The following is a 144,179-nucleotide window of genomic DNA, read 5'->3' on the forward strand; positions in this document are numbered from 1 at the left end:
CCACCACCCTCTCCACTAAGGTCAACAGGGTTTCCTTGACCACTCTATCCAAACCCCTCATGATATTGTCTCCCTTAGTTAAGCCATTCCTCAACTCCTCGGATCTAGGGAAAACAACACAAGCCTATCCAATCTTACTTCATAGCTGCAATTTTTCAGTCCTGCAACATTCTTATAAATAAAAACTGAAAGAACTGCTGATGCTGTAAATCAGAAACAAAAGCGTAAATTGCAGGTAAAGCTCAGCAGGTCTGACAACATCTGTGGAGGGAAATCAGAGTTAATGTTTCAGGTCAAGTGACCCTTCCTCAGACTTGAAACGTTATCTCTGATTTCTTTCCACAGATGCTGCCAGATTTGGTGAGCTTTTCCAGCAATTTCTGTTTTTGTAACATGCTTATAAATCTCTTCTGCGCTCTTTCTGGAGCAATTATGACTTTGCTATAATGTGGTGACCCGAACTTACATCTATAATTACAGTTACTACAACTAATTACAATTTAAGCTGGGAAAGGCTTTTAGGCTTAAGTCTGGTCTTCTTCTGGGGCTGCCCATCTTATGTACTGTATCCTTTCAGTGATTCAACTTACTTTGTTCAGGCAAGTGAAAATCCTTATAGGTCTTGCCACAGATACTGACTTGCACACTACTCTCAGATCAGTAAGGAAGCAATGTGGTTTGAAACACTTCAACTGAAGTTATGCTGCAGATCTTGCACGTATGATGTTCAGCCAGCTACCTTACGGATCATTGCACATAACTCCAGGAACGTTCCTCTGCTCTTCTTCAAAGGAATCATTTATGTCCATCTTGAATTGAATTGAATTGAAATGAATTGAATTTATTGTCACGTGTATCGAGGCACAGTGAAAAGCTTTGTCTTGTGAACAATACAGGCAGACCACAGAGTTAAATAGCATAGATCAGTAAATAATAAGTAAACAGTGACAAAAAACAAAAACACAGGTAAAACATAGTTATTAGTAATGTTTAAAAGCATGCAATTAAGTTTAAAGAATGTAGAATGATTATAGAAAATAGGAAACTTAGATCTGCATGCAGGAGCTCACAAGGAGTCAACCATATCCGGTACCATCTTGCATCCTGAGGGTTTAATATCTCAGTAGCAATTTAGGGAAGCTTTATATGATATATCTTGATCATACTGAAAGGAGGAGCAGGCTGATACTTGTATTCCTAAATAATATGCATTTCCAACAGTGCAGCACTCTCTCAGTACTAACCTTATGGTGGCAGCTGTGAATTTTGACTTTAAATTGGACTTGTGCCCACTCCTTTCTGGTTTAAGGGCAATTGTGCTATTCATTGAGCCACGGACTGGAAGCAAAAATTGCAATGTAACAGCCCCTGGGGTTAGATAGACAGAGTTCCCACTAAACAGCATAAAGCATCTCTGAGGTAGCCAACGTTTACATCTGCCAGGCATCTGCAAGGATTGTTTTTTGGAGATGGTCCAAAGCATAACTCTAATCTAAAAAGTCATGCACATTTGATCAGCATTGTTCAACTCTTCAGATGGCATTCATCAAATACAATTTGCTGCTGCTGCATTTGTCCATTTGCTCTGCATCAATCTAATGCACCATTAAAGCTACCATTTTCACATTGATGTTTTGTTTTTTGTAAAAAGCTTTTAAATATTTTTATTTCCCACAGGGATAAGCAGTAAACAGGTCAGTCACTCTTTGGTTATTTTAATTGTTTGACCCTGCGAGCAGGGCTCAGTTGCTAGATTTTTGCCCCATGGTTCATAGGATTAAGTTTAGGTTCCAAGTCTTAGTCAATGTTCCAGTGCAATTCTTTTTTGTTAGATATGTAGACTGGCTGATTTGGATTTTAAAGTGAAGCCAAGTCAGTCGATGTTAAACATATTAAAATGCATATATTGAAGTAGAAGTGAAAGACTTTCAGAGATTGACAAAGATTTTATTGTGAATCTGTTAGCTTAGCGCAAACATCACTTTCCATATTTTCCTTCTGGACCCTTTCTCTGTCCAGAAGAAACATGCTGCTGGGAAGAACTCAAACCATTTTTTGTTGTTTTCCAAAAATAGAGTCACCACTAATTTGTAAAATCACACCCATTAAAAAGGTATTACAGTGCCCACCTGGGGAAGTGTAACAATAACAAAAATCAAAAAGGGGAGGAAATAGAGAATCATAAATTGTACAAAACCACCACCAAATTCACACACCATCTGATGGCAGTGTAACATTAGCAAAAATTAAGGAAAGTGAAGGAAACAGGGAAGCGGTCTAAAACAAAATGGAGTTAGTGAGGGAATCTGTGCCTGGGTACCTAAGATGGCGACATAAGTGGCGACTTGTAAACTTTTCACTCTACTCATGTGAATACATGTGACAATAAAGTTAAGTCAATTCAAATAATACACCCCAGTCCCTGTGGTGACCACTTTTTTTGGAAGCTTCCAGAGTGCTAATGGACACCACACGCTCCCTCTCCAAGGATACTTAGGCATGAGTGTAACCATAGAAGAGAGGCAGGTAGTCAGGATTTACAAACCTGCCAGGGCCCACTGCCTGAACATGTTGATGGCTACTTTAGCCAGGCACAGGAGCAGGAGCAGGAGCAGGCTCATGAGGAGCCCCTCCAACTTGTTCACCTCCTCCTTACTGAGTGAGGACAGCTCCGAGATATTTTCTTACCTATCTGCTCAAAGTTATTAGTACACACCTCTATAGCAGGTGGAACTTGAACCTAGATATCCTGGCTCAGAGGTAGGGACATTACCGCTGCACCACATGAGTCCTTGAGAACTACTCCTGTATTTTTATTCCCTGATCAATCTGTTCAGAGATATTATTACACACCTCTGGAGCAGGTGGGACTTGAACCTCAATATCCAGGCTCAGAGATAGGGACACTACCGCTGCACCACATGAGTCCTTGAGAACTGCTCCTGTATTTTTTCCCTGATCAACCTGTTCAGAGATGTTATTACATACCTCTGAAGCCGATGGGACTTGAACCCACCTGAGTCCTCCTGGCTTAGCAATAGGGACATTACCACTGCTCCACAAATGCCCTTAAGAACTGCACCTAAATACAAAGTTTAACGAGTATAACCTGGTCTCTACTAACTCTGGAGCTGTACTTGTTTACCCTTGAATAGGCCTTGTTTTCTAACAATGACAGTAGAAAGTTTTAGATACTCTAGATGAGAAAAAGTAATTGGTTCCATGGATGTCTGCACCAGTTTTAGTTTGATTACACCTCCTTGCAGTTCTGCAGTTCCAGGAAGAAAGGCAGAAGACAATCACCTCTGCCTGGTTATGATGCTTGAAAGGCTCCTCACGTCAATACATGCTGGTATCAGGCAGGTCTTAGAATGCCTCAAACTTGTTCATGACCTTCTGGAACAATTAACCTTGCTTTTTGTTCTTGTGGTGATTGTTTCTAAAAATCTGTTACATTTCTGAAGGATTGCCCAGAGTCTGGTTTCATGCTACTTGAGAAAGAGCAGGAAACTGTACTGTCAACGCTCCTCTGTCAATCACTAAGGCAGAAAATGATTAACCAGTCGCTAATTTAATTGAGATACGTGAAGTTTTGCAAAATGGTTGCTGCAACTTCATTTTATAGCCGGAAGCAGACTGGATACTGAATCTTAACTATATGTACAAAATACATGAGCACCTGTTACATGCACTGTCTGTTAATGAAGAAGGGTCACCAAACCAAAAGGTTAACTCTGTTTCCCTGAGGTTTCAGAAGAGATTTACCAGGATGTTGCCGGAATGGAGGGTTTGAGATATAAGGAGAGACTGGGATTCACTTCACTGAAGTGTAGGAGCTTGAGGGGTGATCTTAAGGAAGTTTATAAAATAATGAGGGGCATAGATAAGGTGAATGGCAGGTATCCTTTCCCTGGGGTGGGGGATTTCAAGACTAGGGGGCATATTTTTAAGGTTAGAGGAGGAAGCTTTAAAAAAGACATGAGGAGCGATCTTTTTACACAGAGAGTGGAATGAACTGCCGGAGAAAGTGGTGGATGCAGATACAGTTGCAACTTTTAAAAGACATTTAGATAATCATGTAAATAGGAAATGTTTGGAGGGATATGGGCCAAACGTATGTAGGTGGGACTAGTTTAGTTTGAGATTATGGGCGGTGTGGACTGGTTGGACCGAAGGGTCTGTTTCCGTGTTGTATGACCCCGTGATTCCTTTTCCACAGATGCTACCAGAAATATCTTCCAGGTATTTCTGTTTTACCTTCTGATTTCCAGTATCTGCGATTCTTTGGGGTATTTTTGCTCACAGTCTGTTAATGTTACGTTTGCACTTATAAATTGTTCCCAGAAAATTACTTGTAATATAAAAATTAAGATTGATTTATCTTTTTTTTTGTCTTAGAATAATAGAATCTAATTAGGATGCATAGGATGGGGAAGGAAACTGCAGGGGATGGACACACTTGAAATGTAGAGCTTGTTCCAGGAACAGCTACTGCATGTCCTTGATAAGTATATACCTATCAGGCAGGGAGGCAGTTGTTGAGAAAGGGAGTCATGGTTTACTAAAGAAGTTGAAGCTCTTGTCAAGAGGAAGAAGAAGGCTTGTGTGAGGATGAGACATGAAGGCTCAATTAGGGGGCTTGCAAGTTATAAGTTAGCCAGAAAAGATCTAAAGAGAGGGCTAAGAAGAGCCAGGAGGGGACATGAGAAGTTGTTGGCGGATAGGTCAAGGAAAACCCTAAGGCCTTCTATAGGTATATCAGGAATAAAAGAATGACTAGAGTGAGATTAGGGACAATCAAAGATAGTAGTGGGAAGTTGTGTGTGGAACCTGAGGACATGGGGAAGTGCTTAATGAATACTTTTCATCAGTATTCACATCGGAAAAGGGCAATGTTAGTGAGCATACAGAAATACAGGCTATAAGTTTAGATGGGATTGTGGATGACAAAGAGGAGGTTTTAGCAACTTTGGAAGATCTGAAAATAGATAAGACCCCTGGGCCGGATGGGATTTATCCTTGGATTCTCTGGGAAGCCAGGGAGGAGATTGCCAAGCTCTGGCTTGATTTTTATGTCACTATTGTCAACAGGAGTGTTGCCAGAAGACTGGAAGACAGCAAATGTTGTTCCCTTGTTTAAGAAGGGGAGTTGGGACAACCTAGTCAGTGAGTTTTACTTCAGTTGTGGGTAAGCTGTTCGAAAAGGTTATAAGAGATAAGATTTATAATAATCTGGAAAGGAATAATTTGATTAGGGATAGTCAACATGGTTTTGTGAAGACTAGGTCATGCTTCACTAACCTTATTAAGTTCTTTGAGAAGGTGACAAAACAATTGGATGAAAGTAAAGTGGTGTATATGGATTTCAGTAAGGCATTTGATAAGGTTCCACAATATTGCACAAAATATGGAGTTTTGGGATTGAAGGTGATTTAATGGATTGGATCAGAAATTTGTCAGCTGAAAGAAGACAGAGGGTGGTGGTTGTTGAGAAATCTTCATCCTGGAGCTCAGTTACCAGTGGTGTGCCACAAAGATCTGTTTAGGGGTCACTGCTGTTTGTCATTTTTATAAATGATCTGCATGTGGGTGTAAAAAGATGGGTTAGTAAATTTGCAGATGACACTAAGGTAAGCAGAGTTTGGATAGTGCTGTAGGATATAGTGGGTTACAGAGCGACATAGATAAGATGCAGACCAGGGCTGAGAAGTGGCAAATGGAGTTTAATGTGGAAAAGTGTGAGGTAGTTCACTGCAGAAGAAATAACAAGAATGAGGAGTACTGGGCTAATGGTATAATTTTTGGCAGTGTAGATGAACAGAGAGATCTCGGTGGCCAGGTGCATAAATCCCTGAAAGTTGCCACCCAGATTGATAGGGTTGTTAAGAAGGCATATGGTGTGTTGGCGTTTATTGGTCGGGGGATTGAGTTTTGGAGCCATGAGGTCATGCTTCAGCTGTACAAGACACTGGTAAGGCTGCACCTGGAGTATTGCGTACAGTTCTGGTCATCGCATTATAGGAAGAATGTGGAAGCTTTGGATAGGATTCAGAGGAGATTTACTAGGATGTTGCTTGGTATGGAAGGAAGGTCTTACAAGGAAGGGCTGAGGGAGCTGAGGCTGTTTCATTGGAGAGAAGAAGGTTGAGAAGTGACTTAGTTGAGACGTATGAGATAATCAGAGGGTTAGATACAGTGAACAGTGAGAGCCTTTTTCCTCGGATGGTGACGGCTAACACGAAGGGACATAGCTTTAAATTGAAGGGTGCAAAATTTAGGACAGATATCAGGGGTAGTTTCTTTAGTCAGAGAGTAAGAGGAGTGTGGATCAGCCTGCAGTAGTAGACTCGCCAATGTTAAGGGCATTCAAATGAGCATTGCACATACATATGGATAATAATGGAACAGTGTAGGTTAGATGGGCATTAGATTAATTTCACAGGTCAGTGCAACATTGAGGGCCAAAGGGCCTCTATTACACTGTAACGTTCTAAGTTCTATGTTCTAACAACACAGAAAAAGGGAACGTGGTTCTTTGTGCATTGACGCTTTGAAAGCAATATCTGATTTATCCCCCACATGTTTGTCTCTGATAACTGTGCAAAAATTAATAGTTACAAGTACAGCATACATCCAGTTGGCTTGGAAAGTTTTGGTGGAATGTATTTTTGCCACTCTTTCAGATTGTACATTTTAAAGTGGGAAGAAATATCTTCTCACGATAAAGATTAACAACTTTAAATATGCAAACCAAGGTTTGCTGTCTGCATTTTATTTCTGATTTTGTAAAAAAAAGTGAAGAAAAAAAGCAAAAGTGAAAAGTTATGATCTAGAAAGACAGACAGATCCATTAACATCAGAAGAGGGAAAGTTGGGTCAATATTTGGGGTGGGGACTTTTGTTGGAGCTTTTCTCTGCATTTTCAACTCTAGCTTTTGGAATTTCTCACAAAGGTGTGTCACTTTTATCTTTTGAGGAATACCTTTGTAAGTTTTAAAGCTGTATTAAACTCCAAGTCCTCCCTAATATCATCTTAGCAAATGCCCTGGATTCTGTAAAGTGTAACCATGCTTTCCATGTTTAAGGTACTAATTTTAACTTTTTCCTCTTTTAATAGTCACCATGACTCATATGGAGAGTTTGGTCATTATTCGATCTGGGTTCACAGTGTCTCAAGCAAAGAGTCAATACATGATGTCTTGTGCAGATACTCCACAGACTGAGCACCTGTTAACAGCTATTTGCGTGAGTATGCATAAGAACATAGCAATGCACATGCTAATGGAAGACTGTCACGGTCCATCTGGTGAACTCCAAGTTGCCAATATACTTTATGATGTATTCTTACAGCCTCCTCAAAAGAAATTATCATATTTTCTCTTGAATCTGCTGAGATTATCTATTTAGTATAGGTTTTGGTGCTATCATGTTGCACCCAGCATAATTCATTGTCTGTTTTGCCAAGTGCTGTTAGAAACCTTGTTTTATTTGTCTTTAATGTCACAAACTGAGAAATAGTACTGGAAAACTCCAACTCCTCATAGTGAACACAAAATGATGAAATTAACTATGGTCTTACGAGACAAAAGTGAGGAATGCAGATGCTGGAAATCAGAGTCTAGATTAGAGTGGTGCTGGAAAAGCACAGCAGGTCAGGCAGCATCCGAGGAGCAGAAAAATCTTCAGGACTGGTGAAGAGCTTTTGCCCAAAATGTTGATTTTTCCTGCTCCTCGGGTGCAGCTTGACCTGTTGTGCTTTTCCAACTCTAATCTAGACTATGGTTTTACTAGAAGTGAGTTCAGTAAGGTTGCAAGTTGTGGCAAATTTCAAAAGCACTAATGAGTGTCAAGTGGGAAGGTGTCATGTTACAATGAAAATCTCTCCATGCTGCCTAAGAAAAGGGAATATGATGTGGGTTAGATGGTCTTATTGAATCATAGAGTCATACAGCATGGAAAATAGCCTTTCAGCCCAACTCGTCCATGCTGTCCAGGTTTTCTAAACTGAACTAGTTCCACTTGCCTACGTTTGGCCCATATCCTTCTAAATTTTTCCTATCCATTTACCTGTCCAAGTGTCCCTTAAATGTTGTAATTGTACTTGCCTCTACTACTTCCTCTGTTCTATATGTGAACCACGCTATCTGTGAAAATGTTGCCCCTCAGGTCTCTTCTAAGTCTTTCCCATCTCATCTTAAATCTTTAGTTTTGGACTCTCTATGCCCTCAAAACCTGAATAGAATAGAATCCATACAGTCTGGAAACAGGCTGTTCGGCACAAGTCCACACTGATCCTCCGAAGAGTAACCCACCCAGACCCATTCCCCAACCCTATTAGTTTACATTTACCCCTGACGAGTGCACCTAACCTACACATCCCTGAACACTATGGGCAATTTAGCATGGCCAATTCATCTAATCTGCACGTCTTTACATTGTGGGAGGGAACTGGAGCACCTGGAGAAACCCAAGCAGACATGGAGAGAACATGCAAACTCCACATAGACGGTTGCCCGAGGCTGGAATCGAACCCTGGTCCCTGGGGCTGTGAGGCAGTAGTGCTAACCACTGAGCCACTGTGCCACCCCTAGTTTTGGACTCCCTTACCCTGGGAAAAGACCTTTTCTATTCACCTTATCTATGCCCCTCATGGTTTTATACACCTCAATAAGATGTATTTCACTGAATAGCTTGCTCAATGCTGACACTCCTCTCAACACAGCCCATGTTGCTCAGAGCCTGATGAAGGAGCAGCATTCTGAAAGCTTATGATTTCAAATAAGCCTGTTGGACTTAGTTATAACCTGGTGTTGTGAGAAGTCTGGCTGAGAAAAGGAGAATGTAGTTTAGAAGTGTTAAAATAGGTTACTTTAGGGTAATGAGTTTAGTTTAAAAATTCCAGACAAAAGTGTTTGGTTAACAAGGAAGTGTTATGTGAAGCTGATAACATCTATGTTTAGTTTTATGATGAATTAAGGAAAAGGCTATCAGATTCTCATTACTGGGAATATCCAGTGTTGAGTAGAGAAAGGCATTCCCTAAGGTGCTCAAGTATGATAATCAGATGCTTTGGATTAATTGGATTGTATTTTTACTCTGCTCTGAAATCTTTAAACACATGTTATATGTAAATAGTTTGGTTTATTTTATTTCATCTTCACTTATTTTGTATAATGAATTTCTGTTTTATTGTTAAAGCCAAATCTGCAGCAAAACAGTTTGGCATTTTCATTTGCATTTTGGGCATTTACATTTTCAGTGGAGACCAGCTTGTAATATATTAAAAAATGTATGATCTATCAAGCCAGATTTCAGTTTGGAAGCTGACTTGTCTAGTAATAACATCAGTTGGTATCATAACCGTTCACATAACCAAATCTTTTACATAGTCTGCAAATTGTGAACCCATAACTGCCACTTTTAGCATCTCACCTGAGAATGTTTAATTAATTCCAACTCTTTTCTTTGTCTATTAACCAATTCTAAATGCTAAACTCCCCCAAGTCGCACACATGTAAATTTATTTACTAACCTCTTGTATGGGACCTTATCGAAAGCCTCCTGAAAATCCAAATACATCATATTCACTGCTTTTCCCTGCTACAAGTAACGTCCTCAAAAAAAAAGTCAGCAACTTCACAAACATGATTTCCCTTTCTTAAATCCATCCTATCTCAGCCCAATTTTGTCATTCTTTTCTAATTGTTCATTTACCACATCTTTTATAAGTTCTTTAGTTCTCCGCTCTCCTTCTTCCACACTTATAGAGTCATACAGCATGGAAACAGACCCTTTGGCCCAACCAGTCCATGCAATCACATTCCCAAACTAGTCTTTTAGTCCTACTTGCCTGTGCTTGGTCCATATCCCTCCAAACCTTTCCGATTCATGTACTTATCCAAATGTCTTCTAAATGTTGTACTGTTCTCTGGCAGTATATTTCACGCACAAACCATTCTCTGTGTAAAACCATTGCTCCTTATGTTCTTTTTAAATCTTTCTCCTCTCGCCTTAAAATTATGCTCCCTCATGTTGAACTCCCCCACCCTAGGGAAAAGACCCTTGTCGTTCATCTTATCTTTGCCCCTCATGATTTTATAAGCCTCAATAAGGTCACCCCTCAATCTCTAATACTCCAGTGAAATAAGTCCCAATCTTCCCAGTCTATATTTACACCTCAAACCCTTCATTCTTGGCAACATCCTGATAAATCTTTTCTGAACCCTCTCCAATCTAATAATATCCTCACTAAAACAGAGTGACTAGAGTTGCACACAGTATTCCAGAAAGAGGCTCACTAACATCCTAAACACCCTTAACATGACGTCCCAACTCCGATACTCAAAGGTCTGAGCAATGAAAGCAAGTGTGCTAAATGCTTTCTTAACCATCCTGTCTACCTGTGATGCAATAAACCTTGAAGCCAGCTGGAACCTTTCCAGAATTGATAGAATTCCAAAGGATAACCACAAAATATCCACTATCCCTATTGCTACTTCCTTCAACACTACTGGATGAACTCATCTGATACAGAAGATTTTGGCAGAAGTGGGTACTGCAGATGCTGGAGATTAGAGTCAAATTAGAGCGGTGCTGTAAAAGCACAGCAGGTCAGGCAGCATCCGAGGAGCAGGAAAATCGATGTTTCGGGCTAAAGTCCTTGATGAAGGGCTTTTGCCCGAAATGTCGATTTTCCTGCTCCTTGGATGCTGCCTGACCTGCTGTGCTTTAAAAGCACCATTCAAATCTGGTATAGAAGATTTATCAAGTCTCAATCTAGTTAACTTTTCAAGTACTCCCTTTTTACTGATACTAATTGAGTTCTGCTCCTCAGTAACACAGGTCCCATGGTCACTTAGTATTTCTGTATCTTCCTCTGTTAAGAAAGACCCACTAGTCTAGTTTGTCTGCCATTTCTTGTTTGCCACTACAACTTTTCTTATCCCGATGTGCAATGTGCATTTATTCTTGCTTGTCCTTTGTCGTTCCCATATCGATAGAAGCTTTTATGGTCCACTTTTATGTGCCTCATCAGCTTGCATTCATATTCTCTTTTTCCTTTCCTTATCAGTTTCTTGGCCCTCCTTTGCTGTGTCATAAATTGCTTCCAGACCTCAGGTTTATCATTATGGCTGACATTCTTATAATTCAGTTTTGTTGATCTGATGCAATCTTTAACTTCTTTCATTAATCATCAGAGTTGTTTCAGCATTCCTGTTAGGTATTTGTGTGATTATATGTAAACATTATAATAATTCTTTAAATAGTAACCATTTCCTGTCTATTATCAAATCTTTTAGTGTATTTCCTCACTCCAATCTAACCAACATTCCCCTCATAGCTGCAAAGTTTAACTTTCCCACTTCTCTCCATTGTTCCCCTCTCTGACCTCCAGCCCCGTCGGCTATAACTCAGCCTGGATGTAATCCATCTTAGTGTGCCCAGCAGTCCAGGTTTTGAATTATCTGTTGCTTTCAGTCAACTTTTGGCATTTTTTCGATATCAAATAGTCAGTGGATAGACACCACGTGACAATTTGTGATTCTGTTATCATTGATTTATAAAGGACTAGGACTGCTCCTTATCATCTCTCTTCTGTGACTATAACCAGAGACCTAGTCATTGTTTGTACTTAGAATGTGTGCTACAGGAGACGATACTGATATTGATCATCTTTGCTCTTTGAAACTGAAATCTATTGACACACAAAGCCCAAAACAGATTGATGCAGTCTGTGATGGGGTTGAGAAATGTTAGTTCAGCTGTTGGTTACTGATAACAGGACAAACTTCAGCAGCAATTAAGCAACTAGACATTGTCATGATGGTATACTGTACCCTTGAATCTGCAAGCAATTGTCAGTTTGTATATGGGCAATTTCTTTACTAAGTAAGAATGCAGCAACTGATTTTGGCATCCTCTACATCCTACATGGGTCCAGAAAATAATCACCCATGTTAATTTACTCTCCTTTTTCGAGAAGTTGCCCCTTAAATCTATTGTCATTATGATACATATTGTTCCTTCCACAAAAAAACAATTACCAGTGTTCATAATTGTAAAATAAAGGCTGTAGCATTCATTTTACCAAAAGTTCTCATGATGCAGTACAATACGCAGGAGGCATTTATTAGTTCAAATCTTCTTGACACAACCTAATCACCACCCCCTGACATTCTCTGGCGTTACCATTACTGAATCCCCCACTATCAACATCCTGGATGTTATCATTGACCAGAAACTCAACTGGTCTTGTCATATAAACACAGTGACTACAAGAGCTGGTCAGAGGCTAGGAATACTCTGGTGAATAATTCACCTCCTGACTCTCCAGAGCCTCTTCACCATCTAGAAGGTACAAGTCAGGAATGTGATAGAATACTCCCCACTTGCCTGGATGGATGCAGCTCCAACAGCACTCAAGAAACTTGACACCATCAGCCTATGTGATTGGCATCACATCCAGAAGGTCCTCTCCCTCCACCACCAATGTTCAGTAGCGGCAGTGTGTACTACAAGATGCATTGCAGAAATTCACCAATGTTCCTTAAGCAACACCTTCCAAATGCACAACCACTTCCATCTGGAAGGACAAGGGCAGCAGATACATGGGAACACCACCACCTGCAAGGGCCTCTCCAAGCTACTCATCATCCTGACTTGGAAATATGTCGCTGTTCTTTCACTGTTACTTGGTAAAAATCCTGGAATTTCCTCCCTAAGGGCTTTATGGTTGAACCCACAGCAGGTGGACTGCAGTGATTCAAGAAGGTAGCTCACCACCATTTTCTCAAGGGCAACTAGGGATGGGCAGTAAATGCTGGCCCAGCCAGCAATGCCCTTAGAGAAAAACTGATTTCCCTTCAGTTGTTGATGGAGCCTAAGCATAATTCCAGGGTTGCCTCTTTTTAATTCAGATTTCCAACAGAGATTTTCTGCTTGACTTCCAGTTAATGCATCATTGGGAGATATTTAGTTCTTGTAAAAGTGGCCAACATTTTTTGATATTTGTATCATCGATAGTCACAGGTGAGGTGCCAGAAGACTGGAAGTTGGCAAACGTGGTGCCACTGTTTAAGAAGGGCGGTAAAGACAAGCCAGGGAACTATAGACCGGTGAGCCTGACCTCAGTGGTGGGCAAGTTGTTGGAGGGAATCCTGAGAGACAGGATGTACATGTATTTGGATAGGCAAAGACTGATTAGGGATAGTCAACATGGCTTTGTGCGTGGGAAATCATGTCTCCCAAACGTGATTGAGATTTTTGAAGAAGTAACAAAGGAGATTGATGAGGGCAGAGCAGTAGATGTGGACTTCAGTAAGGCGTTCGACAAGGTTCCCCATGGGAGACTGATTAGCAAGGTTAGATCTCACGGAATACAGGGAGAACTAGCCATTTGGATACAGAACTGGCTCAAAGGTAGAAGACAGAGATTAGTGGTGGAGGGTTGTTTTTCAGACTGGAGACCTGTGACCAGTGGAATGCCACAAGGATTGGTGCTGGGTCTTCTACTTTTTGTCATTTACAGAAATGATTTGGATGCGAGCATGAGAGGTACAGTTAGTACGTTTGCAGATGACACCAAAATTGGAGGTGTAGTGGACAGCGAAGAGGGTTACCTCAGATTACAACAGGATCTGGACCAGATGGTCCAATAGGCTGAGAAGTAGCAGCTGGAGTTTAATTCAGATAAATGCGAGGTGCTGCATTTTGGGAAAGCAAATCTTAGCAGGACTTATACACTTAATGGTAAGGTCCTAGGGAGTGTTGCTGAACAAAGAGCCCTTGGAGTGCAGGTTCATAGCTCCTTGAAAGTGGAGTTGCAGATAGATAGGATGGTGAAGAAGGCGTTTGGTATGCTTTCCTATATTGGTCAGAGTATTGAGTACAGGAGTTGGGAGGTCATGTTGCGGCTGTACAGGATACTGGTTAGGCAACTTTTGGAATATTGCGTGCAATTCTGGTCTCCTTCCTATCAGAAAGATGTTGTGAAACTTGAAAGGGTTCAGAAAAGATTTACAAGGATGTTGCCAGGGTTGGAGGATTTGAGCTATAGGGAGATGCTGAACAGCTGGGGTTGTTTTCCTTGGAGCGTCGGAGACTGAGGGGTGACCTTAGAGAGGTTTACAAAATTATGAGGGGCATGGATAGGGTAAATAGACAAAGTCTTTTCCCTGGGGTTGGGGAGTCCAGAACTAGAGGGCATAGGTTTAGGGTGAGAGGGGGAAGATATAAAAGAGCCCTAAGGGGCAACTTTCTCACGCAGAGGGTGGTACGTGTATGGAATGAGCTGCCAGAGGATGTGGTGGAGGCTGGTACAATTGCAACATTTAAGAGGCATTTGGATAGGTATATGAATAAGAAGGGTTTGGAGGGATATGGGTTGGGTGCTGGCAGGTGGGACTAGATTGGGTTCGGATATCTGGTCGGCATGGACAGGTTGGACCGAAGGGTCTGTTTCCATGCTGTACATCTCTATGACTCTATGACTCTATGATATATTGTGCAGATAAACACTAATTGAATGTATTATCATAAGGACAATCATAAGGTTAAACGTTTCTAGTTTGTGTCTACTTTCAGTAAACCGTGGTCCTGTTTTATGGATGTTGGAGATCCCGTTGCACTATTCAAAAAGCAGGGAATTTGTGTAAGAATACAAGACGTAGAAACAGGAAAATGCCGTTTGGCCCCTTGAGTCTATGTTGACATTCACTAAGGTTGGTTTACTACCCCAAATTCACTTCCCTGCATTAGTTCCGCAAACCTTAACTTCTTCAATATCCAAAGTTGCATTGATCACTGCCTTGAAAATGCTCAATAGCTGACCATCCACAGGTCTCTGTGGTGAAAACTTCCAAAGGTACATACTTTCTGAATGAAGAAAATGCTCTTCATCTCAGTTCCAAATTGCTACATGATCATTAGACTTAGACTCTCCATTCCTGATGAAGGGCTTTTGCCCAAAATGTCGATTTGTCCTGCGCCTCAGATGCTACCTGACCTGCTGTGCTTTTACAGCACCACACTAATCTTGACTCTGATCTCCAGCATCTGCTGTCCTCACTTTCGCCTTAAACTCTCCAACATTGGGTCACATCCTTTCAGCATCTAACCTACTGAAATCCTTAAGAATGTTATTTATTTCAATTAGATGATCTCTCATAGTTTGAATTCTAAGCAATATAGGCTTCATGTAATCAAGCCCCCCTCCCCCCATCATAGTAACCAGTCTGTTGATTCTTCCAGTACCTTGTTCAACAAGTTTTTGCTTCAACCAACATGACTAAAAGACTTCGCTGATCACTAACGTCTGTTGTTTCTGTGTTGTTACCTTGCACACTAGCTGCCAGAGAACAAGTGAGTTGATGGTGTAAGTCATTGTGTGTATGTGTGTGTGTGTGTGTGGTTGTGTGTGTGTGTGTGTGTGTGTGTCTGTGTGTGTGTGTTTGTGTGTGTGTGTGTGTGTGTGTGTGTGTGTGTGTGTGTGTGTGTGCAGAAGCCCTGCTTTGTGCCAGGACTTCTCTATCATGCACACACCATCCTACAAGAGAATGTTTAGTGTGTATCATGGACTGAGCCTCATAAATGGAGAAGGGAGTAGTTTCTCTGGCCCTTACTCTCGTGGTGTGGGTCATGTACACTTTCCCTGGCCCCCAAATGTGTCCTCTCCTTACTGTATCTGTAGTTTCACCGTTGTGCAGAAGGTCTCTTTGTTCAACATGCATCTAGGCATCTGCTATGTGAAAATAAAACTTACATCTTGGACATCTGTAGCTTGCAACAGTTTGAAAATCCTATAACGTAGATCAGTTCTCTTCCTCAGCCCTCTTTTTCTAACTGTGAGATTCTTTCAGCAATTGTGTGAGTGAAAAAGCAACTGGAATACAGTCCTCTAATGATTAATTGCTCTTGTACTGGTTTGAAGATGCTGATTGATGGATGTTTGCTATTCAGGTTTTATAGCCAGTAACAAAGCTGCACTTGGCAATGATGTAATGTTAATATCCCTGTGGTAACATGTTATAACAGACTGGTGAAGAACTGGGTAATTGCTGAACATTCAGTTGCAGTGGTTTTGAGACTGATGAATTTTCTCCATCCTCACCAGCTGACCAAAACAGCGTGTTCTAACAATATAACACTTGTGAATATCACAAGTCCACCAAGTGACTAGTCCAACAATCTTTCAATATAATGCATGTGTTTGGAGAGTATTTGAAATGTCATGCTTAGATATTGTGCTATCTGTCTGTTTCTGCCATTGTGACTAGTTGGGAGCTCTCATTCTGCAGGAACGTAGCTGATGAGGATATTTTTCCTTTCATTTGCGCACTCAGGCATCATCATAAGCCCATCTTTACATTTCAGTTTCCAAACCAAGCTGAGAAAGTAACAGGTTGAACTTCTGGCTGTCCATTATGACTGCACGGGCAAACTTGCTTGGTCAGCTAGACAATGTAACTTGTAAGGATGGAATGCACTGACTATCAAAAGATTCCTTCTGTGAACCCCTGGAAGGCCACAATAGTAAGGTAAAAGTGAGGACTGCAGATGCTGGAAATCAGAATCTAGATTAGAGTGATGCTGGAAAAGCACAACAGGTCAGGCAGCATCCGAGGAGCAAGAAAATCAATGTTTAGGGCAAAAGCCCTTCATCAGGAATGAAGGCAGGGAGCCTCCAGGGTGGAGAGATAAATGAGAGGGGGTGGGGCTGGAGAGAAGGTAACAAAGAATACAATAGGTGGATGGGAGTGGAGATGAAGGTGATAGGTCAGAGAGAAGGGTGGGAGAAGGTAGCAAAGAGTACATTGGGTGGATGGGGGTGGGATGAAGGTGATAGGTCAGAGAGGAGGGTGGAGCGGATAGGTGGGAAGGGAGATTGGCAGGTAGGACAGGTCATGAGGATGGTGCTGGGCTGGTGACAAGGAAGCTTCAAAGAAAGGAACTTCAAAAGGCAGAGGTGCCAGGCATCTAATCATCTCTTTTCAGCAGGAAGATTAGATAGTGGAATATTGCAGCCTATATGTCGTCTGATAGCAGTACCAATGGAGTCGGTAGCTGAACAGCCGATTTCAAAATTCATGATTTTCAGCTTAGTTAAAATTCTTTTTGTCCTGTTTCATTTTTTTTGACAGTGACCGGCTTCCAGTTCTTAGAGTAAGGGACATATTCTTTTTTTTTTACCTACAGTGCAAGGATGTATAATGGCTGTCATCAAGCTGTGACCTTTATAGCACAATAACCCATTTTAGCACATTAACACACACAAACCAGGGTTTGTATATTCTCAGAAGGATAAGACATGTAAATATCTTTTGACTCATGTTCACAGTCTGGAATTTAACCTACAGGAGATTTTTTCTGATTTTTCCATAATACTCTACAAAGTGTGACTGTTCAGGGTTCATGTAGGGAATCTGCTGGTAGACAGTGAATCTCATTCTTAGGGGAGTTACATGATCAGCCAGGCGTGGCTTATGTCTTTCTCTCACATATCGTGTCCAAGTAATTCAGGTTTGTGCTCTGTCATCATGACAGCTGTCACAGATCCACCGCAGTGTGAACTTGGCTATCTGACCAATCATCACCAGCATCCTGTAGACTTGTTTGTGTTGAGGATTACAACAGAGTTTGACTACAGGCTCCATGTGTACCTGGGTCTGGATTTAGTTATAAACCTGTGATTTTAGAAGGAACACTTATTACTGATTATTGCAACACATCTGGTCATCTGATTGAGATTTTGGCAGAATTCTAGGGAAACCTGATAGGAAAGGAGTCTTTTAGAAATGTAACTTCTTTTGCATTAATTTTCATTTTTGGTTGGTCATGATTCAAAAATAGAGCAATGTTGCAATGCTGTTACATTTGAATGCTCAAGGATGGAACCAAAAAACAGGGTACAAGTGAATTAGAATTCCCCCAGTTGAAGATTATAGGACTACAGGAACTTTTGTCATTGACAGCTTCTAGTGCGTGTGTCATGGTTGTCCATGGCCCGTACAGGATGGAACATTGCAGTGTTGTCGGGATCTATTACACATCATACCAGAGTTGTGTTCCAATAATCTAAGTGGAAAGCAAAGCTATTCAAGAGCTATAACAGATGACTAATCTCCAAATTTCCATTTTATGCTGAAGGTGTAAGATTGACCAGCTACATTAAATTTCATGTTATGGTATTAATCTCCAGATTATCTCAAGTAATTATTTTAGAAGCGTTTGGTTTAGGATTCATCCAACACTCCTGAGTGAACAGCACCAAGAACAGACCTTCCCAAACCTCCAGAGTTCATATGGGGTAGATCAGCAAGTGAGAATAACAGGAGTTTCTGAGATCCATGGACCAAGCTGTCAAGACTCTGTAATGGAATGGGGCCTATGAGTGCAATTTTGACATCCCTGAGTCAGTGCACTGATGGATGGGTCGTTATACAGTTTTGATTCAGATGCTTGAGAATGTGAGGAAGGGTGAAAGGCCTCAGATTCCTGCCAACCGCAGTAAGTTATTGGGGTTAGGAATATGGTTGGATTTCATGAGTTGAATCGATGACTTGGAAACCAACCTGTGTATTACATTGTTCATTCAGTGTTTGTGACAGCTGACACAGCTTAAATATCGAAAAGCTGAATAATAAATGAGCTAAGGTTGGGGAGGTTAAGTTGGGTATTAAAGCATCTGTCACTGTGACAAGTATTTAATGGTCGAATGATGGTGTGACATTTTTATGACACATTCAGGCACTAAATCAGGCTCTGGATATTTTCAAAAGTCAAATTGTTTCTCCACTGACACCTTAAACACAAGTGGAGGGATATGTTAATAAATAATGAGATCATCCCTTTAATATTTGAATATTGACTGATAAAAGTTTCCTTCTTTTTTAACTCCTCTGCATTTTTCACCACATGGGACAATACTCATTGGAATTTAGAAGAATGAGGGGGTGTTCTTATAGAAACATATAAAATTATGAAGGGAATAGATAAGACAGAAGCAGGAAGTTTGGTTCCACTGGCAGATGAAATTATAACTAGGGGGCATAGACTCAAAACAAAGGGAGCAGATTTAGGATTGAGTGGAGGAGGAATGTCTTCACCCAAAGGCTTGTGAATCTGTGGAACTTCCTGCTCAGTGAAGCAGCCGAGGCTACCTCGTTGAATGTTTTTAAGCAAAGTTAGATAGATTTTTGAACAGTATATGGGCCAAACACGGGAAAATGGGACTAGTTCGTTCAGGAAACCTGGTCAGCATGTATGAGTTGGGCTGAAGGGTCTATTTCTGTGCTGTTGTTGCCAGACGTTGGAACAAACTCCACTTAACACATTAATGATTGATTTATCAAGATATTGTTCAGTAACCAGCATGAAAATAACAATGGTAAGAACTCGTTTCACTCCTGTAGACCATTCTGCCTTTGCTCAGCTTAATCTAATGTAATTCAACTCATAAACTGAATTAGCATTTATTGTCACATGTATTCAAATGAGCACAGTGAAAAGTTTACAGTCGCTCATTACAGTGCCACCTTAGGTACAAAGGTATCTAGGTACACATATTTAAAATCTAATTCTTAGGAAACAAAATCAAAAATTGGAAAAGTAAAGAAATAAATAGTCCAGCATTATAGGCATGGGGGAATACATTAGAAAAATAACAAAGTAAAAAATTTCAGAATATCAGCCTTTCCAACCTTGTCCAAGCCTCAAGGGAGGCCTCCATGACCTCACCACTGCCTGCACCAGACCCACCTACATAGGAGTCACCCCACTTTAGGCACCATCTCTTTGCCCCCGGGCCCACCTCACTGATGCAGCTGTACCCACAGGCTCCCCACAGCCAAGAGTCCCCGGTTCTGCTGCCAGAACAGGCCACTGGGCCATGTGTCCTGCTTTGGCTGCAGATGTCGCCTTGTTAGCGCCACCATCTTGAAAAGTCTGCTGTAGCTGGTGCCACTGGCCCCGATTGGCGGGAGAATGGCCTCGCTCTCACCATTTGTGGGCAGCACGGTGGCACAGTGGTTAGCATTGCCTCACAGCGCCAGAGACCCGGGTTCAATTCCCGCCTCAGGCGACTGACTGTGTGGAGTTTGCACATTCTCCCCGTGTCTGCGTGGGTTTCCTCCGGGTGCTCCGGTTTCCTCCCACAGTCCAAAGATGTGCAGGTCAGGTGAATAGGCCATGCTAAATTGCCAGTAGTGTTAGGTAAGGGGTAGATGTAGGGGTATGGGTGGGTTGCGCTTCGGCGGGTCGGTGTGGACTTGTTGGGCCGAAGGGCCAGTTTCCACACTGTAAGTAATCTAATCTAATCTCGCTGCCAATGACCCTGCTGCTGGGAGAATGGCCTCACTCTCGCCATCTCCTATCATCAGGAGAAGCCATGTTCGCCACTCCACATGCAGCTCAGTCTCATTGCCACATCTGTGCATCTCTATTCATGCTGGCAAAGCCATAGAGTCATAGAGATGTACAGCATGGAAACAGACCCTTCAGTCCAACCTGTCCATGCCGACCAGATATCCCAACCCAATCTAGTCCCACCTGCCCGCAACCGGCCCATATCCCTCCAAACCCTTCCTATTCATATACCCATCCAAATGCCTTTTAAATGTTGCAATTGTACCAGCCTGCATCACTTCCTCTGGCAGCTCATTCCATACACGTACCATCCTCTGTGTGAGAAAGTTGCCCCTTAGGTCTTTTTTATATCTTTCCCCTCTTACCCTAAACCTATGCCCTCTAGTTCTGGACTCCCCGACCCCAAGGAAAAGACTTTGTCTATTTACCTTATCCATGCCCCTCATAATTTTGGAAACCTCTATAAGGTCACCCATCAGCCTCCAACTTCCAGGGAAAACAGCCCCAGCCTGTTCAGCCTCTCCCTATAGCTCAGATCCTCCAACCCTGGCAACATCCTTGTAAATCTTTTCTGAACCCTTTCAAGTTTCATAACATCTTTCCGATAGGAAGGAGACCAGAATTGCACGCAATATTCCAACAGTGGCCTAACCAATGTCCTGTACAGTCGCAACATGACCTCCCAACTCCAGTACTCAATACTCTCTGACCAATAAAGGATAGCATACCAAATGCCTTCTTCACTATCCTATCGACCTGTGACTCCACTTTCAAGGAGCTATGAACCTGCACTCCAAGGTCTCTTTGTTCAGCAACACTCCCTAGGACCTTACCATTAAGTGTATAAGTCCTGCTAAGATTTGCTTTCCCAAATTGCAGCACCTCGCATTTATCTAAATTAAGCTCCATCTGCCACTTCTCAGCCCATTGGCCCATCTGATCAAGATCCTGTTGTAATCTGAAGTAACCCTCTTCGCTGTCCGGTACACCTCCAATTTTGGTGTCATCTGCAAACCTACTGACTGTACCTCCTATGCTCGCATTCAAATCATTTCTGTAAATGACAAAAAATAGTGGACCCAGCACCGATCCTTGTGGCCCTCCACTGGTCACAGGCCTCCAGTCTGAAAAGCAATGCTCCACCACCACCCTCTGTCTTCTACCTTTGAGCCAGGTCTGTATACAAATGGCTAGTATTGAGCTACTGGCCAGGAAAGCACAGACATGGCTGCTATAACTCCAATGTGCAGCTATGGAGCAGTGACATGAAAGGAGAGGATGAATGTCTTCCATTCTTCATGCTATAGAGTCACAGAGATGTACAACACAGAAACAGACCCTTCAGTCCATCGCATCCATGTGAACCAGATATCCTAACGTAATTTAGTCCCATTTGCCAGCACTTGACCCACATCCCTCTAAGCCTCTCCTATTCATATACCCATCCAGATGCCTTTTAAGCGTTGCAATTGTACCAACCTCCACCACTTCCTCTGACAGCTCATTCCACACATGCACCACCCTCTGCGTGAAAGGGTCACCCTTTTATATCTTTCCTCTTTCACCCTAAACCTATGCCCTCTCATTCTGGACTCCCCCACCCTAGGGAAAAGATCTTGTCTATTTATCCTGTCCATGCCCCTCATGATTTTATAAACCTCTAAGAGTTCACTCCTCAGCCTCTGATGCTCCAGGGAAAACAGCCCACTGATTGCCGAAGAAGCCAAACCTCTCCTGAAAAACTTCTTCCATGCAATCATAGCTCCCCTCACCTCTGGGCTTGAAGTTTCAAGTCTCACCTGCTCTGAACGTACATTGCAACATGGCTGAACAAGTTGATTAAAATTAACTTATTTAGATATATTTTCTGCTTAAGATGCTGTCTCTGGTGAACAGAAAGATAATTGCACATTTTGATGTTCAAATACTATTGGGCCCATGCTGTATTATCGGCCAGTCAGAGAATAGCTATTTATGACAGACATATATCAACAATGAGGTGTGACCAGTAAGTGTAGCAGGAAGTAAACATGACATCATTAGGAAGTGTTCACAAGCTTTCTACTACATAAAAGATCATTAGATGCCTCCATGATCTTGAATGACACAAGAGCTACAAGATAAATGATAACAGTAAATGGAAGCAGTTTTCAACTGGGGGCACATTACGATTAATAAAAACATGCCAGTCTGTAGTTTTCTTCATTGGCTGCAGAGGTGAAGTTTGATTCTGGTTCTGACAAAAGGCTTTGTTTTGGCTGATGGACTGTGTAATGCAGTGACAGATTGTGACCTCCCATAAGCCATAATTCAAAACAAAATAATGTTGAGCAAACCTAAAAAGCAATAGGGCACTATTGATTCACATTCCAGCACAAGAAATGGATAGCAGCTGAAACGGTGCATGATTCTAGCTGCACATGATAATAGCCTGACACAATACAGGAGCCCTGAGCACCCGTCTAACCGGGTTCATCAAGCTTTATTGTCATCATTCCTGCAACTTGTGGGCATCAAGTGGGCAGCTCTCTGTTTGGCTTGGGTTGTAGAGCATACGATTAAGATACAGACTAATAGGGACCTGCAGCTGTTTGATGGAGCCTTGAGGAGAACTCGTTCCCCTTCCAGCTTCAAGAGAAAAAGGGATTTTCAGAAGTTCTGAGTCATTGGTTTTGAGAAACATCCAGGTTTTTTAAAAATGAGGGCTAATAATACTACTCAAGAAATATTAGTGCGTTCACTAATATTGGTTCCGAAATGAATATGAGAGAAGGTAGAAGACAGAGGGTGGTGGTGGAAGGTTGTTTTTCAGACTGGAGGCCTGTGACCAGTGGAGTGCCACAAGGATCGGTGCTGGGCCCTTTACTTTTGTCATTTACATAAATTATTTGGATGCAAGCATAAGAGGTACACTTAGTAAGTTTGCAGGTGACACCAAAATTGGAGGTGTAGTGGACAGCGAAGAGGGTTACCTCAGATTGCAACAGGATCTTGACCAGATGGGCCAATGGGCTGAGAAGTGGCAGATGGAGTTTAATTCAGATAAATGCGAGGTGCTGCATCTTGGGAAAGCAAATCTTAGCAGGACTTATACACTTAATGGTAAGGTCCTAGGGAGTGTTGCTGAATAAAGAGATCTTGGAGTGCAGGTTCGTAGCTCCTTGAAAGTGGAGTCACAGGTAGATAGGATAGTGAAGAAGGCGTTTGTTATGCTTTCCTTTATTGGTCAGAGTATTGAGTACAGGAGTTGGGAGGTCATGTTGCGGTTGTACAGGACATTAGTTAGGCCACTGTTGGAATATTGCATGCAATTCTGGTCTCCTTCCTATCGGAAAGATGTTATGAAACTTGAAAGGGTTCAGAAAAGATTTACAAGGACGTTGCCAGGGCTGGAGGATCTGAGCTACAGGGAGATGCTGAACAGGCTGGGGCTGTTTTCTCTGGAGCGTCGGAGGCTGATGGGTGACCTTATAGAGGTTTCCAAAATTATGAGGGGCATGGATAGGGTAAATAGGCAAAGTCTTTTCCTTGGGGTCGGGGAGTCCAGAACTAGAGGGCATAGGTTTAGGGTGAGAGGGGAAAGATATAAAAGAGTCCTAAGGGGCAACTTTTTCACGCAGAGGGTGGTACGTATATGGAATGTGTTGCCAGAGTGGTGGAGGATGGTACAATTGCAACATTTAAGAGGCATTTGGATGGGTGTATGAATAGCAAGGGTTTAGAGGGATATGGGCCAGGTGCTGGCAGGTGAGACTAGATTGGGTTGGTATATCTGGTCGGCATGGACGGTTGGACCGAGGGGTCTGTTTCCATGCTGTACATCTCTATGACTCTATGACAACATTGAATATGAAAGTCTTGGTTTCAGAGGCTACCAGAAGACTTTGACCATGTTGCTGTGACTGTCCATCATACCATGATTTATGATTTTACGGCCCACTTTTTGGATATGATCCCTTAATAATGTCTTATGGCAATATTATTTGTATATTCTAGACCTTGTCCACTCTGTCTGCTTTTCTTTTTTCTCTTTTCCTTTTCTCCCCATCTTTTTATGGTTTCTTTCTCCTCTCCTTTTCTCTTCTTTTATCATTTTGTTTGATGGTACGAAGTGAATGCTTCCTCTTGTGGGGCATTCTAGGATGAGAGGTCAGAGTCTTAGGATAAGGGGTGGCAAATTTAAAACAGAGTTGAGGAGAGACTACTTCTCCTAAAAGGTTGTGAATCTGGCGGATTCGCTCCCCCAAAATGCAGTGGATGCTGGGACAGTGAGTAAGTCTAAGGAGGAGCTTGACAGATTTTTAATTGGTAATGGGTTAAAGGGTAATGGGGAGTAGGCAGGAAAATGGGGGTTAGGAGGATGTCAGCCATGAGCGAATAGTGGAGTGGACTTGGTGAGCTGAATGGGAGAAAGTGAGGACTGCAGATGCTGGAGACCAGAGTTGAAAAATGTGGTGCTGGAAAAGCACAGCAGGCCAGGCAGCATCTGAGGAGCAGGAGAATCGAAATTTCGGGCATAAGCCCTTCTTCAGGAATGAGGCTGGTGTGCCAAGCGAATGGCCTAAATCTTGTGGACCTATGAAGGCGGTATGAAGGCTTGTCTGTCAGACTCCAGAGCATGGCTGGTGAGCCCAGAGCAGGATTCTGGAAGCGACATCGAGGAAGCGGCTGGCAAAGGGGCGATCATGGGGACCCAGCATCGGCTGCTACGTTGACAGTGGCTTTGGTGTTGAGATGGGTTTGTCCCGTCATCTGGCAGCTCGGGAATCCTTTGGGTAGTTTTTATGACATCCTCCTTCCAGGGATCAGCAATGAGATTGGTCCTTGGAGTGGCTTCTGCAGAATCTTGCATCCCAGTGTGGATGGCTTGCTTTGACAACGGCTTCCAGCCTAGTATTCCAGTGGCTCAGTAAGACAGTCTTGCCGTAACACTGTCTTTTCCTGAATCTAAAGCTGGGAATTGAACTATGATGGACTTTGTCTTAATTTTTTGTATTCCTTCTTATCCCAGCCTTCTGTTATTAATATAGGTGCTGTGGTATGGCAACGTACACAGTTTTCACTTTTCTTTTGTAAAGTATACAAGTGACAATAAATGATTGCTCTATTCTATCTATTGAGGCACTGCATTTGCATCTTGTGGCATGCATTGCAATTTAATCAAAAACATCTATTTTGCAGTTACATTGTTTAATGCTACAATTAATGTGAACTGCAAGAATAACAGGGACAGAGTAAAGCCAAGTGGAAATTCTGGGCTTGAATCTGTGGTTCAACCCGTGATGTATAGGTATCTAGGGTTGGTGTGGAATGCAGTGTGGAAATCCCAGCACAGGTAAGATTGCCAAGATGAAGAGTGATTCACAGTCTTTTTTGCTGCTACAATTTTTCTTTGTTAATAGAAAATGATCCATTTAGATTTTATAAGGGCCAAATTTCATAGTCATGCATTAGTAAAAAAAAGCCAAAATGTTGTATGTTCATATATTCTAAGTGTAATGTCATCCAATCTCTCTAATTCAATACATTTATTTTACATTGATGTGAGGCCTCAATGCACATTCTAGTTGGTCATAGAGTATATAAAGCAACCAATTTGGTTAAATATCAAGGTTCAATAATGTTCATAAACCCCTATAATACTTTTACGGTTATAGAGAAACTTTCATTAAACTATCTTCTTCGCACACTCCCTGAGCTGCCCACAATCCCAATCGTTTTGTTCAAGTACAAGAACATTGTGTGAATTGATGTCTTTGCTAAAATAGTTGAGAACAAACTTCTATACGAATGTGTTGAGCATTCATGTGCTAATATTTGCACAGCCTCATTTCAAAACTGCCGTATTTTGTTCTGACCCTTTCATTGTCATATGTTCATGTCACAATTTAACTGCATAATGGAGATAAAGAATGAAAAGAAATGGAGGGGTGAGAAACGAAGCTCACTCACTTCAATAATTTCAGTCCGAGACAAGATCTGAAGCAATCAGTATGTTTATTATACGCTTGTAAGCGTGGTGCCTAAAATAGACGCGCAGAGTTTAGCAAATACATATCTTATATAGGATACATATCTTATATACTACTCCAAACCCGGTGCCCATTACTATTGTTTATCTCTTGCCTTATCCGGCCTTGTGCATAACAAAGTATAAGTTTTACTCGGCCATTTCACCACATCCTGCTGTGGTCCATTGTTAGGTATATCCTCCTTCACTGCCATCTGTTTCCCTTACTTGTGACATTTCCTCCCATTCCTCAACCATATTGAACCTTATGACCTTTTAATTGGGGTTTGTTTTTTTGTTTTTGCATAAGTGGGAAACAGATGCTTATAACTACTGTTTGTACAAGCATGTCTAGCTTAACTTACATCCTCACAGCACCTTATTTATTTGTTTGTAACATCTACCATTGTTTGCAGGCACGTTTCATTCTTGTATGCACATTTTAGCTAATACAAAAACAATTATATATTTCCTTCACATAGTTTTCATTCTTGTTGACTCAGCTCTTGGTTGAAACAATTATACACTGGTGTAAGTTCATTTACCTTGCATAAGTAATTATGATTGCAGAAGTAAAATTACTTTACCTATATCCCACAGAGGGGTGTCAGCATAATCTGTGAATGACTTTGTGCATTAGGAATTACTCATGTTAAGTGTTTATAGTTCTACTGTACCATGTGTGTGTATGCCTCTATTAAAGGCTATTAACTGGCTAACGGTGACAATGTGTTTCAGGGGACCAAGGGACTACCTAACAGTGACTTAGAGAAGCTGCAAAAACCTCCCCCAGCTCTATCACTTGCCCCCCCACACATCCTCTGCCAATGTGCACATGTTCCCCTCTGGTTTCCACCGAACACAGCAAAGTGTGGGCTGGCTACATCTCTAAGGTGCAGGCTTGCGGCTTCCCAGCTCAAGCCTAGCTCACACTCAGCCAATCAATAAGGCATTCAGCTCAGGTAACGGCTGAATGGAGCAACTAATTTTGCACTATCCGCCACTCAATAATGAAACATCAGCTGCTGCCTCCTACTTTCCAGTCAGTGACAAAGTATATTAATTCTGCAGTTACTGCCCCTTCAGGTTTAATAGATTGTCTTCAATTTGTAAAGGCTCCACCAGTGCTCGGCTCCCTCAAGGCACGTCTGTAGATTTGTTTGTCAGACTTGATATTCTGAGTTATGCTTTCTCTGGAAAAGTGAACATACCAATTTCCAGATATAATAACTGGGCCCAAGCTGGTGTGTTCATCATCTTTTATAAAGTACATTAAAGTTAATTTTCACATTTCTGTTAATAGCTCACATCCATTTCACCAGTAGCGCTTCACTATAATAATAGACTTGCCACTGTTTCAGAATTCCTGAAAATCATTAATGCAGTTTTTTTTTCGCCTTTTAACTGTTAAGATAAATAATAATTTGTGCTTCAATTTTTAATTTTAATAATTTAAATATAGAGGAAATGTTTCGGGCCTCACCCAATGATGAACGTCTCTTCAATATTTTTATTTGAAAAGTATTAACATGGTGGGGAAGTTTGTATTGACTCCTGAAGGGAACATTTCCAGTTTAATGGGTTGATTAGCAATGTTGCTCGCATTTTTCTGTCTGGGCAAAAGGTTTACATGAACTCCCCAGTGCAGTACTGAGGGAGCACTCCATTGTTGGAAGTGCAGCCCTTAAGATGTTAAGTTGGGGCCCCATGTGCCTGTTCAGACACAATGTGAAAACTATTGTTTCAAAGTAATGAGAGGCATTTCCCGGTGGATATACATATGTGTGCAATTCTTTTTCTTAATGAGTCCCAACCTTTCAGATAATAGGAGCTGGAAACTGAATAAAAGTATCCACGTGGGACAAATTATTTTTAAAGTAACATCCTGCTAACCTTTTGGTTAGAAGATCATGCAGGGCTAGATTGCTTGTGGTCTCCTGTCCCTCCAGATATTTCCTGAACCCTGTTTGTTTTCTGTCAGATCTTGTGTAAATCATTGCCTTTGAAACAAATGTGAAAACCTGCCTCACATTGCAAAGCGGTCAAATCTCTTGAGCAAAGTTTAGATACTTTGGTTTAAAATCTACTGTTTGTTCATTTATTGCTCTTTGGTAAGTATAGCTGCAGCCACTTTTGTGGGATTTTCATTTGTGTCAGTCATTTGACTAAGCAGAATCAGCCTTGATATAGCATTTTAATAGGATGTCACCTCTCACAATACTGCATCCTCTCAGCACTCTTCCACATTTGATGTTTCACAGGCCCAGGCTAGAGTCTTGAATACATTTTCTGTGGATTCTGAACTACTGGCATATGCCAATGCTGGTCACCAATCACTCCAAGAGCTGACCAGTAATTTTGAAGGTTTTAAGATGTGGAATGTATATGTGTTTAGATGGAAATTCAGTACTGTACTCTGCCTAAGTTAATATAGTTATGTGACCTAAGCTACATGAAACATTCACAGAATCACAGGATTGTTGCGATGCAGAAGGAGGCCATTTGACATCATGTCACCAGACATTCAATTCGATAGGGACACAGTATGAGTTAGAATGTTGTCCTGTGAGCTTATATCACGGTGTCAGGGTAGAACTGCAGTGTTGGAGCAAATTACTGCAGATACTGGAATCTTTACTGAAACCTAAAAATGCTGGAAATCACAGTGGCCAGGCAGTATCCATTGAGAGAGAGCTTTGATGACGAGTCATCCAGACTCAAAACATTAGCTTGCTCTCTCTCTCTCTCTCTCTATATATATATATATATGGATACTGCCTGGCTTTCGGTAGGCTTGCCTTCATTGGTCAGTGCATTAAGTGTAGGAGTTGGGATGCCATGTTGCAGCTATACAGTTAGCCACTGTTGAAATACTGTATTCAATTCTGGTCTCCCTGCTATAGAAAAGATGTTGTTAAACTTGAAAGACTTTGGAAAAGATTTACAAGAATGATGCCAGGGTTGGAGGGTTTGAGCTATAGCGAGAGGCTGAATAGGCTGGGGCTGTTTTCTCTGGAGCATTGGAGGCTGAGGGGTGACCTTATAGAGGTTTATAAAGTCATGAAGGGCATGGATTGTGTAATTAGCAATATCTTTTTTCTTAGGGGAGTCAAAATCTTGAGGGCAAAAGTTTGAGGTGAGAGGGGAAAGATTTAAAAGGGACCTAAGGGCAACTTTTTCACACAGAGGGTGGTGTGTATGTGAAATGAGCTGCCAGAGGAAGTGGTGGAGGCTGGTACAATTACATTTAAAAGGCATCTGGATGGGTATATGAATAGGAAGGGTTTGGAGGGATATGGGCCAAATGCTGGCAAATGAGACTGGATTAATTTAGGATATCTGGTCGGCATGGTTGAGCTGTACTGAAGGGTCTGTTTCTGTGCTGTACACCTCTATGACTCTATAACTGAGATTAACTCTGACTCTTGAAGATGTTATAGGCCACTTTTGGAATATTGTGTGCAATTCTGGTCTCCTTTCTATCGGAAGGATGTTGTGAGACTTGAAACGGTTCAGAAAAGATTGACAAGGATGTTGCTAGGGTTGGAGGATTTGAGCTATAAGGAGAGGTTGAAAAGGATGGGGCTGTTTTCCCTGGAGCGTCAGAGGCTGAGTGGTGACCTTATAGAGGTTTATAAAATCATGAGGGCATGGATAGGATAAATAGACAAAGTCTCTTCCCTAGGGTGGGGGAATCCAGGATTAGAGGGCATAGGTTTAGGGTGAGAGAGGAAAGATGTAAAAGAGACGTAAGGGGCAACGTTTTCGCGCAGAGGGTGGTACGTGTATGGAATGAGCTGCCAGAGGAAGTGGTGGAGGCTAGTATGATTGCAACATTTAAAAGGCATCTGGATGGGTATATGAATAGGAAGGGTTTGGAGGGATATGGAACTGGTAATGGCATGTGGGACTAGATTGGGTTGGGATATCTGGTTGGCATGGATGAGCTGGACTGAAGGGTCTGTTTCCGTGCTATACATCTCTATGACTCTGAGCTTGTAAAGCAACAGCTATAGTACCTACCTGGGGGAGCAGGTGAGTTTGTGCACAATATAGAGAAGCAGGGTCAGACCTGACTGTAATTTGATAAGCAATGCAGACCACTATATTGAAAACAGCCTAAACCTATTAGTAATGTGAAAAAAACCAGTATGCATCCTCAGAAGGATCAACAGAATGATCAAGACAAAAGGACTAGTTGCAAATATTGTTATGGTTGTCACATTAAACAAAAAATGTGTCCAACATGGGGAAGAAGTCACATTGAAGAGAAAATGAGGTCTGCAGATGCTGGAGATCAGAGATGGAAATGTGTTGCTGGAGAAGCGCAGCAGGTCAGGCAGCATCTAGGGAACAGGAGAATCGACGTTTCGGGCATTAGCCCTTCTTCAGGAACAGAAGAAGTCACATTGACTTGTGAACAAACAATGTGAGACAGACAGGGTTCAACCTTAGGATTGCAAAGTAAATCTGATGTTGAAGTAAGAAGTGAAAAGATTGCCTTGCTGAACACAGCTAATGCAACTAAAGGAGAGAGGTCTCTAAGGCAACAGTATAAATCAGCAATGCAGCTGAGGTGATATTTTTCAACAGAACCAGAGAGTGCATGATTTTAACCAGCAGATATTGGAGGAATAGCCACGTGTTCAAAGAGACTAACAAAGTGAGTACTTATTAACAAATATTTTTGTGAACGAATGAAAACAGTTCTTTTCATATTGAGTAATTTGGGTATCTCAGAGTGGAAATAATGCTGCAACTTTCAATTTCTTTTTATGAAAAAGGTGATGTTCAGATGGAAATGTAACACTGTTCTTATTTCATGCAAACAAGAGTAGACCACTCTGCCCTTTGAGCCTGTTCTGCCATTCATATTGTCATGGCTGATCTGAATTTAACCTCAACCCTACTTTCCTGTATTGCCCCGATAATCTTTCAATCCCCTTGGTAATCAAGAATCTATCGTCCTCTGCCTTTAAAACATTTTTGAGGAAGGGAATCCCAAAGGCAATGTCCTTCCTTTGCTAGAAAACTCAGCAGGTCTGGCAGTATCTGTGGATGGAAAGCCGAGTTAACATTATGGGTGGAGTGACCCCTCCTCAGACCTACTTCCTGACTTGCCATAGTCAAACTCACTGCAGGCAGCATCTTTAAAGGAATTCTAATAAAGGTAAGACATTAACCACATTGCAGCCCATGGATTTGGAACAGTGTGATTATATGAATTACTAATGCATTGTGTATGCCCACATGCCAGCATTGCAACTTAGTCAATCAAAACTTTGTCTGTAAATGCAGTGGACTGTGCACCTAATCAGGCAAAATTGATTCCTAATGACTGATCCTTGGTCTAGCGAATGTCATGTTTGCTCAAACTGGGGTAGCTGGCTGTTATTCATCATTGATGTTCTTTGCCTTAATTAGCAATAAACTGTGCAGTCACTCAGTTCATATAATCAGTGTTCAGCATTTCTTATTTTTTTATTTATTCAGGCCATAATGGGGACACCCCAATTTCCATCCCAAAGATGCTTAATGTTACCTTTGAAACTTGCAAACGTCAGCTTAATCCTGGTTACTGAAGCTCTACTAAATCATCCGAAGGATTCTAATGTAAGGCAATTTGCTCTTATTTGTAGATTAAAAACTCAATATTCTTCATTAATAATACATTTGAGGATGGACACAAGTCTGAATTTTAAGACCAAATGTGTCTGAGTTTTACTGAACTTTAGATTTCTCTTCTGTCTGCCCTAAACTGAAATTCAGGAGAAGGAAGAGATGATGATTGAAGGCAGTTTTGAAGTAAGCGGGAAGTTCTGTCCTTGGATTGTCTGCAGGAATTAATTGAACAGGATTTTAAGCAACCAATTCATTTTTAATTCCATGCTTGGATAACGTAAAGTTTTGATCAATGTGCAGATCTCCAGATAAAACAAAACTTGAGTAACCACAGTCATGCCTTATTGTCACAGGAATCCTTTCAAGTTGCAGCTGTGTTTGTATGGATGGCTCATGCCTTATGAAAGAGAGTTTTAATTTCCAGTTACTGCCATCTTCCAATAAATATCTCGCCTGGATGATTCAACAGTGTAATTGTGATCATCTGTTTCATGGTCTGTTAATCCAGAATCATTAACGCTTCAATCAGCTAGCCTAATCTTCATACATATTATTACTTAATTAATTTTGGTGTGGCGATGTAGACAGGAAAGGAATGGATTCAGGACAAATTAATTAGAAAATCCATCAAGAAAGACAACTTCCATTGCTATTGTCAGACTGTGGAATGAGTTAAGTGAATTGGTTACCATTTGCATAACAAGAATGGCCTATACCACAGAGTTGGTTGAAATTGAGTTTGAAATCACTTTCCCTCACTAAACTCATAACATCTGATACACAAGTCCCATTTTGTTATAAAATGCTGACAGTCTTGTTCTATGAAAAAGCTTATTTTGATGGTCTCCATTCTTATCATTGAAAATGATAATCACGCATAATCTGCAAAATGTCACAATAGTGATCCTAATTGAATTCATTCCAGTAATCTCTGTATTTAAGGCAAATTTGGTATTGCTATTCTGTAAAGGAGAATATCAAACACCATTGGAAGATACTTTTGCCAATGTTCTTCCAGAAGCCTAATCCTGTCCTTATTCAATGACAACATGTAAGCTTTCCATTAGAGTTTTCCTTTCCTAATCTGGGAACAGATTGTAGATAGTTACAATGCTGTTACCATTGTCTTAACTGAAATCAGTCAATGATAAGGATAGGTTAGAGGGCAGGCAATGTCAAACTAACCTTTTCAGAATTGGGTGCCTTTAAGTTATTCACTGGAGTCAGTTGCTGAGCCCTCAGGAAACTGCCACCCTCTTGCTCCTTACGTGCATTCAGCAAGCTGTTTTGCTCTTTCAGCTGAGATGTCTTTGGCTGGGATCTTATCGGTAGATGGTGAATCTTGACAATTGAGTGGTTAAGGGTCCGAGGGTTATTTGGTGGAAAGGAAGACCTGTGATGGCCATTTTAGCAGCAGTAGCCAAGCAATCCAATTCAGGATTTTAGCCCTCCTTTCTGAGCTGCTGACCCAATCAGGGGTTCAGCAAACCTACTGTTACAATCATGGATCATAACCCTGGATTTTTAATGACAACCTGAGCTTTATTGAGGAAGCAGCAAAAGGTCACTGCAGAGACATATTCACTGACAGAGAGAGTGAAGCCCTGGAATGTTGCACCAAACAGTGCATCAATATAACTTCAAAGGGATCGATTTAAAAGAGGAGAATTGCACTATGAATTGAATTGTAATCGCTGTGGAGTTATCTCAGACTGTCAACATAATGAGAAAAGAGTCAAGAGTATGTGCAAGAGATGTGTTTTGTTTCTTCCACTTTCAAGTATACTCAAGAACAGGGGTTAAATGGAAGTTCAACCCTGGTCTGTGTGTGCTCATGAGCAGAATCTGAATACCAGTGATGTGAGGCAACTGTGGGCACTTACCTGGTTTCAAGCACACGTAATCTGTGAAAGACACAGTCACAAAAAGAACTACTATTCACTCTTGCATTGCAGGTGAAAGATGCTACAATCCAGCTCGCCAGCCAGTCATTAGGAAACAGGATAGGAAAAGGACTCTCTCATTCTGAGTCAACCTCTATCAAAAGGAAATAGGACAAAATAATTTAAATTCACTTACCAAACCAAGAATACATTAACTATAAATATTCAATTATGTACTCTTCGCAAACAACCATGAGACTGACTCATATATTTGGGCGAAAGTGAGGACTGCAGATGCTGTAAACCAGAGTTTAGATTAGAGTGGTGCTGGAAAAGCACAGCAGGTCAGGCAGCATCTGAGGAGCAGGAAAATCAATGTTTCGGGCAAAAGCCCTTCATCAGGAATTTGGAATATCCTTGCCCAGAGCCTGGTTGTGATGTCACATTCCCAGCAGTCCTACCAATAGAGGTGGCTGCTGCTGAGGCTATGAGGAGGAGAAGAGGGGAGACTCTGTCTTGAGACATTCTTGAAGAGCTGGTTAAGGATTTACTTATAAGCTAATCAAGCCCTGGCAATTACAGGGCAGCCTCTTCAGTAGTGACCAGTGAGGGGAGCCTTGGAAAAGAAATGGCCCACAGCCTTTTCCAAGGGAGGTTGCCTCAGTGGGGCTGGCAAGTTCCCCACAAGGTCCAAACAACCCTGGCAAGACACTGCCTTTGTTCCCCACCATTTCCATCCCAATGCCTTTGCTGCCATTTTACTACCCCCTCCCACCTACCAACCAAACTCCAATGGCCTAACAAAATTTTAGTCTCTGTGTCAGAGATATTCACGGTTCTCACCTTTATTATTGCTACATGTGCCAAGATACAGTGAAAAACATTGTTTTGTGTGCTAACCAGACAAATCATACCTCATATAAGTACGTCACGGTCATAGAGCAGAATGCATAATATAGTGTTACAGCGACAGAGAAGATGCAGAGAAAGATCGACTCTAACATATGAGATGTCTGTTCATAAGTCAGATAACGTGGGGAGGTAACTCTTCTTGCATCTGTTGGTACCTGTTTTCAAACTTTTCTATCTTCTGCCTGATGAAAGAGGGTGGAACAGAGTATAACTGGGGTGGGAGAGGTGCTTGATTACTTTGGATGCTTTTCCTGAGGCAGTGGGAAGTATAGATGGAGTCAATGGAAGAAAGGCTGGTTTTCGTGATGCACTAGGCTGTGTTCACATCCCTGTGTAATTTCTTGTGATTTTGGGCAGAGCAGTTTTCATGGCAAGCTGTGACCCATCTGGATAGCAAGCTTTCAATGACATATCTATAAAAAATGATAATAGTATTGTGAACATGCTGAATGTCCTACAATATATTCTAAAGTTAGAAGAAGACAAATGAATAAATGGAAATATTTGGGGGTTAAAAATCGCATTTCTGATCAGGTACGTGAAATTTGACCATACTGCTCCATGGCTAGGTCAGCTTTTTAAAGAATGGACACATTTCTTCTTCTCAATATTGAGTTCAGTTTGGCTTATGCAAAACAATAGAGGGGGGAAGCGAAGTCTGATACTATACACACTCAAGGGATACTGAGCTTCTTCTAACAGGGTCTTTAGCTAATGCAATAAATGTGCAGTATTCCTAACCTACCATCAATGTGGCTTCTTCAAATTAACTTGCACTATATATAATCTCCAATTAGAGATAAGAGGGCTGCAAATATTTTCTGTCTTTCATTGATGATGTTGCAGGAAAAGGATTGAATACTTTGCAAACAAGAAAAGGCATTCATCCTTCTAAACCTTGAGGTTTTACTCCAGAACTGCAATATTATCTACTTCCATGATATTTTATAGAAAAGGAATTTATTTATATCAAAAAGCCCCTGCAATTCTCATCCTGTGAATTATATTCAAGTTCCACAACAGGTCTTGTGGTGGCAGACATGCAGCTAGTTTCATACAGCAGACAGGAGAAATAGCATTGAGGCCCAAACAGTTCACACCAACCCTCCGAAGAGTAACCCACCCAGACCCACTACCCTTTGACTAATGCACCTATCGCTATGGGCAATTTCGCACGGCCAATTCACCTGACCTGCACAAACCTTTGGACTGAGGGAGGAAACCAGAGCACCCAGAGGAAACCCATGCAGACCCAGGGAGAATGTGCAAACTCCACAAAGACAGTTGCCTGAGGCTGAAATTAAACCTGGGACCCTGATGCTGTGACGCAGTATTGCTAACCACTGAGCCACCGTGCTAGGTGGTTATTTTACATCAGTGAATCACCTCACACATCTCTGCATTGACCCTCATCTTTCAACTATCTGATACACTCCACCAACTTGTTAACATCCTTTTGGAGTTCTGCATTGGAGTCCTTCTCACAGTTTACAATTCTTTCAGGTTTATCCACAGCCTTGACCTTTTCCTCTGCAAACCAGATCATTAATATATATCAGAAAAAACAAGGGTCCCAGCACTGACACCTGAGGAACTCCACTACAAATCTCCCTCCAGCCCAAAAAAAGTCCATTGACCATTACGCTCTGCTTCCTATCACTCAACCAGTTTGTATCCAAGTCCCTTTTATACCATGACCTATAACTTTCCTTACAAATCTTGTGTGGCACTGTATCAAATGCATTCTGGGAATCCATGTATACTAAATCAACAATGTTACTTTCATCAAGCCTCTCTTTCATTTCTTCAAAAAAACTCCAGCAAGTTAATTAAATATGATTTCCTCTTTAGAAATCTGACTTGACTCTTCCTAAGCAACCTACTTTTTTCCAAGTGATTAGTAATTCTATCCAGAATAATTGTTTCTAAAAGTTTTCCCACCACTGAAGTTAAACGTTTCTTCACTGAGTGAGGTACTGAATGCAAAAACAAGAAGGTAATGCTGGAACTACATAATTTGGTTAGGCCAAAGTTGGAGTTTTGTGCACAGTTTGGTCATCATATTTAAGGAACGACATACTTGCTCTGGGGACTGTAAAAATGTACTTTGTATCAAAGGTTATGTTGCCAGGCTGTTGTCAGGAATACGGACATCTACTTAGGGCTGGGGAGGAACTTGAGTTGAGAGGGAAGGGATCAAATTGTCATCATGCATGTTGGCATCAATGACGTTGACAGAACTGAAAAGGAGACTCTGATGAAAAAAATTGAACAGTTAGGACTGAATTAAAAGTGGAACCTCCAGGGTAAAAATCTCAGGATTACTGTTTGAACCCCATGCAAACTGGCAATAGTAAATAAAGTCAAGGAGTTAAATTCATGGCTCCTTGGAGCCGAGGAAGGGTCACCAGACCTGAAAGGTTACCTCTGATTTCTCTTCACAGATGCTGCCAGACCTGCTGAGATTTTCCAGCAATTTCTGTTTTTGTTTCTGAATTACAGCATTTAGAGAATAAAGTTGTTGTCTAGAATCATGCCCATGCACATTTTCAGATTAGTGTGTATCTCAAGATACTAAAGGAAGTTGCTATTCAGACAATGGATACACTGGTAGGAACCTTTCAAGAATCCTTACATTCTGGTGTCACAAAGCTAGTCCCTTTTTTCCTAAAAGTTGTTCCTTGGCTCAAGGGTACTCTGTCCTTGATTTTTATCAGAGAGGTAATAAACCAGGCCGGGCTCTGATCAGTCTGGTTTGATATAGAGATGAAAATGATTTTGTGAGGCCTTTTGTTTATATGTCAACAGATGAGACTTCAGGCCAAAGTGGTCCTGTTTTAGAAGTGACCTGTATAATGAAAGGGGAGTGCTCAGCTCTCTAGCTGCGCTGAGCAGTTTAGTTCATTCTGAACTTGTGAGAAGTTCAATAGTGAGCTGTGTGGAAACTCTCTCTCTCTATCTTTCTGCCCTTCAGCCTCAACCTGTAAGCATGTGTTCCATCTATACTGGTTTTTAAAGGGAGTTTGCTTATTCGGACTGTTGTGTGTATTCAGAACAGCATAAATAAATCTAGTTTGGATAGACAGAGTTCTGTAGGGGTTCTTTATTCTGTTCTTTGTGTTTCATTGTGTAATTTTGTGAATAAATTTTTGTCTGTTTTAAAATCTAGTAGTCAACCTAACTAACTTACTCCTGGTAATTTTCACTGTACACTTACTGAAATAAATTGCAAAGTTATGGTATGGGGCTGGCTGCTGAAGAATGTTTTGAGTGGTCTGGCCTAGCCCATAACATGGAAAAATACAGAGCAAAAATAATACAAAACAGCCAATGTAAAAGCCTTGCTCAAAAAGGGATGAGACAAAAAAAACTATAGACCAGAAAGTTCAATATCTACCACTGGAAAATTGGTTAGGTTGCATTATGAGGGATGTATTAGCAGAGCATTTAGAAATACCTAAAATAATCAAGCACAGTCAACATAGTGTCATGAAGGGTAAATCATGCCTGACAAATTGATTACAGTTAACAAACAATTCTTCCGTCGCCTCCTCCTCCGAGCTTACTTTCACAATCAGGATTCCCGCCCATCTTCCGAGGACCCCTTCGCCCACCTCCAACACATTGCATCCACCTGGACACCCCGCACTGGCCTATTACCTGCCCTCGACCTCTTCATTTCCAACTGCCCCCGGGCATTAACCGCCTCAACCTGTCGACCCCCCTCCCCCACTCCAACCTCTCACCCTCACAACGCGCAGCCCTCCAATCCCTCTGCTCCAATCCTGACCTCACCATCAAGCCAGTGGACAAAGGGGGCGCAGTGGTAGTCTGGCGCACTGACCTCTACATCGCCGAAGCCAAACGCCAACTCGAGGACACCTCTTCCTACTGCCCCCTTGACCATGACCCCACCCCCCATCACCAAACCATCATCTCCCAGACCATACAGAACCTCATCACCTCAGGAGATCTCCCACCCACAGCTTCCAACCCCATAGTCCGGGAACCCCGCACTGCCCGGTTCTACCTCCTTCCCAAGATCCACAAGCCTGACCACCCTGGCCGACCCATTGTCTCAGCATGCTCCTGCCCCACTGAACTCATCTCTACCTACCTCGACACTGTCCTATCCCCCTTAGTCCAGGAACTCCCCACATACGTTCGAGACACCACCCACGCCCTCCACCTCCTCCAAGACTTCCGTTTCCCCGGCCCCCAACGCCTCATCTTCACCATGGATATCCAATCCCTCTACACATCCATCCACCATGACCAGGGCCTCCAAGCCCTCCGTTTTTTCCTCTCCAGACGTTCCCAACAGTACCCCTCCACCAACACTCTCATTCGTTTGGCCGAACTGGTCCTCACCCTTAACAATTTCTCCTTTGAATCCTCCCACTTCCTCCAGACCAAAGGGGTAGCCATGGGCACACGTATGGGCCCCAGCTATGCCTGTCTCTTTGTTGGCTATGTAGAGGAGTTGATCTTCCGTAATTACACCGGCACCACTCCCCACCTCTTCCTCCGCTACATTGATGACTGCATTGGCGCCACCTCGTGCTCCCGCGAGGAGGTTGAGCAATTCATCAACTTCACCAACACATTCCACCCTGACCTTAAATTTACCTGGGCCATCTCTGACACCTCCCTCCCCTTCCTGGACCTCTCCATCTCCATCAGTGACGACCGACTTGACACTGATATTTTTTACAAACCCACCGACTCCCACAGCTACCTGGATTACACCTCTTCCCACCCTACCTCTTGCAAAAATGCCATCCCGTATTCCCAATTCCTCCGCCTCCACCGTATCTGCTCCCAGGAGGAGCAGTTCCACCATAGAACACGCCAGATGGCCTCCTTCTTTAGAGACCGCAATTTCCCTTCCCACGTGGTTAAAGATGCCCTCCAACGCATCTCGTCCACATCTCGCACCTCCGCCCTCAGACCCAACCCCTCCAACCGCAACAATGGCAGAACACCCCTGGTGCTCACCTTCCACCCTACCAACCTTCGCATAAACCAAATCATCCGCCGACATTTCTGCCACCTCCAAAAAGACCCCACCACCAGGGATATATTTCCCTCCCCACCCTTCTCCACCTTCCGCAAAGACCGTTCCCTCCGTGACTACCTGGTCAGGTCCACGCCCCCCTACGACCCACCCTCCCATCCTGGCACTTTCCCCTGCCACCGCAGGAACTGTAAAACCTGTGCCCACCCCTCCTCCCTCACCTCCATCCAAGGCCCTAAAGGAGCCTTCCACATCCATCAAAGTTTTACCTGCACATCCACTAATATCATTTATTGTACCCGTTGCTCCCGATGCGGTCTCCTCTACATTGGGGAGACTGGGCGCCTGCTAGCAGAGCGCTTTAGGGAACATCTCCGAGACACCCGCACCAATCAACCAAACCGCCCCATGGCTCAACATTTCAACTCCCCCTCCCACTCTGCCGAGGACATGGAGGTCCTGGGCCTCCTTCACCGCCGCTCCCTCACCACCAGATGCCTGGAGGAAGAACGCCTCATCTTCCGCCTCAGAACACTTCAACCCCAGGGCATCAATGTGGATTTCAATAGCTTCCTTATTTCCCCTTCCCCCACCTCATCCTAGTTTCTAACCTCCAGCAAAACTGTCCCCTTGACTTGTCCGGACTTGTCCAACCTGCCCAGCTCCTTTTCCACCTATCCACTCCACCCTCTCCTCCCTGACCTATCACCTTCATCTCCTCCTCCACTGACCTATTGTACTCTATGCTACTCTATCCCCACCCCCACCCTCCTCTAGCTTATCTCTCCACGCTTCAGGCTCTCTGCCTTTATTCCTGATGAAAGGCTTTTGCCCGAAACGTCGATTTCGAAGCTCCTCGGATGCTGCCTGAACTGCTGTGCTCTTCCAGCACCACTGATCCAGAAATTGATTACAGTTATTTGAGGAAGTAATAGGGAGGTTAAATAAAGGGGAAGCAGTAGAAGTAAAACAGTTGAATTTCCAGAAATTTCACTAAAGTATTACACATAAGGCTACTGAATATAATAAGAGCCCATGGTGGTTGGGAGTATTCTATCAGCATGGATAGAGGAATGGCTAATTAATAAAAGACCGAGAGTTGGGAATAAGGGTATTTTCAAGATGGCTATCAGTAACTAGTACTGTGCCACAGGGATGAGTGCTGGGGCCACAGTTATTTACAATATATATTAATGGCTTTAATGGCTGACACAGAAACAGGTGAGAAGAACGGGACAAAGATTCTACAGAGAGATGTTTTGTTAGGAATATATATATAGTGTGGGAGAATGTGAGATATTGCACTTTGGAAGAAAAAATGAAAGAGTTGAGTATTATTTAAATAGAGAAAGACGACAAAAAGCTGCAGCACATGGATTTGAGGGTTATCTTGCCAGCATCACAGGATATTAGCATCCATATTCAGTTCTTAATAGGAAAGGCTAGACTATTGGCCTTTCATGTCAAAAGAAATGTAATATAAAATTTGGAAAGTATTATTTAATCTATAGAAGAAACTAGTCAGACCACACCAAGAATACTGTCAGAAGGTGGTGAATCTGTGGAGCTTTTTACTACAGAGAGCTGTCAAGGCTGGATCCTTAAAATAACACAAGGCCGAGGCAGAGTTTTCATCAAGAGTTATGGAGAAAAGGCAGTAAAATGGAGTTCAGAATGATCAAAGCAGCCACGATCTCATTGAATAGTAGTACAGAATCAACAGGCCATTATAGAAGAGATTTGCAAAAATGTTTCCACATATTGAAAATTGCAGCCATAAGGCATAAGGATAGGCTAGAACTGACTTCCTCAGAGCAAAGGATGCTGAGGGATGACTTAATTGAGAAGTTAAAAATAACGAGAGGATCAGATGGAGTGGATAGAATTGACTGGTTTCCTCTGTGATTAATGGATTGCCTCAGGGGTTGGTACTGTGCCCATGGCTGTTTGTAATATATATGAAAGATTTGGATGAGAATGTACAAAGTATGATTCGTAAGTTTGCAGATGACACTAAAATAAGTAGTATCATGGACAATGAGGAAGGTTGTCAGAAATTGCAGCAAAACCTTGATCAGCTGGGGAAGTTAGCCGAAAAATGTCAAATGGAGTTTAATACAGATAAGTGGGAGGCCTTGCATTTTGGAAAGTCAAATCAAGATAGGAGTTTCACAGTGAATGGCAGGGCCTTAAGGAGTGTAGTGGAGCAGACGATGCTGCCCCTCTAACAATGTTATTTTGTCCTTGGTTTTTTTCAAGAGGGATCATAAAAGCAAAGGTGCCGTTATGTCTGGAAGTGGCTACTTTAAACAATGGCAGGGGAGTGGCCAGTTCTCCCAGCTCAGGGTTTTTTCTGGTTTCATTTGTTTTAGTAGATAGTCAGAATCTGCTGGAAGTAGAAAGCTGCTACAGTGAAAACAAGGTTCCAAGCTTCAATAGATGATTTTTGCCTGACTCTTCTCTCTGTAATCTCTTCTGCCTAGAAGAACCTGAGTTTGAATTTACAACTTGCCAAGGGGTGTGTTTTTTGAAATGTTGAGGTTATTGGAGCAGCTCCTTTGTCAAGTTGCGATTTTACATCATTTGCGTTTCCAAATAGTTGTTATTCTAAATTCTGTTTTCTTTTGTTCATGTTTCAACTGTAGTTTGTAAATAAATTCTGTTTTGCTTAAAGCCGAGTGGTTTGACCGGCTGCATCACACCTGGAACATCCACTTCACATCTGCCTTTAAAGCAAGACAAAGTTAGGGTCTGAGCTACCTTCTTAAAGTGTTTTGCAGGGGTCTGGCCTGGTCCATAATAGCTATTAATAGAGAAATCCAGGTTGTGTTCTGGGGAACCAGCTCAAATCCTATCTGATCTGGCCTACATCTAACTCTAGAGTCAAATGTGGTTGACACTTGGGAATTAGGGATGGGCAATAAATTCCATATCTGTGAAAAAAGTTATGGTAATAAGACTAAAATGCTATTGCTAAGGCTGAAATGCTAAAAAGACTAAAATGCTAATACTAAAAGGCTAATATTCCAGATGCTTGGAATGGGCATGTTGTCTTGAGATATAAAATGATCTTTTCTCTTTCCAATGCAGATATTTTTGGTCTGTATTTTTCTATTATTTTTCAATAGTTTAATGGAAATTTTTATCGCTCTATTCATCTAGTCTATCCCAGTTAGGAGAGAGTTAAACTAGTATAATACATGCTGACCTTTTCCATGGGAGACTTTATTAACTGCAAGATTAGAAGTGAATAGCGAGTCCCTGTTGATTGTGTTTTTTATGTGGTCTTGTTTCCTCCCACCATCCCCATTCCCCAGGCTATCATTACCCAGCAACTTTCAACACTTTTCAATTTGCTCAATCCGTCAGAAGCCTTTCTGCTAGATCAGACTTTAATTCACTATGATCCTGTAAATATTGTGAAGTAAAGAGACCTATAAATGTACCTGGATATTCATGTCAACTAGCTAAATTTGTAAGCTGTCAATGGTTTCCTTCGACAAGATTGGAGCCATGAGTATTTACTTTCTCTGATTTCCAGAAAGAAGTGAGGGAAGAATATCATAAATTCTCAGTTTTTTGCAATTTCTTGTGAATTTTATTTTGGTGCTTCTTTTAAAAAAGAAAAGCATTTATACACATCAGGTCTATGATGCAATTCTTGACGAATCCATCATATCTGCCAATCTTGTCCTTCAATGCTAACATCTTGCATTCTATAATAGCAAGCAACGCTTCAGGGCAAGTCTTCAGTTTGCTTAATAACAGAGGATGATTACTTCTAGTCATTGAATGTTAATGACATTGTAAACATAGATTTCCTCTGTTCTGTTTTTCTTTCACCATTGCTGTTCTGAAGCCCTTTCTTCACTACAGTACCTTTTGCTGTGCATCACAGGCTCTTAATAATGTATTCTTGACACAAGAGAATTCAAAGCTGTTACGAAAATGAGATTGTCAATTTGCTAAAGCCAGTGAGGATTTGTGCTTATTCATGGGTACAAATTAATGATGGAGAAAAGAAAAAAAGATACTCTCCTTGAATGGGTTTGTGATTGTCTTCTGCCTGAACAAGATTATTGCTACTAAGGTCCAAAAGAGCTATTCCAAGAAGAGGAAAGCTCTTGTGATGTCTCAGCCAACATTTCTGCCTTAGCCAACCCCACCAAAAATGGAGATTAACTGGTGGCTCAGATTTCTTCTTGTGAGGCGTTTTCTCTCTCTCTCACATTATTTTTCTCTTCTTGCTGTCCCTCCCCTTCTCTTCCTCCTCTCTTTCTTGCCCTCTCTTTGTTTAATGCTCACAGCAGTACGGTTGCATGCCAGAACTTTGCACTAGGAGTGTCAATGTTGTCATATTGCTAGGTTGGACTTGTTGATGTGATTTATTAGCATATCTCCAACTATGGGTTGAGTAAATTTCATCAAGCCATAATGGTTTTGAGATAAAGAATCACCCAGCCAGCTAATATGTCACCAACTTACTTCCTATGTTTGAAAAGACTTGACTGTCCATTCCTGTCCCATGATTTTCATGTTGTGGAGTTTTCCTTTCCAACTGAAGTAAACTTTGAAGAGAGATGGTAAAGTGAAAGAAGTGTGAGGGTACAAAGGGGAAAACTCTTTGCTGGAGGTGAAGCCTGTGGGTGGGGCTTGTGTTCCTGGTAGTCCCTCAGAATGGGCTGATATTTATCAGACACCCATGACAAGAACCTGTGCATGTAGTCTTTTAAACTGGGAAAGCTATTAGGCTGCTACTGCTAGAAGGTTCTGACTGACCAGAAAATGTCCCCAGTTCTTTCCATAGATATATTGGAAGAATTTACAGGTTGATAATCAACTCATTAAGCTGCACTCTAACACATGTTTCCACAGTAATCAAGTGCCTCTGCCATAGAGATAAGGATGGTACCACATGCATTCCAATATCAATGGCATGTTTAATGCTAAAACAGGTTGCTGTACTCTCTGTGCCTCTCCCTGAACCATAACTGCACTGACACCATTCTTCCCCATGGAGCAATCGATCAACTCAGCTTAACCACGTCCCTCTAAACTTCAATCTCTGATCGAATCAAATGTCTATCTAACATAATCAACTTGATTGAGCTTAATAAACAGAACAACACTGAGTATAGTTCACTACAAAGCATTATCATCTTGAATACCATGCTTATTATGACAATGTTTGTTATACAAAAGAATGGTATTGAGTTGTATGCAATAATGAGTTTATTGATTATAATTGAGTTCATCAAGTGAAAGTTCTCTGATAAGTTAATCGGAAATAATTTGGTCACCTCTCAGTAAGTATATGTAGTTATTAGTTATTGATTTGATGCTAGTAATGTAAAACTATTCTAGTTTAAGCCAGGCCAGTCCAGATCTTCACTTCTTAATAGTTACACATGTGGCTTAATTCTGCACTAATGGACTGGAGGTTGGGATGATGTGTACAACAGTAATTAAAATATCGTGTTGCAATATCATGAACACAATCTGCTTTCTAATCAATAAACAGTGTTGGTCGGCTGAGGAGCTGCAAGTTACAACTCCCTGATCGAATGTTGGGGGCTATTACAAGTCTGCACTGGGAAATAAATCAATTTACTAACATTCATTCACTGTCATTTTTGTTGCAAAACTGTTTTTTCTCAATCCAGTTATTGGTTTGAAAGAAATTTGGAGAGCACTTGCCTCTTCATCTGGTTTGTGGGTGTTGTAGGTAGACTTTAAGAATTACCTTTAAGAATTAAGAAATAAGAATGCTTCATAGTCCTTCAACCAATATTGGAAAAAAACAGATGATCGGGTCATTATCTCATTGCTATTTATGGGTACTTCAGTGTGCCATATTTCCCATGTTACAACAGTACATGCACTTCAAAATATTTCATTGTCTGCAAAGGCATTGAAAAAAATAGAGGTTATGAACGCTTCTGTGTAAATACATCTTCTTCCATCCATAGATTTTCTGGGAGCTGGGAAACCTTTTCCATTTAAAGCAAGTAGGTTTTTTCCAAGTAAAGACGATTATCTTTGTTAACTATTAACATACAAAAACATTGCTGAGGGACTGCTAATTTCTAAACATGCCTTGTTTCATCATAGAATCATAGAATCCCTACAGTGTGGAAATAGACCATTTGGCCCAACAAGTCCACACCGACCCTCTGAAGAGTAATTTCAATTTCCAAAGCAAGAGCTCTACCTGTTTGTTCTGGTGAGTCTGTTGGTTAAAGGACTTCTTATATAAGTGGAGAGAAGGATGTTGCAAAATGTCAGATTCTCAAAAATGGCTAAAAGCTCTGAAGGCCATCGAGTAACCGTAACGAGCCATGTGTGTGGTTCTTAGAGGATTTTGCAGACATCTAACTTCAAGAGAAATGAATTCAAACAACCTAGACAACTTTTCTCCCTCAACCAATCTACCATGTCCAAGTCTATTCACCATACAGCTGGTTTTCAGATCTCTTAGAATCCCTACAGTGTGGAAACAGGCCATTTGACCCAATGGGTCCACACCAACCCTCTGAATAGCATCCCACCCAGATTCATTCTCCTACCCTATCCCTGTAACCCTACATTTCCCATTCCCAATCCACCTAACTTGCTCATCTTTGGACTCTGGGAGGAAAACGGAACATCCATCAGAAACAGGGAGAACGTGCAAACTCCACGCGGGTAGTCACCTCCAGGTGGAATCGAACCAGGTCCCTGTGAGGCAGCAGGGGTGACCATTGAGCCACCATGCCATTATGAGGGAAATTATGGCAACAATCATTACACTTCAGAAGTAACTCCATCTGCGACTACTACTGCACAGTGATTAACCAATTGAGCTTTGCTTTCAGGTTCCCCTGCTCACTACTCCGATTCATAAACTGTCTGCAATAGTGGTATCTCTGCAACAAAAAAGTATGAATTGGTATTGTGAAATTCAGAATACTTTGAAATCACTTCCCTAAATATGATCAATTTAAATACCCAGGTTAATAGGTTAGAATCAAGAATGATACCTTTAATTGGGTAATACTCACTGTCATTATTACTCTTGTTATAGATAATATTTAGAAGAATTAACTCTTTCAATCAGGCTGCATTATTAAGCAAAACACTCTCCAATAATTTGATATTATAAGACAGTTTTAAATCATGTCAAAGGATGAAAATCTCACTTTAAGGTCTGTTTTATTGCATTACTCTTTCCAGACAACCTGAAATCTGATCATTCATGAAGATATGAGTCAAGGCTGCTGTTAATGAACTCCCAGGATAGCTTTGAAGGGCATTTAGTTTCAAGGCAAAACAGGTCATTTCAGCTCTTGCTAAATTCTTAATTGCAATGGCGCTGTAAGAATTTCTGTTTCTGGGATGAGTTGGGGAATATATTTCGAAAGGTCATCCGCTCTATATCCACAGCTTTTCTGGAGCATGCATCAGAGTTTCTACCCTGTACTAGTTGATTTTGTGGCTACCGTATTTGCACAAGTGTATTAGGGAGGGTTCAGATTACTATGAGTAGACTCATCGATAGCATTCAAATGTTAACATATGAGGAGGAGATGTCAAAATTGGAGTTTTTTCTTAATGGGTGGATTAATTTTAATCAGTGGAAACTTGGAATCACTAGTCTTTGACTAAAATTCCTATTGAACAAGCTTCCCAACTGGGAATGTTATTCTGTGAAGGACAATGATATATGAGGTAAAGTGAGAAGGAGCTTTTTAGCCTATCTAGCCTATTCCCTGTAATGGCCAGGGCCAATTTGCATTGTTTCAGCCTGTCAAAGTATAACATGCTGTTGAAACCCACTACTTTGACTTGCAGTTTGGTTCTCTTATTTAGAAAATGATCTTAGTGCACAGCGATGAGATTTTTATGCAATGCCAAAATGTTAATTTATTGCCAGAAATAGACTTTTTATTAAACAATGTTTTAGAAAGACATAAAACATTGTAAAAGTAAATATGAAAACAGACCATACTACACAAGTCTTAATTTGACCACAGCAACATTACTAATAGACAGGTATGACTAATATAGAATGTTTTGTTAGTCTGAAAATTGCCCCAGTTTCGTTTGGATCTGGAAGAGTTTAAACTTTTTGTTCCTACTTAAAATTATTGTTTGAATTCACTTTTCTCTTGATGTTAGATGTCTGCAAAATCCTCTACAAACCACACACATGGCTTATTGAATGTATTTGATGGCTTTCAGAGCTTTTAGTCATTTTGAGAATCTGACATTCTGCAACATCCTTCTCTCATCTCTATTCTTCTCACACAGATTAGCAAGATATTTCCTGGTTTCCTCCCATGCTCACTATAAATTAGTCACTGAAAGGGATGCAGAAATGAATCAATTACAGTGCTTGCTGCAGAAAAATGAAACTTTCTATGTATATATCACATTGTTTTAGAATTATTTCCAAGTGCGTCACATGCAATGAATTTCTGTTGGAGGACAATAGGCTGACCTGACATCCACTCTGCATGTAGCAAGGTGAATCGCAAGTTAATTTTGGCAGTACTTGGTTAACTGAGGAATGTTGGTTGAGACTCTAGGAGAAACCCTGGCTTTTGTTCAATAATATATGGAGAGGCGATTGCCTAGTGATGCTATCGCTGGACTGTTAATCCCGATAATGTTCTGGGGATCTGGGACCAAATCCTGCCATGGCAGATGATGGAATAAAACAAATCTGGAATTAAGAGTCTAATGATGACCAGGAATCCACTGACAATTGTTGGAAAACCCATCACTGATGACTTTTAGGGAAGGGGACTGCCATCTTTACCTGGTCTCCAGAATAATGACTCCAGAGCCACAGCGATGTGGTTGGCTCTTAACTGTCCTCTGGGCAATTAGGGATGGACAATAAATGCTGGCTAACCAGTGATGCCCTCATCCCATGAATGAATGAAAGATGCTTCGGCATCAAGCAACAGGGTTTCGGTTTAAAGGGCAGCGTCTCAAACAATGAAGTCCCTCATTGCAACTTTAAGACGTCATTGTGTAGTAAACCTCACAGAAGGAACCCAATTCCACAGCCTTCTGACCCAGGGCTGATATGTGGCCGAAATTGAGCACAGCTTCCACACCATCCACGACAATGTGTATATGAGACATAAGATAATGGTGATCACATGCCAATTTGAAAGTATTGGCCTGTACTTTGAGGTAACAGAGAAATGTCAGCAGCAATCTGAAAGGATCTTGCTAACCATCAGATTGAGAGAATCAATCACCACCAACCTCCCAAGCTCAGAATTTTACAAACCCTTGTCTTATTTTGTATTGTGGAAAGGAGAAGAAGTACATTTTTTAACGGTGCACTTTCCTCTGAGCCATTTCACAGACTATCCTGTCAGGTACTGTTGTGACAATGCTGACGGTGGAATTCAGCCACTTAATTCTCAGACATGGGTTGAGTATATGTGGTACATGCTGAGTCAGCTTGCTTAGATTCTGCCAAAAGTATACAAAATCTTGGCAAACTGTCCAGCTTGCAGTATTGTCTGCCTCTAAACCCTGATTAAATTGGGAAAGTATGCTGACAGCGCGGTACAGTGTGCATTCCTGGGCTGATAATGCAAGAACTTTCATTTCCAAAGATTGTAATTATTGTTTCATTTAGTGAAAGATATGCTTAAAAATTCATTCAATATCATCCTAAAATGACTGGGTCATGTGGAAGAAGGAAGATAGAAATTTTCTATTTAAGTCAAGCATGCCTGATGTTTTAAATATTGGTAGCTTGTCTACTTCCTTAGAACACTATGTCCATAATCATTAGGCATCCAAAGTGTAAACCTTTAGTAGGCTACGTAAAGGCTGAACTTCTATCTTCTAAGCAGATTTGCCTATTTATTTAGTGATTGCTGAATTTCATCAATTTCTTTGGCAAGGTATGGTGTATTGATAATGTCACTGCACTGGTAATCCAAAGCCTCAGGCTAATTCTCTGGGGATGTGGGTTCAAATCCCACTTTGGCAGATGGTGCAATTAGAATTAAATAAAATCTTGAATTAAAAGCTAGTCTAATGGCAACTACTAAACTAATTGTCATTAAAAATAATGTGCTTTAAGGAATAAAAATCTTCCATCCATGCAAACTCTAGCCTAATCATGAGTTGACTCTCTACTGCCATCTGAAATGCCCAGAGTCATAGAATCCCCATGGTGTGGAAGCAGGCCATTTGGCCCATCGCATCTACACAGACCCTCCAAAGACATCCTATCCCCATACCTTATCCCAGTAATTCCGCATCTCACATGGCCAATATACCTAAACTGTGCATCTTTGGATTGTGGGAGGAAACAAGAGCACCCAAATGGGACATAGGGAGACTGTGGAAACTCCACACAGACAGTTGCCCATGTGTGGGATTGAATCTGGGAGCCTGGTGAAGTAAGGCAGCAGTGTTAACCATTGAGTTATCACGCCATTCAAGAAAGTCATTCAGATCAAGGGCACTGAGGGATGGACAATAAAAGTTTGCTTACCTGCAACAATTACATCCCAAGAAAGATTTTTAGAAATATTGATTGGGACCAGAGGCTAAAACGTGATTGCCACTTTATAAAGAAACAACAAGGCCATTCTTGATGTTGTTGCTGATCTCATTTTGTAATAATGTTTTAGAAAACATGGACACAAAGAACTTGTCGCCCTTCTGTCCAGGGTTAATTGTCTGCATCAATGAAACAAGTGACAGCGAGAAAAATCAGTTCCATGTATTCAAGCTGGGAAAAAGAAGAGATTAAAAAAAATCACATTTGCACTTGAGTTGTAGAAAATTATGATTTGGTGACACATTTCAAAACGTTTTATATTAAAGAAAAAATTCTCTTGAACATAACAGATCAGAAATTTGTCCCATTTAATTTAATGTGGCCCTTTATGTATAATTTACTAAAGCAAATGAGGATATAATTCAATTTAATCACTGCCGATCCAGTTTCTGTGTTGAAAATAATTAACATTTAAAAGACTGACTGGAAGATAAAGAGCATTTTGTTTGTGTCAGTCTGAGAATGGCAAATGGAACTGTCTGAAGGCTGTGTTATGATTGTAGTTAGTACTAGTCAAGTCTAATCTTAGAGATGAACCTGGCTTGGTAGACCCTATGTTTTATTTTTTCTTTTTGTTTACCTTGGGAGTACATCACTGATCATATTTACAGAAGGCTGCAAGTGTACTTCAAAAAAAAGTAATCTTTTATTACGCAAGTGAAATGCGTGATCTGAATTACACGGGCCAAATGCTATTGGAATAGTTTCATTACAACCATTAAAAGGAATGAAAAGGGTATGGAGAGAAAGTGGCAATGTGGCATTGACATAGAGAATCAGCCATGATTATATTGAATGGCAGAGAAGGCTTCAAGGGCTGGATGGCCTACTCCTGCTGTTAGTTTCTATTTGCTATATTTCTATGGTTCATCATTTTTAGCCCAATAATAACTTCACAAACACTAAGGCATCAGTGAAGAGACATTGCTGTCTCTGCGCTATAACTTCTCGACCAACTGTCATGGCTATAATTGACTTTCTTTTGGCAAATTCTGTGCATTCACTTGGTGCTGTTTTCATTAGTTAATGTCTCTCCTCAAGGTGCTAACTGCACTCAGTAATTGCTTAACATGGGCTCCCAAAGGTTATGGCTTCAATAGCCTGTTAGAATGCCTTCCTCTCTGGAACATCCACAGATTTATGCTTCTAGGCTTTGTTTTCATTGGCATTTAGACTTCTCCCAATGTCTTCCCAGAGCTGACTAATAATAACTTCTGCTCTTATGGACCTCTACTGTCTGAATGAACCTGCTTCTGTTTCTCTCTCTGTCTCTGGGTTAGCAACTTCATTAGCAATTATCCTCCCTTGGGTGGCTTGGAGGTCATTTAGTTCAACCCACATGATTTCTTCTAAGTACTGTTTTGAATTCACTGACCTTCTGATCACTTTTTTAAAGAAATTATACTTCACAAAACTGAAAATTAAGTTCCATTTTCCTCCACAGTAGAACCCAAGTTTCCAAATAACAATAATATGTTATGAACCTTCATTCTGATTGGTAGACATTTCTGACAGAGGTAAGGGAGAACAAATGAGCAAGTTAAAACAATTTTGACAGTTGAAGGATTCAACTTGTTGGGGTATATTGGGTTCAGAAAGCTGAGGGAGAGCAACAATTGGGTAACATATATAAATATGAATGGAGAACAATATAGAGTCATAGAGTCATAAAGATGTACAACATGGAAACACACCCTTCAGTCCAACCTGTCCATGCTGACCAGATATCCCAACCCAATCTAGTCCCACCTGCCAGCACCCGGCCCGTATCCTTCCAAACCCTTCCTATTCATATACCCATCCAAATGCCTCTTAAATGTTGCAATTGTACCAGCCTCCACCACATCCTCTGGCAGCTCATTCCATACACGTACCACCCTCTGCGTGAAAACGTTGCCCCTTAGGTCTCTTTTATATCTTTCCCCTCTCACCCTAAGCCTATGCCCTCTAGCTCTGGACTCCTCGACCCCAGGGAAAGGATTTTGTCTATTTATCCTATCCATGCCCCTCATAATTTTATAAACCTATATAAAGTCACCCCTCAGCCTGCGACACTCCTTGGAAAACAGCCCCAGCCTGTTCAGCATCTCCCTATAGCTCAAATCCTCAAACCCTTTCAATATCCTCCTAAATCTTTTCTGAACGTTTTCAAGTTTCACAACATCTTTGCGATAGGAAGGAGACCAGAATTGCACACAATATTCCAACAGTGGCCTAACCAATGTCCTGTACAGCCGCAACATGACCTCCCAACTCCTGTACTCAATACTCTGACCAATAAAGGAAAGCATATCAAACGCCGCCTTCACTATCCTATCTACTTGCGACTCCACTTTCAAGGAGCTATGAACCTGCACTCCAAAGTCTCTTTGTTCAGCAACACTCCCCAGAACCTTACCATTATGTGGGTAAGTCCAGCTAAGATTTGCTTTCCCAAGATGCAGCACCTTGCATTTATCTGAATTAAACTCCATCTGCCACTTCTCAGCCCATTGGCCCATCTGGTCAAGATCCTGTTGTAATCTGAGGTAACCCTCTTTGCTGTTCACTACACCTCAAATTTTGGTATCATCTGCAAACTTACTAACTGTACCTCTTATGCTCGCATTCAAATCATTTCTGTAAATGACAAAACGTAGAGGGCCCAGCACCGATCTTGGTGGCACTCCACTGGTCACAGGCCTCCAGTCTGAAAAACAACCCTCCACCACTACCCTCTGTCTTGTACCTTTGAGCTAGTTCTGTATCCAAATGGCTAGTTCTCCCTGTAATCCATGAGATCTAACCTTGCTAATCAGTTCCCGATGGGGAACCTTCTCGAACGCCTTACTAAAGTCCATATAACGTCACATCTACTGCTCTGCCCTCATCAATCTTCTTTGTTACTTCTTCAAAAAACTCAATCAAGTTTGTGAGACATGATTTCCCACGCACAAAGCCATGTTGACTATCCCTAATCAGTCCTTGCCTTTCCAAGTACTAGGTAAAGAAGTTCTGAAATGTGGTGTTGGGAAAAACACAGCAGGCCAGGTAGCATCCGAGGAGCAGGAGAATCGACATTTCGGGCATAATCCCTTCTTCAGGAATGAGGCTGGTGTGCAAGCTGGCTGAGATAAAAGGTAGGGGGGAGGGAATTTGGGGGAGGGGCGCTGGGAATACGATGGGTGGAAGGAGGTGATGGTGAGGGTGATAGGCCGGAGAGGGGGTGGGGGCGGAGAGGTCGGGAAGAAGATTGCAGGTCAAGAGGGCGGTGCTGAATCCGGGGGTTGGGACTGAGATAAGGTAGGGGGAGGGGAAATGAGGAAGCTGGAGAAATCTACATTCATCCCATGTGGTTGGCGGGCACTCTCGCTTGGCCCTCATTCCTGAAGAAGGGCTTATGCCCGAAACGTCGATTCTCCTGCTCTTCAGATGCTGCCTGGCCTGCTGTGTTTTTCCAGCACCACATTTTTAAACTCTGGTCTCCAGCACCTGCAGTCCTCACTTTCTCAAAGAAGTTCTGGATTAAATATTTGAAGATTTTCCTTCCATGGGTTTTGATGTTATTTGAAAGTCTGGGCAGCACCGTTGGTGGATCTGTATACTCCACACTCTTAATGATATCTTGAACCGTTTGCATCTCGGCTAATCTTTGGCTTTGTCTTGAAACAGAAGATTTGGGATTGATTTGTCAGTATCCCCCACTTAATCATGATCTTGATTTGACCCACATTGATGCTGCTTGTTATAATATCCTTTTCATGTCTTGGGGTTGGATTCAAATCACATGGAAAATCTCTTTTTTCTACTTGGCTCAGTTGATACCATTTCTGTTTCTGAATGAGATGTTCGTGATTTTAAGTCCTACATCAGAATCTAACACATCAGCTAGACTAACATTCACACTTTGATGAGATGTATAGAATATAATCTGCAAAAATATGAAGTTCCTCACTTCATTATATGGAATTGCAAGGCAAAATATGATTAGATGGAGGGAGGCATTGAAGAATGCTGTACCACAGAGGAATCTGGGTATCTTTGTTGAGGTAAGATTAGTTTAGTCTGGGATTATGGTTGGACTGAAGGGTTTGTTTCCCTGTTGTATATCTCTATTATTCTATGAATCACAAAGGTTCACATGCAGGTAATGAGGACAGCAAATGGAATTAGATTAGATTACTTACAGTGTGGAAACAGGCTCTTCGGCCCAACAAGTCCACACCAACTTGCCGAAGCGCACCCACCCAGACCCATTCCCCTACATATACCCCTGCACCTAACACTACGGGCAATTTAGCATGGCCAATTCAACTAACCTGCACATTTTTGGACTGTGGGAGGAAACCGGAGCACCCGGAGGAAACCCACGCAGATATGGGGAGAATGTGCAAATTCCACACAGACAGTTGCCTGAGGCGGGAATTGAACCCGGGTCTCTGGCGCTGTGAGGCAGCAGTGCTAACCACTGTGCCACCGTGCCGCCCAGTTGACCTTTATTGCAAAGGGATGAGAATGTAAAAATATGAAAGTCTTGCTGCACGCATGCTGAGCATTGACAACATGTAAGAGTTCAGCATGCAGTTTTGGTTCTGTTATTTAAGGAGGGATATGCATGTGTTGGATTCTGTGTTTGCATACATATTGACAGTTACTGCACTACAGATTTGATCATTATAGATAAATGCAAAGTGGAAGGTCAAATTTGAATGCTGAATACAGGGTTAAAGACAGGATTCTTGGCAGTGTGGAGGAACAGCGGGATCTTGGGGTCCACATACATAGATCTCTCAAAGTTACCACCCAAGTTGATAGGGTTGTTAAGAAGGCATATGGTGTTTTGGCTTTCATTAACAGGAGGATTGAGTTTAAGAGCCATGAGGCTTTGCTGCAGCTCTATAAAACCCTGGCTAGACCACACTTGGAATATTGTGTCCAGTTCTGGTCACCACATTATAGGAAGGATGTAGAGGCTTTAGAGACGGTGCAGAGATTTACCAGAATGCTTTCTGGATTGAAGGGCTTGTCTTATGAAGAGAGGTTGAGTGAGCTAGGGCTTTTCACACTGGAGGAAGAGAGGTGACTTGATAGAGGTGTACAAGGTAATGTGTGGCATAGATACAGTAGATAGCCAGAGACTTTTCCCCAGGGCAGAAAGTGCTGTCATGAGGAGTCATAGTTTTAAGGTGATTGGAAGAAGTTATAGGGGAGATGTCAGAGGTAGGTTCTTTACGCAGAGAGTGGTGGGTGTGTGGAATGCACTGCCAGTGGTGGTAGTGGAGTCAAAGACATTAGGGACATTTAAACGACAGCTGGACAAGCACATGGATGGCAATAAATCAAGAGGAGTGTAGGTTAGGTTGATCTTAGATTAAGGTAAATGCTTGGCACAACATCATGGGTTTGTCCCCATGTCTCCATTGCTGCTTTTCTCAATCACCTTAAGGCATTGTCTTTTCAATCTTTCACTGATTGGAACAGTTATTTATAGAAAGTGCTGGAGAAACTCAGTCGGTTTGTCAACATCTGTGGAGAGAGGAAAGCAGAATTCACATTTTGAGTCCTGTAGTGATTGTAAAAGGTCAGTCAGGTCGACCTATAGAATATGAGTTCTCTGTTTGGGGCTGTTACTCTGATACAATCAGGAAGCCCTGGCTGACAAAGAAAGGGTTGAGTGTCAGGTATGCTGACATTCTGGTGCCTGACTCTGTATGAGGCAGTACCATAGTCAAGGACTGCTCATGTGTAACTAAAGGGTGACTTGGTGGTGAGGTACCAGCCTCTGTGGAATTATTTCATGATCCTTCATCAGAACTGTAGCATACCCAGTTTGTTCAGAAGTAAGTTCCAACATTTTGATCCTGTATCACTAAAGGAACAGTGATGTATTTCCAAGTCAGGACGGTGAGTGACTTGGGAGGGGCTCTTTCAGGGAGTGTTGATCCTATGTTTCTGCTGTCATTGTCCTTCTAGATAGAAGCAATTATGGATTTGGAAGGTGTTGTCTAAGCAGCCTGAATGAATTTCAGAAGTGTGTCTTGTATGTGTACACATTGCTGCTACTGCCCATCAGTATGTGGGAGGGTTGATCTCTTGACCCTTAAATCTAAAATCTGAATTGAAATGACGTGACATTCATAATATCTACTATTGAAAAGCTGAAAGAAAGAAAAGGTGAGATTAAGTAGTCAGGCCCATCATTGCTCACCCCAGTTGCTGGCACATGCTCTCTGTAATTGTTTCTACACATCCATTGCCTGGGCCATCTTGAGATTGTACAACAAAATAGCCATCTTTACTTAGCACCAACACAAGTAACAACTTCATAATTTCCTTCCACAGCCACCACTGTTGCAGTCGTTGTCATTGTGGCATTGGTTTTGATGTATGAACTGGGCTGCTATCTTTGCAGGTAAGATCATTCCTGACCTGTAAGATCATTAAGCAAATATGGAATTGTTAATGTTACAGAGGCAGCTATGAATAGCGAAAATCAGAAATAAGTAAAACAAAAAGTAATAGCTGGTGTTGGTTTTGAACTTTGTACAGGCATGAAATGATGGGATTAGTTTCCTGTGTCTCCAACGTGGCAACATAAATTGACAATGTGTCACAATATGGCATGCCAGATATGCAAGAGGAGTGGTGGACAGGTTTTCTGATTTGAAAATCTATCAGGATGCAGAGAACTGTGATTCCAGAGTTGAGAGGGTCAGCTTCTGACGAGCGATTGTTTATCCTGGGACTATACTCATTGGAATTTAGAAGAATGAGGTTTGATCTCATAGAGACATTTAAAATTATGAAGGGAATAGAGAAGATAGAAACAAGGAAGTGGCTGAAGCTAAAACGAGGGGGCATAGCCTCAAAAAAAGGGAGAGCAGATTTAGGACTGAGTTGAGGAGGAGCCTTTTCATATAAAAGATTGTGAATCTGGAATTCCCTGCCCAGTGAAGCAGTTGAGGCTACAATAGATAGATTTTTGAACAGTATAGGAATTAAGGGTTATGGTGAGAGGGCGGGTAAGTGGAGCTGAGTCCACAAAAAGATCAGCCATGGTCTTATTGAATGATGGAGCAGGCTCGAAGGACCAGACGGCCTGCTCTTGCTCCTGGTTCTTATGTACTTATGAGAATTTTCCAAGACTAACCCTGAGTCTCCAGCAGCAAAGCTGAATTTTCTACTATCATAGTTGACCTGCAAGCACAGGTTGAAGAGTCTGTCTGTTTTCAATCCCCTCACTGGAGGAGGATGTACCATCTGAGAAGACATCATGGAATAAAAAAATAGTCAAAGTAAATGAAGCACCCTAACGTCAAATAAAATCCAAGCTTCAATAACTATCACCAAAATACTTTGTTGTGAATGATATGAAGCATTTATCAAAGGGGCATGTGATCTTTGCAATATGTGGTAAAATCTGCCCAATAAATTTTCCTCAGAGAAAATTGCTGTAGAAACAGAACAAGTGTCATAGCAAGTGGTCTGGATCTGGAATTTACTATCTCGGAGTATTATAGAGGCAGGTTTGATGGAGGTTTTCAAGGGGCCATTGAATAGTTATTCAAATAGAAACAATAAGCAGGGTTTTGGGGAAACTGAGATTGGCACTAAGTTAAAATGCTCAGACGGTAAGTACAGGAGAGAGGTCGAATGGCCTCCATCTGCACCACAACAATACTACAATTCTGTAAAGTGTTTGTAGCATCCAACATTGTAAATTAAAAATAGACGATTTCCTTGTAACAAGTGGTCACAGGCTGGATTATATGCTATTGCCTTGAGGCTGACATTTACAAGGAAGTGATGAACATACCCAGAGGGGGGTGGTCAAAGCTGCAAAAGGTTTCAATTCAAATGCCCAGGCCAGGAGGATAGAAACTTGTCTCGCGAGACAGTCTGATATAGGTAGTGGTTTATTTCCACTGGGCACAACATTTGACAGAGTGCAATACTGATACGGAATGGTGATTTGCTATTGTTCTTTTGCAGTGCAAGATGAACCTAGACCTCAGGTGTATTTGTATATATTTTATTTGTTTCTATTTCCAAATATTCGCAGTATATTATCTTTGGGAAAAACTCTAAAATCACATTGTTGACCCTGTAAAGATGTTAACACTCTTCCTACATCTTTCTCGAATTATTCATATGCATACAAATAAAAGGCAGTTGGATGATGCCATTTTAGTTGATACAACTGTTTGAAATTTCCATTCAATAATTTGATACCAGTTTATAATAAGAATTATGGTTACGTGAATATCTCCTTGACTCTGATGATATCAAAAGTCAGACTGAGGTTCAAGCAATTGATTACTGTTCAAGCCATAATATGAGAAAGATAAGATTTAGACTAATTTTGTCCATCCTTGCTTTTATTTGTGAATATAGGGGTTTTGAAAAAAATCCTTGCACCAGAGGAGAGCATAGTGTGTGGAGATTGAAATCGCAGCAGTGTGCTTTTCACTATACTCATTGAGTATATCTGACAATAAAAGCTATTTCTATTCTTATTCTATTGTTCATGTACCAAAGAAAGAAAGACAAGAAATAAGTAAAGAAAGAATGCACTTTGGAGCAGTGAAATATCTTGTCCATTTCAATGAGCCTGATAAAGGGGGAAGAATCTTAAACCCTTGTCCCAAGTGTTGTATGTCTACCTTCCTTTTAAGCGAGTGCACTTTTAAGGACTCCATTTGATGTGTATATACAATGTTGTGACTCTGCCTGGCAGTTTGTTTGTTGTGGTTTTGGAAGACACATATGAAGAAATCTGTTAGCTTCCTGAAATGTCTGCTTCATAACTTATGATATGTTTTTTCTATTATAAATAAGTCAATCCCTGATGATTGACTGATCATTAACTACTATCATTAACATGGTGAGCAGCACATTATATAAAAAAAGTAATATACATATACTCCTGACACATGTGTTCTTGTATATTTGCACATACATTCCAGAATTTCAGTTTAATTTATCGAACAAAGTCTAAGCCACATTTGTGTGGGAGACTTTATAAATATTGCAGTGGGGGCTGTCTTTGTTGACAGTGATCAGGAAAGTCAATAGCTGATGCATAATGATGTCCTTTCGAAAAGATTATGGCTGAGTTATATTGCAGCTTCTGAATTCAGGCTGCCTGTAACGTGGAGTTGGCAACTGCTTCTCATAGTGCAGTTGAGCTCTGACTGGCAATGCTGTGGATGACAGTACTTTTTGTATTAGTGTGTGGTACCGTCCACTTTGTCCCAATGTTAGACATATTTAGCATAAATTTTAATAGATGATAGGACTTCTGATAACATTTATACTGATGTGTGTGTGTGCGAGAGAGAGATTGTGTGTGTGCGTTTGTGTGTGTGTGAGAGATGTGTGCATGTGTGAGTGTGTGTGTGTTTGTGTGTGTGAGAGAGATGTTGTGTGCATGTTGTGTGTGTGTGTGTCTGTGTGCGTGAGAGAGAGAGAGAGAGAGAGAGAGAGAGAGAAATGTAGTTTCAAATGGACAATAACAATAGAGCTTTAGTTGGGTCCCCAGATCAGTATGTGACACAAAAGCTATTCTGCTACCCATCACATTGATGGACACCTATAGCAGCTTTGTGACGGTATAACTGCAGTATGAATGGAGTCCCCTGATTGCCCTAACATTACCAAGAATTATTAAAGTTTTCATGTCACACAATGTGTCACAAAGGCTCACTCCCATTTATCTGTTTCAACTTTATGGAGTTTTGTTTTTGTGATTAGCATTCAGAATTATGAGTGAAGCATATAATTTTGCAGCCCACTTAATAATAGTGTTCACTTAGCCTGGTGATTTAATGACTCAGATTTTCATTTTTGCAATGCTCTCTTAATTGTTTATCGTGATGGGGCCATTAAATTCATTGGCAAAATACAGTTCAATTACTTAGGTGTCAACAGCATTCAATCTAACCTGGAAAATTTATGAATTGGTGATTGTTGCATTTGCAAAATAAATCTGTCCCAGCAGCCACCTACTTTCCCACATGCACCTTGTCCAATGTCTCACTTGAACATTGACCCACCCTGCACCCTATCCACTATCCAGCTTCTCATGGAGAGCTCATTGGGCCAGTGTTGATCTTTGAGAAAGCTGCTCAGTTCATTGCTTTCCTCCATGTTTTTCTAATATCCCTGCAATGTTTTCCTCTTCAAATTTTTATCCAATTCCCATTTGATAGTTATATCTCCCAGCACCGTTTCAGTGCAGAAGATGCAGGATCAGTTCATTCCAAAAAGGAAGAAAGATCCTAAGGGGAGGCAGGGGTGGCCGTGGCTGACGAGGGATGGTAAGGACCATATAAAGACAAAAGGGAAGAAGTATAATATAACAAAGATGAGTGGGAAATTGGAGAAGCTTTTAAAGAACAACAGAGGATAACTAAAAAGGAAATATGCAAATAAAAAATAAGGTACAAAGGTAAACTGGCCAAAAATATAAAGGAGGATAGTAAAGGCTTTTTTAGGTATGTGAAAAGTAAAAAAATGGTTAAGACTTAAATTGGGCCCTTGTAGACAGAAACCGGTGAATTTATTATGGAGAACAAAGAAATGGCAGAAGAGTTGAATTGGTACTTTAGATCTGTCTTCACTGGGGAAGACACGAGCAATCTCCCAGATGTAATAGTGGCTGAAGGACCTGAACTGAAGGGAATTTATATTAGGCAGGAAATGAGGTTGGAGAGACTGTTAGGTCTGAAGGCTGATAAGTCCCCGGGACCTGATAGTCTGCATGCCAGGGTACTGAAGGAGGTGGCTCTAGAAATTGTGGATGCATGTGATCATTTTCCAATGTTCGATAGATTCAGGATCAGTTCCTGCGGATTGGAGGGTGGCTAATGTTGTACCACTTTTTAAGAAAGAAGGGAGAGAGAAAACAGAGAATTATAGACCAGTTAGTCTGACCTCAGTGGTGGGAAAAATGCTGGAGTCAACTATAAAGGACGAAATTACGATACATCTGGATAGCAGTAACAGGATAGGTCAGAGTCAGCATGGATTTATGAAGGGGGAATCATGCTTGACTAATCTTCTAGAATCTTTTGAGGATGTAACTCTGAAGATGGACAAGGGAGATCCAGTGGATGTAGTATACCTGGACTTTCAGAAAGCCTTTGATAAAGTCCCACATTGGAGGTTAGTGAGCAAAATTGGAGCACATGGTATTAGTGACAAAATACTGACATGGATTGAAAATTGGTTGGCTGACAGGAAACAAAGCGTAGTGATAAACGACTCCCTTTCGGAATGGCAGGCGGTGACCAGTGGTGTGCCACAGCTTTTTACAATATACATTAATGATATAGATGAAGGTATTAAAAGTAATATTAGCAAATTTGCTGATGACACAAAGCTGGGTGGCAGGATGAAATGTGAGGAGGATGTTAGGAGAATACAGGGTGACCTGGACAGGCTGGGTGAGTGGATGGATGCATGGCAGATGCAGTTTAATGTGGATATATGTGTGGTTATCCACTTTGGTGGCAAGAACAGGAAGGCAGATTACTACCTAAATGGTGTCACCTTAGGTAAAGGGGCAGTGCAACGAGATCTAGGTGTTCTTGTACATCAGTCAATGAAAGCAAGCATGCAGGTACAGCAGGCAGTGAAGAAAGCTAATAGCATGCTGGCCTTCATAACAAGAGGAATTGAGTATAGGAGCAAAGAGGTCCTTCTATAGCTGTACAGGGCCCTGGTGAGACCGCACCTGGAATATTGTGTGCAGTTTTGGTCTCCAAATTTGAGGAAAGACATTCTGGCTATTGAGGGAGTGCAGCGTAGGTTCATGAGGTCAATTCCCGGAATGGCGGGACTATCTTATGCTGAAAGATTGGCATGACTGAGCTTGTATACGCTTGAGTTTAGAAGGCTGAGAGGGGATCTGATTGAGACGTATAAGATTATTAAAGGATTGGACACTCTGGAGGCAGGAAGCATGTTTCTGCTGATGGGTGAGTCCCGAACCAGAGGACACAGTTTAAAAATAAGGGGTAGGCCACTTAGAACAGAGTTGAGGAGAAACTTCTTTACCCAGCGAGTGGTGGGTGTATGGAATGCTCTGCCTCAGAAGGCTGTGGAGGCCAAGTCTCTGGATACTTTCAGGAGAGAGTTGGATAGAGCTCTTAAGGATAGTGGAATCAAGGGTTACGGGGATAAGGCAGGAACAGGATACTTTTTGAGGATGATCAGCCATGATCATAATGAAGAATGGTGGTGCTGGCTCGAAGGGCAGAATGGCCTACTCCTGCACCTATTGTCTATTGTCTATTGCTTTCCAAATCAAAATGACATGCAAACACATGCTCCTCAATCCTGCAGCCTTTCCATTTTCTTCTAACATTTTCCTCCTGATTTTGTCTCCCAAATCCATTTGATTTTATTAATACTTTTCTGTTGTCTTGTCGAATTTTGCAATTTTGTTCTGAGGAAGGGTTACTGGACTCAAACGCTTCCTTCCACAGATGCTGCCAGACCTGCTGAGCTTTTCCAATGACTTCTGTTTTGCTTCTGATTTACAGCATCTGCAGTTATTTTGGTTTTAATTTTGTTTCCAGCTTAAAAATCTGTGCAAGATCTGATCCCAATCAAGTAAGGAGCAAATCATTTCTGACAAAGGCTGTGTATTATTGCAGGATGAAATATACCCAAACAAGTGTACAGCAGCTCCTTGGGTTGTCTGCTCACGGTGTTAGCATTGTAAGTACTTGATCTGTTCCAGCTGTTTGTGCTTCTATTAGCAAATTAGTAAATTTGTTCAGTTAAAGGAGTGGAACTAATGGAGAGTGGAAACCATTTTCCCTTTGGCATCTTGTGTCAACATCAACTATTCTCCGTTCCCAAGGCTGAATGCAGAATGAAGTTTCCCTTACAGCATCAAGCATATCACAATAATAACCTAAAGAAAACTACATAGGTGAGAGGGTGACATTTGAATGAAACAGATCAGGAATTGAAAGTCTAATAATCACCATGAAACCATTGTCAATTGTTGTCAAAACCTGGTGAGTTCGCTAAAGTCCTTCAGGGAAGGAAATCTGTTGTCCTCACTTAGTCTGGCTTACTTGTGATGCCAGATCCACACTAATGTGGTTCACTCTTTAATGCCCATTGAAATGGCCAGCAAGTTGCTAAAATGTCTCAGGTAAGGAGTTAAACTGGGCAAATGACCAGACATCGACCAACACAGCAGAAATGACAAATCAAATTAAAACCTTTACTCCCTGCAAAGATCTCCTTACAAATATCAGGGGATGGTGCCATCACCATTCAAGATATGTCTGGTTCCACTGGCAGGACAGAACCAGCAAAGCTGGTGGCACTGTGGTACACAGCTGGGAAGGAACTGACTTGGGAATTCTCAATATTGAGTCCAGACTCTATGATATCTCATGGTATGCATGGAAAAGTCAACCTCCTGATGATCACCACCTAATGCCTCTGCTTCTGTGAATCAATACTGTTCCATAGCGAACAGCACTTGAATGAGGCACTGAGCATCTTGACAGCATTGCTTCTGGCAGAATTGGTATGTGTCTTACGGGTGTAATTGCTCAGCAGGGTCTGTGGCAGCTGGTGAGGGAATCACCATGAGAGAAGAATCTAATTGATCTCATCCTCACCAACCTACCACAAATGAATGACAGTCTTGTAGGAGTGACCACTTGTAGGAGAGACTTCAGTCTTCACATTGAAGATACCCTTTTTAAACAGGATAGATTTTGATTAGACCTCGCAACTCAAAAGTGGGCATTTGTGAGACATTGTGGGTCATCATCATCAGTTTTGATGATTCCATTCCAAAACATGATACTTTTAATCATTTGGGTTTCCTGTTAGAGTGGATATGACAAATACAGCTCAGGTTTTACCATATCACCATGCTTTAGTGAATTCTCTCACAGGAAGAGGATTAACCTTGTGGCTATTTCTGAACTAGAGAAGAGTCACTTGCCTTGAAATGCTAACTCTGTTTCTGTCTCCACAGTTGTTGCCAGACTTTCTGAGTTTTACCAGCAATGTCTATTTTTATTGTCTGAAATTGGTTGCTGTTTCCCATGAATATCCCATGAATAAGATTGCAATCATTGAAGACCTGTGTTGTTTGCTACAGGATTTGGATCTGTTAAGTTAACAAATCTTTCAAAAAACATTTATTTTGTATGTCAAACCTCCTGGCCATGATGTACCATCAGTCAGTTCTCACCATCACTGGTTAACTGAATTAGCTTTACTTTTATATTTTCAAATTGATAAACAGCAAAAAAAAAAGAACTAACCATTTAGATTGCTCAAAATCTTTCTCTTTCATGTCTGGAATCCAAACAGTAGACAGACCAAACGCAAAGTAATGAATGAACACTGCTGAAAATTGCATTTACCAGGGAAATTACCAGTTATCCATAATACTTAAATACAACAACATGTCATGATGCAGTATAGGAGGGGCTAGTTGCTGAATCTCCGACTTCCTGATTCCACTTGGAACCCTGGTATGTAATTAGCTGCACAATGGATGAAAAAATGTCAATTCACCAATATATTAATTTCCTTATTGAAAAAAACTGGTTAAAGTATTGGCAGTGAAATAGAGGTGAAGTTCCATTCGGAGAATAAGTATTGAAAAATCTGTGAATCCAGAGCACAGGGTGCTGAATTGGAAATGCCCTGTGTGAGATAGAGAAGATTTGTAAACATAAGAGCTGCCCTGTGACCCAAGTACTTAATCATGTTTTTGTTGCTATTTGACCTTGTCATTGCTTTAAGTTTGAATTGGAGGGAGGGTGGAATCAGCTCTCAGCATTTTTACAGAATGATACTGAAAGCTGCAGTGAGTTAAATTGTTAAGCTCACTGCAAAATCACAATGCCACTTCATTAGACCAAGTATTGCTTTTGTGTTGTACTTGCAATGTAGTTGACTACCCAAGAATGGCTTAATGAAAGAGTATACGTTTATGAAGAACAGAAAGGCCTGTAAGAAAAAGAGTAACAGTGGAGGAATTGAAACCACATGTGGTTCGGGAAAGAAATAGGAGCAGATGTAGACCATTTGACAAGATCATGACTGATCTGTTTGTGTTTCGAACTTCACATTCCAGTTTATGCCCGATAACTTTTGATTCTCCTGTCTAACAAGAATTTATCTACCTCTATTTTAAAAATACCCTCAATGGCTTCACCTCTGAACCTTCTGAGGCAGAGGATTCCAGAGTCATACAGCTCCATGAAAGAAATCTCTCTCCTAAAAGGGCAACCCCTAATTTTAAAACCGTGCCCCCCAGTTCTGGACTGACCCACAAAAGGAAACATCATTATTGCATCCACCTTGTTAAGGCCATTCTTCAGAATCTTTTATGCTTCAGTCTTCACCCTCAGTCTTCTAAACAGCAGGAGAAACAAACTCAACCTTATACGATAGCCCACTCATTCCAGATGTCACTCTAGCACTATCCGCCATAACTACCTGGAAAACAAGACAGCTTCCTAAGTCAGAAAAACCCAAGGCAGCAGAAGTTTGTTGATATAGTTTTGACTAATGCTGGGAAAGATTATAATATGGTAATCTTGATTGTCACATGATAAATATCATATCAGATTTGAAGAGGGCAGTCATAAACCACAGGTTAAAGTATTGTTATTGTTGTATTAGCTGTCCCTGGATGACATCTACTCAGGGTGATGAGTTTCTGCTGTGGATCTTCATGTAACTGAATAGGGTGATGCTTAACCTACAGATCTTTGGGCACGTGAGATGGGCATCCCGTGAGGCCTTGGCACCCAGATCCAGAAGCTTTTTACTGCCCATTGTCATGCTTCATCATTGAGACGTGTGATTGATGCATGATGTACCTCAATGGGCAGTTGGTCATCATTTTAAATGATCAGTGGCAAGCTCCTCCCAGACATTCAAACCAATGTTGGTGTGGCTCCAGGAAAATCAAAGTGTTTTTGAAGCATTTTCTTTGCCCTTCCCTGGAATACTGGCCGTTTGAGCATTGCGGAAATAGGAACTGGCAGAGGAGAGAGTTGTGGTCATCCATTGACATTTTGCAGGGGTTTTACCTGAATGTTTGTGGAGTTGACTTAAAGAAGGGCACTACTGTTTGCTCAGTGGTCATCCCATTAAATCTGGGGTAAGTGGCAGAAGCTTTTCTGATAGAATTTCTCTCGTGCTCTTCTGTATCAATGACAGACTCTCCAAGTCTCATTGCGGTACAGGAGTGTAGTGCCTTCTATGTACTCTAGAACTTCTGTTGAGGGCTTTGTTGTCAAATCCTCACTATTGTAGTTTGTAGCAGGCTGAGCTAACCCAACAAAGATATCAAATGATCTTTATGCATCTGTTGACTATACGCAGATTCTTGATTAGATTCAACATCTTGGCCCACTGCCAGTCCACCATTGGAACAGAACTTGGCAATGGAACCTGGTAAAAGCCTACACATGATTTTCTTTAATGTGGGGATGTTGGGCTGCTGTCATGATCTTGATGGATGGGAGATCAGACTTGATCTACGATGACCAGGACCACCTTGTTGCTGCCTTCGCACTGTTGAAGCATGTGATCTTCTTTTGCTTGTTTTGCCATTGAAGAGTTTTTGCATTGGACATCGTGTGGCACCTTCCTCCCACTTTACTGCCCTGGGTGACACACTCAGGAGCAAGGAGCACTTGAAGGTATTGCTCAAATGTTTGGAGGAGTTTGCTAGCTGGCACATCCAGGGGAGGTGAATATATGAAAATATCTCTGAAAAGAAAAGGTAGGAATTGGTTGGAACAGGCAGTGAGAAATTACTGAGTTGGAAAATCTAAGAACCAATGGTGGAACTTCTTCAGAATATAACTGCAAGATTATATATCTCTGAACGGAAATATCTGAGAGGGATTAGGAATCTGCTATAGAAAGAATATTATTAAATTGGAAAGGGTGCAGAAAAGAATGACCAGGATTTTACCAGGGCTGGAGGGTTTGAGGTATAAGGAGAAGCTGGATAGGCTGGGTTTTCTTTTCACTGGAGTGTAGGAGGTTGAGGGGTGACCTTATAGAGGTTAAGAAAACTATGAGCGGCGTAAATAGCAAAGGTCTTTTCCCTAAGGTGGGGGAGTTCAAAACTAGAGGGCATAATTTTAAGGTGTGATGTGTGATGTCTACTGATGTCCCAGCCCACTAAAATCTGTCCTTTTCAACCGTCACAGCTCCTTATACTACACCTACAAGCATAGGAGCAGTATTCTTTCAGGAACAGGCAGATAGGTGTCAGAAACTTGTGTCCTGTGCTACAAGGACATTGTCAGATGTGAAGAGACACAATGCCTCATAGAGCAGGAGGCTGTCTTGGGCACATTGGTTTGTGAGAGATTTTCAGAACACATCATTGGCCTGAAAGTACTCAAAGACATACCACTGCTGGTCTACCTGAGAAGAGTTAGCAAGGATATCTCCATGTGTGCAGAGTTACTGATTTCCCCGCTTTGTGGTTATCTCAGAACAGAGTTCTGAAGAAAAATCATATCAAACTTGAAGCTTTAACTCTATGTCTCTCTCCACAGATGCTGCCGGACCTGCTCAGTTTCTCCAGCACTTCCTGCTTTTATTTTAGATTATCTTCTCCTTTATTGTTGCCTCGTTCAAGCCTAAATTTATCCGGATGGCTCCCTCCTTTACTGCTCTCCTTCTCTTACTCTTGATATCTTTCTATACTCACTCTTTGCCCTCATTATTATTTTTTGATTCATGCTTGTTGAACTTTATATTGCTACCAATCCTCATTTTTGGCCATCACTCTGACAAATAGTAGTCATGGAGTCATACAGCATGGAAACAGACCCTACGGTCCATGTCGACCCGGTTTCCCGAACTAAACTAGCCCCAATTGCTTGCATTTGGCCCATAATCCCTCTAACCACTTCCTATTCATGTGCTTGTCCAAATGACATTTAAACATTGTAACTGTACCTGCATCTACTACTTCCTCTGACATTTCATTCCATACTTGAACCACCCTCGGTGCGAAGACGTTGTCCCTCTGGTTCCTTTTAAACGACAGTCACTTTAAGAATAGCCCAGCCATACTCATTTCCTCAGTCAGAACACGTAGCCTGAAGCCATGGAGCCCTGTCCTTTGCTCAGTTCAGGCTATCTCTAGCCTGACAAATCGAAATGACAAAAAGATCTATCAAAAAAAAAATTAGACTGAAAGCAGATTCCGGCTCTGTTTAGATTTGTAATCTGATCTGTGTCAGAATGAACGTTTGGCTCAGGGCAAAATTACATCCAAATCTAATCAATGACTGCTGCATTCTGCAATGATACAAACATTTGTGTATAAACTCTGATGCTTAAACAAGATTTTGGAGAGTGTTGTTTACTATATAATAGTGTGGAGAATTTATCAATATATTTTTCAATTTTGAAGCCTCGTTTACAATTTAGAATTAACCAAGACTATTTAAAAGTCTGTTTCTTGAAGACAGGTAGATGTTTTGTCAATCAGAAAATAGGCCTTGGAAGGTTGGCTGTCATTCAGGTGAACCTCTGCCTCTGTCAAAAGTGTATTAAAAAAATACACTCATTGTGCTGTAATCCCACTGCATTGATGTGCAACTTTCCAGTCTTCTACCTGCCAGATAGAAACTGAACAGTGATGATTCCCAAGATGGAAACCAGAGCAGTTACCTAGCAACTCAAGCTTGTTGCTTGCTCCTCAGGATCTCCATCAGATACCAACCTCTCAAGGTCTGCTTCCTGGGCAGTAGCCAGGGGCAGCATGATGGCTCAGTGACTAGCACTGCTGCCTCACAGCGCCAGGGACATGGCTTCAGTTCTGCTGTTGGGCAACTGTCCGTGTGGAATTTGCACATTCTCCCTGTGTCTGTGTGGGCTTCCTCTGGGTGTTCCAGTTACCTCACACAGTCTAAAGACATGCAGGTTAGGTGGATTGGCTATGCTAAGTTGCCCATGATGTCCAGGGATGTTGAGGCTAGGCAGATTACCTGTGGGAAATGCAGGGTTACAGGGATAGGGTAGGGGGTGGGTATGGGTAGGGTTGAGGGGGGATGCTGTTCAGACGGTCAGTGTGGACTCAATGGGCCAAATGGCCTGGTTGCACATTGGAGGGATTCTATGATTCAACCACATGTACTTTAAATCTATGCTCTCTAGTAATTGACACCTCTAATAATGGGGATAAAACATTCTTATCGACCTTATCTATGTCCCTCAATATCTTGTTGACCACATTTTGGTCCCCCCTCAGCCTCTTTTGTTCTAACAACCTCAGCCTATCTAGTCTCTCTTCATTGCTGAGACTCTCTAGCCCAGGCACATGCTGATGAATCTCCTCTCCCCTCTCTCTCAAGAAATCACATCCCTCCTGTAGTGTAGCAATCAGAACAACACTGTGCAATAGATTGATGAGACAGTCTGTTCCAAATATAATATGATATGGGCCAGAGCCCTACTTGTATATAACTTTAATTTCCATATAACTTCAGGACGGCTGGGGTTAGAGGGTTAAGGCTGAGGTGTGTGGTACTCTCTCGGTTGCAATTTTCTCATGATCTCTCATTCGTGTTACCAAAGTAGAAAGTGGTGAAAAAAAAAATCCTTTCAGCTCTGATGCAGTCACCACGAAGACTGTTAAATGGCACACAGAGTTTATAACACCCTCTTTAAATTCCCTCTTTGCAATTAATGGGGATATCTGTGTCTTCTGGATTGGAAAATAAAATATTGACACAAGGCAGGTTGTACTGACTTATACTGGTCATAACTAACAAAAACATATATAATGCATGCAATGTTCATGGAGTTGGTGTAACACTTGTAGAAGAGTAGGACACTATTCAGAGTTAGTGTACTGCACTGTAGGAATTAGTCTGTCTCAAACATTTGTCCAGTGTTAGAGCAGAGGATTTCATTTGTGCATTATCAGCCTCACTTTAATACCTCTCAAAAGCCATCACGAAGCAACAAATTTTAATTCCATTGCTCATTGCTTCATTTGAAGGGAGAAATGAAGGGACCACTGCATTAACTTGTGTTAACCTTTAAATCTATTGGTTTGTGCCTCTTACCTGCAGCTATGAAAAATGCTGAAATATCTTTTCATTTTTAATGTCAGGAACTCCCAGCTGTAAACAGTGCTGATGTTTCATCCAAACCTAAGAGCTCCAGATCATGGCCACTACGTTCCCTTGATGTCTTTCGTGGATAAGATATTTCACTTTGTTTGACTTGTACATTGTGGGTTAAAATTAAGCTTGTTATATCATGTGCCATATCATTTACAAGCCACTCAGTTCATCAGAAAGAAATGGAATGTAAAAATGTAAAATCATTCATTGAATATCAAATATATGCAAAATACAATGTTTTAATCAATTAAAAATATTTTTCACAATGCTGTGGAAAGACTTGCATTAGCAAAGTGACTTTCATGAATACCAGACGTCTCGGAAGGCATTGGAGAATGTAATACAGGAAATGCAGCATGCAATTTACCCATAGGAATCTCCCAGAAACAATAACAGGATCATGACCAGATAATCTGCTTTTGTGATGTTGAATGAGGGATAATGTCAGCCAGAGCACTGGCGATAAGTCTTCTTTGAAATAGTGCTGTCAGATCTTTAGGTCCACATACAGAGGGTTGAGTGTTTCCATCAAAAAGACAGTAACTCTGACAGCTCAGCACTCTCTCTGTACTGTAATTGAGAGGCAGCCTTGAGTTTTCTGTTCCAGTTCTGCAGCACAGGCTTCCTGTTCAGAATTGAGAGTGCTGCCAACGGGACCATCACTAACTTGCAGTGAACAGTACAGGGGAACATCGATTATCCGAACAAGATGGGCGGGCACTAGAGTCATAGAGATGTACAGCGTGGAAACAGACTCTTCAGTCCAACCTGTCCATGCCGACCAGATATCCCAATGCAATCTAGTCCCACCTGCCAGCACCCGGCCCATGTCCCTCCAAACCCTTCCTATTCATAGACCCATGCAAATCCCTCTTAAATGTTGCAATTGTACTAGCCTCCATCACTTCCTCTGGCAGCTCATTCCATACATGTACGTGAAAAGGTTGCCCCTTAGGTCTCTTTTATATCTTTCCCCTTTCACCCTAAACCTATGCCCTCTAGTTCTGGACTCCCCGACACCAGGGAAAAGACTTTGCCTATTTATCCTATCCATGCCCCTCATAATTTTGTAAATCTTATAAGGTCACCCCTCAGCCTCTGAAACTCCAGGGAAAACAGCCCCAGCCTGTTCAGCAACTCCCTATAGCTCAAATTCTCTAACCCTGGCAACATCCTTGTAAATCTTTTCTGAACCCTTTCAAGTTTCACATCTTTGCGATAGGAAGGAGACCAGAATTGCATGCAATATTCCAACAGTGGCCTATCCAATGTCCTGTACAGCCGCAACATGACCTCCCAACTCCTGTACTCAGTACTCTGACCAATAAAGGACAGCATACCAAACGCCTTCTTCACGATCCTGTCTACCTGCGACTCCACTTTCAAGGAGCTATAAACCTGCACTCCAAGGTCTCTTTGTTCAGCAACACTCCCTAGGACCTTACCATTAAGTGTATAAGTCCTGCTAAGATTTGCTTTCCCAAAATGCAGCACCTCGCATTTATCTGAATTGAACTCCATCTGCCACTTCTCAGCCCATTGGCCCATCTGGTCCAGATCCTGTTGTAATGTGAGATAACCTTTGCTGCCCAATGCACCACCAGATTTGGTGTCATCTGCAAACTTACTAACTGTACCTCTTATGCTCGCATCCAAATCATTAATGTAAATGACAAAAAGTAGAGGGCCCAGCACCAATCCTTGTGGCACTCCACTGGTCACAGGCCTCCAGTCTGAAAAACAACCCTCCACCACCACCCTCTGTCTTGTACCTTTGAGCCAGTTCTGTATCCAAATGGCTAGTTCTCCCTGTATTCCATGAGATCTAACCTTGCTAATCAGCCTCCCATGGGGAACCTTGTCGATTTCATTCGGATAATCAATTATTCGGTTAATTGATTAAATGCCTTTCCTCTGGAGCTCTGAGTTTTTAAAGTCTGCTCCCTGTTCAGGAGACTGCTGCAGCACACAGCGCGCGAGGCCCCGCCCCTGACCCCCACTCCCAATATAGTCCAATGCCACCCCCAACACCAGCCCCCGCCCCCAACAACTCCCACCCCAATTCCATTCAAAACCACCCCCACGTCCCCAACACCAAACCCAACACCCCTCTGCCTCCAACCCTGTCCAACACCACCTCACCGCCCCTGCCCGCATCCAACACCGACTCCCCCCCCCAACAACCCCCACCCCCAACCCCAACTCTGTCCAACACCACTCCCGCCTGCCCCCCAATCCCGTACACACTCGCCCCCTCTCCGGGGCAGCTGGACTGGACACCAACAACAAGACTGCTGCAGTTGCGTTTGTGGGCTAAGTCTCCAAATAGTGCACACGCACAACCTTTTACTGCAACGTTTTTGACAGGTTCCTCCTCTGCCCGGTACAGGACAATGTTGGAGAGATTATGTGGGGAAGTGGGATTTAGGGTACACCCCTTTGTAGAACTCCAGGCAAAGTGTGGGGAGAGAGAGAGGGAGAGAGGTCAGTCATTTGGAAATGGTGCCTGTTTAATCATTGTAAGCAAAAGATGCGACCCCCGTTGAAACACAGTCTTTGATATAATGTTTCAGTCGGGACCTTGAGATCTCCTTTGGATAATCCGATTTTCGGATAATTGGTATTCGGATAATTGAGGTTCATCTGTATATACTTTTTACAACCTGAGGATAAAGTCATACTCTACAGAAGAGACCCTTCAGCCCATTGAGTCTGCAAAATCAAAATCTAATACTACTTACACTAGTCCTACTTTCTCACCTCAGGCCCATAGCCTTGAATGTGGTAACACTTAAAGTGCCCATCCAAGTACTTTTCAAAAGTTGTGAGGTTTCCTGTCTCAACCACACTCCCAGGCTGTGCCTTCCAGAACCCCACCACCCTCTGGGTGAAAAGGTTTTTCCTCAAATCCCCTCTCAATCTCCTTCCTCTCGCTATGAAATTATGCCCCTTCGTCACTAATCATTTGACTAAGGCAAACAGCTGCTTTCTATTCACCCTGTCCATGCCCTTCATAATCTTATCCACTTCTATTAGGTCCCCCTTCAACCCTCTCTGCTCCAAAGAAAATAACCTGAGCTTATCCAGTCTCTCTTCATTGCTGAAATGCTCCATCCCAGGCAACCTCCTGGTGAATCTCCTCTGCACTCCCTCCAATGCAATCACATCCTTCCTATAGTGCAGTGACCAGAACTACTGTGTAACTCTCTCCCTTCTTTATGTCTGTCTCTGTGAGAAAGTGCCTGAATTTTTAGGCGGGGGATGACAGGGGTTTGTTTGGTGGTGGTATGCTGTTTCCATTAGGGTCCTCAGGGGTATTTTCAGGGGTTTGATAAGAGTGACATGTTGCAGCAATCTCCCAGAATGGTTAATATTGGCATCAGCTCCTGAGAGCATTGTATCTTTGCTGTTTATTATCTATAGTAATGATTTGGATGAAAGTGTACAAGGCATGATAATTAAGCTTGCAGATAACACTAAAATAGGAGACGGTGAGGAAGGTTATCAGAAATTGCAGCAAAACCTTGATCAGTTGGGAAAGTGGGCCAAGAAATGGCAAATGGAATTTAATATAGATAAGTGTGAGATCTTGCATTTTGGAAAGACAAATCAAGGTTAAAGTTTCATGGTGGAAAAGATAATCTCTCATGGCTGAGAGATAAATAGGTGAGTGGGGATGGGGGTGGGGGTGATCTCTCAGCCCCCATCCCCCCCCCCTCCCCCACATTCCTGATGAAGGACTTATGCCCGAAACATCGACTCTCCTGCTCTTCGGACGCTGGCTGACTTGCTGAGCTTTTCCAGTGCCACACTTTCTGACTCTGATCTCTCCAGTGTCTGCAGTTCTCATTTTCTGTCAGGGGTTTCATGGTAGGGCCTTAAGGAGTGCAGTGGAACAAAGTGACCTTGGAGTTTTCAGGTGCACAGTTCTTTGAAAGCAGAGTCACAGATGGACAAGGCAGTGAAGAAGGCTTTTGGCACACTAGTCTTCATCAGTCAGGGCATTGAGTATAGAGGTTGGGAAGTTATGTTGCAGTTGTATACAATGTTGCTGAGGCTGCACTTGGAGTACTGTGTTCAGTTTTGGTCACCTTACTATAGGAAGGATGTTATTAAACTGGAAAGAGTGCAGAAGAAATTTACAAGGATATTGCCAGGACTCAATGGTCTGAGTTATAGGGAGAGGTTGGACAAGCTGGAATTTTATCTTCAGAGCATAGGAGATGGAGAGGGGATCTTAAAGAAGTATGTAAGATCATGAGAGGCATGGATAGGGTGAATGCACTCAGACTTTTTCCCAGGGTTGAGGATTCGAGGACTAGAGGACATCAGTTTAGGGGTTAGACGGGAAAGAATAAAAGGGAACCTGAGGGGCAGCTTTTTCACACAGAGGGTGGTACGCATATGGAATGAGCTGCAGCAGAAAAGGTTGAGGTACGTATATTAACAACATTTAAAAGGCATTTGGACAAATACATAGATAGGAAAGATTTAGAAGGATATGGACCAAGTGCAGGGAAATGGGGTTAGCGTTGATGGACATTTTGGTCGGCATGGAACAGTTTGGGCCAAAAGACCTGACTCTGTGCAGTAGGACTCAATGACTCTATCTCCTATTTGAGCTCTCAGAGAACCGAGATTGCATGACCCAGCTGGAATCTAATCTGTGGAAAGTAAAAGATGCAAAATGCAGTGTGTCTGGATATCCACTGGACCCCAGGACCAGCCTCCAGGATGTAAAGCCATTTAATAACAATGGTAGAATGAATTGTCTCCTGAAATGGCTAAATGTGGTTGCTTAGTTACAGGATGCACAGAAAAAAAATACCATTTTTGGAGTGACTAAGAACAGAATTTTTCAGGTTTTTTCAGAAGTCATATTCTATTTATTCCTTGCTGTTTTTAAAAAATGATTAAAGTACAATCTGGCTTGAGTGGTTTTTAATCTGATTTTTATATTATGCATATTCTATGCTACCAGACCCCAGGATGTTGGACCACTTGCTGTTATTGCTGGCATATGGTAATTAGGTAGATGCCCATGGCTTGTAATAGTAACAAGATGATTTCTGTACATAACAGAAGAGTAAATGTTTGCATTCAGGAAATTACTTTGAAGATTCTTTTTTTTATGTCCAGTTAGATTCAGAGGAACTATTATTCTGACTAAGCAAATACAAAGGGTAAGATTTCCCCACTGTTCATTTTGATGTCGGGGCGTGCATGTTAAGTAGCAACTATGCATCACCTCCCCCCCCCGCAAGAAAAATTGCTCAATCAACTCATGAAGAGTGACAAACAAGCCAACATGAGGTTTTTTCAGAAGTCATTAGCATCAAGATATGTTTAATTATCCTATTCAGGCATCACATGATATCCACCTCTGGAGCAGGTGGGACTTGAACCTAGAGCCTCTTGGTTCAGAGGTAGGGGCACTACCACTGCACCACAAAAGCTCCAGTCACTAGCCTCAGCGCTAGCCTACTGGATCACCAGAAGCTGCTGGCCAATCGAGGAGGGATCCAATGGCAAGGAGAAGCAGAAGAAAGGGAAGGGGTGGGTTTCACAGTTGACCCCTATACTCTGTCTCATCTGCGCCTCCAGTTCCCCCCAAAGTAGAGTGATTGGTGGCCTCCCCACCTAACCCAGGAGGCCAGTAATCAAATGGGAAGCTAGTAATCGGGGAAGTAGAGGGTTGAGTGGTCAGTAATTTACCAGTTTTGGGGCCTGAGTAGATCAATTGGTGGCAGTCAAGAGGGTCACATATGGACTTTCTCGCCTAGAATCTAGTGAGTGAAATGGTGAGAGGGGGTTGAATGTCTCACCAGGAGCAAACTCGCACAATCTTTAACCCTTCTTGTCATCCCTCTCATGGTGTGGGGTGGGTGGGGAGGAGGGTGTAAGATCATGCCTACAGTACCAAGAAGTATGGGCAGCCCAACTGAAGGTCAATGAAAAAGGGGGTGACATAGCTGAATCAATGGTGAGTGCTGCTGTCAATGGATCGAGAGTGTGGTGCTGGAAAAACACAGCAGGTCAGGCAGCATCTGAGGAGCAGGAATTTCTGATGAAGGGCTTTTGCCTGAAATGTCGATTCTCCTGCTCCTCAGATGCCGCATGACCAGCTTTGCTTTTCCAGTGCCACACTCTCGACTCTGATCTCCAGCATCTGCAGTCCTCACTTTCTCCTTGCTGTCAATGGATGCCTGGGGTTCTTAAGAAAGTAAAGCCTGTGTTCAACTAGCACCTGATTATGCCTTTCCTTCTGATTTCAAAGCTGGGTGGGAGGGTGGGCTGTGAGGAGGATGTAGAGAAGCTTCAGTGTGATTAGGACAAGTTAAATAAGTTCATGGCAGATGCGTTATACTGTAGATAACTGTGATATTAACATGCAAGTACACGAGGTGTAAATATCTTGCTGCTGACTTAATTATCTAGCTTCATTGTTTTTGGATAAAATGGTAGTTTCAATGTAACTAGTTTGGTGTATTCTGTAAGGGTTCCCTGGATTTGCCTCAGTTGTGGTCAGGTGATTATTACAGCCATTTTAGGTTAGTATTTATCCTTGTTAAAAATCACTTAGGTCCATGAAGGTTTCAAGCATTAAATTCAATGATGGAAGTTGACTATTGATAGTCCACGTTTGCCATTGTTGTAGCATTAAAAAGATGGCAAGCTCAACAATTCAGAACTTGCTCAGTACTGCATTGAAGAATCAGTCTGGATTAGAGTCATAGAGTCATAGAGATGTACAGCATGGAAACAGACCCTTCGGTCCAACCTGTCCATGCCAACCAGATATCCCAACCCAATCTAGTCCCACCTGCCAGCACTCGGCCCATATCCCTCCAAACCCTTCCTATTCATATACCCATCCAAATGCCTCTTAAATGTTGCAATTGTACCAGCCTCCACCACTTCCTCTGGCAGCTCATTCCATACATGTACCACCCTCTGCGTGAAAAGGTTGCCCCTTAGGTCTCTTTTATATCTTTCCCCTCTCACCCTAAACCTATGCCCCCTAGTTCTGGACTCCCCGACCCCAGGGAAAAGACTTTGTCTATTTATCCTATCCATGCCCCTCATAATTTTGTAAACCTCTATAATGACACCCCTCAGCCTCCGACGCTCCAGGAAAACAGCCCCAGCCTGTTCAGCCTCTCCCTATAGCTCAAATCCTCCAACCCTGGCAACATCCTTGTAAATCTTTTCTGAACTTTTTCAAGTTTCACAATATCTTTCCGATAGGAAGGAGACCAGAATTGCACGCAATATTCCAAAAGTGGCCTAACCAATGTCCTGTACAGCCACAACATGACCTCCCAATTCTTGTACTCAATACTCTGACCAATAAAGGAAAGCATACCAAATGCCTTCTTCACTATCCTATCTACCTGCAACTCCACTTTCAAGGAGCTATGAACCTGCACTCCAAGGTTTCTTTTTTCAGCAACACTCCCTAGGACCTTACCATTAAGTGTATAAGTCCTGCTAAGATTTGTTTTCCCAAAATGCAACACCTCGCATTTATCTGAATTAAACTCCATCTGCCACTTCTCAGCCCATTGGCCCATCTGATCAAGATCCTGTTGTAATCTGAAGTAACCCTCTTCGCTGTCCACTACACCTCCAATTTTGGTGTCATCTGCAAACTTACTAAATGTACCTCTTATGCTCGCATCCAAATCATTTATGTAAATGACAAAAAGTAGATTGTCCAGCCTTGTGGCATTCCACTGGTCACAGGCCTCCAGTCTGAAAAACAACCCTCCACCACCACCCTCTGTCTTGTACCTTTGAGCCAGTTATGTATCCAAATGGCTAGCTCTCTCTGTACTCCATGAGATCTAACCTTGCTAATCAGTTTCCCATGGGGAACCTTGTTGAATGCCTTACTGAAGTCCATATAGATCATATCTACTGCTCTGCCCTCATCAATCCTCTTTGTTATTTCTTCAAAAACCTCAATCAAGTTTGTGAGACATGATTTCCCATGCACAAAGCCACTTTGACTATCCCTAATCAGTTCTTGCCTTTCCAAATGCATGTACATCCTGTCCTTCAGGACTCCCCCCAACAACTTGCCCACCACTGAGGTCAGACTTACCGGTCTATAGTTCCCTGGCTTGTCTTTACCGCCCTTTTTAAACAGTGGCACCACGTTTGCCAACCTCCAGTCTTCCGGCACCTCACCTGTGATTATCAATGATACAAATATCTCAGCAAGAGACCCAGCAATCACTTCTCTGGCTTCCCACAGAGTTCTCGGGTACACCTGATCAGATCCTGGGGATTTATCCACTTTTACCCATTTCAAGACATCCAGCACTTCCTCCTCTGTAATCTGGACATTTTGCAAGATGTCACCATCTATTTCCCTGCAGTCTATATCTTCCATATCCTTTTCCACAGTAAATACTGATGCAAAATATTCATTTAGTATTCCACCCATTTTCTATGGCTCAACACAAAGGCCGCCTTGCTGATCTTTGAGGGGCCCTATTCTCTCCCTAGTTACCCTTTTGTCCTTAATATATTTGTAAAAACCCTTTGGATTCTCCTTAATTCTATTTGCCAAAGCTATCTCATGTCCCCTTTTTGCCCTCCTGATTTCCCTCTTAAGTATACTCCTACTTCCTTTATACTCTTCTAAAGATTCACTCGATCTATCCTGTCTATACCTGATACATGCTTCCTTCTTTTTCTTAACCAAACCCTCAATTTCTTTAGTCATCCAGCATTCCGTCTACCTACCAGCCTTCCCTTTCACCCTGACAGGAATATACTTTCTCTGGATTCTTGTTATCTCATTTCTGAAGGCTTCCCATTTTCCAGCCGTCTCTTTACCTGCGAACATCAGCCTCCAATCAGATTTCGAAAGTTCTTGCCTAATACCGTCAAAATTGGCCTTTCTCCAATTTAGAACATCAACTTTTAGATCTGGTCTATCCTTTTCCATCACTATTTTAAAACAAATAGAATTATGGTCGCTGGCCCCAAAGTACTCCCCCACTGACACCTCAGTCACCTGCCCTGCCTTATTTCCCAAGAGTAGGTCAAGTTTTGCACCTTCTCTCGTAGGTACATCCACATACTGAATCAGAAAATTGTCTTGTACTCACTTAAGAAATTCCTCTCCATCTAAAGCTTTAACACTATGGCAGTCCCAGTCGATGTTTGGAAAGTTAAAATCCCCTCCCATAACCACTCTATTATTCTTACAGATAGCTGAGATCTCCTTACAAGTTTGTTTCTCAATTCCCCTCTGACTATTAGGCGATGTATAATACAACCACAATAAGGTGATCATCCCTTTCTTATTTCTCAGTTCCACCCAAATAACTTCCATGGATGTATTTCTGGGAATGTTCTCCCTTAGGATAGCTGTAATGCTATCCATTATTAAAAATGCCACTCCCCCTCCTCTCTTGCCTCCCTTTCTATCCTTCCTGTAGCACTTGTATCCTGGAACATTAAGCTGCCAGTCCTAGATTATGTGCTCAAATCAGCTGGATTCGATAGTCATTGATTTGATTTGATTTATTATTGTCACATGCATCTAAATACAGTGAAAAGTTTTGTTTTGCAGGCAGATCATAATATACAAGGACATACAGATGATAGGGTGCTTAGACAGAGTGAAGTGTACAAGGTTACAGCTGCACAGGAGGTGCACAAAAACAAGATCAACATTAGATTTGAAATTAGAGAGGTCCATTCAGTAGTCTAATAAAAGCAGAGAAGAAGCTGTTCTTGAGCCTATTGCTGTGTGTGTTTAAGTTCTCTTGGCAGAAGAGATTGGAAGAGAGCATTACCAGAGTGTGAGGGGTCTTTGGTGATGTTGGCAGTCTTTCCCGGCAATGAGAAGTGTAGATGGAGTCTATGGTTGGGAGGTTGGCTTGTGCGATGGCCTGGGCTGTCCACACACTTCGCTGTAGTTTATTACAATCCTCAGCAGAGCAGTTGCCTTACCAAGCTGTGAAGCATCCAAACAGAATGCTTTCTATGGTGCATCTGTAAAGGTTGAGGAGGGTCCTTATGGATATGCCAAATTTTCTCAGCCGCCTGAGGCTGACACAAACTCCAAAATATACAAACTAATTCTTGGTTACAAAATGTTATCGAGCACACAGTTACATCTGTTTGTGGCTGTGTAAAACCAAGCAACATCAGTTTGTGACAGTTCACAATTGTGTGTAAGATGATTTTCACGAGTCTTGACATTTTTAACGTCGGTCTCTTAGCAATTTATTGTAACTGAATTAATCACTGAGCAAGGGACACTGGGACCAAGAAAAGAATGCAGCCACAACAAATATATATATATAATTTGTAAGACCAGTAGCTCAGTATTTTGCGCAATAACTTGTAATGCAATATATTAAATATATTTATGCAGTTTGGAAATGCAAATTTATAGCAGTATAGTTTTCATACTTATTTTGCTATGTGAAAGTGGTTTATATTTCTGTTTTTCAAATTTAGGATGATATGTTAACTTAAATTGCCTTGACATGAGTTAATGATTATTTACGTTCAAGGACTGGAGACTCTGGGAATAAAATTGCTTTATTGAAAATGGAACATGATTAGAAATAGGGTGGGTTTGAATCAGGTGTCCAAAATCAGAAGTGGCAGTAGGGCCAGATAAAAATGTAGGCAATGAGACAGACTGGATTCCAGGGAAGTACTTTCAAGGGAGATGTCACGTTTTGCACAGGTTACTGAAGTCTGTGGTAACTGTAGGCATGCTTACAAGCCTTTTAAGACAGGACTTGAGAAGCTGTTCTGACAGGACATTTATAATGCTAAGGATGGCTTGCCTCTGTACTTTCATTCTTGTAGCTGCAGCTAAAGTGACATTCACTCAAACAGCTAAGGATGAAAAGTGAACATATATTTACAAATGAGATAACATATTTACAAAGGAATGTCAGTTGTGCCCTTAAGGCTATTGTCTTCTCCTTACTCTTCCTTTCCCTCTCACTACCATCTTGTATTTGGATTGGATTCCCTACAGTATGGAAACGGGCCCTACGGCCCAACCTGTCCACACCAACCCTCCAAAGAGTAACCCATCCAGACCTGTTCCCTTACATTACCTCCTGACTAATGCACCTAACACCATGGGCAATTTAGCATGGCCAATTCACCTGACCTGCACATCTTTGGATTGTGGGAGGAAACCCACACAGACACATGCGGAGAACATGCAAACTCTACACAGACAGTCACCCAAGGTGGGAATTGAATCTGGGTCCCTGGCATCGTGAGGCAGCAGTGCTAACCACTGAGCCACCATTCTGCCCACAAAGTCTCAGCTGGGGTGGATGGAGTCTGGTCTACGGTTGAAGCTGTTGACCTTGGAGTTTTAGTTGGCTGACCCCTGGGGATATTTGTGGCTAGAGGGCCCAGACATGCTGAATGTGTCCTGTTTAGAATCAATGAATTGTATTTGAAGTGTGGTCACTTCTACCATACAGGAAATGCAGCAGCCAATTTGCCCACAGAAAGCTCTAACAACTGATAATAGGGTAAAGACCAGATCATTTGTTTTAATGATGCTGTTTGAGGAATATATGTTGAGATGGTTCCTGGGGAAAACATCCCATCTTATTAAAAATATATCATGGGATCTTTCGTATCAACCAAAAAGGCAGACAGAGGCTTGGTTTAATGTCTCACTGGTATCTTTAACAATGCAGCACTGAAGCATCAATCTAGTTTTTTCTAATGTGAATCACAGAATCCCCTGGTGGAAGTAGGCCATTTAGCCCATACCGACTCTCTAAAGAGCGTCACATCCCCCCCTTACCCCATCCTTGTAACCCTGCATTATCCATGGACAATCTAGCATGGAGAAAGTGAGGACTGCAGATGCTGGAGATCAGAGCTGAAAATGTGTTGCTGGAAAAGCGCAGCAGGTCAGGCAGCATCCAAGGAGCAGGAGAATCGACGTTTCGGGCATGAGTCCTGCAGCAGTGCTAACTACTGAGCCACGGTGACATAAATCCACAGTTTATTGATTCAGAGGTAGGAATCACCACTGAGACTGAAAGACAAAGCCTTCTGAGCTAACATGACATTCTATGAGTTGCAGGGCTTTAACCACTTTCCAATTTTAATAGTTCTGTAAGTGAGTAAACTTGAGAAAATTGAAAATTCCCAAAATCTAAGAATTCCAGGTAATATTTATTCAGTCACTGCAAACGAGTTTCTGTAATTATTGGAACATGCAGACCCCTTCAAGAGGGAATTTTTTTTGATTAGGAACAATGTGTAAGGGGAAGGGGAAGAGGCAGAGAGCTGGGGCAGACATGATGGGTGAATGGCTTTCCTCTGTGCCATAATGGTTCTGTGACTTGCATTTTCTATTCAGGGACACTGATTTTCTGCTTCCAGTAAAAACGGATATGTTCACCATCAGTAGAATTCTGCATAATAAAAATAGAATCTGTCTGCTTCTGTCACGTTGTGAGCCAATGACCTGGGATTATTGCTGAAAAGGTGCAGCTCTGCTATTGATTCATGTGGACTCGGTTGAGGCGAGTCAAATAGCTGCAGCTGTCAGGAAGAAAGCAACTTTTGAGTCTGGTTTGAGCTGAAGCATAGCTTCAGGAGTGAAAGGGCAGTGCATGTTAGTCAAACACAGAAGCCAGTGTCTGTCACCTGGAAATTAAAAATTAATTACAAAACAAAAATAAATTTCAGCATTTTCTATTTCTACATCTGGGTTATATTAAAAATAAAAATATTAATTTCACATTTAAATGTTAAACCAGGTCCTTTAATGAAATTTTAAAGTTTACAAGTGCTGATTACAAAGCAATCGGTTCCGGTGATTGATGGAAGACTCAGATCCACTGAAGCAAACAGTGAAATTTTCAACACCTCATTAAATGCCCAGGCTTGCATTTAGTAGATGAAAACTAGTTATAAATGTGGAAAAAATAAAGGCCAGGTGAAATTAAAATGGTAATCTCTCAAGGATGTTTAGCTATAAATTTAGAACACTTTTTTTTTCTATAGTGGGTGGGATGTGTGTTCTTGTGGGTGAACTTAATGTCTGATTTCAGGGAGTGGTCATGGCTCCAATGTATGTTGTCAGTACAGGCTTGAAGTTATTGTCTGAAGCAATCAGACATTTTTCATTCCCTAAAATCGAGCTTAGTATTGGGACATCTTATTTTTGTATTAATGGGCAAAACATTTCACACCATCTCTGCCTGAGTTGGGGAGTCAAGTTGAGGTTGTACGGGACATTTGTGAGGCATCTCTGGAATACTGTGTCCAGTTCTGGTCGCCCAGTTAAGCTCAAGAGGATTCAGAAGAGATTTACCAGGATGTTGCCGGTTATGGTTAGGTTTGAGTTCTAAAGAAAGGCTGGATAGGCTGGGACATTTTCATTGGAATGTAGAAGGTTAAGAGGCAATCTGACAGAAGCTTATAAAATAATGAGGGGTACAGATAGGGTGAATGGCAGTTGTCTTTTCCCTAGGATGGGGGATTTCAAAACTAAGGAGTACATTTTTAAGGTGAGAGGAGAGAATTTTAAAAAAGAAACAAGAGGCAAATGTTTTACACAGAAGGTGGTGCACGTGTGGAATCAACCTCCTGAGAAAGTAGTGTAATTAAACACCTACCACATTTAAAAGACATTTGGATTGGTACATGAATAGGAAAGGTTTAGAGGGATATGGGCCAGGAGCAGGCAGGGCTAGTTTAGTTTGGGATTATGTTCAGCATGGACTGGTTGGACCGAAGGGTCTGTTTCCATGCTGTATGACTCTATAACCATTACGTGGTTTGACTGAAATGGTCTACACCAAGGAATACAACTCAAATACAACCACTTTTCAGTATTTGGAAATCAATGAAGAGTTAGAGATGACTTAATTGAAACATATCAGATCCTGAGGGGACATGACCGGGTGGATGTGGAAAGGGCACTTCCTCTTGTGATAGAATCTAGAACTAGGAGTCATCTTTTAAAAATAAGAGGGCGCCCATTTAAGACAGAGATGAGGAAAAGAAAATCTCTGAGGGTTGAGAGTTTTAGAATTCTCTTCCTCATAGGGCAATGGATATAGAATCTTGAGATTTTTAAGGCAGAAGTAGATAGATTCTTGATGACCAAGGGGATGAAACCTTCTTGAGGTTATGCAGGAACATAGAAAGTTGAGGTTAAAATCAGAACAACCATTAAATGGTGGAGCAGGCTAGAAGGGCCGAATGGGCTACTCTTCTTCCTTTATCTGTATGTTTATAAAATAGTGCAGATGCTGAAAATCATAGGATCCCTACAGTGCGAAAGTAGGCCATTTGGCCCAATGAGTCCAGACTGACCTTCTGAAGTGCATCCCATCCCAGCCCCAGCCCCCTACCCTATCCCTGTACCCCTCCAAATCCTTTGGCTAGCCCACCTATACTGCACGTCCCTGGCCACTATGGGGCAATTTAGCATGGGCCATTCACCTAAACTGCACAGAACATCTGAAATTAAAAATGCTGGAAATGCTCTGTGGAAAGAGAGAGGCAGAGGTGCTAACAGTGAATTTTTCAAGGAATACAATCTCTTGCAGATTGACACCCAGGCCCCTCTTTTCTGAATGAGAAGGGAGCTCCACATTTCTGGGAGGAGATTCCAATCAGGGCTCTGTCAGAAATACAGAGCCATACGTCCAAGCAGACAGTTCCTCTTACTGAAGCAGAGCAGTGAAAGGAAGGCAAACCATTTCCCATTCTCACAGCAGTCAGCTGTTGTATTCTGATACTTAAAGGTCCTGACACCCACTTGGGAGCTGCTGCCAAATGGTAAGAATATGAGATAAGGATGATGTTAGGACGCTGGGAGGGTAAGGTGCCAGGCTGTCAAGCATGTAGGGTGCCAGGCTGGGTAACGATAGAGGGGCAGAATACCAGATAGACAGGAGTTAGGGTGTCAGAATGAATTGCCAGATGGGTAGTGGGCAAGGTGCTGGTTGGGTCATGGAGAAAGTGTCAGATGGATTGGGTGCCAAGGGGCAGGAGGTAAGATATCAAGTAGCTTGGGTGCCAGGGTGCATCCTCACCTGGGCTGGACTACATGTTACTCCAGATCTACAGCAATGTGGTTGACTGTATACTGCCCTCTGAAATGGCCACTCAGTTCAAGGGCAGCTAGGGCAGGGCAATAAATGCTGGCCAGCCAGCAACCCTCAAGCCCCCTATTTTTCTCATTCCACAGATATTGACATATCTGCTGTATACTTCCAGCATTTTATATTTTTGTTGCACCTTTTGGTTTTTGTTCAAACACTGATAGCCCCATCAACCTTTCATCACATGCTCACTTCACCATCAGTGCACAGTACCACCTACAAGATACACTGCAGCATCTCAGCAATGCTCTTTCCAAACCTGAAAACTCTACCATCTCAAAGGACAAGGGCATCAAATACATGGGAACACCACCCTCCAAGTTCCCCTCCAAGCTGCTCATCATACAGACTTGGAAATATTTTGCTGTTCCTTTATTGTCAGTGGGTCAAAATTCTGGAATCCCTTTCTAAGAGTATTTTGGGTGTGCTTACATCCCTAAATCCTGCAGCGGCTCATAAAAGCAGCTCACCCCAACCTTCTCCAGGTTAATTAGGAGTGGCAATAAATGCTGAGGATGTCCACATCCTATGAAAAAATAAAGAATGTTTTTACTTGGAAGCTTTTTTTTAAATTCACTCATTTGCATAAATTTCCTTGCTCCAGCTTTTGTTCAAAGTTGTTTATAAATGGCTGTCACTTTTCAAATTGAAATATTTCTGGGATCTTTGGAGCGATACAGTCAAAGTGGTTAGCTTCCATGTGTTTATTAAAAAGAAGCAAACCAGCTGTTTGCAAATAATGTTATAATTACAGTTCAGCTCAGGAATTAACAGCTAATTTTTTTCCTGAAAACGAAGAGGTGGTCAATCTAAACCACCACGCAAATTTTTTACGATTTGTTTTACATTTCTGCAATATCAAAATTAAATTTCAAAAGTAGATTGAAACTACGGGGAGTGAGTAGAGAATATAGTGTGAACAAACTAGGTATAAAGAGACCTACCGAAGTAAACAACTTCTTAAAGTAAGCAAATGGCAAAAACAAGTCCCAACACAGTATACATCTCAATAATAAGAACAATCTACATCTATTTAATGGCCAGATCCCATTCACTAATGGATTCCTTTTTAAAAGTGCATAGCCTGTATTTGCATAAACTGTTCTTGTGCATCAATATTTTTGACCGTTTCACAGTCTGCTGTTTTGCATTTTTGCATGACCAGCATTCTTTGATATATTCTAATGTGGGTTCTTAGTGAACTGTTGGCTCTGTCACAGTGCGACAAGGAAATGTGAGATGCAGTGACATGTGGTTGGATCTGAGCTATTTTGCTTTCTTCATTTAATCAATGTGTCCAGTTAATTGCATCAAGCGTTTTGTTCCTGATTCTATGCAAGCAGTTGGGGTGCAATTGTCACTCAAAAAAAAAATGACTGAAATATAACGTGGTGATGTGATTGCATATATCAAAATGAAAATGTAGTAAAATTGAAATGCATTCAGATATTAATTTCTAAATTTAAGAGGTCTTTTGTAAACACTTTTATTATAAACTTTTCATTAAAAAAGATATGTATTGACGTGGAAAACTGAATCAGCTTATTTGGACTAACAGAATATAGAATGAATCAATATCCTGAGAGTGCACTACAGGTTCTTTGACAGTCTGAACACGCAAAAGGTACCTGCCCATTTGAAGTGTAGACCCTTCATCAAAACTTCTGATGTAATTTGCACTTAAAGCATTAATTAATCTTTTCCCTTTTCTGAGGACTAGCTACTCACTTTCTGTTTTTAATTGAGATTTTCAGCATTTTATTTCAATCAAACACAACTTCAGGTTCAATCTGACAGAGAGCAACGATTTGTAAAGCTCCACACCCATGGTACATTATCACTAAGAATAGTAGAGCGTAAAGTAGATGCCTTCAGCACTGATGACATCTAAATGGGGGCAATAGTTGTTCGAGCAAATGTGTTCGGTGCTCTTCACCAAACACATGGACTTCTGAAGTTGATCACCAACAGTCAGTGAAATGGAAAAGAACTAACTTGGACAAATATTCAAAAGCAAAAGTAAAATATGTTTCTTGGGAGGAAAAAGATTGAGGAAGACAAGTCTGTTGGATACCTAATGATCAAATATAAGAGGTCTAAGCTCATTTCTATTTATTTATGTCAATTTTTAGCTCTGGCTACAAAGTTTGATGTTGGCAAAATGAATGCAAGAAGATGAATAACTTTGAGTGTAATTTCCTGCTTAAATCACCACAGGAAATTCCACCTCTAATCATATGTAGTGATCCCTGCTGCCTGTTTACAAGAAGCAATTCATTCTCCTTTGGATTAATCTTTGTTAAAAACTTGACCTCATAATAATTATTCTGATCACTGTCAGTGACATGAAACTGGTTAAGCCGGAATTACATACATTTTATAGAATGCTGTTCAGTTAATTTCATGAGTTAGAGTGAATCTTCCGAGGTTTTACCTCCTTGCAGTTTTCCTCTGGTTACATACCTCCCTCAGGAGCTTAAATAAATCAGAAAGACACTATGGTCCTACAGGATACACATTGATCTATCAGAAGGGGAAAGCTCATTGGCTTAAGGGGAAGTTTTCCTTACCAGACTCTGCATCTATTAATCATTTTCATACAGACAACAAGAAGAGCACTCCAAAACAAACAGCTTGAGGATCTTTTTTAGCACTGGGGGATTACTGTAATATTTACCGCCTATCTATTGTGCTGCCAATGTCAATATGTCGAAAGTATTGTCTGTGTGTTATATATCCTGCCAGTCTTGGTAACATAGCCCAAAAAAGTCCAGGCATGTCAGTTCTTTTGTGCTTATATTTATTGTTGGATTGTCATGTTTGAATTTCATGGGCCTGAAAGTTCTGGTGAGAAATGTTCTTGGTGCTGTCACCTCCATAAGGAAATTTGAACACTATGGGCTTGATTTAACTCTGGAGTTGAGTTATTATTGAGAAACTGAGCAGATGGGAAGTTAGATATGAGCAGGTGCTTCACCTGACCTCGATCTGCCATTTGTGATGTTAATCTGCAGGGTTTTTCAGGCAGATGAGGAGCCACCTAAAGCAAACAAGAATCTCATAAACATGTAGCACATGAGATCCAGTCACACTATTAAGATTCTGGTGAAACTTTAACTAGGATCTGAAAAGGGAAGGCATGGTGGTTTTCTATTTCAATAAACAGATCTGCAGACTTAGGAAGCTCTGCTGATAAGTGTAAAGTTGAAATTTTTGGGGCTAGGTGGAGCAGGAGTGAAACTCTTCTAGCCTGTCCTTGATGAAGAAGGTGCTGTAATCTGGAGCTTTGTAATATGAAGCTCTCACAATCCAATATCCTGGTGGAACACACTGAACTATGCCCCTGTGTTGCCATGTATAAGTGGTGCATCATGCTTATTTTACCAGTGATGAAAAATGTCTTGCTGGAAAAGTGCAGCAGGTCAGGCAGCATCCAAGGAGCAGGAGAATCGACGTTTCGGGCATGAGCCCTTCTTCAGGACTCAGGTTCCTGAAGATGGGCTTATACCCAAAACGTCGTTTCTCCTGCTCCTTGGATGCTGCCTGACCTGCTGCGCTTTTCCAGCAACACATTTTTCAGCTCTGATCTCCAGCATCTGCAGTCCTCACTTTCTCCTTATTTTACCAGTGAGTAAGACTTATACAACCGCTCCTTGGACAACCTCTGTTGTCTCCCTGGCTTGTGGAATGCTTCATTAAAGTATTCAGTTTGACTGAATTCTCACCACAGAGTCATGGTTCACGGGTCTACTCCAGAACCAGTAGCAAGTCAATACTGAAACACTAGTGACATGCTGAGGGTAATCAGCCATTATCAGAGTTGGTATTCCTTAAATGAGGGATTAAATTGTGGTCACGTCTGTCTGTTCTGTTGCTCAGAGGGATATTAAAGATTTTGTAGCAATATTTGAACAAAAGCAACAAATTCTTTAGATGCCTTTGAACAACAAAGTCACCAGAGATGGATGTTGTTTTGTATCTTCCTGTACCAAAAATGGCTGCTCACTTCTCCCTAAGGAAAATGTTCATTTTTCCTGTTAATCAATGTAAATCCCTTCAGAGACATTCATCAGAAAGGAGCCCATATAAATATCAGTCTTTATCATGCATATGTTCAATATTTTCACACAGAAAAGAGGTGTGAGAGTTTTAGGTACATTTTTTTAAAAATTTCTCAACACTGGGTGATATGATTATATAGTTGGAGAGACTGATAGAATTTATCATTTTGCAGTTCAGCCAGCCTCCCACTCTGCCGGTTACTGTAATGGATGAGATAGTCCCAAGCCTCCAACATAACCTGATTCAGCAATAAGTCATGGATCTATTATGAAGTTTCAGTGTGGGAAAATATATTCGAGGCAAGGAGAATAACTCATCAGTGACAAAGCCATGAGAGGTTTATGGTCATTCCAAAGGAGATATAATATTTATTACGATAGAAGTGTTGGTCATCAGCGTTTATCTACTCTACTCAAATAATCAGTTGGAAACAAACAAATAAGTGAGGTTTATAGTGTTGTACAGATGATGTTGTATGCATCTGTGATTTAATATCCTGGTCTCGCTTGGGGGCTGCTTTCAAGTGGACATGAGTCTTCTATATCACCTTTAAATGTTCTTTGATGTCTGGTGACATTTGGATCTATTTTAATTAATAAAACTGTCAGTGTTATTAAATCAGCAGTGATACAATTCAATGCCCAGGAAAACACCTTTCACAGAATATAACTTAGTTATGATAATAGTTTATGAGTTTGTCCAAACTTTGTCATGCTTTTTATTCCTCTTCCAGCTTTGTACATTTTACTACTTTAAGATCAATTTCAGAGAAGAAAGGCCTTAATCAAAAATATTTTCCACTAGATATTCAGTTTACTCTTGTTCTGGGTTCTCCCTCCAATCAAAAGGAAGGGAAAGACTAGGCTCTGTGTTCAAAATACTTCCCTCGACTAGAATAAAGTTAAAAATCACACAACACTGGGCTATAGGCCAACAGGTTTATTTGGAAGCACGAGGTTTCAGAACGCTGCTCCTTCAGAACCACCTGATGAAGGAGCAGCGCTCTGAAAGCTAGTGCTTCCAAATAAACCTGTTGTCCTATAACCTGGTGTTGTGTGATTTTTAACTTTGTATACCCCAGTCCAACACCAGCATCTCCAAATCTCAATTAGAATAACAATTGTGCCAGAGATTATTTTCATTTTTACTTTCAAAGTGCCATTTTGGGGACAGTTTGAGGGCCGCATTGATCTAATAACATCACTCATTTGTCATGTTCATGAGCTCGGAGAAAGTGAGGACTGCAGATGCTGGAGATCAGAACTGAAAATGTGTGGCTGGAAAAGCACAGCAGGTCAGGCAGCATCCAAAGAGCAGGAGAATCGAAGTTTCCTGAAGAAGGGCTCATGTCCGAAACGTCGATTCTCCTGCTCCTTGGATGCTGCCTGACCTGCTGCGCTTTTCCAGCAACACATTTTCAGCTCTGTTCATGAGCTCAACCTTCTTGAGCAGCTTTTGGCCAGTTCACCTTTGTTTCTAATGCAAATGCCTTGGTCCATGGAATCAGTAATGTTTGACACTCTGGAGGGTGACTGTGCCTACTGGTATTCAAATGTCAAAAAGAAATGACTGATATTTGGCTTGTTCAATAGCAAGGAAGTGGCATCCCTTAGAATCCCTACAGTGTGGAAACAGGCCCTTTGGCCCAACAAGTCCAAACCAAACCTCTGAAGAGTAACCCACCCAGACTCATTCCCCTACATTTGCCCCTGACTAATGCACCTAACCTACACATCCCTGAACACTATGGACAACTTAGCATGGCCAATTCACCTAACCTGCACATCTTTGGATTGTGGGAGGAAACCCACAAAAACACAGGGAGAGCGTGGAAATTCCACACAGACAGTCGCCCGAGGCTGGAATCGAATCCAGGTCCCTGGTGCTGTGAGCCACCATGCTGCCCTAGATTAGAGTCATAGAGACGTACAACATGGAAACAGACCTTTTGGTCCAACCCGTCCACACCGACCAGATATCCAAAATTAATCTAATCCCATTCACCGGCATTTGGCCCATATCTCTCTAAACCTTTCCTATTCATATACCCATCCATATTGCCTTTAAATGTTGTAATTGTACCAGCCTCCACCACTTCCTCTGGCAGCTCATTCCATGCACAAGTCACCCTCTGTGTGAAAAGGTTGCCCCTTATGTCCCTTTTAAATCTTTTCCCTCTCACCTTAAACCTATGCTCTCTAGCTTTGGATTCCCCTCCCCTGAGAAAAAGACTTTGGCTATTCACCCTATCCATGCCCCTCATGATTTTATAAACCTCTGTAAGGTTATCCTTCAGCCTCTGATGCTCCAGGGAAAATAGTCCCAGCCTATTCAGCCTCTCCCTATAGCTCAAACCCTCGCAACATCCTTGTAAATCTTTTCTGAACCCTTTCAGTTTAACAAAATCCTTCCTACACCGGGAGACCAGAATTGCACGCAGTATTCCAAAAGTGTTTTTTTTTCAGGTTCTTTACTCAGCGAGTTGTGAGTTCATGGTCTTTACTCAGCGAGTCGTGAGTTCATGGAATGCCCTGCCAGTAGCAGTGGTGGACTCTCCCTCTTTATGGGCATTTAAATGGGCATTGGTTAGGCAAATGGAGGATAGTGGGCTAGTGTAGGTTAGGTGGGCTTGGATCGGCGCAACATTGAGGGCCAAAGGGCCTGTACTGCGCTGTATTTTTCTATGTTCTATGTTCTATGAATTAATTCGAATGTATTCTCTAGCTGTGCACTTCATTTCAGTTTGGTGATGGGCACAAACATTTTATTCAAATGTTTTCAGGATTGTTTGCACTCAATTCCTGTGATTTTAATTCATTGGGATAATTGGACTAACTTCCCAGTCTGAGCTGAGACCCAAGCTGGAAGAGAGTACATATTTGAGATAAGGGATCACTATGAACTTCATGCTCCCTGGCCTGTAGATTAAAGGGTTAATACTTTTTTTTCCCTACAATATAGAATCAGACCCTTCGGCCTAACAAGTCCACACCCACCCTCCGATGAATAACCCACCCAAACTCATTCCCTGACATTTCCCTCTGATTAATGCCACCTAAACCTCAACCTCTTCTCCATACCCAGGATCAGCCTTGTAAACTTTCTCTGGACTGCCTCCAATACCAGTATATCTTTCCTTAGATAAGGGTGTGAAATGGGCAATGTCATGGAGCTTGTAATAAGCAGTCTTACTGATAACATGCATAGGTCGTCAGAAACTCAGCTCAAGGACAAATGCAACACCAGGGTTGTGATTAGTCTCGTTGAAACCCATGAGTTGCCAGTGAGAGGGTGGAGTTGAAAGCTTGGGAACCGGTGGTGAGAATGGGAAGGCAATGGCAATATTTATTTGGATGAGACAAGTTTTTGTTCAACCAGCACTGGATATTAGAATGAGCACTATTGAGTATCGGTGCACAGCTCAGCAATTAAGGGTGTGAAGCAGAGCTGCATGGCTTTAGTGAACATGTGGAAACTGATACTTGCTTCCAAGCGATGTTACTGAAAGAAAGTTCATGGATGAAAAAGAAGAGGGGACCAGTGATAGATGTGTGATGCTGCCCATAGTAACGATATGGCAGCTTGAAGAGAAGGCCATTGTAAATAATTTTCTGTCGCTCACTGGCTGGATTAGAACAGAACTGAGTGAAAGTAGCCCCACCCTGCTGGACTATAGTGGTGTAGCATTGGAGGAAATAGGTGTGATCAACTATGTCAAAGGCTGTGAAAGGTGAGGAGGGCTAGTTTACCTCTGTCACAGCCAGACTGGATGTTGTCTGAATTTGGATAATTACCATTTGAGTCTTTGCAAAAATCATTCACTTACGGAAAGGGGCTAGGAGTTTCTGCTAGATTGTGCTGGTTCTTTCCAACAAAAATACACACAAAACCAAAATTTGAGGAAATTCAATCACAAGTTATGTCCACTGCAAAACAAGTTTCCATGATTTTTAGGCTGCTTTAAGGAAATCACTTTTGAAACCATTACCATCTACAAAACTACCCCCAAATCAAATACATCGCCGTGGCAAATTTCTACCATTTTCTCTCACTACCAGGCCTTCAAAGAGGCTGTTAAAAATGGCTGTATTTTTAAATTTAAGAACAAAAATAGATACGTCTTAAAAACTTCTAAACATGCAAAGTATTTAATTTATATAAGAACTGATGATAACAACATAGTTTTTTAACTGTACAGCTTTTAAAGTTATTTTTAGTGGGTCTACTCACAAGTGGTTGACTAAGTAACAATGCATCTTGTTTGTGATAAACCCATTTTAATTTGTGTTAATCTGTTTTCACCATGTTACCTTAAATGTATTAAGAAATATTTTTTGACACAAATTTATTTTTTGAAAATTGCATTCTAAAACATTGACGGATTGCTGTGGCTGTTAGAAGATTTTTTGTTTGATGATTTACAAATTAATTTGAGTGGAAACTTGAAAAACAAGGATTCAATTTTGAAAACTAGGGCAAAATATTTGAGCTCAATTTGCAACCAAGTTGCCTCTTGCAGCCAAAGCAAGGATATTAGTTTGTGAGGGTCAGGTTAATGTTTGTACAATTCTCTGTCTCATAATTTATGTGAGGTGATGGCATAGTGGTTTTGTCACTGGATTAGTAGGAAGTGTTTTGACAACCAGTATATGAATCCAAGGGAATATAAATATAAAAAAGAAAAGTCTAGAAATAAAAATTTAATGATGACCATGAAACCACTTTGTAGATTGTCATTAAGACAAATCTGTTTCACTAATGCTCTTCAGGGAAGGAAATCTGCCATCCTTACCCAGTCTGGCCTACTTATGACTTTAGACCCACAGTCCTGATGTTGACTCTTAAGTGGTCTCTGAAATGACTGAGTAAGGCACTCAGTTATATCAAAAGGTAAAAAACCTCAAAAAAGGAATGAAACTGGACAAACCACCTATCATCAATGTAGGCACCGGAAATGACAATGACGAACTCAGCCCTATCCTCCTGACGAAGTACTCCTTACTTATAACCGAGGGCAAATGCCAAAATTGGGAGAACTGTCTCACAGACTAGCTAGGTAACAGTCTGAAACAGTCAGACATATAGAAGCATACCTTACAGACCACGTCCCAGACCATCTCCAATCCCAGCAGTGGTGAACCAATGGTATTCAGTCAGAAGGCTAAAGATAAGGTGAACACATTTGCAACAGTCTTCAGCCAGAAGTGATGAGTGAATGATCCATCTCAATATTCTTCAGAGGTCCTCAGAATGATAGTCTTCAACCAAGACAATTCACCCCATGTATTTATCAAGGAATGACTGAAGGTACTGGATACTGCAAAGGTTAATGGCTCTCCTGACCATGTGGAAAATTGCTAAGGTTTTTCCTGTACACAAAAAAAGCAGGATAAATAAAATCTGGTCAATTACCCACCAACTAATCTGATCTCAATCATCAGTAAAGTGATGGAACGGGTATTCAACAATGCTATCAAGCATGGTTGCCTGACAAGAATCTGCTCACTGACGCTCAGTTTGGGTTTGTCAGAGCCATTTGGTTCCTGTGGTTTAAACACAGACATAAGAGCTGAACTCCATAGGGGTAGATGAGAGTGAGTATCTTTAGCATCAAGGGCATACTTGACCAAGAAGCCCTAGCAAAACTGAAGCCAATGGGAATTGGGGGACAACTGTCCACGGGTTGGGCTCATACCTATATCAGAAGAAGATGACTGTGATTATTTTGGGGTCGGTAACCTCAGCTCCAGGACATTTCTTCGGGGGTTCCTCAGGGCAGAGTCCTAGATCCAACCATCTTTAGCTGTTTCATCAATCACTATCAGGAGTGTGATGGAATACTCCCTGCTTGCCTGGATGAGTGCAGCTCTAACAATACTCAAGAAGTTTGACATCATCTAGGACAAAACAGCCTATTTGAATGGCACCACAACCACAACATTCATTCCCTCCATTACCAATACTCAGTAACAGCAGGGCATACCATCTACAAGATTCACTTCAGAAAACTATGAAGGCTTCTTAGATGGCACCCAATAAATAAATGACTTTTACCATCGAGAAGGACAAGGACAATAGAATCACGGAAACACTTCTCCCTGTAATATATCACCATTGCCTCAGTACCACGGGATCAAAATCCTGGATCTCTCCCTGTAAAATCATTCTGAGTGTCCCTACTCCAAATGGACTACAGCAGTTCAAGAAGACAACTCACCATCACCTTCTCAAAGGCAACTAGAGATGGGTAATAAATGTTGCCTAGCTAGAGAAGCACATATTCCATGCTTTTTTCTGTGAATGTTAAAAAATCAGTAATGCAACAGAAAATGAATGCCCTAACAATGAAGACAAATTGTTTACTAAGAATTAGGTACATTTCACAGTAGTGTTACAGCACTGAAGGAGGCCATTTGGCCCATCTTGCCTGCACCCCCAACTTGTGAGTCCAATGTAGTTTCTGAAAACTTCTTGATTATGCAGCATATGTAACAAAGACCTCTGGACATTTAGAAGTCAGATTTGTAAGCATCTGTTCAGCTTTTCCTTCCATAACTCCCTCTAAATATTTGGCCAATCTAGAATTAAATTTGACCTTTACTTGCAGAGGAAGAAGTACTTGATGCAGTAACTTATTCACAAATTGAAAAGGGAATATTCCATTTCCCTAATGCTGTTATCCCCGACTTTAATGAGAATAAATACAGTTGGTAATGAGTGAATCGCAGTGAAACACAAGTGTTAATTGTGACTGCTGAAAAGCAATGGTGACTTGTAAATTTAAACGATGCTGCTGTAGTCTTGCTTCCCAAAGGGAGCATTATCTTTCTGTAATCTACACAGCTGGCCATCTCTTTCATCTATTCCTGGATCCTAGCAGCGGGATTGATGGAAAGGAAGGGCGAGCGTATTAAGCTAATGACTTGGGTGGGAGATTAGAGGCAGAAAAATCCATTTCCAATCATGGCCTCAGTAAGTAGTGACCGAGCGTAACAAATAACAAGCTCATTGCTCTTATCAAAGGTAATGGATAGGAAATATAGGACATATATTAACAAAGCTGATACTCCTGCCAATGCCGTGAATGGGTCCAGAGCTCCCTCACAGTACTCTTCTGGTTGGATCTTTCTAAGAATTCGTTTTAATTTTTGTGGCTTTGTTTCAACAGCAGTCTGGATTTCTGTACCTATTTATTACACTCAACTGAAATCAAGGTGTATCAGTTATAAGATCATGTTTCAGCTAATCTTTCCACTCCTTTGCATTGGGTTTCTGACTGAATACACAATCTCCTATTCTATATTGTTCTGCTTCAGTATTTACTAACTGTAGGATTTCTTATCTTCCCAGGATTCTCTCCCTCCTGGGGCTTTCAGATTTTTAAAGGGAGTGTTGCCTGAATTGCCAATTTACCTTCCCTGAACACACTTGTCATCTTGACTAGGGAGGTGGTGTTGCTTATAGAGTAACAAAGTCATAGAGCTGTACTACATGGAAACAGATTCGTCAGTCCACCTCATCCATGCTGACCAGATATCCTCAATTAATCTAGCCCCATTTGCCAGCACTTTGCCCATAACCCTCTAAACCCTTCCTATTCATGTACCCATCCAGATGCCTTTTAAATGTTGTAACTGTACCAGCCTCCTCCACTTCCTCTGGCAGCTCATTCCATACATATACCACCCTCTCCATTGTGTTATAGGTCTCCATTGTGTTATAGTAATGCAGAGATAACACCAGTCTCTCAGAGTGCGACTGGTTTATTTGCAAGAGTTTTTAAAATATCTCTTTAATTGTGAATTGCTTCTTCTCCTATTCACTTCTCATGCCTCATGTGGAATCTGTTGACTTACTCCGAGTCCACACCCAGACTTAACCAATCAATTACAATGAGAATGGATCAGTCTCATAAATCAAATATGTAAGAATTGAATACAGAGGTGATATCGCACACTGAGGGTGAAAACCTCAGGCGTGGTCTATAATAATTCCCCAAAACAATAGTATTACCTGAGAGATTACTCAGCAAGCCACAGAAACTGGGCATTAATGGATTTAAAGGGAAAAACAGGATGGTTATAATTAGGCATAAATAATAATGGGGAAGGGTACTGAGTGCCCAGGCCTTTGTGCGGAGTCATTTCCTTCCTTGCACATGCCCTAGAACCTCAAATCCAGGAGACATGGGACTTAATTAGTCAGCTCTCCCAAAGAGTTGGCACAACAGGCACAGCAAACCAGGTGGACTCTTTCTGAGCTTCATTGATTCTAATATGAGTTGAGAGGAGATTGTCTAATACAGAAAACAGTGGAGTTTGTATCATGTGTATCCATGTCCTTGAGATAGGGTTGTTCCCTGTTTGCCAGTGAGTGGCTGCATCACAATTTCATAACAAGCCACTGGAGGGAGCCCTGCCACCTACTATTGTCACTTAGTGGCGATTCTGACTTGGATATGGTTTAACCGTTTAACCTGATTGGTCAAAAACATTTTAATGGTCGGTTGTTACAGGTCCCACAAAACACTGTATGAAAGGATGTGTTGACGAGTTAGAATATTTTAAGAAGGGAAGGAAGAAAATAGCATTTAACAAAAATGAAGGATGTGAATTTTTGCAGAACCTTTCATGGCTATTATGATTTGGAGGTGCCAGTGTTGAACTGGGGTGTACAAAGTTAAAAATCACACCACACTGGGCTATAGTCCAACAGGTTTATTTGGAAGCACGAGTTTTCAGAGCGCTGCTCCTTCAGAACCACCTGATGAAGGAGCGCCACTCCAAAAGCTAGTGCTTCCAAATAAACCTGTTGGCCTATAACCTGGTGTTGTGTGATTTTTAACTTCATGGCTATTGGGTGTCTAATACACACTATATCTAATGCAGTACTTCTGAAGTATCGATATCTTTGTAACATAGGAGCTAACTTTTACATTCGTGGGATGAGGGTGTCACTGCCTAGGCCTCCTGAATATGCACACAAATAGCAATGTGATAATAACCAGGTATTCTGTTTTTGAGATGTTAGTTCAGAGATGAATATTAGCCAGGATATTTCCTTTTTTCTTCTTCAAAATAGTCCTGCAGGATCTTTTGGAACCATCTGACCAGTGAAAGGCTGTATGTGCAACAATGTAATATTCCCTCAATACTGCACTGGAATCTGAATTGATTCTCGCACTCCTGTCCTGAGGCAGGATTTAATCCTAGAACCTTGCAACTCAGATCCAAGGTCTGATAAAGCAAACACAGTAGAGTTTGGATCATGTGGATCAGTGTCCTTGAATTGGTACTCACTGAGTCAAAGCTGAAGAAAGAGCTGAAGAAAGTTTCTCTGTTGTCCATTGAAGTTGACACCTTGCAGATCCATCAGTTGCTGCCGATTAGTAATCACACGCTGAGCAGATTACTGTGGTTACCTGACTGGAAGTTGCAGTGATCTGAGTATATGCTCTGTGTACAAGGTCAAACTTGGCCTGTTGTTGTATTGTTGACCAAAGCCTCTCTTCCAATAACATATCCGAATCCATGACATGAAATGGACCACGGTCTACACAGTTTGTATCTGCTGTAATCAGTTGTTGTAATGTGGTAGAAACTCTGGACCTTGAAGGTAGTTGGACGACATTGTGACATGTGCCAATCCAATGTAAACAGTCTTCTCTTTCAGTCGCTCACTTTCTGTGCAATGGCATCAGTATGGTGTCAGTCCATCCACTTAATATATAGAATCGAACAGTAACAGTCAGTAAGCTCAGAATCCAGACTAAGTTTAAGTCTGAGATATCATAACAATTAGAAAATAGCTACTGTTGTTAATAAACTTCAAAATATTTGTCTCAACAAGAGCCCAGTCTTTGGTATAAGCTACATGAGCTACCATATAGGGAAGCACAGAAGTTTTCACACCAATGGATGTGTTCGACCCAAGTAATCATGTCTCCTGTCAGACGTTTCTCTACATCTTATCTCCAAGATAACCTGAAGTGACAGAGGGACCAAGATCAGGGTTTGCACAGCAACAAATCGCCATAAATGAGAATGACTTCTATCATGTAAAAAGGCGTGGACAGCAGATAAATGGGAACACTAACCCCTAAGGCACTCACCATCCTGAGTCAGAACTGTATCACTTTTCCTTTAGTGTTGCTGGGTCAAAGTCCTGGAACTTCCCTCCTCAGAACAGTGTGGATTTACCTTCACCCTAACAACTTCAGCAGTTCAAAAAGGCAGCTGACCACCAGTTTTACATACAGCAATTACGGAAGGACCATAAATGATAGATTAGCCAGTAATGTCCCACACCCCGAGAATGAATCAAACAAGAATTATGAAGTAATTCTTAAAAGTCACATTCCAACATCTTGGAAGTATTGGGAGTTGGAGTACACATTTGCTGCTTGAGGCTGCTTCACCATCAGTTCTGTTGCTCCTCAAAGAGGCTTTTTTAAAATATATGTTCATTCATGGGCTCTGGGTGTCACTGACTAGACCAACATTTATTGCCCTCCTCTAATTACCCAGAGGGCTGTTAAGAGTCAACCACATTGCTGTGGGTCTGGAGTCACATGTGGAGTCGAAAAGTGTGGTGCTGGAAGTCAGGCAGCATCCAATAGGCAGGAGAGTCAACATTTTGGGCATAATCCCTTCATCAGGAATGGCATGAACGGAATCACATGTAGACCAGGTAAGTGCACTGGATTTCCTTCCCTAAAGGGCAGTGTTTTTTTTAAAAAAGTAATCGATATGGTGACCAATCAACATGAGACCAGTTTCTTTATCCCCAAATTCCAGATTTTTATTGGATCCGCATTCTGTCATTGTGGGCTGTGAACCTTTTGGCCTGGGATTCTAATCCAGTCACATTACCATTACACCATTACCACTTCCTTGTTAATAAACCCAGTGTGTAGTAAATGTCACCCTTTTACTTTGTTGGTTCAAATAATCATGGAACAGCCATAAGTTACACATGAACAATATCAATTTAAGTTGTTCTGACAATGAATTTCAGACTGAAATGCTAGTTTCTTTTGATCTCTGGGGTGAAGAACGGGAAAATTGAAAGTAGGGTTCAAATCAAGAAACATTAGTTGAGCCTAATTGTTGTGCGGCACGGTGGCCCAGTGGTTAGCACTGCTGCCTCACAGCGCCAGAGACCCAGGTTCAATTCCCGCTTCAGGCAACTATCTTTGCGGAGTTTGCACATCCTCCCTGTGTCTGTGTGGATTTCCTCCCACAGTCAAAAGATGTGCAGGTTAGGGTGAATTGGCCATGCTAAATTGCCCGTAGTGTTAGGTGAAGGGTTAAATGTAGGGGAATGGATCAGGGTGGGTTGCTCTTCGGAGGGTCGGTGTGGACTTGTTGGGCCGAAGGGCCTGTTTCCACACTTTAAATAATGACATTGCTGGCCATCCTAGCTGTGGTCCAAAGATGGGACACCTTGGCTTAAACAGGGATCCATCCCATGCTCCTCAGATTCTCCAGTACATGTGATTGATGCCGTGGCAGATCATTTGGAATCAGTTTAGAAATCTTGGAGCTGGTTAGTCTGACGTTGAATGGCTGCAAAATCCTCTCTGAATCCATCACCACCTGCATTTCAAAACCAGTAAAAACATTAGAAATTAGGTATGACAGCCAGAGGCCAGGCAAGCTGAAGACCCAAATGTACTCAGGGCATCAAACTGGTTAATCACTATAGACCAGGAATACACGGCTTTATTTTCGATTTTCCTGTTTGGGATTTTGTTTAATGCTTGTAACCTAGAGCTGAAGAGTTAGCTTTTAATGTCAGAAGTGTTTGCATTTAGATATTTTTTGACATAATTGGCCTGATTGTAGCTATACTGACCTTTCAGGTCATTGGAAGCCTTGTGTGTACTTGACCTGAGGAGGTGAGAGCACTGACATGATTAGTCATGCTTTAGTGAACTGAGCTGCCTCTGGACAGGGTTAATGGAAGGTTAACATGGAGAGGCCAGTGGTCTGTCGAGCCAAGTTATGGGATCTGAGATGACTGTGGGTGATTTTATTTTTTTTGAGTGGTTCTAAGACACCAGCTTCTTGCTTTTCTGTGCATCCCTCCTGGAATAATTAAAGCCTTTGTTGATATTTTTTCAGGCTAGTTTTCCAATCCCATTCTTCTTGGTAAAGAACAATTCTTCAAAATGCTACCCAAAGGGAGCCCCTGACTTCTCCAAGTCAGGCATGATGAGGTGAAATGCAGTGTCATGTCTCCTGTTCTTCATTTTTACGATATGGAGGTGCTGGGTGTTGGACTGGTGCGGACAAGGTCGGAAGTCACATGACACCAGGCTATAGTCCAACAGATTTATTTGGAAACGCTAGCTTTTGGAGCGCTCTCCTTTGTCAGATGAAGTCAGGTTCACTGACAAGAAGCAGCACTCCCGAAAGCTTGTGATTCCAAATACTGTGAACCTATTGGACTATAACCTGGTGTCATGTGATTTCTTCATTCTTACAGGCTATTCCAATGCCACATTCAATGGAATACAACTAAAATAATGGTTAGCAGTGAATCTAAGGGAAATACTGTTCTTAGGGCTGATGTCTACAATTAGATTTTCTGCATAAAAGTTATCTATTGCCTGTATTAGTGTCCCAGTGCACTGACATTACTCATGGAATATCAATTAATTGGGAAGTGTACAGTGTAAATCAATGGCAGTCATTTGTAGATTAAAACAATGGGCACACATAGAGTCTAGCAGCATGGAAAAAGACCCATTTGTGCAACCAGCTCATGCTAAGCATAATCCAAAACTAGCCCCACCTGCCTGCCCCTGGCCCATATCCCTCCAAACCTTTCCTATTCATGTACTGACAGTGGTTATGACATTAAAACATTTTTCGATTCTTATCACACCCAATTAGTGCTCCCACCAAACTCGCTCCTTCCCAATTGAAATGAAAGACAGTCATCCCATTGGTGTAAGATCAATGATTGAAAGAGCAAATGGGGCTAAGAGTTTGGAGGGTTGGGGTAGGGTTGAGGGTCAAGATTAGAGTGGTGCTGGAAAAGCACAGCAGGTCAGGCAGCAGCCAAGGAGCAGGAAGATTGACATTTTGGGTAATGTCATCAGGAATCAGGTGGGGTTTGGGTGTGCTATACTGTCTGCCCCAACCCCTCCTCCCACAGCCAGAAAGGAGGTCTGTTGCTTTGTTTACGCTCAGTGATATTATGCTGCCTTTGGCTGTAGCTTCCTGAAGTCTAGTCCTTGGGAGCTGCCAGCTGGTTTGCAGCTCCTGTCTCATCCCAGCAGCTCCAGAAGAAAATAGTAGAGACTGTAGAGTACTTGAATGCCTGCTGAAGGGAATGTGGGGTTTCTAGGGTGGGAGATGCTCCAGGCCCACCTAGGGAGGGATTGATGGGTGTGGGTTGTGGATTTTGGGAGATGGCACAAAGCTAGAGCTTCGATCTTGGGATGGGTGGGGTGCCTCAGAGGCACACCGGACATTCATATTTTAAAGTGATGTGCAAATGAAGCAAAGGTAATGTGAGAAAAAGCTTTTTCACACTGTGAGTTATTAGGTTCTGGAATGTGGTGGTGGAGGGTTCAACTGAAGCATTTGACAGGACATTGGATGGATATTTCGATAGAACTGGTCCACAAGGATTGGGGAAAAGGCAGGAGATTGGCACTACATAATGGAATTATTTCAGGGAGGCAGTGGCCTAATGGTATTATCACTGGCCTGTAAATACAGAGACCCAGGTAATGTTCTGGGGACATGGGTCTGAAACCCAAACATATAAATAGACAGCAGGAATTTTCAGCATTGCTTCGCCTGAGGCTCACCGATGATGTTACCTAGTAAGGTAACGAAACGTCTGGAAAGAACCTTCCAGCTCAGTGAGCAAACCTACATCCAAAACCTTTTACTATGTCAAAGACACCTTGTAATTGTGTTGCTGTTGAACTACAAATACAGAAGAGATGAAATAAGGAGAACTCCATCATCAATTACACCTTCCCCTCACTCTCCTGTCTGCATTTTGCAGGGACCGTTCCTTCCAGGACATCCTAGTCAATTCCTCAACCACTGACATCACCTCCATTTCCTGCAGCACCTTCCAAATTAAATTTGAAAGGTGCTATACCTGTCTCTTAAACTCCTCCCTGCTCACCGTCCAAGGACCGAAACAGTCACACCAGGTGAAGCAGTTTTTCCCCTGTACCTCCTCCAATCTTGTGAATTGTGCTCACTGTGCCCAATGTGGCCTACTCTACATTGGAGAAACCAAATGCAGACTGGGTGACCACTTTGCAAAATGCCTCCAGACTGTGTGCAAGCATGACCCCGACCTTTCCTGCAGCCGGTCATTTTAACACAGCATCCTGCTCACACGCCCACTTGTCTGTCCTCACCGTGCTGCAGTGCTCCAGTGAATCACAGCACTAACTGCAGGAAGAACATCTCATCTTCAGAGACTTTATAACCTCTTGGCTTAATATTGAGTTCAACATCTTCAGATTGGGAACTCACTCCCATTCCTTCCCTTTCCTTTCGGTTTACTTGTTATATTCTCTGTCCCCATGTCCTCTCTCGCCTCCCGCCACCCCAGTGGGACTGTCTGTTCTTTCCAGTCTGGCAGTTAGGCACTCTATTGTTCTGCCATTCTCACATTCCAATTACTTAATCTGAACTATCAAACTCCTTTCTCCCTCAGCAGCCCCCCAACCCTATCCTCCACTCCCAACTGTTGCATAAGTGCTGCTCCCTCCTCACTTCATGTCAGCTCTGGCAAAGAGTCATCCAGACTCGAAATGTTAGTTTGCTTTCTCTCCAGTGATGCTGCCTGACCCACTGTGACTCCCAGCATATTTTGTTTTTCGAATAATCAGTAGTGCTGTGAGTTGATTAAAACTCATTGTTGAGCTTACGTTTGTAGCTCTTTGTCGGCAGCTTTTTTTCAAGCTTTGCCACTGATCAGAAAACCCAGACTGTTATGTGCAAAGCCACAGGCACCCAATGGCTGGCTAATACCATTCACTGACTTCTGCTTAACCCACTACAGGTACAAAAAATACCATAACCATCGCCTCCAGGAGCTGGAAAATGTCAGACTTTTGTGGACATAATGGGCCAAATGTTCTTCTATTGGGCTGTAAAAATCTATTCAAAACTAGAGGGCATAGGTCTAAGGTGAGGGAGGAAAGAGTTGAAAGGGACCTAAGGAGCAACGTTTTCACACAGAGGGTGGTGCATGTATGGAATGAGCTGCCAGAGGAAGTGGTGGAGGCTGGTACAATTGCAACATTTAAAAGGCATCTGGATGAGTATATGAATAGGAAGGGTTTAGAGGAATATGGTCCAAATGCTGGCAAAGGGGACTAGATTTATCTAGGATATCTGGTTGGCAGAAACGAGTTGGACCGAAGGGTCTGTTTCCATGCTATATAACTCTATGACTCTATGAGTTTATAAAGCTCACTCAGATGTGTCTGAAGCACATTGAGCTATTTCTGAGAAAAGGGAAATGTACAAGCCCATTTCCTTCAACTTATGACAATCACCATAGAAACAAATAGAAAGCTTATTGTGTAGTGATGGGAGAAGATAAATGAATATGAAGCCTCTCTTCCGATGATTTGCAAGTGTTGAATGTCTCCAGCAGATGTTGCTATCATCACTCCACCCTGTCTTGTCCAGTCTGTCATTACCTTCTTCCTCTCATTCCCTGTTGTGTTTAATTTGCATCAGTTATTTTCTGAGAACAATGTTCCCACGGAGATCTAGCAAAGCAGAAAGGTAATTCTTTTGTAGTAGATGATTCTCCAGCTACTGGTCCAATCTGCAAACTGCAAACAAACATATACATCCTGTTGCATAAAACCGTCTTAACTAGAAACATATTAAAATGATGCTTTGAATTTCCTCAATCCAAATATATTACTGTTGATAAATAAATGTTAAAGTTTTTTAATATCTTTCTCATAGACGATGGCTTAGTGGTTAGCACTGCTGCCCCATAGTGGCAGGGATTTGGGTTCAATTCCACCCTCAGGAGTTTGCACATGCTCCCAGTGTCTGCAGGTTCCCTCCGGATGCTCCAGTTTCCTCCCACAGTCCAAAGATGTGCAGCTTAGGTGGATTAGCTATGCTAAATTGCCACATAGTGTCCAAAAATGTGTGGTTTAGGCATGGGAAATGAAGGGTTACAGGGATTGGGAAGTGGGGTGGGTCTGCGTAGGATGCTCTTCAGAGGGTCAGTATGGACTTGAAGGGTTGAATGGGCTGCTTCTGCATTGTACGGATTCTATAGATCGTTTTGTATTCAGTCATCATTGAGCAAAACATGAAGGCTTACACTGTATTACAGTCCTGAGGGCGTATCGCACTGTCAAAGGGGGTGCTGCACTATTGAATGCGCTGCCTTTTGAGATCATTAAACCAAGATCCATCTGTTTAATCAGAGGGATGTAAAAGATGCCATGACACTACTCCAAAGATGCCCAGGGGAGTTACTCCCATTGTCCTGTCCAAGGTTTATCCCACAGTCAACATCATAAAAACATTAAATAAAAACTAAAAGAACTGTGGATGCTGTATATCAGAAACAAATGGAGAAATTGCTGGAAAAGCTCAGCATGTCTGGCAGCGTCTGTGGAGGTGTATTTTTCAATAATTTAAAAACCAAAGTTAGGTCGCCTAGCAACAAATGCAATGAGGAAAGGTGGGTGTGGTACAAACTTTGCTCATTTGTACCTGCTCAACACTGCCTCAACCAGTATACGAATAGAACCCAACCCTGGTAAGTCACCCAATCTGACGTGTTCAATGTATTTCTAGTTCAGATCAGATGAAACAGATTTGAGTGCAGAATTAGAGCTTAATGCCCATTTTACATGCACAAAGCAGTAAATTGAACTTTTCAATCAACATTTATATCATGGTCACCTTGCCCCCACCCCCCACCCTGTAATTCTTTTCTAGGGAGTACTAAATCTCTCTCTCTCATCTCAATGCCTATCAGCTCGCTGAGTCATTGTGTAGTCTGAGTTATTACAATTGTGTAGCTCTCACCACTTTCAGTTGTTATTTTTGGTCATTCTCAAAATGTGGGTGATATTGGCGTGGTCATATTTACCATCCATCCTTGTTTCATCCAGTTGGGCATCCTGCAGCATCATGTTTCACAGTTTAAAAGATTCTTCGGGCAATTCAGCTGGCGTTAACCAACAAAATCCACTGTTACAACTAAGGCTGGACAAGTGTGCTGTGATTCTAGTCCCACTGCTCCACAGATCACAACATAAACTGAAATATTTGCACAAAACTCATAGTGAATCCATTGTTCCACAATCCTTCGAAACCTAAATTCTCCAAGAAATATGAAGTGTCTTTGTGAAAACTGGAATAAAACCAGAAAAGGGAGAAGATTACAACACGCAGACAGGGTTTTCCCGGAATCTAAACAAATAAGATGCCAACATAAAAGGGCCTATAGCTGTCTCTCACTGTCAAGAAAACGTGAGCAACTTTCAATACCATAAACACATAGAGAACAATCTACACATTATTCCAAGTGAATAACAAGTTAAAAGCGCTTCTGAGGTTTTAAGTGCAGACATGAAAGAGCAATGTTCAGAGTTCATTCGCTCGAAATAGCACCTTGATATTCCCTCACGTTTAGCACAGTGCCCACAAAAAGCTTGTACTTTCACAAAAGAAAACCCCATTGTTTCCATTTTCCAGAGCGTTTGTTACGCCCTGTGCTTCTTCCCTGCCAGTAAACAGCAATTTCTCTTCCCTTTGTACGGCACTCCTGGGATTTAGTGGCTCTTAATTGAAACAGACCCTCATAAAAAAATCACCAGCTGATTTTGTGGCCAAATCCTCATAAATAACATCAGTGTATAAAAAACAGACAAGCCAATTAACACGAGGCACAGCTTGATGGAGCAAGGCACCACTTGGAGAGCAGCAGGCCAATTGGACACTATCAGGGAATGATACAGCACAGATAAGGCAACAATAATCATCACAGCCTTGGCCTTTAAGATGTAAGGAAAATTCATCATCCCCGGGCCGTATATTTACACTGTGGCAATCAATGCAAATTGTTAGCTGCAGTTCAGCGGCACCTGGTGATGGCTGTTTGGCTCTGATTCTAATTCTCTCCGCCAGGAGGCTGTTCCTTGCAGATGTGTGTTTGCACACAGTTCCCTTCGCAAGCAGTAAATACTCAGAGCAGGGGAGGAAGGACGCATAATCCCAATGCAATTAAATAAACGATGAGCAAGTCATTCAATGTGCCGAGAAGGCCACAGGATTCCCCTGAGCAGGTTTTTATGATGGGTTTGGTACTAGGTTTGCTTGCGCAATGTGCAGGCCCTGAACTGGGTGCTGAATTGGCCCAGTGCATCACATCATGATGCAACAGGGAGCAATCCTACTCAGAAATCGTCTAGCACAAGGCCCTCTTCATGTGCTTTCCATGAGATGTTAAACCAAGCTGTCGTTGCTCGTTCAACTGCATGTCAAAAATCCCAAGGCAATACGCAGAGAGGGCTGGGAGTTGACCCAGCAATCACTCATCCCTCGCACAACACTGTTTAAAAACAAAGCTAATCTGTATCTCAGTGTTATTTGTGGGATTTTTAGACACTAAAATTGGTTGTGATGTTGGTCAAAACAAAAGAACTTCTTGGAGTAGTTATCAGATTAGTAGGGTTAAAGCAATTTTAACACATGACTGATCCAATAGCCACGAATCAAGGATTCTTATTCCATTGGTATCAGATCATTGTGAACCTGAAGAGAATTTAAGGTTAACATTGGAGACAAATATTTAAATTGAATTACATCTGTACTTTCCATCTTATTGAAGAAATAATTTGTCTGTCTCAGCTTTCTGCTTATGAAGACTTCTTTCTCCGAAGATAACCTTTCTACCGTAAGGATCTGCTCCAGCTGTCCTGTTCCATGTCTTCCCTCACCATCGCCACCTGCTGTTGGAAGTCCCATTTGAACTGCTCCAGCTTCCCTCTTCAATGCCCTCCCTCACTATTGTCATCTGCTGCTGGAGGTTCCATTATAGTAGCATCCACCAAAATTGCCCAAAACGTCCCATGAAACCTGTAGTGTAAGTCTAAAGGACAGCACAAATTAGTACTCCCTCTAGGTCACCAGAGCATGTACCTGGATTGTTCAAATCCTGAAGTGGAAATTTTAATTTGTGTCGAAGAGAAAATAGTACCACCAATTGAACCAAACCAAGATTTCAATGTTTGACCAAGGTCAATGTTATTGCAGGAACTTTTCCGGGCTCTGCTAATGTCAACATTGTAGAGCCATTAAGCATTAAACAGTGAGCTTGATGTATATCCAAATGCAAGATAGAGAGTACCGAATGTGTTTTCAGCTATTCTAGAGAGTATTCTTAATGGTCAGCCCAATTAACATCATCAAGAACTTTGGGTAATAAGGAAAGAAAAACTTCATTTATATATCACTATTCATGATCATTGGCTGACTCAAAGCACCTTATAGCCAATGAAGTACTTTTGAAGTATGGGTACAGCTGTAATGTAGAAAACGCAATTTTCGAGGAGAAAGTGAGGCCTGCAGATGCTCAAGATCAAAGTTGAAACTTTATTGCTGGAACAGCACAGCAGGTCAGGCAGCATCCAGGGAACAGGAGATTCGACGTTTCAGGCACAGGCCCTTCTTCAGGAATGAGCAGAGAGTGTTCAGCAGGAGAAGATAAAAGGTAGGGAGGAGGGACTTGGAGGAGGGGCGTTGGAAATGTGATAGGTGGAAAGAGGTCAAGGTGAGGGTGATAGGTCGGAGTAGGATGGAGGCGGAGAGGTCAAGAAGAAGACTGCAGGTCAGGAAGGCGGTGCCGGGCTGGAGGGATCCGGCTGAGACAAGGTGGGGGGAGGGGGGATGAAGAAACTGATGAAGTCCAAGTTCATCCCCTGTGGTTGGAGGGTTCCCAGTCGGAAGATAAGACGCTCCTCCTCCGACCGTCGCGTTGTTATGGTTTGGCGGTGGATGAGTCCAATGACCTGCATATCCTCGGTGGAGTGGGAGGGGGAGTTGAAATGCTGTGCTACAGGGTGGTTGGGTTGGTTCGTCCGGGTGGCCCAGAGGTGCTCTCTGAATCGCTCCGCAAGTAGGCGGCCTGTCTCCCCAATATAGAGGATGCCACACCGGCTGCAGCGGATGCAGTAGATGATGTGGGTGGAGGTGCAGGTGAATCTGTGACGGATATGGAAGTTTCCTTTGGGGCCTTGGAGAGAAGTGAGGGGGGAGGTGTGGGCGCAAGTGTTGCACATCCACCGCCAAACCACAACAACGCGACGGTCGGAGGAGGAGCGTCTTATCTTCCGACTGGGAACCCTCCAACCACAGGGGATGAACTTGGACTTCACCAGTTTCTTCATCCCCCCTCCCCCCACCTTGTCTCAGCCGAATCCCTCCAGCCCGGCACCGCCTTCCTGACCTGCAGTCTTCTTCTTGACCTCTCCGCCTCCATCCTACTCCGACCTATCACCCTCACCTTGACCTCTTTCCACCTATCACATTTCCAACGCCCCTCCTCCAAGTCCCTCCTCCCTACCTTTTATCTTCTCCTGCTGAACACTCTCTGCTCATTCCTGAAGAAGGGCCTGTGCCCGAAACGTCGAATCTCCTGTTCCCTGGATGCTGCCTGACCTGCTGTGCTGTAAAGAGAAAACGCAATTTGTCAATTTGCACACAGCAAGCTCCCACAAACAGAAATGTGGTAACAACCAGATAATGGTGTTATGAACAACAACAAAAATAATAATTGCTGGAAAAGCTCAGTCAGTCTATCAGCATCTGTGGAGAGAAATCAGAGTTAAAGTTTCAGGTCGAGTGACCCTTCCTCAGAACAGACCCTTCCTCATTCCCCTCTGCCCCACTAGTGATTGATTTTCCCTCATGTTTACTGGACTTCCTCTTGCTTTTCCTGGGACTGACAACTTTTAAAGTAAATTCCAAACAACCTGATTGAACACACTGTTTGGAAGAACATGATGTTGTGATCTCTAATACCTATTTTTTAAGTGTTAAGTTTTTAAAACAAATTGGCAGTGTGTTTGTTCTGTTTTCTGTAATGGTAATCAGCTAGCATTAAGTTGAATTAAATAAATGTCCATTGCTCCTTGTGTCTCATAGTTTTTGCTCAATTGACCCTGTGGGATGATTCAAATCTATCATAGAATTGTGAAGGTCTACAGCATAGATAAAGGCCCGACAGCCCACGTAATCTGTGCTGGTCAAAACATAGGATATAAACTGTTTGAATCCCACTTTTGATTAACATTTTGTGATGTTTATTAAAACAGTGCAAATAGAAAAAAATACAAATAAAAATAACAAAGAAATGCTAGAACTAAAAAGGATCCTGAAAAGTGAAAAGAAAAAGCATTCAGGAAATGATTTCTCAGAATTTTACCAGTTTCCTGGTCCAATACAGGAGCTACACTAATCTGTCAGTTTCTTTCTCCAGGTACAGATGGGCCAGGAACTCACTTCCTGCATTTTCTGCTTTTATTCATTATTCATTAAACTATGTTAGAGACCAGCTGCTCAAAGAGCACAATGTTTAGGATATCAATAACTGTCACATAATCTTGAACTCAAGGAACATTGGTCTCAAAATTACACTGAGATATAGCGCCATGTGATGGCTTGATGAATTTATATGAAAGTTTGTCATTCCCTCTCTTAGAGGTATTAACTCAGCAACATTTGTCTGGCAAATGAATCTCAGTTGAACTGTTTTATCTTTTTGTACCCTTGACTTGAACAGTTTAATTGCATGTTCCATTCTGAAGGATTTTAACTGTATCTAGTGGATGACTTGTCAAAGGTACAACTGTCATGGCCAACCTCCAGATGATGTTCCCCAAGTTAGTGCAGTTTCAGAAAGATACCCCAAACTGAGGCAGAGTGATTGGCCCTCCTCCTTTATTTGGTGAAAGTGGGTTCTGCAGATTAGAATCAAGATTAGAGTGGTGCTGGAAAAGCACAGCAGGTCAAGCAGCATCCGAGGAGCAGGAAAATCGACGTTTCGGGCAAAAGCCCTTCATCAATCATTCCTGATGAAGGAAGGGCTTTTGCCTGAACCGTTGATGTTCCTGCTCCTCCGATGCTGCCTGACCTGCTGTGCTTTTCCAGCACCACTCTCCTCCTTGATTTACCTACTCGGTTGCCATAAGATTAATTTGTAAAAGATCCCTTCCTTGTGGGTGCCTTTCTTCCAAACCTATTGAAATGATATTTTAAAAGGAGCCAATTTCACTAGACTTTCTTGAGTTAATAAAAAAGTGAGTTTTTTTTAGTTAGTAAACCCATTAAGCAACAATAATGCAACACAAGGATTAGAAACAAGACGTGAATTAAAAAAAAAGGTAAAGTTTTTAAAAAGGCACGGAGGCCAGTCTCTAGGGCATTCAGAAGAGTAGGTAGTGGACGTTGTACTGTTAAAGTGGATGTTACCAGTAGCATTGACATTGGTAGGAGGACAGTCCATCTTGAGATTCTTGAATTTGCAGTCTGCTTACAATACCTTGTCGTGGTTGCCTTTGATTGGTTTGCTGGCTGACTGGCTGGCTTTTAGCGAGAGTGTCTCTTCCCTTTCTTTATCTCCATTGCAAAGGTGTTTCATGGCTGCTATCAAAGCTATGACTTTCTCAGTCTACACACTAGAATATTAGGCCACAAATACCCACAGCCCAGAATTGAAACTTGCTTTTCACCCTGTCCCTGTGTGTTCTTCAATGTAAATGTTTCTCTTGGCCTGATTGCTGTCTTTTTTTCATCAATTTCAATTCCGAACTATTTCCCAGATGATTACAGGTTCAGTTTGTGTTGCATGCTTTGATACTTTTCGGGGATAACATTCCAGAGCCTCTCTGTCCAGACAGCTTCTGAATTTATATCTGCAGTCATTTTGGCAGTAAATGACTCCGTTATTCTCCGTTAAAAAACTTTGGAATTTCAGAGTTTGATATGTCCTATAATCTGTGTTCATGACACTCTAAACAGAAATCCTAATAGATTAAAACCACTATACAATTAACAGGAGGGATATGGTGTGTACAGTTCCATATTGGAAGGAAATACTTTTAGATTAGATTAGATTCCCTACAGTATGGAAACAGGCCCTTCGGCCCAACAAGTCCACACCGACCATATTGGAAGGAAATATTGAGACAGAATTTTCAATCAATAATTGGGCAAAACATATCTTCTTTTCAGGTGTCTCTTCTCTATGTTGTAGTGACTGGTGGTGAATGTTTGAGAGAAATCCATTGTCTGAGAAGGATAATGGGTTGTGCTGGGAGACAGGAGAGGGCCATGGGAAAAATTCAGAACTTATTCCCCATTGATACACCCTTCCCATACAAATATGGTAGTCGTGTTTTGGAGGTGCCGGTGTTGGGCTGGGGTGGACAAAGTTAAAAATCACACAACACCAGGTTGTAGTCCAACAGGTTTACTTGGAATCACTAGCTTTCGAAGCTAGTGATGAAGATGATGAATCTGATGAAGGAGCAATGCTTCAAAAGCTAGTGAATCCAAATAAACCTGTTGGACAATAACCTGTTGTGTCATTTTTAACCTAACCCCATACAAATGGGAATTATCAAAATATCACAGAGGAATTCTCTGTCAGAAAGCTCTCTCCAAAGCAATCTGGGTCATTGGGCATCCTGTTGCTTCCGCTATGTTACTATCTCATTCTGACAATGATCTTTGTTTCAATTTCTCTTGTGACTTTCTTGTCTCGTCACAACAGGTTTAAACTTCTTCTTTGAACATATTCTTAGAACCATGGGATCCCTACAGTGAGGTAGCAGGCCAATCAGCCCATTGATTCCACACCAATCCTCCAAAGAGCATACCCCCCCAAACTCACCACTCTATCCCTGTAACCCTGTATTTACCATGGCTAACTCACCTAACCTGCACATCTTTGGACTGTGGGAGGAAACTGGAGTACCCGGAGGAAGCCCACACACAGGGAGAATCTGCAAACTCCACACTGACAGTCGCCTGAGGGTGGAATCGAACCCAGGTTCCTGGTGCTGTGAGGCAGCAGTGCTAACCACTGAGCCATCGTTAGAGGGGAAATTATATCATTTAGCCCATTGAATTAACTCCATGAAAGAACTCCTGATTCATTCTCTTGACAGTCCAGGAAATAAAATCAGTTCTAGTTATTTTCTACAGCTAGTTTTGTTTTCCCTAAATGATTTTGTATCCACTGTTAACCTGGAGCTGCTAACCAACAGAAATTGTTAATCAATGTTCCTCTGTCCTGTGTCTCCAGGTCTAAGCCAGCCTCAGTTTCAATTTTAGGTTGAAGTTTGCTCCAGGACTTGAGCACACAAACTAGACACACCAGTGCAGTAGACAGAAGTGGGTGCTGCAGATGCTGGAGATTAGACTCAAGATTAGAGAGGTGGTGAAAAAGCGTTGATGAAGGGCTTTTGCCCGAAACATTGATTTTTCTTGCTCCTCGGATGCTGCCTGGCCTGCTGTGTTTTTCCAGCACCACACTAATTTTGACATCAGTGCAGTAGTTGAGAGAATGGTGCATTGTTGGAGATGCTGTCTTTGATTAATATGTTAACAGGTTGACCTTTCCATTTGAACATTAGGTGATGCTGTTCAGTGAAGGGCAGTGGGTTCCACTGGTGTCCTGGCCAGCACTTCGCTTCCAAGAGAGACAGATTAGCTTATCAATCACCATCTGTGGGAGACCAATGTACAGAAACTGGCCTCCATTACAGCAGCACTTCACATGTAACAGGGAGCCACATAAATGCAAGTCCACTTTCTTCTTAAATTCTGTCCAAACTGCTTCCATTCCTCATACCTTGGTTATTTTGATGGCTGTTGTGAAACGTTAGACTCAGAACCCCGCTTTCCCATCTTGGTTCATCTTTATACACGATTCAATGCTCCATTACTTCCATCTGTTGACCAGCAGCTGCTTCTACCTATATCTCAGTAAGGCCAATAATGTCAATATTGTTGTTGGCTAATTCCAACAGTTTATACATAATGCTTCTTCCATTAGTATAAAAGCATTTTAGCTTATCATTCAACCCTTCCATATCCTTTTTTAAACCTTTTATTGTTTTAATATTTCTGTTTACCCTGAACCTTATTACTTCCTTCTTCCTTTTCGTTAATAATGTCCAGTTGCTTATCTGTGTTCACTGATTTTGTTTTTAGTTGCTCTGCTTGTCAGATCCTATTGAACTGAACTCCAATTAGTTCTCTCCAGCTCTGAGCCAATTTCATAGCCGTATGTCAAAGTCTGCTTACGTGCAACCTACCCTCTCAGCTTTCTGTCATTCAGAAAGGATTGTCAAAATCCCAGGGAGCTTAAAGTGGACAAACAGGCAGAAAACTAGCCATCGGGATACATGAACATCAACTAGCCACAAAAAGACATGACCCACTCTCACTAGTATCCTTACATACAGGTGCAGGAGGACATCACTTTGACAGTGGCAACACATCCATCCTAGGACAAGCCAAACAGAGAGACGCATGAGAATCCCTAGAAGCCTGGCATTCCAACCGGAACTCTATCAACAAACACATTGACTTGGATCCCATTTACTAACCCCTGAGAAAAAGAACATGAAATGACATCACCACAGGAAATGACATCACCAACCCAAGGAAACCTAAACACATAAATAGAAAGCAGGCCATGCCACCAGTGCTTCATCCGGAGGCTCACTGATGCTGCTACCTAGTATGGTGACAAAATGTCTGAAAGTGAACCTTCCAGCTCAGCGAGTGATGCCAAAGGTTCAAATCTCAGACCTGCATGGACAGCTGCCTCCTGGCCAGGCACAGTGCTTGATATGGACTAGTGCATTTCAAAGGACAAAAGATATTAGCCCCTTCTTAATACTCTGTGTTCCAAAGTAGAGGGACCAATGTACAAAACGCAGCACCTTCCCTCAAACCGGCTTCAACATTCTGCCCAGAAATGTAACCCCTCTGTCCCAAGGGTTCTACTACTCCTGGCCCACTAATTTTACATATATCTCCAAGCCTTCATTGCTCAGACCTTTGAGTATAGGAGTTGGGATGTTATATTGAGGTACAGGACGTTGGTGAGGCCTCTTCTGGACCGTGTTGCCCGGTTATAGGAAGGATATGACTGAACTGGAGAGGTTTACCAGTATGTTGCTGGGTATGGAGGGTGTGAGTTATAAGGAAAGGCCAGGTAGGATTGGACGTTTTTCACTGAAGTGTAGAAGGTTGAGGGGTGACCTTATTGAGGTTTATAAAATAATGAGGGGTACAGATAAGGTGAATGACAGATGTCTTTTCCCTAGGGTGGGGAATTTCAAGACAAGGGGACATATTTTTATGGTGAGAGGAGAAAGGTCTTAAAAAATATGAGGGGCAATTTATTTACAAAGAGAATGGTTGGTGTGTGGAATGAACTCCCAGAGGAAGTGGTGGATGTGGGTCCAGTTACTATGTTTAAAAGACATTTACATAAGTACATGAATAAGAAATGTTTGGAGGGATATGGGCTAAGCACAGGCAGGTGGGACTAGTTTAGTTTGGGATTATGGTGAGAGCGGATGAGTGGACCAAAGGGTGTGTTTCTGTGCTGTATGGCTCTATGATTCTATGGCATTCCTGTTTGAAGGTGCCTCTGAGTTGTATGACCTTCCCCTGGAGCACCCACCTTTCTGCATGGAGCTGCTGAGGCTTCTGATTGGATCGGCAGCATCAGGGATCCACCCAGAGAGCTAATTAGGAACTGATATGCGATCAACTCAGTTGGTCCCTCTGTTGACAAGTGCAGACCTCACGATCCACTTTTCACCTCAATCTCAATAGCAACAGCACAATAACCCTCTAGTGGGCTGCAGGATGGATTAATAGGTGGGTACCTTAAGGCTGAGGGTCATGAGAATGACACTGATTTATGACAAAGAAAAGCAAACTCCCATCCCTGGACACTTGGCCAGAGAGGAAGGAGATCACCTGAGCAAGATGAACATGCGGGGACAGGAGAAGGCCTGGGACCAGACCAAACTGGACGATGTGTCGTAGATGGGAACTCATCAGGAATTCTGAGCAAACCTGCAAAAGTAATAGCAGACTCAGGGCTGTGTATGTGAATGGAAACTAACAGGGAAAGAATTGGTAAAAGCAGAGGGCAAACTGATGATTTTTCAGTGTATTTGTGAGTTAAATTGAGCCTTCATCTTGATTTATATAGGTTTCAATAATTTGTGGCTAGAAGTTACACTTGTGTAAGTGGTATGACATGAATAGTTGATCTCTGAACTATGAATATCCTATCTTGGCCGAGTTATAGAATCATTGAGTGCATCCCAGACAGAAGGATAAATGAGATGCAATTGACACTTAATGGAAATCAAAAGTTTATAAAAATAATTTAATCATATGTAACGAAGTTTGCTTTCGGTTACATAGGTCTCTCGGCATCTGGTTTCTCCGAGGGTCCTTCAGCTCATTATGTCATTGTCGCTCTCTGTGTGATCAGTTCACCTTGTGCCATTCCCTGATTTTTGTTCTACGAGACTTTCCTCCTCAGATAACGATCTAATTCCCTTTTGAAAGTCATTGTTGAATCTTCATCCCCCAGACTCTAAGGCAGTGCATTCCAGAACCAAACCGCTCGCTTCTCCTCCAGTCACTGCTGCTTCAGCCACCTTAAATCAATGTCTTCTGAGTATTGATCCTTCCACCAATGAGTGTTGTTTCACCTTAACTGTTCTGTCGACTCCACCAAATTTCCTCTCAGTCTTCTCTTCTCCAGGGAGAATAGCCCTCAGTTTCACGTTTCAATGGAGTATACCTTAGAATCCCCACAGTGTGGAAACAGGCCCTTCGGCCTAACAAGTTCACACCGACCCACCGAAGAGTATCCCACCCAAACCCATTACTCTACATTTACCCCAGACTAATGACCTAACCTACACATCCCTGAACACTATGGGCAATTTAGCATGGCCAATTCACCTCAGCTGCACATCTTTGGACTGTGGGAGGAAACCGGAACACCCGGAGGAAACTCACTCAGACACGGGCAAAATTTGCAAACTCCACACAGATGGTCGCCTGATGTTGGAATCGAACCCGGATCCCTGGCGCTGTGAGGCAGCAGTGCTAACCATGTGCCGCCCTGGGATACTACTACACGGCAGTGGTATTGTCATCTCTTGAAAATGTTGTGAATGAAGATGCAAAACAGAAATGTGTTCTGGATACACGTAAAACAGCTTTCATTATCTGAGCTGGTATTAGCTAGTCCCTGCTTTGCTATTACTTAGATAGAGACAGAAAAAAAAACTGCAGATACTGTAATCCAAAGTAGACAGGCAGGAGGCTGGAAGAGCACAGTGGCTTAGTGGTTAGCACTGCTGCCTCACAGCGCCAGAGACCTGGGTTCAATTCCTGCCTCAGGCAACTCTCTGTGTGGAGTTTGCACATTCTCCCCGTGTCTGCGTGGGTTTTCTCCGGGTGCTCCGGTTTCCTCCCACAGTCCAAAAATGTGCAGGTTAGGTGAATTGGCCATGCTAAATTGCCCGTAGTGTTATGTGAAGGGGTAAATGTAGGGGAATGGGTCTGGGTGGGTTGCTCTTCGGAGGGTCAGTGTGGACCTGTTGGGCCAAAGGGCCTGTTTCCACACTGTAAGTAATCTAATCTAAAACACAGCAAGCCAGGCAGCATCAGGAGATAGAGAAGTCAAGGTTTCGGGTGTAACCCTTCTTCAGGACTGGGGGTGGTGTTGGGGAAGCTGCAGATAAAGGGAGTGGTGGGGCAGGGTGGTGAAGTGGGGAAAGGTGAAGACAGGTAGAGGGTACAACCTGGTTGGTCAATGGGAGGAATGAATCTGGTTAACGGGAGAGGAAAGGGGAGGGGCTGGTTGAGTTCTCCAATTTCAAATAAACTCCCTTCCCATCCCTTCCACTGCTCCCTGCCACCAACCGGATTCATTGCTCCCATTGACCAACCAGGTCATACCCTCTACCTGTCTTCATCTATCCTCACTTCACCACCCTGCCCCTGCCACCCAGCTCCCTCCACACCCACCCCTAGTCCCGAGGAAGGGTTACAACCAAAACGTTGACTTCTCCCCCTCCTGATGCTGCCTGGCTTGCTGTGTTCTTCCAGCCTCCTGCCTGTCTACCTTGCTATTACTTAGAGTCATAGAGATGTACGGCACGGAAACAGACCCTTTGGTCCAACTCATCCATGCTGACCAGTTATCCTAAATTAATCTAGTCCCATTTGCCAGCACTTGGCCCATATCCCTTTGACCCCCTTCCCATTCATATACCCATCTAGATGACTTTTAGACGTTGTAATTGTACCAGCCTCCACCATTTCTTCTGGCAGCTCATTCCATACTTGCACCACCCTCTGTGTGAAAAAGTTGTCCTTTAGGTCCCTTTTTAATCTTTCCCCTCTCACCTTAAACCTATGCCCTCTAGTTTTGGAGTCCCCTACCCTGGGGAAAATACTTCCATTTGCTCTTTCTATTTACTTCAATTACTCCTATTTACCCTTAGGTCTTACTTCTGATGCCAAGACTGTTTAAATCTCAGATGTAAAATATGGATTATAGCAGTCTGATACAGGCTGTGGTTATATACATCTCGGAGACATATTAATTTTTATTTTAACCAGCTTTACCAAAAATTAATAGTCAGATCATATAACAGCGTCTTTTTCTTGGGAGCTTTCTATACAAAAATAAACAACAATGGCCACACTTCAGAAGTCCTTAAGTTATCCTGAAGCGCTTTAGCACATCATGTAAATATGAAAGGTGCTACATAAGTGCACTTAATTTTCTTTACTTAGAAAAGCCATGACATGCAGCATTGCCAAAGAGGAATGGGGAGCGAAAATTCTCGGGTGTTCCTGATTATTCCCTTTTACGAGCATCTCGACAAATCTAGCCCCTCGAGTTGGCTGTTAGCTAAGGGTTTCAGCGTAAATAGCTTGTAATTAGATATTGTGAAATTGGAGAGTTGTGTAGAGCAATACAGTATCTCCAGGGGAAATGGAATGTGTTTTGTTTCTTCAAGAATATAATAGTGTCATACAAACCACAATTCTATTAACTGGCCTCAAAATCTGATCTCCAGCATTGAATTAGCTACATCTAAAGAATGTGTTGGAAAACAAAATGTTAGTTAGTTCATATTGAGTAGTGAGGCACTGCAAATTACAATGCACATTTATACAAATGTGTTGACGTGTAATTTTCATATCACTGATTATTTTATCGTAACTTATTTGAACAGCTGGTACAGTGCTTTCTTTGACTTTTTTTAAAGCATCTGCTTGCTCGATCTTTGAGGGACTGTTGTTCTGCTCACCCTTGTCCTCCCTTGCACTCTCCTTGCTGGATATGAGTGGAATGATTAAAAACCAAAAGAAGTAGGGATGCTGTAAATCAGAAACAAAAACCAGAAATAGCTGGAAAAGCTCAGCAGGTCGGGCAGCATCTGTGGAGAGAAATCGGAGATAACATTTCGGACCGGAAACATTAACTTTGATTTCTCTCCACGGATGCTGCCAGACTTGCTGAGCTTTTCCAGCTCTTTCTGTTTGTGAGTGGAATGATTTCCTGATTAAGTAACATTTAACATTTGTTTGATATGACATGCAGGAAGCATTCTTTTCATTTGTTATGCCACCTATAAAGTTGACCTTCTGGTTTCAGGCAGTTTATAGTATAGATTCATTCTGAAAACTCATGTTCCAAATTGAAAGCATTAGGGCTGTCATTCAGTACAGGAACAGGTTAACTTACAGGAAACTGGCCAATTGCCCCAGATCTCCAGGAATGGTTCCATGATATTATGTTATTGCTCCTTTCTCTGAGAATCCTATGCTTTTCAAAGATTGCCAGTCCACCCTGATTCAGTAGCAATGTTTTTGTCCCTTCTATCCTACATCTGTTACTTTGCTGAGACACTTTACAGCATGAGTTTGAGATGAGGGACTATGTAGAGTAGGATTGTGCTTTCAGGATAACTCAGTGGTTAGATCTGCTGCCTCACATTGCCAGGGACCTGGGTTCATTTCTACCCTTGAGTGACTATATGGAGTTTGCATGTCTCACTGTGGAGGTTTGCTTTAGTTACCTCCCACAGTCCAAGAGTATTTGGTTAGGTGTATTGACCATGCTAAATTACCCTGTAGTGTGCAGGCTAGGTGGATTAGCCATGGGAAATGCAGAGTTATAGGGATAGGGTCAGAGTAGACTTGATGTGCTGAATGACCTGCTTCAGGACTGGTAGAGATTATATGATTTTGCTTTGGAAATCAAGACCTTCCTATTGGTTTTCAACATTGCATAAGACATAACTGATACATCAGTAGCCCAGTCAAGTCCTACCTCTGAAGAAGGATTTGTCTTTTATACTTTATTGAATCCCAATATCTTAATATAAGACAACTGACCCACCCAAATTATTTAAAGCAAAGAATGATAATGGACTGCTGGATTTTCTGAACCTGTAACAGGCTTCAAATGGAATTATTGTCAAGATTAGAGTGATGTAGGAAAAGCACAGCAGGTCAGGCAGCTTCCAAGGAGAAGGAAAATCGATGTTTCGGGCAAGAGCCCTTCATCAGGAATGAGAATTTCAAATGAAATTATTTACTTGTCATAGAATCATAAATTACAAAAGGAACTCTTCAGTTCATCAAGTCTGAAATAACTAAACAAACCTGTCACTGAACAATGCCAGCCCCACTTACCAGCATTTGACCTGTAGCCATGAATGTTGTGATATTTCAAGAGTTCACCCATGTACCTTTTAAAGACTTTGAAGCTCCACGACTCCACCAGGCTGTGCATTCTCGTTTCCTATCACCTTCAGGTGAAAATCTTTTTCTTCAAATCGCTTTCTGTTTAAAATGAAGTTGCCTCATTATTGTTCTTTCAACTGAGGGGATCAGCTGCTTCGTATTATAGAATCCCTACAGTGTGACAGCAGGCCATTTTGCCCATCGAGTCCACACCAAATCTCCAGAGAGCATCCCATCCATTCCCTGTAACTCTGTATTTCCCATGGTTAACCCACCTAGCCTTCATATCCCTGGACACTACGAGCAATTTAGCTCAGCCAATCCACCTAACCTGCACATCTTTGAATTGGGAGAGGAAACTGGAGCACCGGAGGAAACGCATGCAGGCAAAGGAGAAATGTGCAAACTCCCCGCAAACTTCCTGAGGCACTGTGAGGCAGTAGTGTTAACCAGGCAGCATCTGAGGAGCAGGAAAATAGATGTTTGGGGCAAAAGCCCTTCATCAGGAATAATTTAGACTCTGGTTTCCAGCATCTGCAGTCCTAGTTTTTACCTAGTAGTGTTAACCACTGAGTCACCATGTCCACCTGTCCATGTCCTTCATAATCATGTTCACCTCAACCAGGTCTCCCCTCAGTCTTCTCTGCTCTAAAGAAAGGAACCTGAGCCTATCCAGTCTCTCTTCGTATCTGAAATGCTCCATCCCAGGCAATATCCTGGTGAATCTCCTTTGCATTCCCTTTAGTGCAATCAAATCCTTCTTACAGCATGGCAACCAGAACAGCAGACAGATGCTATGTAGACAACTAGCCCTGCTTAATATCTCCCACAAACAGTGAGAGACAGATGGCTGTTCTTGTATGTTGGTGGTGGTTTTGGATATTGGAGGTGCTTTAGTGATAGCATTGGGACATTTTCAGATAGCTCCAGAAACTCTTTGGAAAAAGCATCTGATTCAACATGTCTTGTGAAGGAAGTGGGAGGAGTGTGAAAGAGAGGAAGATAATTGCTGACCTGTGGCCAGCGGGTGAAACAAGAAGATACAAGAGCTTCTCCTTGTATTTATTTTCTTCGACCTTAAAAAAAAGTGGCTTTTGCACTGAAAACCGCTTCTGGAAGAATCCATTAAAAGCTTTGGTCGTGTTATGTGGATTAAGCTTTTATCCATTTAGATGTCGTGAATCATTTCAGTCATCAATAAGAAATTTCCCCTGAGATAGATATAATCATCATCTGTTGAGTGGCAGCACATCAGGAGCAGGGAAATGATTTGCCTTTTATAGATTTGAAAAACTCCTTCAAAAACAGCACTGCATTATCTCTGTTTGCAAATAAATAATTTGGGCAGGTCAGTTGTTAGCCCACCAAACCAAACAATTTGGGGCAGCACGGTGGCTCAGTGATTAGCACTGCTGCCTCACAGCACAAGAGACCCGGGTTTGATTCCAGCCTTGGGCGACTGTCTGTGTGGAGTTTACACATTCTCCCTGTTTCTGTGTGGGTTTCCTTCAGGTTCTCTGGTTTCCTCCCATAGTTCAAAGATGTGCAGCTTAGGTGAATTGGCCATAGGAAATTGCCCATAGTGTTCAGGGATGTGTAGGTTAGGTGCATTAGTCAGGGGTGAATATAGTATAATAGGGTAAGGGAATGGGTCTGGGTGGGTTACACTTCAGAGGGTTGGTGTGGACATGTTGGGTCAAAGGGGCTGTTTCCACACTTTAGGGATTCTATATTACGATAGTGTTAATGGAAACAATGGGTCATGCACAGGCTAAATGTGAGAAAGCCATGGGTGAAATTTGACTGTCTCTACATCCGCAGGAGAGGGCTGGCAGATGGGGTGATAAAATCAAGTGGCGTAGATGAGGCATTTTACCACCTTCAGTGATATTTTAAAGGAGGTGAGCATGGGTTCAGGTAGACCACCCACACCTGGGCAAATTGAAACACTTAAATGATCAGTTAATGACCTCCTCCCTGGTATTTTACAGCAGAAGTGGGGACGAGGTGTACAGACCATGTGGCAGAGCCAATCTTTCAGGAAAATGTGCTTAATTAGCTATTAAGGTAACTATAAAATTGATCTCATGAAATGCAAAACTGCTGCTGGGTTAAAGCAACTTCTTGGTTTAAGTGTCATACAATATAAACTTTGTTCTCCCTTTACATTGGTACACAGAGACATAAAAAATTTGCAGGAGTAGGCCATTCAGCCCTTCTACCCTGCATGCCTGATCATGCAATTTCAGCATCCCAACTTCCATTTTCTCTCCATAATCCTTGATACCTTTTAGCTACAAAGAACAAATCCAGCTCCCTCTTGAATATATCTAACAAACTGGCTCCTGCAGCTTCCTGTGGGAGAGAATTCCACAGGATCACAACTCTCCGAGTGAATGGCTTACCCCTTATTCTTAGACTGTGACCCCTAGTTCTGGACTTCCCCAACATCGGCTATGTTCTTCCCGCATCTAGCTTGTTCAGTCCCATCAGGATTTTGCATGTTTCTATCAGACCCCCCCCCCTCATTCTTCTAAATTCCAGTGAATACAAGCCCAGTCGATCCAATGTTTCTTCATATGTCAGTCCTGCCATCTCGGGAATCAGTCTGGTGAACCTTTGCTGGACTCCCCCAATAGTAGGAATGCTGTTCCTTGGACTAGGAGGCTATATCTGCACACCTCTATCACTATGACTCTATGACAATTTCTTGCAACATTGTCTGATGATTCAAGACATAAACTTTGACAAAACGTCACTGGACCTGAAATGTTAACTCTGATTTCTCTCCACAGATGTTGCCAGACTTTCTCCAGCAATTTCTGTTTTTTTTTTCTGATTTCCAGCATCTGTACTTCTTTGGGTTTTTTGCTTAATTCTTACTTTAAAGTGAATGGAGGTAAATTTCCAAGCCTCATTGGTAACTGCAGGATCTATCGAACCTACACACCCTGATAGAGTGTAAAGTGTTGAAAAACTTTACAAATGCTAGTCATTATCTTTCTGCCCCATTTCAAACAAACACTATTTCCTACACTGTGAATGAATGAATTAACGGTCAGCTTAAAGCCCCTAACCTGCACCTGTTTTGTTCTGATTTCCAGTATCAAACTGTAACATCAATATATTGAAATTTGAATGATTTTCGATCAGGCAATTGAATCATATCTGAATGAAACATCAGAACAAAATATTTCATTCCCTGGGCTGGACACTGATTCCAGGGCAGTAGTTAGCTATAACTGGAAATGCAATAGTTAATCTCTTCTAGTGGGAACAGACTGCTTTATGGTGAAGGTGACTGGGAGAGGTTGGTGAAAACTGATAGAGACAAGCACTCCTATATCTGATAGGAACCGCGATGGTTGTTAGTTGGGAAGCATAATGCAACAAGTATCTATTAATGCAGAAAGGCAGGTGAAATGCTGATCTAATGTGGTATAGTGGTAAGTCGGCAGTGTTGTGTTGAACTGAGGAGCACATTCGACAAGCAGAATGGAAGCCTCATAGCTTTTTGACAGAAATTCTGCTTTGTCTCAACTAACTTTTCTTCAAAATGGTTTTTTACATTTGACTGTGATCAATGATTAAAATTACAAAACAATATAAAAAGAAATCATTGGGTTCCTTATTTCAAGCGAAATAAAATGCTGTATAATTTCTTATCACATCTTCCAAAAAAAAAACCTGCAGTATTTCCTGAACCTCTTTGAAGTGCAATGATTTTTATCAGAGAGTAACAAGTATCTCCAAAAAGCAACAAAGTGAATGGCCAGTTGATCTATTTTTGATACCACTCTCTGAGGAAGTAATATTGGCCAGATTACAGGGGCAGACTCTTCTTTTAAACAGTCCCATACCATAAACCTACAGACAGGATTTAGGCTTAACACCTAAGTCAAAGGTGTCACCTCCAACGATACAGCACTACCTCAGTGCTAGAATGGAGTGTTGCTGCAGGTTATGACATGACACCAGTATTTTAGCTGCTTCGGTATTTCCTCATTGTTGGCAGGAGAAAGAAAATCTGAAAATTCACATTTGTGGGTTGTGTTCTCCAAATACTGCCCTATTGTGGTTTTCAGCAGAGACCCCTCTGGCAGAATTCATCTCTCACCTTTTCAAAGTCATAGAGATGTACAGCACCAAAACACACCCTTCAATCCAACTCATCCATACCCAGCAGATATTCTAAATTAATCTAGTCCTATTTGCCAGCACTTGGCCCATATCCCTTTGAACCCCTCCTATTCATGTACCCATCTAGATGCCTTTCAGATGTTGCAATTGTACCAGCCTCCACCACTTCCTCTGGCAGTTTATTCCTTACACACTCCACCCTCTGCATGAAAAGGTTGCCTCTTAGGTTCCTTTCAAATCTTTACCTCCTCACCTTAAACCTATGCTCTCTAGTTTTGGACTCCCTTACCCTGGAGAAAAGACCTTGACTATTCACCCTATCCATGCCCCTCATGATTTTATAAACCTTTATGAGCACCCTCCGATGCTCCAGGGTAAATAGCCCCAGCCTCTCCCTATTGCTGAAACACTCTGAACCTGGCAATATTCTTGTAAATCTTTTCTGCACCCTTTCAATTTTCACAACATTCTTCCCATGGCAGGGAGACCAGAATTGAATGCAGTATTACAAAAGTGGCCTCACCAATATCCTGTACAGCCGCAACATTTCTTCTGGGAGCTGGCAAACAAATCATCTTTTACCTCTGGACTGGCTGCCTCTGACTTATCGTCACTCTGTACTGGCCTCCAGAGTATGAGTGTTGTTGGGTTCTAAGCTGGAAGAGAGTATTACCGGGTTGGGAGGGGCCTTTGATGTTGGCAGCCCTTCCGCTTCAGCGAGAAGTCTAGATGGAGTCAATGGGTGGAAGATTGGCTTGTGTGATGGTCTGGGCTGTGTTCACAACTTCCTGCAGTTTCTTAATGGTCCTGGACAGAGCAGTTGCATTACCGGGCCGTATTACACCCAGATAGGATGCTTTCCATGATGCATCTGTAAAAGTTGGTAAAGGTCCTTATGGACATGTCAAATTTCCCTAGCCTCTTGAAGAAGAAGAGGAGTTGTTTTGCCTCAGTCTTCACTACTTGCTACACGTGGACATATTTCACAATGACTATAAACTAAGCATATCTCAGGAAGAATGTACTGGCCCTGGAGCATGTTCAGAGGATGTTCACAAAAATGATCCCAGGAATGAAAAGCTGAACATATGAGGAACGTTTGAGGACAATGGGTCTATACTCGATGGAGTTTAGAAGGATATGGGGGGATCTAATTGAAAGATACATAATACTGAATGGCCTGGACAGAGTAGATGTTGGGAAGGTGTTTCCACTGGTAGGAGAGACTAAGACCCAAGGGCACAGCCTTAGAGTAAAGGGAAGACCTTTTTGAATGGAGATAAGGAGAAACCTCTTCAGCTGGAGTGTGGGGAATCTATGGAATTCATTGTCACAAGAGACTGTGGAGGCCAGGTCATTGAGTGTATTTAAGACTGAGGTAGATAGGTTTTTGATTGCCAAGGGGATCCAGGGTTATGGGGAGAATGAGAGAGAATGGAAATGAGAAACTTATCAGACAAGGCTGAATGGCAGAGCTGACTCGATAGGCTGAAAGGCCTAATTTCTGCTCCTCTGTCTTATTGTCTTATGGACCTTGAAAGAATGAACTGAATGAGGGTGTAAAATGGCAAAATGGAACAGTCGTGCCATCATAGTTTTGAAAGGTTAACTCTGTTTCTTTCTCCATGATGTTGCAGTTTCTTTAGCACTTCCTGGGTTTGTTTAAGCTTCAAGAATAGTCCAATGTCCGGTAAGTTGGTCACAGGTAATAGTGATTCTTTTCATGCAAGTGCAGGATGGTTGTTGCATAGACTGAGGGAGATTAATTAAACAGGATGTTCACAGGATTCATTGGGACTGGTCCGTGATCTCTTTGTGCTCAGAAAATATTTACTGGTTTGAATAGACCAATTAAGTTAATCAGTTAACTAATCAGTTAACTAATCAACTCCACTTTGCATTTGTATGGTACAATGTGTCTGTAAAGCATGCAAAACAACACTTTTCACTGTATCTCAGTGCATGTGACAACCACAAACCACACTCAGGCTCAAAGTATTGGAGATGGTGGGGCTGGAATGGAGAGCGTCCCGGGGAAGAAACAGAATGGGGAGCTGATCAGAGAGCAGAGTACAGTGTTACAGCCACAGAGAAGGCGTAGAGCGTGAGACCAGAATTAACCTTTGAGAGGTCTGTTCAAAAGTCTGATAACAGCGGGGAAGAAGCTGTTCTTGAGTCTGTTCATATATGTATTCAAACTTTTAGATTAGATTAGATTACAGTACAGTATGGAAACAGGCACTTTGGCCCAACAAAGCAGAAGTTGCTGGAACAACTTGGAGATATATCAGAGTTAACATTTCAGGTTGAGTGACCCTTCCTCAGAGCTGATGGTAGCTAGGAAAATGTCAATTATGGTAGCTTGGAAAATGTCAGTTAATAGGCCCTTTGACCCCTTGAGTCTCCGCCCACCTATCTACTCTAATCCTACTTTCCAGCACTCGGTCCATTGCCTTGAATGTTGTCATTTCAAGTGCTCATGCATGTACTTACCTGCTGGTCATCACTGTGGGTCCTGTTTGGTGTCCTTTTCCAAGGGGTCGGCATTTCACTGAGACCCCACAACAACACATATATCTCAGCACATATATCACAATATCTCACATATATCACAGAACGAGTTAGGGAACGGGAACTGGAACTGGAGTTGGATGAACTGAGGATTATTCGAGAGGCTGAGAAGGTGATAGATAGAAGCTACAGGGACATAGTTACGCCAGAGAACAGAGGTAGCTGGGTAACAGTTAGAGGTGAGAAGGGGAGGAAGCAGGCAGTGCAGAGATCCCCTGTAATCATTCCCCTAAACAATAGGTATACCGCTTTGGATACTGGTGGGGGGGACAGCCTAGCAGGGGTAAGCTGCAGTGACCGGGTCTGTGGCGTGAGGTCTGGCTCTGAGACTCAGAAGGGAAAGGGGGAGAGGAGGAGAGCGCTAGTTATAGGAGACTCTCTAGTTAGAGGGACAGACAGGCGATTCTGTGGGCATGGGCGAGACTCTCAGATGGTTTGTTGCCTCCCGGGTGCCAGGGTCCGAGATGTCTCGGACCGTGTCTTCAGAATCCTTAAGGGGGAGGGTGTGCAGCCAGAAGTCGTGGTGCACGTTGGCACCAACGACATAGGTAGGAAGAGAGGTGGGGAGGTCATTCAAGAGCTCAGGGAGTTAGGCTGGAAGCTGAAAGCTAGGACAGACAGAGTCGTCATCTCTGGGTTGTTGCCGGTGCCACGTGACAGTGAGGCAAGGAATAGGGAGAGAGTGCAGTTGAACACGTGGCTGCAAGGATGGTGTAGGAGGGAGGGCTTCAGGTATTTGGACAATTGGACTGCATTCTGGGGAAGGTGGGACCTGTACAAGCAGGACGGGTTGCACCTGAACCAGAAGGGCACCAATATCCTGGGGGGTAGGTTTGCTAGCTATCTTCGGGGGGGGGGGGTTTAAACTAATTTGGCAGGGGGATGGGATCCGGACTTGTAGTCCAGCAAGTAGGCTAGCTGTTTGTCAGGATGTCCAAGTATGTGGGGAGGCTGTGAAGAAGGTAGCACTGACAGGGAATACTTGCGGACACAGAGATGGGTTCAAGTGCGTATACTTCAACGCAAGGAGTATCAGAAATAAGGTGGGTGAACTTAAGGCGTGGATAGGTACCTGGGACTACGATGTTGTGGCCATCACGGAAACGTGGATAGAAGAGGGACAGGAATGGTTGTTGGAGGTTCCTGGTTACAGATGTTTCAGTAGGATTAGGGAGGGTGGTAAAAAAGGAGGGGGGGTGGCGTTGCTAATTAGAAATGGTATAACAGCTGCAGAAAGGCAGTTCGAGGGGGATCTGCCTTTAGAGGTAGTATGGGCTGAAGTCAGAAATAGGAAAGGTGTAGTCTCCTTGTTGGGTGTTTACTATAGGCCCCCCAATAGCAGCAGAGATGTGGAGAAACAGATTGGGAAACAGATTTTGGAAAGGTGCAGAAGCCACAGGGTAGTAGTCAAGGGCGATTTCAACTTCCCAAATATTGATTGGAAGCTCTTTAGATCAAGTAGATTGGATGGGGCGGTGTTTGTGCAGTGTGTCCAGGAAGCTTTTCTAACACAGTATGTAGATTGTCCGACCAGAGGGGAGGCCATTTTGGATTTGGTACTCGGTAATGAACCGGGACAAGTGATGGGCTTGTTAGTGGGTGAACATTTTGGTGATGGTGACCACAATTCTGTGACTTTCACCTTGGTTATGGAGAGAGATAGGTGCGTGCAACAGGGTAGGTTTTACAATTGGGGGAAGGGTAATTATGATGCTGTAAGACAGGATCTGAGGAGCATAAGTTGGGAGCATAGGCTGTCGGGGAAGGATGTCGTGGAAATGTGGAACTTTTTCAAGGAACAGATACGACGTGTCCTTGATATGTATGTACCGGTCAGGCAGGAAAGAAATGGTCGTGTGAGGGAACCTTGGTTGACGAGGGAGGTTGAATGTCTTGTAAAGAGGAAGAAGGAGGCTTACATAAGGTTGAGGAAACAGGGTTCAGACAGAGCAGTGGAGGGATACAGGATAGCCAGAAGGGACCTGGAGAAAGGGATTAGGAGAGCCAAGAGAGGGCATGAAAAATCTTTGGCGGATACGATCAAGGATAACTCAAAGGCATTTTATGCGTATGTGAGAAACATGAGAATGACGAGAACGAGGGTAGGTCCAATCAAGGACAGTAGTGGGAGACTGTGTATTGAGTCGGAAGAGATAGAAGAGGTCTTGAATGAGTACTTTTCTTCAGTATTTACGAATGAGAGGAACCGTATTGTTGAAGAGGAGAGTGTGAAACGGACTGGTAAGCTAGAGGAGATACATGTTAGGAAGGAAGATGTGTTGGACATTTTGAACAACTTGAGGATAGACAAGTCCCCCGGGCCTGATGGGATATATCCTAGCATTATGTGGGAAACAAGAGAGGAAATTGCAGTACCGTTGGCAATGATCTTTTCATCTTCACTGTCAACGGGGGTGGTACCAGGGGACTGGAGAGTGGCGAATGTTGTGCCCCTGTTCAAAAAAGGGAATAGGGATAATCCTGGGAATTACAGGCTAGTTAGTCTTACTTTGGTGGTAGGTAAAGTAATGGAAAGGGTACTGAGGGATAGGATTTATGAGTATCTGGAAAGGCACTGCTTGATTAGGGACAGCCAGCACGGATTTGTGAAGGGTCAGTCTTGCCTTACAAGTCTGATTGAATTCTTTGAGGAGGTGACCAAGCATGTGGATGAGGGTAGAGCAGTGGATGTAGTATACATGGATTTTAGTAAAGCGCAGCAGGTCAGGCAGCATCCAGGGAACAGGAGAATCGACGTTTCGGGCATAAGCCCTTCTTCAGGCTTATGCCCGAAACGTCGATTCTCCTGTTCCCTGGATGCTGCCTGACCTGCTGCGCTTTTCCAGCAACACATTTTCAGCTCTGATCTCCAGCATCTGCAGTCCTCACTTTCTCCTCATGGATTTTAGTAAGGCATTTGATAAGGTTCCCCATGGTAGGCTTATGCAGAAAGTCAGGAGGCATGGGATAGAGGGAAATTTGGCCAAGTGGATAGAAAACTGGCTAACCGGTCGAAGTCAGAGAGTGGTGGTGGATGGTAAATATTCAGCCTGGAGCCCAGTTACAAGTGGAGTTCCGCAGGGATCAGTTCTGGGTCCTCTGCTGTTCGTAATTTTTATTAATGACTTGGATGAGGGAGTCGAAGGGTGGATCAGTAAATTTGCAGATGATACGAAGATTGGTGGAGTTGTGGATAGTGAGGAGGGCTCTTGTCGGCTGCAAAGGGACTTGGATATGATGCAGAGCTGGGCTGAGGAGTGGCAGATGGAGTTCAACCCTGCCAAGTGTGAGGTTGTCCATTTTGGAAAGACAAATAAGAATGCGGAATACAGGGTTAACGGTAGGGTTCTTAGTGTGGTGGAGGAACAGAGGGATCTTGGGGTCTATGTTCATAGGTCTTTGAAAGTTGCCACTCAGGTGGATAGAGCTTGTAAGAAGGCCTATGGTGTATTAGCGTTCATTAGCAGAGGGATTGAATTCAAGAGTCGTGAAGTGATGTTGCAACTGTACAGGACTTTGGTTAGGCCACATTTGGAGTACTGTGTGCAGTTCTGGTTGCCTCACTTCAGGAAAGATGTGGAAGCTTTGGAGAGGGTGCAGAGAAGATTTACCAGGATGTTGCCTGGAATGGAGAATAGGTCATACGAGGATAGGTTGAGAGTGCTAGGCCTTTTCTCATTGGAACAGCGAAGGATGAGGGGTGACTTGATAGAGGTTTATAAGATGATCAGAGGAATAGATAGAGTAGACAGTCAGAAACTTTTTCCCCGGGTACAACAGAGTGTTACAAGGGGACATAAATTTAAGGTGAAGGGTGGAAGGTATAGCGGAGATGTCAGGGGTGGGTTCTTTACCCAGAGAGTGGTGGGGGCATGGAATGCGCTGCCTGTGGGAGTGGTAGAGTCAGAATCTTTGGTGACCTTTAAGCGGCAATTGGATAGGTACATGGATGGGTGCTTAAGCTAGGACAAATGTTCGGCACAACATCGTGGGCCGAAGGGCCTGTTCTGTGCTGTATTGTTCTATGTTCTATGTTCTATGTTCGAGGTGGGCCCTTTAACTGAAAAGCCACTGTCAAAGCTTATTTTTGCAGAGCCCACTAGATGGGGCACCCTGCTGTACGGTCAGGCTGAGGAACAGCAGAGGACAGTAGTCACACCGGCACTGAATGGTCTGAGTACTTTCCACCCTTACCAGGGTGGCTCACAATGACAGCAAACAGAGATTAATACTAAAGGAAATTAACTTCCTGCCATCGGATCCATATCTCTGTGTGTGCTCATTTTATTCCTTAACTGAGAAATATTAGTTGACACAGCAGTAAAGGTTAATTGCTCCCAGCGAGATGTTTTGATAATTGCCTGTGTATGGAACAGGGATGTAAAAGGTCCCAATTTAGCTGTGTGTTATCCTGAAAGGTATGGGGGATGGGAGCAGGTGGCTGAGGGGGTTGAAGAACAGGTGCTGAGCTGCGTTGATTAAAAACCATTATGAATATTATTCTGTTTAATGGCATAAAGCAGGAAGCTCAACATTTCATTTCAAATCAATAGGCAGGCCCAGTCCAGCACTGCAGGATGGACGGCTGTAATTAATCTGCTCTCACTGGGGGAAGCAAGCAAGAGTATCCACAGTCCACGAAAGCATCAGAAAATGAGGAGTCGCTGTTTAACTGCCTAGATAAGACTTTAATCTCCCCTGTTATCATACACGAGCCATTAAAAACACAGCAGCACAGCCAGTGCACACTGGTGCAATCAGGTCCATTAGTTGCCATGGTAGCCAAGACAAAGGTTAAGCCATTTTCCAGTAGATCAGCAGCAGGGATTCTAGCAATATGCCAACTTATTGCCAATCTTTTTAATTAAAAACCTCCTCCTTGGCCTGTATTAACAGAAGAGGGTCTTTCACCCACAGTCAGGATTGAATTACTCAGCTTTGATCCCCCATGCCCTGGCTCACACTGAACCTCATGCATTTGCAGGGGACTGTTGCAGTAGAAGAAGATGGAGCAGGATGTCAAAAGAAATGGCAGGAGATAACCAAATGCACATCAAAGCTCAGTCATTTGCATCTGGTTGGCAAGAAACAGTAGGAGGTGGGGCCTTTGCATTTTCCAAGCCTTTGATTTGTTTGCCAGTCAAAACACAAGTTAAGCTTAGAGTGCGCAAATTTTAATTTCCCCTTCTGAAAGCAGTCCCTTTCGCTGCCTTCAGGGATCGGAACCCCTTGAAAGGTAGGCTCTCTTCAAAATGTATTTGAAAACAATGTATGGGCCCCTTCCCATCCCCATCCTGCCGAGACACCACAGATTTTGAATACCTTCGAATTGGAAAGGTCTCCTCAATGTGCATTTGGGGGAAGATTAATTAGTTGGAGCAGGAATCTCAGACTCTCACCTTCCCCCAAGGGCATTCAGAAAGAGCAAAACAGGGCTCATTTTCACTAGGTTGGAGAGATTTGTTTTTTTTTCCCCACTAGGGATGGAGGGAATTACTGTAATTTTTAAGCGGGATGTTCAGGTTTTACTTATTGCATTGTTACTCCAGGCCTGAACTTGGAGGATTTCCTCTGGATTTGAAGCTGAGAACAACCAACAATTATTCACCCATGATGTTAGTTTCCGTTTCGTTGATGAGTTCTCACCATGTTACATTGTTGTACACACCCTGCTTTATTGCTAAATTCAATGTAATATTAGATTACCTACAGTGTGGAAACAGGCCCTTCGGCCCATCAAGTCCACACTGACCCTCCGAAGAGTAACCCACGCAGACCCATTTTCCTCTGTCTAATGCACCTAACACAATGGGCAATTTAGCATGGCCAATTCACCTGACCTGCACATCCTTGGAAGGAAACCGGAGCAAACCCACACAGACACGGGGAGAATGTGCAAACTCCACACAGACAGTCGCCCGAGGCTGAAATCGAACCTGGGACCCTGGTGTTGTGAGGCAGTAGTGCTAACCACTGAGCCAACGTGCCGCCAGGATTATTTAAGAGTTTGCTTTGACGCTCTTTGGGAGTCATTACTCCTCATGCTAAATTGTCCACTAGGGTGACAGATTTCACTATGCATGTGATGTGAAGGCCATGCCGATTGCTTGATTAGATTAGATGGAAACAGGCCCTTCAGGTCCACACCGACGCCTCCAAAGAGTAACCCACCCAGACCCATTTCCCCTCTGACTGATGCACCTAACACTATGGACAATTTAGCATGGCCCATTCATCTGATCTGCACATCTTTGGACTGTAGGAGGAAACCCACGCAGACACGGGGAGAATATGCAAATGCCACACAGACGGTCACCCAAGGCTGGAATCGAACCTGGGACCCTGGTGCTGTGAGACAGCAGTGCCGCTTCTATTGTGGGGGATGGAAAGGAGGTGCTGGTAATCAAACTCACTATTCCATGGGTCACACCATCAGTTTTTATTCAATTACCAAAATGACCAATTGTTTCCAGTTCCTATTAAGAAACTTCCACCAGGCTTGTTAATGAACTCAGAATAATTCATGTATTAAATATAAAACAACACATATGCTTTAAAATACGTGGGAAATCTGGTTACCATTTAAAATATAATTGATAATTAGGGGTCAGTTAGCTCAGTTGGCTGAATGGCTAGTTTGCAAAGCAGAGTGATGGGACTATAGTGACTTTATCTTAATTCATAACTAAAATTAGATCCTAAAAACAGATGCACTTTCATAACACAAAGCCAACTAAAGACTCTACAGGGATATTTTTAAAAGGGCAAGAGAAAAGTATTCCTAATAAAAACTAGAAGAATATGGATGCTGTCAATCAGAAACAAAAACAGAAGTTGCTGGAAAAGCTCAGCAGGTTTGGCAACATCTGTGCAGAGAAATCAGAGTTAACATTTCTGGTCGAGTGACCCTTCCTCAGAGAATTCTTATTGACCAAAGGTCTGAAAACAGGATTTTTTTTCTCATTCTCATGATCTACTGGGTTTCTTGTGGACAAAATCGAATTGCTGACAGCTGTAGAACTCCTGGCTGATATTCCAAACAATGGGCCCGTTTTAGAAAAACAAAATATGTTGATGCTGGAAATCACATAAAAACAAAAAATGCTGGAGAAACGCTGCAGGTCTGGTTGTGTCCATGGAGGGAGAAGCAGAGTTAATGTTTTGAGACCAATATGTATCTTCTTCAGAATTTTGTCTCCACAGGCCTGTCTGGATTGAAATCTGTGCCATATTGCAACTAACTCCATTTTATTACCTGTTTCTTACAACCCTTATCAAAATTTGTATCAGCTGGCCTTGAATATATTCAATGATTCAGCTTTCATGGAAACTGGGGAAGAGAGTTCCACTCATTGATGAGCACTTGTGATAAGAAATTCCTCCTTATATCTGTCATATATGGGGGACTCTAGTATTAAGCTCAAAAATGATATCGCCAAACCAGACCATTAAGGGTTAATTGTTAAGCTTAATTGGACATAACAATGTGCAATTGACATAAAGTGGAAAAGTACATGAAGAACAGGCTTAATACAAAAACAACCTGCTTTTGACTGGCTGGAAATTGCCTGAGCTTGAGGGGTAGTGGGAACCATCTGTTCGTACATTCGACATGGGGATACCTAGTTTGTTTTTCACCTGTTTTTGCGGGCTGGAGAACTACTGAAGGTACTATCAAATGGTAATTATAGAACATAACCAGACCAGTATTAATATCAGGGATTCCGTCCCACTTGCTGGACTTTGCCCATTAGACCAAGTTTGTGAGATCAGGCCATGGATTTCCACCATGGAATTGGGGATTGAGGCCCAGAGCTGTGCAAACTGAGATCGAACTCTGATCTTGCTCCGTCACCAAAGAGTCCCTGATAGGTAGAAGACTGTGAGATTTGCTTATTGAAAATGTCAACGTGGGTTTAAGCAAATAGATTCACTCATTAGATTGCATATAAATTAAAGTAGATAAAGCTAATAAATTGTTTTATTTATTTTGACCAGACCTTAAAGAACCTGTTAGGTCCTTTCAGCCTAACTATACGGAGACGTTAAATTATGGATGTAGGTTTACAAACCTACACCCAGAACCTCAACCTGAGCTACAAATCTTCTCAAAACACACTAACATTAAACTATGTTCCCTATTTATAGGTTTCCCCAAGAGAAGAAACATCCTTCCATTATCTACCCGTCAAGCCCTCCTCAGAATTTTTGTTTGCTCCAATAAGATCACTTCTTAATCCTTCATAAGTGATAATCCTCCCTCTGCTTAACCTTTCCTCCTAGGTCATCACATGAATCAGTGTTGAAACTTTATTGCTGGAACAGCACAGCAGGTCAGGCAGCATCCAGGGAACAGGAGATTCGACGTTTCGGGCACAGGCCCTTCTTCAGGAATGAGCAGAGAGTGTTCAGCAGGAGAAGATAAAAGGTAGGGAGGAGGGACTTGGAGGAGGGGAGTTGGAAATGTGATAGGTGGAAAGAGGTCAAGGTGAGGGTGATAGGTCGGAGTAGGGTGGAGGCGGAGAGGTCAAGAAGAAGACTGCAGGTCAGGAAGGCGGTGCCGGGCTGGAAGGATCCGGCTGAGACAAGGTGGGGGGAGGGGGGATGAAGAAACTGGTGAAGTCCAAGTTCATCCCCTGTGGTTGGAGGGTTCCCAGTCGGAAGATAAGACGCTCCTCCTCCGACCGTCGGGTTGTTGTGGTTTGGCGGTGGATGAGTCCAATGACCTGCATATCCTCGGTGGAGTGGGAGGGGGAGTTGAAATGCTGTGCCACAGGTTGGTTGGGTTGGTTCGTCCGGGTGGCCCAGAGGTGCTCTCTGAATCGCTCCGCAAGTAGGCGGCCTGTCTCCCCAATATAGAGGAGGCCACACCGGCTGCAGCGGATGCAGTAGATGATGTGGGTGGAGGTGCAGGTGAATCTGTGGCGGATATGGAAGTTTCCCTTGGGGCCTTGGAGAGAAGTGAGGGGGGAGGTGTGGGCGCAAGTGTTGCACCTCCTGCGGTTGCAAGGGAAGGTGCCGGGAGTGGTGGTTGGGTCGGTGGGGGGTGTGGATCTGACAAGGGAGTCGCGGAGGGAGTGGTCTCTACGGAAAGCTGATAGGGGAGGGGAGGGAAATATATCCTTGGTGCTGGGGTCTGTTTGGAGGTGGCGGAAGTGACGGCGGATGATGCGCTGTACATGGAGATTGGTGGGGTGGTAGGTGAGGACCAGTGGGGTTCTGTCCTGGTGGCGGTTGGAGGGGCGGGGCTCAAGGGCGGAGGAGCGGGAAGTGGAGGAGATGCGGTGGAGGGCACCGTCGACCACGTCGGGGGGGGAAATTGCGGTCCTTGAAGAAGGAGGCCATCTGTGTTGTACGTATTTTGAACTGGTCCTCCTGGGAGCAGATGCGGCGGAGACGAAGGAATTACTACAAACCTACCGACTCCCACAGCCTATCTCAGGCGACCGAATCAACACGGACATCTACTACAAACCTACCGACTCCCACAGCTACCTGGACCCCATCACGAAGGACTCAAAGCACTCCGCTTCTTCCTTTCCCGCCGTACCACCCAGTACCCTTCCACCGACACCCTCCTTCGACTGACCGAACTGGTCCTCACCCTGAACAACTTTTCTTTCCAATCCTCCCACTTTCTCCAAACAAAAGGAGTAGCCATGGGCACCCGCATGGGCCCCAGCTATGCCTGCCTCTTCGTAGGGTATGTGGAACACATCATCATCTACTGCATCCGCTGCAGCCGGTGTGGCCTCCTCTATATTGGGGAGACAGGCCGCCTACTTGCGGAGCGATTCAGAGAGCACCTCTGGGCCACCCGGACGAACCAACCCAACCAACCTGTGGCACAGCATTTCAACTCCCCCTCCCACTCCACCGAGGATATGCAGGTCATTGGACTCATCCACCGCCAAACCACAACAACCCGACGGTCGGAGGAGGAGCGTCTTATCTTCCGACTGGGAACCCTCCAACCACAGGGGATGAACTTGGACTTCACCAGTTTCTTCATCCCCCCTCCCCCCACCTTGTCTCAGCCGGATCCTTCCAGCCCGGCACCGCCTTCCTGACCTGCAGTCTTCTTCTTGACCTCTCCGCCTCCACCCTACTCCGACCTATCACCCTCACCTTGACCTCTTTCCACCTATCACATTTCCAACTCCCCTCCTCCAAGTCCCTCCTCCCTACCTTTTATCTTCTCCTGCTGAACACTCTCTGCTCATTCCTGAAGAAGGGCCTGTGCCCGAAACGTCGAATCTCCTGTTCCCTGGATGCTGCCTGACCTGCTGTGCTGTTCCAGCAATAAAGTTTCAACTTTGATCTCCAGCATCTGCAGACCTCACTTTCTCCATCACATGAATCAGCCTAGCTATGGGGAAGTGGTGGGGTGGAGTGATATTGTCTCTTGAATAGTAATATTCTGAGAACATGGGGATGAACCTTATCACCGTAAATGGTGAAATTTGAATTCAACAAAATCTGAAATTAAAGCTAGTCTAATGGTGACCATGAAAGCATTTATGATTGTTGCAAAAACCAACCTGGTTCACTAGTACCATTACCTGCAAATGACTGCAGACACACAGAAATGGGCCTCTGAAATGGATTATCTACCAAATCACTCAGTTTGTTGGTAGTTATAGAGTCATGCAGCACAAAACTGACCCTTCGCCCAACTCATCCATGCCGACCAGGCTTCCTAAACTGAACTAGTCACTATTTGCCTGCTTCTGGCCCATGTCCCTCTCAGCCCTTTCTATCCATGCGGCTGTCCAAATGTCTTTTAAATAATGTAATTGTACTGGCTTCGATCACTTCCTCAGGCAGCTGGTTCCATATATGCACCATCCTCTGTGTAAAAAGGCTCCCTGTCCGGTGGCTCAGTGGTTGGCACTGCTGCCTCACAGCACCAGGGTCCCAGGTTTGATTCCAGCCTTGGGTGACTGTCTGTGTGGAGTTTGCACGTTCTCCCTGTGTCTGCGTGGGTTACTTCTGGGTGCTCTGGTTTTCTCCCACAGTCCAAAGATGTGCAGACCAGGTAAATTGTCCATGCTAAATTGCCCGTAGTGTTAGGTGCATCAGTCAGAGAGAAATGGGTCGATGTGGACTGGTTGGGCTGAAGGGCCTGTTTCCACACTGTAGGGAATATAATCTAACCCCTTTTAAATCTTTCCCCACTCACCTTAAACCCATGTCCTCTAGTTTAGACTCCCCGACACTGGGGAAAAGACTATGGCTTATATATTCCCTCTTGATTTTGTATAAGGTCATCCCTCAGCTTCCTATGTTCCAGGGAAGAAAGCCCCAGCCTTCCATCCTTCCTTTATAACTCAAACCCAGAAGTTTCCCAATCGAGAGTATACAGACAAATTTCCAAGGAGCAAACTCTGCACTGAGACGGTCTGGACTAGACTGTTGCACACCATTATTCTAATTAACTTAGTGGGAAACATGCGTGCTTTGGAGTCAAGAGGCTTGCATTCTATGCCCAGAGTTGGGGCACTTGACCACCCAATCCAGACTGACAATCCCTGTGCCTTTGTAGAATCACAGAATAGAATCTCAATTGCGTGCAGGCAGGCCATTTAGTCCTTTGAGTCCACACCACCTCTCCAAAAAGCATCTCACCCAGACCCACCTCTAACCTTGCCTTTCCCGTGGCCAATCCACTGAACCTGCACGTCTTTGGACTGTGGGAGGAAACCAGAGCACCCGGAGGAGACCCACACAGAGAGAATATGCAAACTCCACACAGACATTTCCCTAAGCCTGGAATCAAACTCAGGTCCTAGGCGCTGTGAGGCAGCAGTGCTAACCACTGAGCCACCGTGGGAGCACGCTGCATGGTTGGGCGTTTCATCTCTAAGATGAGACGTGAAACCAAGGATCTTTCCTGTCATCTCAAGAGGGTGCAAAAGGTCCCATCCGAGTAAGGGCAAGAGGACTTACCCCCATTTCCTGCCAAAATGTATCCCAAACACATAAAGCAAGTTACCTGGTCAATATCACATTCCTGTTTGTGGGATTTTGCTGTGTACAGATTGGCTGCATTGTTTTCTACATTACAACAGTAACTCCATGTCAAAAATACTTCATTGGGTATAAAGTGCTTTGAGACATCCTGATGTCATGAAAGGCACAATATGAATGCAAGTATTTCTTGCTTATATGTCTTGTGTTATGTCTCAAGGTTAGTTTACCAAAATAATTTTAGAAATACACTCTAGGAGGCACATGCTAGTTTAAAGTTATAGTTCTGTGAAGACTGACCTAATTAGTTTTTAAACTCCTTTCGAAAAGTAGACCAACATCCATGTGCCACTAATTTGAAATCCAAACTCTTAAAAAAAATTGCATCCCTTTCATTACACTGGCCATTCTCACGCTGCAGTTTTGTAGGAGTTTAATTTGCTCAAATTAGATGTTGTGTTTCCTACATCAGAACACAGACTGCACTTCAAAAACTATTTTGTTGGCTATCAAACACTGTGAGGTTGTGAAAAAATTAGATAAATGCAAACGTCTTTTTTTTTCCTTTCTGTACTAAGCCACTGGGGAAATCTTTCTGAAATAGACATTATTAAATGATTGTAGTAGCAGTATGTAAGCAATTAATATAATGTGGTCCTCAAAACTCTGGTAAAATCCTGCAATTATGTGTAATAAAAAGGAAATTTCGTTGACTGTTGGCATAATTGTCCAGCCTTCATCAATCCCTTTTACCTCACTACTTCTGTCCAGGATCCAGCCCTGCAGTTTACAGACAAATGCTATGATCATTATTTTACAAACCTAATGGTTCCTAACTCAAGTCCTCTTATCACAATGAGCTTACACCATTTACTTGTGCAGCAAATACATTCTTTTTCAACATACCAGACAATTAGAGGAAGAGACGACCTGCTAGAATGGTCTAGCAACTGTCCTGGGACTGCAGCTTTAACAGTTCAAATTTCAATAAAGTGACATTTTAACTTCCAGAAATCCATACACTTAAAACCGCTGTGTACACTTAACAGGTAAATGGAGCAGAGTGTACCCACTTAGGTGAGTGAGCGTGACTGTATGTTGTAAAACATTTGTCATACCATCAAACCTAATGTATTATGGATAATGCTGAATTTTTAAAAATCAGCAAATATATGGAAATTAAGATTGCTGAGCGGATAGAAGTTTACAGAGGGTGACTAAAATGAATGATCAATATTGTAATAAATAGGAAATGGGTTGTCCATTGAAAATAATACATTAACCATAAGTATCACTTTTATTAATCTACTGAGACAACCTTCCTGAGTATGAAAGGTGCTTTCATATTTGCAATTTGCATAGTTCCGATTGAGGAAGAACGACATCCTTTTGTCAATCTCTCATGATCTGAAAACCACAGAACAAAGGTTTAAAGCGGGATTTTTGCAATGTTAATGCCTGTTTCCATGTGCCTACTTCGCTGAAAACAGCCCTCTTATCCTGCACCAGGATCTATGTCTCCCATTTGTACAGCTCTGTGATTCCTGTTGGTGAATGCAGCAGGTACCTGGCCATTTCCATCCAACTACCCGGGCCACAGTCGGATGAACGTGGCGATTTTGACAGGTTTCCCAGCTGAGCTGGGGCAGGAGACCACAGACTATATCCTGTACCATCTGAGGGCAGAAGCTATGATCCTGTTTGCACACTTCAGACACTTCAGTGGGAGATGTAGACAGACGCTTTTAGTGCCAGACTAAAGGAATGCTGCACTACCTGAGAAACCACCATTTGGACTGTATAACAGATGCCATGACACTACATGTTATATCCCCCTAATCCACCAGCTACAACACTTGCCCTTTGCTGGACCAGAGAATTTGCTGCATCTCAGAGGGACTTGTGTCAAGGTCAAAACAACTAGGCTGGGACTATGTTCCCTGGAGCATCAGAGGCTGAGGGGTGACCTTATGGAAGTTTATCAAATCATGTTGAGGATGGATAGGGTGAATAGTCAAAATTAAAAATCACACAACACCAGGTTATATTCCAACAAGTTTAATTGGAAGCACTAGCTTTCGGAGCGCTGCTCCTTCATCAGGACAATCTGTTGGACTATAACCTGGTGTTGTGTGATTTTTAACTTTGTACACCCCAGTCCAACACCAGCATCTCCGAATCGTGAATAGTCAAGATCCTTTTCCCAGGATAAGGGAACCCAAAACTAGAGGACAGAGGTTTAAGGTGAGAGTGGAAAGATTTAAAAGGGACCTAAGGGGAAACCTTTTCACGCAGAGGGTGGTGTGTGTATGGAATGAGCAGCCAGAGGAAGTGGTGGAGGCTGGTACAATTGCAACATTTAAGAGGCATTTGAATGGGTATATGAATAGGAAGGATTTGGAGGGATATGGGCCAAATGCTGGCAAATGCTGGCAAATGGAACTAGATTTATTTAGGACATCTGGTCAGCATGGATGAGTTGGACTGAAGGGCCTGTTTCCGTGCTGTACATCTCTGTGACTCTATGGCTTTAGTGGCACAGTCAGTAACTGAAATCCTGACACAACCTTTTAACGCGTTAAAATATCAAGTATATTCAATGCACAAACATTTATTCCAAAGTTGAGTAATAACTTCACCTTGACTTGCATCAATCACATGTCTAAATGGATGAATGATTTTGCAAATGGATACCAAAATAGTATCAATTAATATGAATAAATATTGATGCAGAGCCACTAGATGCTATGACAGGGAAAGCCAGAAGTACTGCAATGCTATAACCCAAAGGTTGCTGGACAAGACAGTGTCAGATTAAGGACATAAAGAGAGTTCTCCCTGGTGGGGTCTTCCTGATATATAGGTTAACCAATATCACTAAAAAAAGATTATCTGGTCATTCAAACTTTCATCATCATAGTGGTCATTTTTCACCGCCTCCAGCCTAATGTGACCCAACCACATCCTCCCTTCCCCTCTTTTTTCAGCATTCCAAAGGGAATGCTCCTGTTGGGATATGCAGATCAACTCTCCAGACACCTCAGTGATTCCTGATGAAGGGCTTTTGCCCAAAATGTCGATTCTCCTGCTTCGCGGATGCTGCCTGACCTGCTGAGCTTTTCCAGCACCACACTCTAGACCCCACTGGATCAGCTCCTTCTCATGGCACCTTGCTACACAAGTCAGAAGGCCCGCTCTTTAATCTCCTCTCTCCTCAGTGTCCAATACCCCAAATACTCCACCCACGTGAAACACTTATTTACTTGTAATGCTCCTCTCCATTGGGTAACCAAATGTGGATTGGGTTGGCACGTTTTGGACCCTTTAGTCCTCAAATATAACCTCTGGTGGCTGAACAAAAACAATTACATCCTGGATGTACAAAGTTAAAAATCACACAACACCAGGTTATAGTCCAACAGGTTTAATTGGAAGCACACTAACTTTCGGAGCGACGCTCCTTCATCAGGTGGTAGTGGAGGGCTCGATCATAACTCAGAATTTATAGCAAAAATTTACAGTGTGATGTAACTGAAATTATACATTGAAAAATTGATTGTCTGTTAAGCCTTTCATTTGTTAGAATACAGTGATAGTTTCACTTCTTTCATGTGTAAATCATAAAACCTTTTTTTAAAGTTGCATTCTCGGGTTAGCTGTTAACAATGGTGATAACTAGACAATATGTTGAAGGTGTAGGCCCCCTGTGTTCTCTGTCTATGCCATGATGTTTAGATTGATTCTAATCTAAAAAGTGAGATAGATAATGGAGTTTTACATAAATTCATGCAGTTTTTGAGCTCAGAGTTCTACATGAATGTATGCAGTTTTTGAGCAAAGTACAATGTTATTTTGCAAGTACAAATTCACCCCACAAAATATATGTGTGCATGTGGCTCTTTGTCTGTGTCTGTG

At 42.4% G+C, this 144,179-nt stretch overlaps 1 long non-coding RNA gene across 1 annotated transcript; it reads left to right on the forward strand.

Moving 5' to 3' along the window:
• Positions 1 to 7,116: 7,116 nt before the first annotated feature.
• On the forward strand, positions 7,117 to 70,648 carry LOC148137433 (uncharacterized). The gene is made up of 3 exons (XR_015754252.1): positions 7,117 to 7,245; positions 56,706 to 56,775; positions 70,516 to 70,648. It is a non-coding gene; the product is annotated as an uncharacterized LOC148137433 (long non-coding RNA).
• Positions 70,649 to 144,179: the final 73,531 nt, after the last annotated feature.

The sequence above is a fragment of the Chiloscyllium plagiosum genome, unplaced genomic scaffold (genome assembly GCF_037043375.1).
Source record: "Chiloscyllium plagiosum isolate Xiang-an unplaced genomic scaffold, Cpla_swu_hap1 HiC_scaffold_43, whole genome shotgun sequence".
Taxonomy (NCBI): Eukaryota; Metazoa; Chordata; class Chondrichthyes; order Orectolobiformes; family Hemiscylliidae; genus Chiloscyllium; species Chiloscyllium plagiosum.